Here is a 132,097-nt window from a genome sequence, read left to right on the forward strand (position 1 = left end):
CTTGAGCAACAGCGGCAGGAGGAGGGATGGAGGGAGGCACGGCTGGGTCGTAGCGAGCGGGCTCGGTGTCGTTCTGCGTAACGCCGATGGGTCGAGAGAGACAGAGAGCAGTTTAACACGTGGTAGAATTTCGACTAATATCATCCATAATACAGTTTTTTTTGGGGGGTTAGATCGTGTAAATATATAAATGTTGTGTAGTCAAACCCGCCACCACCCGACACAGACAACTAGTAATGTGTGTCACGTAAACAGACCGTGCCAATTTGAGTCCAGCATACGCGGTTGTGTGCTGGAGAGTAAACCCACAACATTTACCATTCGAGTACGACGTTACGTAACCCCCCCGCCCTCTATTATGCATAACACCAAGCCAACTTGGTGTTAGACAAACTATAGTTTATCTTCACAGGAAAGGCCCCACTGAAGCTGTGTAGCTCTTTGTCGAGGCGACCTGGCACTTCACCATTACTGGCTCAACGTCGCACTCAGATTGTGAATGTTGTGGCTTTGCTCTCCAACACACCGCTGTGCTGTACTAGTGACGAATTGGCACGTTCTGTTTACGTGACAAACCTTACTCATTGGCTGTGTCGGGTGGTGGTGGGTTTAACGACACATTTATATATTTAGGCGATCTAACCCCCCAAAAAAACCTGTATCAGAGAGAGAGAGAGAGTAGCGAGCAGGCTGGCTCGCGTAGTTTTATTTACAGTCGATGCATGGTTTGCCACACGCACGCAAATGTTTAACCGTGGACGCAATAAGATGCTCTCTTGAACTGAGAAGCCAGCTACCCTGGGGTAACGGTGAGCACACTGAGATTTGCGTGTGTGTGTGGAGGTGCATCTGCCAGTCATCTCAGGCAGTCAACCCGCAACACCTGGGTCTGTCCCGTGACTTCCTGCCAGCTGCGAGACTTCCACACTTAAAGCGGAAGCCTCAAAGTGCACCTAGCCTGGCACAAGGACGTCGCCACGAGTGGCGAATGGCTGTAGTCGGTGGCGAAAGGGGATCTCGTATCGAGGCGTCATCTCAGTTACCCGAGTTCGATCTCCGATCGTGGCCAACACCACTGCAAAAGTGGCATCTGAATCGGACCTGGGCCTCCCTTGGGTTGACTCAACCTTAAATGAACAATGCACATTAACAATGCACTTCAGCGAGCACCAGACGGACATGGTGGGATCTCGCAGTACCCTGGGTATACATTTATATTTTAATCCACGTGCTTTTGTCGGCACAAATGTTTTCTTGTTCATGATGGGATTGTTTTGTTGTCACTTACAGATGCGTGTCTTGGCGTCAGCCCAGCTGACTTTGCAGCAAGTGAGCACCGGTGACTATCCATGATACAGGTTGGTTTTTTTGGGGTTAGGTCGCGTAGATATAAATGTGTCGTTAAACCCGTCACCACCCGACACAGCCAATTAGCAAAGGTTTGTGGCGTAAACAAAACGTGACCAGTACAGCACACCGGTGTGTTGGAGAGCAAATCCACAACATTTACGATTGTTTACGACGCTTTAACGACACATCTATATTAACGCTTTATCTAACCCAAGAAAAACACTGCATTGTGGGCGGTATTGGTCGCGAAAGCCTGCCACGTGTTAAAGTGACTGGTGACTATCCCGTGCTGATGAGTCCGAACATGAGTGAAACCGGTCCACGATCGCTTATCACTGCCGCTGCTGCCGCTGCTGCTGCGGCCAGTCGATCAAATTGGCTCAATTTTAATTTTGACGGCGACGAAGACACTATGGAACCACAGTGCACCTCTTCACAAAATGCTGATGGGGTTTCTTTTTGTTGGCATGCACGATGCACAAGGAGGCTGGGGTGATACTAACACATGTTCGCGTGTTGTTTGAAACTGACAAACCACCACCACCACCAACAACAACAACCCCCAATATCGCACAGAGCCATAAAGCGTTGCTATGTGGGGCTGGTCAGTAGCCGGGGCTAATGGGAATTCCACAGCAGAGGGTCTTAGCTGACCAGTTCATTGCTGCCAGCAAAGCCGCCCTAAAGTTTAACGGAGTGTGACACTCTAGTTAATATACTACACGGCTCTATCTGGGCTGTCTGCACAAAAGACAAAGATCCTCCGTATAGCCTTAACAGACTGTAGGGGAAAGTGCTGTTAGCGAGCACCTATGAGGATCGGCACAGCACACGAGGGGGTGGGTGGGTCACACCACGCCCGGCCGCCTTTGTCTCCCCAGTGGCGATGTTTACACACCGCAACAGGTACTAATCTGAGGCTGAGTCGATCTAGGAGAAGCCCAGGACCGGTTCAAATAATCGTCACCGGTGTTGGCCGTGAGCGGGAATCGAACCCGGGTCACCGGATTCGTAGCGCGGCGCGCTAACCGCTGCACCACCGCTCCTCACTGCGAACCCACCCACACAGACAAATGAACCGACACAGAGCCCCTCGAGAGGGTGTTTGGCCTACTCTTCCACGCCAACCAGACGTCTTGCGAGGAGCAGGAGGAGGGGGTCGGCGGTCACCACGCTTTGGTCCCGCGCACGTGACCACCCATCGACCGTGAGACTTACGAGGACGTAGTGCTGTCTGCGAGGACCTATTAAGGTCAGCGCAGCACTCGAAAGGGTGGGTTGGTTTTCGCCAGGACCCATGCCTGGCCTCCTTTGTCTCCCACGTGGTTGCACGCAGCACCAGATTCTCATTTACGTCTGAGATGATCTCGGATGAATCCAGAAATCCACGATGGCAAGCGGTGTTATTCACTTCCGGGAATCGAACTCTGCTCACCAAGTCTGGAGCGTCAGTGCGCTAACCACTGCGCCACTACTCTCCCCCCCCCACACACACAATAGACACACACAACATTTACACGAGTCCCAGCCTAATTAACAGATCACTTTAACTTCACTTAACGCACGGGGCGGGTGGTGGTGGTGAGGGGCGTTCATCGTCTACAACGTCTGTAACAAACTCGCAACTCACGCCGACAATTTTTGTTAAATTTAAAGAATCCACACGCGCGCAGAGCTGCGGCGGCTCCGTATCTCTCTGTGCGATGGGGCAGCTCCCCCTCACCCCCCTCCTCCCCCTCCTCCTCCCCCTCCTCCCCCTCCCCCCTCCTCCCCCTTCTCTCCAGCTCCCCCTCCTCCCCCTCCTTCCCCTCCCCCTCCTCCCCCCTCCTCCCCCTCCTCCTCCCTCCCCCTCACCCCCCTCCTCCCCCTCCTCCTCCCCTCTCCCCCCCACCCCCTCCTCCCCCTCCTCCCCTCCCCTCCTCCCCTCCCCCCCTCCCCCCTCCCCCTCCTCCTCCCCCCTCCCTCCCCCCCTCCTCCCCCTCCTCCTCCCCCTCCTCCCCCTCCTCCCCCGCGCCCCCTCCTCCCCCGCGCCCTCTCCCCCCCTCACCCCCCTCCTCCCAGCTCCACCCTCTCCTCCCTCCTCCATCCCCCGCTCCCCCTCACCACCCCTCCTCCCAGCTCCCCTCCTCCCCCTCATCCCCCTCCTCTGTCGCTGTTTAACGGAGCCGAGCTACTGGGCTTGGCACACGAATGTCGTGGTTGGGGGTGGTGGTGGTGGTGGCGGCGCGTGATTGCGAAAGGATATTGGACAGGCTCTGGTGGCCAAGCAGTGGAGGCAATCTGCCACCGTCCTCGTGATGAACTCGCGATGCCGGCGGTTTCATTTCCTGCTCGCGTCCGTCGCGCGGTTGCGTGTCGGTGTGTGCGTGTGTGTAGGGGTGTTTAGGTGTGTGTATGTGTACGTGTGTGTTAAGTACGTGTGTTGTACGGGTGTGTGGTAGGTGTGTGTATGCGTGTGTGTGCGTGTGTGTAGGTACGTGTGTGTACGTGTGCGTAAAGTACGTGCGTGTGTAGGTACGTATGTGTGTAGGAACGTATCTGTGTAGGTACGTGTGTGTAGGTACGTGTGTGTGTAGGTACGTGTGTGTGTGTACGTGTGTGTAGGTACGTGTGTGTGTAGGTACGTGTGTTGTAGGTACGTGTGTGTGTAGGCGTGTGTGTAGGTGTGTGTGTGTAGGGGTGTGTAGGTACGTGTGTGTGTAGGGGTGTATAGGTGTGTGTACGTGTGTGGGAAGCGGTAGTGTAGCGGTTAGCGCTTTGCGCTACGAACCTGGCCACCCGAGTTCGATTCCCGCTCTCGGACAATACCAGTGACGACTATCTGAACCAGTCCTGGGCCTCCCCTAGGTCGACACAGCCTCAAATGAGTACCTGGTGCGGTGTGTAAACATCGCCACTGGGGAGACAAAGGCGGCCGGGCGTGGTTGCTTGCCACCCACCCCCTTGTACGCCGTTCTGGCCTTCATAGGTGATCGTTAACAGCACTTCCCCGACCAGTCTGTTAAGGCTATAAGGGGATCTTTGTCGTTTTCTTTGTATGTATGTATGTGTGCGTGCGTATGTATGTGCGCGTGTGTATATAGCCTTAACAGAATGTAGGAGCAAGTGCTGTTAGCGAGCACCCTATGAAGGCCGGCAGGGCACACGAGGGGGTGGGTGGCCAGCACCACGCCCGGTCCGCCTTTGTCTCACACATTCAGCCACTCACCCACTCCCTTACCCATCCACTCACCCACTCACTCATCCAGCCACTCACTCACTCACTCATCCACCCACTCTGTCACTCACCCACTCCCTACTCAGCCATTCACTCGCCCATCTTCTCACTCATCCAGCCACTCTGCTCACTCATCCACTCACGAACCTACTGCCTCACCTACTCACTTCCCCATCCACTTCACGTCGATGCATTATCGTATTGAGTGCTGCATTGTTATCATTACACGGCTGACAAACCCCTGGACCTTTATGTCCCGCGGAGACGCGCAGATTTCACGTGACAGCTGCCTCGACGAGAGAGAACGATCCCAGGAAACCACCAGGACATGTGCCAACCCGAAGTTGTACCCATCACCGTAAGGGGCCGTCCATTAATGACGTCACGCGATTTTGGACGATTTTTGACCCCCCCCCCCCCCTTCGTCACCCGGCGTCACAAAAAGTCAGACCCCCCTCAAATATGACGTCACAAAGCTCTGCCCCCCCTTAAAAAAATAAACTGCTTCAAATCGCTTTAAACTATTGTCATTGTAGTGCGTATTTAATGTGGCGCTGCACTCTGATGTTGTAGGAGAAAACATTTATTAGAAAAGTCTATTTAATTAAGTAGAACGTGTTGTTTATAGTTATTTAAAGTTGCGCATTTTGATGTCACGTCATATTTCTCAAACCCCCCCTCCCCCCCTAGGTGCGTGACGTCATTCATGGACGGCCCCTCACCAGTTCTTCCATCGGCAGTTCCCGTGCGGCGGGGTCAAGTGTGGCTACCCCCACTTCTCCCATGGCGTCTGGGCAGAGCGGAAGAGTAGGCCAATACCGCTCGAGAGGGGGCTCTTGGGACCTCGCCCTCGTCGGAGGCGCTTCCGCCAAGTCGTGGCGTGAGCCGGCAATTGCAGGGGCTGCACCTTCACCATCGGAGTGCATTCATATGTTCGTGCGCCGACGCACACAGTAAGACCGCCTGTGTGTGTCCTTGTGTTGGTCAGCATGTCTGTGCGTGCTGCACGCAAGAGCGCAGTGCAGTGCTTTGTACAAACGCGCCACTTGTATTTCAACACGCACACACTCCGTCTCAGATATTGTGTACAGCCAGTGTATGCCAACGCACACAAGTACATGTGTGTGTGTGTGCGCGCAATTTGTTTAGAAGCCAGCGACTCCAGTTCGATTCCCGCTCACGGACAATGCCAGCGACGATTACATGAACCGGTCCTGGGCCTCCGCACCAGCTACTCACACGAGTACTGTATCTGGTGCGGGGTGTAAACAGCGCCACTTTGGGAGACAAAGACGGACGGGTATGGTGCTGGCCACCCAACCTCCTCTAACAGCACTACAACCACTACAACCACTACAACCACTACAACCACTACAGCCACTACAACCACTACAACCACTACCACTACAACCACTACAGCCACTACAGCCACTACAACCACTACAACCACTACAACCACTACCACTACAACCACTACAACCACTACCACCACTACCACTACAACCACTACCATCACTAGCGTCACTACAACCACTACCACCACTACAACCACTACCACCACTACAACTGCTACCACTACCACCACTACAACTACAACCACTACAACCACTACCACCACTACAACCACTACCACCACTACCACCACTACCACCACTACAACCCCTACCACCACTAAAACCACTACCACTACAACCACTACCAACACTAAAACCACTACCACTACCACCACTACCACTACTACAATCACTACCACCACTACTACTCCAACCACTACCACTAGCGGCACTACAACATCAGAGTGCAGCGCCACATTAAATACGCATTACAATGACAATAGTTTAAAGCGATTTGAAGCATGTTTTATTTGGGGGTGGGGGGGGCAGAGCTTTGTGACGTCATATTTGAGGGGGGGTCTGACTTTTGTGACGACGACGACGGGGGGGGGGGGGGGTCAAAAATCGTCCAAAATCGCATGACGTCATTTATGGACGGCCCCTTATACCTGCCGGTGTTACCACCTGCGTGGTTGCATGAGCTGAGAATGTTGAGTGAAAACGGAAAGCGTTCACTACTCAACGTGCTGAATGTTGTGATTCATTGAAGCGCTGCGAATTCATTCTCGTGGTCACGTGGCGTTCGTCTCCGGGGTTTTCCCTCCTTTACATTCACGAACAAAGCGTTGCCAGTATTTGGCTGCTGCTGTCTGTGGCCACGTGATGATAAGCCACTTCCTCGAGCAATCATTTATAGTGATAGCCAGCTCGCCTCTGAAAAACAAGCAATATAGCTCAGTGGGCCTTAATTGGTCAATAAATAAAGCATTGTTTAACTATTGTGTTTACAATAAATCAATACAATAAATCGACATCAATCAAAATCAATGAAAATAAAATAAAAGTAAAACGTCGTGATTTTTATTTTATTTTAATTTTACTTTTATTAATAATTTTTTAATTTTTTACCTACGTGAATTCACCGAAAAAACCTAAGAAGAAGAACCACTGCGTTAAAGGGGTGCTGCTGATGACGATGACGGTCGAGCGTAGCGAAGGAGTGGCAGTCAAGGCATGGAAACGCATCCCAGAGGTCACGTGGCACCGAGGAGATGGAGCCAGGACGGAACCCCGAGCGCACGCGGCTCGTTTTGCTGCTTGCCGGATGCCCTTCACCCAGCAGTGGATCGCTCGCAGCTCGCGATGACGACGATGATGGTGATGATGATAATTCATGGGATTTAGTTTTTACTCTTACTATAGACATCTGCTATAAAAAAAAAAACAACGGACACACACACAAACAGGGACTTTTAAAAGTATTCATGAAAATAAATAATGTATTTATACATAGTCTACAGATCGATGCGCGACCAGAACCTTTTATAGCGAACAAAATACGACCTCTGTGTCTCGAATCGAGGCGGCGTTGTCAAGACGAGCCAGGTCTCATCGGACAGAGGCCAGCGACTGTAATCCCCGTGTTCTCCGTGTTCCAAAACAACAACAACAACCCCAACGCGACAAAATCCGTTCCTCGGTGTTCCGTGCGCCCGCGCGAATCCAATTACTGCGCTATAAGCGAGCGATAATTCAGATTGCGACCTGCCAAAGCGGCCACTTTACTCCTGCAAGCAGCAGCAGCAGCAACAACAACAACAAACACACGACACTTGCAATTAAACGCGAGACCGCCCAGCAAGATGCAAGGGCGGCCCCGGTGTTTAAAAGTACGTCGAGCTAATACAGCCCTTGTCGTTAGTCCCCCCCAAACACTCATCACCTCTCCATCCTCCCCACTCACGCTCTCCCCTTCCCTCCCTCTCTCCCTGCCGCCTGCGTGCGTGTCTCTGCGTCTGCGCGCGCGTGTGTGTGTGCGTGCACGCGTGTGTGTCTTCCCTTTTCAGAGGTGAATTAGGTAATTGTGGTGGAGTAATCCTTTGGCGACAGCGCGTCAACATACCTCGTGTTTGCCCGCGCCTTTGCGTGGATTTTAAACCCAATTCTAACCAAGTGTCTGGTTTCTCGGCTGCCTAATTGTTTTGCGTGCTTGTGTGTCTGTGCGCGCGAGTGCGTCCGTGTGTCCGTGTGTGTGTCTGCGTGTGCATGCGTCCGTGTGTCCGTGTGTACGCGCGTGTGACTCGCATCTGTGATGGTGAATATCGGCACGTGTCCCGTGCCTCCCAAAGGGCGACTCGGCCCTAAACCGCCTGCGCTGTTTCAAAACAATCGCCGCTGGGGAGACAAAGGCGGCCGGGCGTGACGCCGGCGCTGGGCACGCTAAATCCCATAGATGTGCCCCGCCATGTAGTCTTCACGAGGTGCTCGCGGACAGCACTTGCCCCCACCAGGCCGGGTGGCCTACACGGGGGGTCTTTGTCTTTGTGCCCGTAATGCTTGCTGGCCACGCTCTATGCGTTCACGCGCTGTGTTCACGGGTTGTGGTCACGCGCTGTGTACACGTGCTATATGTGCACGCTTCATGTGTTCACGCTTTATTGTTCACTCACTTTATGTGTACACGCTTGTAACGGACGGCGCCTATAAACGCGTTCACGGTGTTTTAAATCCACCACCCCACCCCAAGTCAGACAGAGGCTGACCACGCGATTTACAGGACCCAGTGGGAGCGTTCATTCTGTTAACGAGTCACGAGTATACATTTATATATTAGTTTTTTTTTTACTTTGGTTCAATCGGAATATTTTAAACGAGATTCGAAGCTTTCGTGACTGCAGGAATTATTCATAGGTTCTTTCGGTAAAGTCACGTAGAGATAAATTAAATAATAATAGAATACAACGTTTCTATTGCAACACAAGCAACCATCATCAGGTACAAATGAATGAGAAAATTAAACATAGTAAACTGAAATATATGCATTATATTTCCAAGTTTACTATGTTTGTTTTATCATTCATTTGTACCTGATGATGCTTGTTTGTGTTGCAATCGAAACGTCGTATTATATTATTATTATTATTTAATTAAATGCATTTCTACGTGACTTTACCGAAAGAGCCAATGAATTTTACGGAATATTTTAATTTAGACTGCAGGGCAAGGAATCCGATGAGCTATGAAGCTCTTTGTTCACATATGTCCAGCATGGGGCGTGTGGTCAGCAAGTTACAGCAGCAAAACAACACGAGACATACACACGTATATATGTGTGTGTGTATGATACGATTGGATGAAGTGTCATCAAGTGTCATGCTGCCCTCTCCAAGTCGGCGCGACAGGGACGGGAGAACGATGATGGAGTCTCTGAGACTTCTTCTGTCATTTTACATCGAAGGTGGACATGTGCGGGGGGAGGGGGTGGGGGGGGGGAAAGAGCTTTAGAGCTCATCGGATTCCTCCAGTCTAAATAGATATGCTGAGTCAGAGATGGATGATGGCGTCAGGAGCGGCGGAGTGGTGAAATGGCTGGCCGCTGCGACGATGCCTCCTCTTCCTTCACTTCCTCCTCATCTGCTCCATCCTCCTCTTCCTCCTCCTGCTGCTGCTGCTGTCCCCGTGGTTCTTCTATTCAAGGTGACCACGGCCGCTCTCCGACTGTCTGAAAGCTCGGAGCTTGCGACTTGGTGCACTGAAGTCGCCTTTATGTACTCGAGACCGGTAACTGGCTCTGTGTGGGGAGACAAAGGCGGCTGGGCGTGGTGCCGGCCACCCATCCCCTCGCGTGCCGTTCCGTCCTTCATAGGTGCTCGCTAACAGCACTTTCCCCAATAGTTTGTTAAGGCTACACGGGGGACCTTTGGTGTGCACGAAGAAATGCATCGACTGGCTGCGAGATGCAGAAACTCCACCAAACTGGGAATGCGGTGAGGTGCAGATCATCATCAGGCGTGTGTCACTCAGCTACCCCAGTACACCACGTGTACTCTGGTGGAACAAGTGGGCCACTCCACTCAGCTACCCCAGTATACCACGCGTACTCTGGTGGAACAAGTGGGCTACTGCACTCAGCTACCCCAGTACACCACGTGTACCCTGGTGGAACACGTGGGCTACTCCACTCAGCTACCCCAGTACACCACGTGTACCCTGGTGGAACACGTGGGCTACTCCACTCAGCTACCCCAGTACACCACGTGTACCCTGGTGGAACACGTGGGCTACTCCACTCAGCTACCCCAGTACACCACGTGTACCCTGGTGGAACACGTGGACTACTGCACTCAGCTACCCCAGTACACCACGCGTACCCTGGTGGAACAAGTGAACTACTCCACTCAGCTACCCCAGTACACCACGTGTACCCTGGTGGAACAAGTAGGCCACTCCACTCAGCTACCACAGTACACCACGTGTACTCTGGTGGAACAAGTGGACTACTGCACTCAGCTACCCCAGTACACCACGTGTACCCTGGTGGAACAAGTGGGCCACTCCACTCAGCTACCCCAGTACACCACGTGTACCCTGGTGGAACAAGTGGACTACTGCACTCAGCTACCCCAGTACACCACGCGTACCCTGGTGGAACAAGTGGACTACTGCACTCAGCTACCCCAGTACACCACGTGTACCCTGGTGGAACAAGTGGACTACTGCACTCAGCTACCCCAGTACACCACGCGTACCCTGGTGGAACAAGTGGGCCACTCCACTCAGCTACCCCAGTACACCACGTGTACCCTGTTGGAACAAGTGGACTACTCCACTCAGCTACCCCAGTACACCACGTGTACCCTGGTGGAACAAGTGGGCCACTCCACTCAGCTACCCCAGTACACCACGTGTACCCTGGTGGAACAAGTGGACTCAGCTACCCCAGTACACCACGTGTACCCTGGTGGAACAAGTGGGCTATTCCACTCAGGCCATTGTTAGGATGCTGCCACGGGACGGCCCACGGCATTGAACAAACAAACGAGCGCAGCCTTCTTCTGCTTTGTCGCAACCTCTATTGCGCAACACGAAGACCGACTTAACTCACCTGATCAGACTGTGGGGGGAGGGGGGGGGACACAGCAAAGACAAAGATGCCCTGTATAGCCTGCACGGACTGTTGGGGCAAGTGCTGTGAGCGAGCACCTCAAAGCAACCTTTTATAACCAAGAGCGTTCGACGAAGCGTTCGACCCCCTCAGTTGAGCGGACGTCAGAGAATGACTCAGTGGGATAGGCGCACTCCCCGGAAGTGGACATGGCAGAGCTACCTCCGACCGCGGGACTCGCCTAAAGTGCCACGGGCTTTCTCGTCGACCTCACGAGCACGTGGACGAGTTGAACAAAAGTTGCTGACGGAGTAAACTAACACCTCTGGGACTGGGGGGGGAGTGGGGGGTGGGTGGGAGTGGGGGGGTCACATTTACGAGGGGGTCACTCGGGCTGGTTTCAGTAGGCAACAACAATGAGGCCGTGTCTGCAGACACACACATACACACAGACACACACACACACGTAGACACACACACAGATACACAGACACACACATAGACACACACACACACAGACACGCACAGACACACAGCACAGACACACACACAGACACGTACAGACACACAGCACAGACACAGACACACACACAGACACACACACGCAGACACACACACGCAGACACACACAGACACACACACAGACACATAGACACACAGGCACACACACATAGACACACAGACACATACACAGACACACACACGAGGCGCCGCGAGGACGTCGCGAACACGGCACGGAGGAATGCTTCCGTCTGTTTGCTTGGGTCCATTGTAACATCTGGAGGAATGTGAAGATGCCAACAAAACAGAGTTGCACGTGCGTGTGTGTACGTGTGTGTGCGTGTGTGTGTACGCGTATGTGCGTGTGTGTGCGTGCGGGGAGCGTTAGTGTAGCAGTTACCGCACGGCCAACACCGGTGACGATTATCTGAACCGGTCCTGGGCCTCCCCAAGGCCGACTCAGCCTCAAATGAGTACCTGGTGCGGTGTGTAGTAAACTTTGCTACTGCGGAGACAAAGGCGGCCGGGCGTGGTGCTGGCCACCTACCCGCTTGTGCGCCGTGTCGGCCTTCATAGGTGCCGCTCGCTAACAGCACTTGCCCCAACAGTCTGTTAAGGCTACACGGGGGATCTTTGTATTTCTAGTACTTGCCCCGAAAAGTATGTACAGGCTATATAGGGATATTTGTCTTTGTAGCCGTGGTAAATGCACTGCGCTACGAACCCGGCGAGACGAGGTCGCTTCCCGCTCACGACCTACAACGATAACGATTAACCTGTGGGCCACCGCTAGGGCAACTCAACCTTAAAAGGAGTCCCTGGTGCGATGCGTAAAAGATCACTTATTGGGGAGACAAAGGCGGGCCAGGCGTGGCGTGGAGCGACCACGCGGGCCTTTTAGAGGCGCTCGCCCCAACAGTCTGTTGGAGGCCAATTGGGGTGGGGGGGGGGGATTTTAGTCTGTGATCGTGCGGTTGTGAGCACACGCGTACAAAGACAAAGACCCCCACAACAGACTGTTGGGGCAAAGTCCTGTTAGCGAGCGCTTATGAAGGCCGGCACGGCACACGAGGGGGGTGGCCAACACAACGAGGTTTACACACCGAACCAGGTATTTATTCGAGGCTGAGTCGACCTAGGGGAGGTCCAAGACCGGTTTAAATAATCGTCACTGGTGTTGGCCTTGAGTGGGAATCGAACTCGCGACGCTGAGGTTCGTAGCGCAAGGCGCACTCGCGTTCTCCTGTGAGAGTGAAGAAGATTCCTTAAGCGCTATAGCGCCTCCAAACATCTTTGCAAATCAAACATCGTGATGGAGGCGCGGTGCCACGGTGGGTATGAGATGTTAACTACCTCGCCCGGTATACAGGAGGTCGTTGCTTCGATCCCGACACGGACGCCTGCTGTGCTTTTAGAGTTTGCGCCGTTCTCCCCGTGGTCGCGTGATTTTTTCTCCGGGTCCTCCGGGATTTCCCCTCCACATTTCGCATCAACATCACGCGTTTCGAGTATTTGGCTGCTAAACATTCCCACGTGATGACGATGATGATGAGCCCACTTCATTGAGCGATCATTTGTGGCAGCCAGGTCGCTTCTGAAAAAGAGATGCGTAGCTCAGCGGGCCTCTTACCTGGTCAAATAAATAAATATATTCTTGGTTCTTTCGGTAAAGTCACGTAGAATGGAAGACATGTTCTCCACCTGAGGACGGCTGCTTGCGTTGTAGCCGAAACGTCGTGAGAATAATTTTATGTTTTATTTTTATTATTTTATTATTTCCATTCTACGTGATTTTACCGAAAGAACCAAGAAGATGAATCCCTGCAGTCACGAAAGCTTTAAATCGAAAAATAAATAAATAGTTTATAGTTTTAGTTCAGCTTTAAACTGTAATGCATCCACAATGTATAAACGCTTCCGCGAAGCAATGCCTTGGGGCTTTTTGTTGTTGTTGTTGATTCGTCGAACTGCCAATAAGCTTGAACTGCCCCATCCACTTCCCCGTCTCGTTCACTCTCAATTGGTGGCGCAGACGGAGGAGGCGGCGCAGCTGATGTCATGTCTGCTCCCCAAACATTCGCCCAAACACGTGGCCGCCACATTTTGTCCGTGGGATAAAAAAAATATGTATCCCAGCTCCGGTTTGCTGTGCCTGGAACATTTTGTAAAGTTTTTTTTGTCTGTGTGTGTGTCTGTGTGTGTGTCTGTGTCTATTCATAGGTGCTCGCTAACAGCACTTGCCCCAACAGTCTGTGAAGGCTATACGGGGATCTTTGTCTTTGTGACTGCGTCTCATTCACAATGAACTTGCGCACACGCTGGCATTGCCCAACACGTGTTTTCGGCATCGCGGTCGTTATTTAAAAATAAAGAAAGCGAATATTTTCAGCGACGAATGTTTTTGTTATGGAATATTTTTTTCACCTGTCAGTCAAATCCAGCGTGATTTTTCTAGGAGTGAATGTGTGCGTGACCGTGCGTGCGAGTCTGTGTGCGTGTGTTGGTGTGGGGAGCGGTGGTGTAGCGGTTAGCGCATTGCACTTCGAACCCGGCGACCCGAGTTCGCGATTCCCGCTCGCGGCCAACACTAGTGCAGATTATTTTAACTGGTCCCGGGCATCCCCTAGGTTGACTCAGCCTTAAATTAGTACCTGGTGCATCGTGTAAATATCGCCACTGGGGAGACAAAGGCGGCCGATCGCATTGGTGGCCTCCCACCCCCTGGTGTGCCGTGCTGACCTTCATAGGTGCTCGCTAACAGCACTTGCCCCGACAGTCTGTTAAGGCTACACGGGGGATATTTGTCTTTGCAACTGCCGGTCATCTCAGTCAGTCAAACCACGGCACCTGGGCCTGTTCCGTGACCTCATTCCTGCCAGCGAACCTTCAACACTTCACGCGATAGCCTCAAAGTGCACCTAGCCTGGCACAAGTGACGCCACCGCCACTGAGTGACGAACGGCGGTTGTTGTATTTTATGTATTTGTGAATCGTCATCATCAGTCAGTCATGCTCTATCCCCTGCTGGTTGACGGCCTTCTCAAAAGCTGCTTTCGGCACCGCCACCTCCAACAACCCGGCAACGTTACGGCGTTCCCACACCCCAGCACGTGCACACCGCTCCGTCTCCTTGGGGCGCGTCCTCTCAGACGCGAGCCACTCCTACGCGTAATGTTTCCCCCTTTTAAATGTTTACCGTATTCTACGTTTACCGTTGGACATGGAGCGACGGCTTCTGTTTGCGTGCGCAGGCGCGAGGTGGGTTGTTGTTGTTGTCGTTACGTCCAGCAGCGGACTGAGCATGGATAATGATGACGTTGGCCTGGGGAGGCCTTCATCCAGCAGTGGATCAGCAAGGAGTTCCCTGCCTCTGCCTTCGCATTCCCGCAAATGCCACTGCCAGTCGTCATCAAAAAGTATAAACGTAGCCCTCCCCTCCCCCCCGTATGTATCTGCATGTTAATTAACTTCTGTCGCACCGTACGTAGCCCAGCCGTGCACATCGGAGGTGCGAGGTTGTCCCACCTGATGACGGACGCTTGTGTTGCGCCCGAAACGTCGTGATTTTTTTTTATAACTACGTGACTTTAACGAAAGAACCAAAGCGTATAAAGACGCAGTTGTAAAGGAATGAGTTTGTCAACCTATAGAAGACGATTTAAAAGTGCATAGCCCCAGTGGCTTCCAAATATCCGAAGGAAGAGCGTTCCAGACGGTCGCAGAAACGCATCTGAAAGCGCCACGCGGTGCGGTGAGTGTCTTTGTTCGACGTTTCGCCAACATCCGCTGCTGCTAGTGGGGAGCGGTGGTGCAGCGGTTAGCACACTGCGCTACGAACCCGGCCACCCGAGTTCAATTCCCGCTCACGGCCAACACCAGTGACCATTATCTGAACCGGTCCTAGGCCTCCCCTAGATCGACTCAGCCTCAAATTACCTGGTGCGGTGTGCAAAACATCGCCACGAGGGAGACCAAGGCGGCCGGGCGTGGTGCTGACCACCCACCCGCTCGTGTGCCGTGTCGGCCTTTATAGGTACTCGCTCGTGGCACTTGCCCCTACAGTCTGCTAAGGCTATACGGGGGATCTTTGTCTTTCTTTGACGGTGAGCCAACATCCGCTTGCTGCCGCGAGGATGGCCGGAGTTCGGCGTGATGGCGGTACATGCTGTTGAGTGAGAACACGGGAGGCGGTGTCACCGTGTGGTTTTATTCGTGGCGAGAAGTGCATCCCGTTGTGCAACGGGTTGCGACCTTGCGAGAGATGTCGACATGACGATGAGCGGCGTCCCAGCCTCGCCAGGTAGCGCTGGGGTGGGAAGACTGCTCGCCGATGGAAACACAAGCGGTGGATTCTTGAATGCATCCGTGCGGAGCTTTGAGCGTCACTCCCCTAACCGCGACGCGTGCTGGGGTTTTCCTGCGACGAAGATTTCTCCGGATGTACTCGACACGCTCAATCACGGGACTTGGCCAAAAAACGTCCCGAAGTAGCGGGACCTTCCTCTCGACAAACAAAGAAGTGGGAGATCAGAATCACAATGTTTATCATGTGTTTAGACTGGAGGAATCGGCAGAGCTAGAAAGTTTTTTTTTTAAAAACAGATGTCCAGTAAGGGCATTGGCAGTACGTTACAACGGCAATCAATACAAAACGCACGATCGGAGTGCAAATTATAGGCAAGTAAAACATTACTTGAACAAATGTTTACACAAATAAAACTAAACATTCTAGATTATAAGTTTTCATGACTGCAAGGATCCATACTCTTTGGTTCTTTCGGTAAAGTCACTTAGGTGAAAAAAATGAAATACAAATATGAAAACAAGAATAAAAAAAAGATGTCGTGATTTATATATTTAAATTTTTATTTTATAATTATTATTCTTATTTTATATTTTATTTTATTTTCACCTACGTGACTTTACCGAAAGAACCAAAGAGTATAAAGCTAATCAACTGTTGTCGTTTCTTACTGGGGGAGGCCCCACTTAGACACGAGGCTTGCTTCTTTATTCAGAAGCGACCTCGCTCTCGGTCGGGGCGAAACTTCGAGAAATGTCTCCCCGGGGCACTGCACAGACGCCTGCACACACGCTCCAGCTCTTCACAATTAGCAATTTTAATTCCCGGTGATGTAATATCCTCACATGCCTCGAGCAATGACAACGCAGACTGACGCAAGTGAGCAAAATATTTCCCACTTGAATTCTCCAAACCCTCGGCGAAGGAAAACATGGGGTGGTGGTGTGGTGGTGTTGGGGTGGTGGTGGTGGGGTGGTGGGGTGGTGGTGGTGGGGGTAGTGGTGGTGGTGGGGTGGTGGTGTGGGGTGGTGGGTGGTGGTGGTGGTGTTGGGGTGGTGGTGGTGGGTGGTGGTGGTGTGGGGGTGGTGGGGTGGTGGTGGTGGGGTGGTGGTGTGGGGTGGAGGTGTTGGGGTGGTGGTGGTGTGGGGGTGTAGGGTGGTGGGGTGGTGGTGGTGGTGGGGTGGTGGTGGTGGGGTGGTGGTGGTGGTGGTGTGGGGTGGTGGTGTGGTGTAGTTGGGGTGGTGGTGGTGGGGTGGTGGGGTGGTGTAGTTGGGGTGGTGGTGGTGGGGTGGTGGTGTGGGGGGGTGGTGGTGGTGTTGGGGTGGGGGTGGTGGGGTGGTCGTGTTGGGGTGGTGGTGGTGGCCGGTGGTGGTGTGTTGGGGTGGTGGTGGTGGTGTTGAGGTGGTGGTGGTGGGGGTGGCAGTTATTTGCTGTTGAGGTGTGTGGGCGGAGATTAACTTGTGTTAATTGCCGCGTAACGTCTACGTAATGTCTACAAAAATAAAAAAGGCAACAAGCATTCCTTTCAGGTAAAGGGTTACATGGGGGACCATTTGTGTCGGAATATTTATACAGTTAATGAGCAAGATATGCTGATGCGGTCTGGTCCGTAGGAGCGGGCCGCTGTACTCTGTGCGTCAAGTGGATCGCGCCCTATTATTATAATAATCACGCGTGTGTGTGTGTGGAGCGAGGACATGTGTGTGAGAGGAGCGGTGGCACAGTCGTTAGCGCACTGCGCTATGAACCCGGCGACTGAAATTCGATTCCCACTCACGACCAATAATGGTGACGAATATCAGAACCAGACAGCCATGGTCAATCCACTGCTGGATGAAGGCCTCCCTCCTGGTCAATCAACTGTTCACGAACCTGAGATGTAAGACAAAGATGCCCCGTATAGCCTATAAGAGGCTGTCCGGGCAAGTGCTGTCAGCGAGCAGCACCTATGAAAGTCGGCACGGCAAACGACGGGGTTGGTGGCCAGCGCCACGCCCGGCCGACTTTACTTCCATAATTTGAGGCTGAGTCGACCTAGGGGAGGCCTGGGACCGGTTCAGATAATCGCCACTGGTGTTGGCCGTGAGCGGGAATCGAACTCAGGTGGCCAGGTTCGATGTAATAATCCACCAAGCACTCGCATACGAACTGATTTCATAACTCCATCTCCTGAGAAAAGTCATCTCTTATAAGCAATAATTATGAAGGTTAAAGGGCATTAAAAATTAAGCAAATTATGATATTATCTATAATAATGCGTGCTGCAATTTTAAATACAGCTCTGTATAATTGGATTAATTTGAATGTAATAAGTATTTTTGTTACATTTTATGATGTACTAAATAATTACAAGCTGGTTAAAGTAAAATTATGATACAGTAACTTTTAAAACATGTCATAGAATATAATATTTTACGTACATACATAAAATACATGGATGTTGTTTTGTATGTTAATTTAAATTAATCGCATCATAATGTAAACATGAATATGACAAATATAATAAGTGTAGCATGCACTTGTGCACAAAGACAAAGAACCTCCGTGTAGCCTTGAACAGACTGTTGGGGCAAGTGCTGTTAGCGAGCACCCTATGAAGGCCGGAACGGCACAAGAGGGGGTGGATGGCCAGCACCATGCCCGGCCGCCTTTGTCTCACCAGTGGCGATGTTTTCCATACTTTACCAGGCACTCATTTGAGACCGAGTCGACCTAGGGGAGGCCCAGGAGCGGTGTAGATAATCGTCACTGGTGTTAGCCGTGAGCGGGAATCGAATCCGGGTCACCGGGTTCATAGTGCACCGCGCTAACCGCTACACTACCGCTCCCCACACACGTACACACACACACGTACACACACACGTACACACACACCTACACACACACGTACAAATAAAACAGCTCTAATAAATTTAAAACAGCAGGCATGACTTTTGGGGGAAATATATTTTTCGCTCCTGTTTAATGGGATCGTCTGACATAACTCTTCGTGACTGGGGCTTATGTTTCGTATGCGAGCTCACTGTTCTGTCCCGATGGAAATTATTGGTGTTATGTTTCTACTCGTTTAAATATCACTGCGGAGGTTTTAAATTCAAGCTGCCATCATTATCGGCCGTAATCCACCGTTGCTGTTCATGATGTGTCTCGGCTAAATCCATGCAACGGCTCAATCAACACAATGGCTCAATAAATACAATTAATCTCAAATTAGCCAAACGTGAGTTCCGGCTCAAATGAAGATTCAGACATTGGGGACCCATCTCCTGTTAACAGCGCTGCAGAGCCAGTGATGGGAATTCTTTATTCATATGGCAGGGCCGAGTCCGTCGATAGGACACACCGCCACCGACTTACAAAGTGGTATCAATTTTATGGACCCCCGGAGTGATGATGGGCTCTATTCTGCCCTCAAACTATTAAAATGTATGACTTTGTTTTCCATGACCTTCTACGATTCTCTCCAAACTATATTCCTAAAATGATCAATACATTCAAATCAGGGCCAGCACCAACGCCCGGTAGCCGGGTTCTTGGCGCAGTGCGCTAACTGCTGCGCCACCGCTCTCCACGCACACAGATTACGCAACACACAGACGCACACACAAAGGTCCCTCATGTAGCCTTAACAGATTGCAGGGGCAAGTGATGTTAGCGAGTAGCACCTATGAAGGCCACCATGGCACACGAGGAGGTGGGTGACCAGCAACTACGCCCGGCCTTCCTTTGTCTCATTCGCGGCGATGTTGGCACACAGCGCACCAGGTACACACAGACACACAAAGACAAAGATCCCCCGTGTAGCTTTAGCAGACTATAGGGGCAAGTGCTGTTAGCGAGCACCTATAAAGGCCGGAACGGTACGCGAGGGAGTGGGTGGCCAACACCACACACAGACACACACACACAGACACACACAGACACACACACACAGACACACACACACAGACACACACACAGACACACACACACAGACACACACACAGACACACAGACAGACACACAGCCACACACACACAGACACACACACAGACACACAGACACACACACACAGACATACACACAAACACATACACAGACACACACACGCAAACGTGCACACAGACGGTGTCAAATACGCACTCCTCCCCCCGTCTAACCCCAACCCTGCCGGCTTGTCGGGCTGTATTAGGAGCCAGCTTTGCCGTAGAGGGGTCGGGTGATTAATTTGCCCTTGCGCAGACAGAGGGCTTGTGTGGCCAGGTGCTCCCTTGACACACACGGGGAGAGTTTGAACAACAAGGTGGGCTAGGTAGGTGCCCCTGGCAAATCAGTAATGGTCGCAGGGCAGGTGTTGTCCAAAGAAACTCGGGCCAGAGCAAACACAGGGAGCGCAACTTCCTTCAAACAGGGCCTCCAACTCGTCCCCCTGCGAGACGGATGACGCGCGGCTGCTTTAACTCAAGTCACGCAGGCGATATTCGGCGCATCATGAGACGCCCCGAAAAGAAAGAGGGCAACCCCCGCAGCTTGCACCCGGTGTGCTAATAAAGTTGTACGAGTTTGTTCACATACACAACACACCAACACACGCAACACATACACACCAACAACACACACACAACAAACACAACACACCAACAACAACACACGCAACACACACACACACCAACAACACACACACAGACACACACACAACACACACAACACACCAACAACAACACACACAACACACACAACACACACACACCAACAACAACAACCGCCATTCGCCACTAAAGTAGCGGCGACGTCACCACGGCGCTTGTGCCAGGCTACGTGCCCTTGAATGCCCTTGAAGGCCACGTGAAGTGTCGAATGCCCGCTAGCAGGAGGTCACGGGACAGATCCCAGGTGCCGTGGGTTGACTGACTGAGATGAGTGGCCGATGCACCACCACTTGTGCCCCCTGCTGTGCCAACTTGCTGTGCTTTAGACACCCGACGCTTCGCTCGTTGTTGTGAGCGTCGCTCCTCCGCCCTCCGTTGTTGTTGGAGGGCGACTGCCTCCAACTGCCCAGTAGCGTCCTTCACGAGCCTCCTCCACAGAAGCCTCCTCCTGCACTCTCTCCTGCCCCGGGGCCATCATCTCCACGCCCACTCCATATCCCTGGCTCTCCTCTTCGCACAGCTTAGCCTAGTCTCTGCTCTGATGCCTCTCACGTTCATCACCGTTCAGAATATTAGTTTTTTATCAGATTTTTTTTTTACTGAGCCCGGACGCGGAATCCGATGAGCCTGGAAGCTCTTTCTCAGTGATGGCCAAGTATGGGCGGAGTCAGCGGGTTCCAACAGCGAACAATGCCAATGTTTTAAATTGTATTATTTATTCTGTATTCTTTCTTCTGTCCGTGTGGAATTTTCTCTCCTTTACGAATCTCCCTTATAGCCCCCCTCCCCCACCCGGGTGGACTTTAAGCTTATCCGAGATGGGCACCACTGACCCCTGACCTGACCCACAAGCCCCAGCCACCTGAGGCGACCTCCTCTCGAATGATCTGAGATGGGTTCAAACTCAACCCCTGACCCAAATTTGTTTTTTTCCATTTCGAGATCTACACCGCACGTTACTCAAGTGGGATCGCACGCACAGTAGCGGTCATCAGCCCCCCTGCCGGCAGACCGATGTCCCAGGCCACTCTGGCAAACGGGACCAGCCCCTTGCCTCTCGAGTTCTCAGCTGTGGTTAAACAAAAACAAAACAACCCCGTTCACTGAACTTTCTTCCCGTGTGATTTTGTCCATCTCATCTTGAGCCAAAATCGTGTCCGCGTCGACTTAGCCGACTCTACAATCTACGCTTGTCAAGAGGTGGGTACCACGTGGCCCACTCACCTACCCGCCTGTCAATTCACTCACGCACCCATCCACTCACTTGTTCGGCCACTCACCCACCCACCTCCCTTACGCATCCGCTCACCCACTCACTCATCTGTCCACACATTCACCAATCGTTCCACTCACTCACTCATCCGTCTGTCCACTCACTCACCCATCTATCCATTCACTCACTCACTCATCTATCCACTCATTCACCATTCGTTCCACTCACTCACTCACTCATCCGTCTGTCCACTCACTCACCCATCTATTAATCCACTCACCCACTCACTTACCCATCCGTCCACTCACTCACCCATATATCCATCCACTCACCCACTCACTCACACATCCGTCCACTCTCTCACTCATACATATATCCATCCACTCACCCACTCACTCACCCATCCATCCACTCTCTCACACATCTATCCATCCACTCACCCACTCACTCACTCACTCACCTATCCGTCCACTCACTCACCCATCTATCCATCCACTCACCCACTCACTCACCCATCCGTCCACTCACTCACCCATCTATCCATCCACTCATCCACTCACCCATCCGTTAACCACCCGAGGAGCGCACTTTCTCTCCGCTTGTCACGAGACGGGCACCCAAACCCTTCTCTCGCCGCCCTCCTCGTCTCTTCCGCGAGCCGCCCCTGTAATCCCTCACACCCTCGCGTATTTACATCGTCACTGCGGTGCACAGCGATCTTCTCCCGCCCCTGGTCTCTGAGAGCCCAACGCTCAGAGCCGCATGTGTGTCACTACGGTCTTGTGTTAAATACAAGATAACAGCGATAGTGTGTCACTACTGTGTTAAATACAAGATAACAGCGATAGTGTGTCATTGTAACACGTGGGCTTCCGCGACCAAAAAAAAGACATTTATGATGAATAGTGGAGCCATTGTCAATACCGGTCTTAAACTCATACCGGGCGGGGGGGGGGGGGGGGGGCGCGGGGGGAGGGGAGGGGGGTAACAGTGACCGCGTCATCATCATCATCATCATCGTAGGTTTGGCTACAAGCCACATCACCATCATCATTACCATCATCACCATCACCACCATCATAGGTTTGGTTACAAGCCACATCATCATCACCATCATCATCATCACCATCATCATCATCGGTTTGGTTACAAGCCACATCATCATCATCACCATCACCACCATCACCATCATAGGTTTGGCTACAAGCCACATCATCACAACCCTCGTCACGTGACGAGGTTCGACGTGGCGCGCTGCCTCCCACCGGGCGACCGCTCTCCTCTTTCGAGCGTCCCATTCCAGAGCTGCTGCTGCCACTGCGTCATTCTTCTTCTTGTTCTCATAATTATTATTATCATTAATATTATTCTTATCATTATTCTCATTTTTCGTCTTCTTTTTATTATTCTTCTTCTTATTCTTATCATCATTATTCTTATTATTTTTGTTATTAGTCTTATTATTATTCTTATTCTTCTTATTTTTATTATTATTCTCAATCTCCGTCCGTCATTTCCTCCTGCTCATGGCCCACGCTCCACTCGCTTCGCGGTTTGGATGATGTCATTAAGCGAGCAATAATGTCACACCGCGCCCGGCCGCCTTTGTCTCCCAAGTGGGCGCCGTTTCCACCCCTTGCACCAGGTACCCATTAGAGACTGGGTCGACCTTGCCTTCCTCCCCCCCCGCAGTTCCGATGAGCAGGTTGGCTACGTGCGGAGCCGAAACGAGTTGAGCGTGAATATACACAGGGGGAGGCCCAGGACCGGTTCGGACTATAATCGTCACTGGTGTTGTGAGCGGGAATCTCCCCGGGTTATCCTCGCAGCAGTAGCGGATTGTGGCTCACCGTCAAACAAAGACAAAGGTCCCCCGTATAGCCTGCACGGACTGTTGAGGGCAAGTGCTGTTAGCGAGCACCTACGAAGGCCAGAACGGCACACGAGGGGGTGGGTGGCCAGCACCACGCCCGACCGCCTTTGTCTCCCCAGTGGCGATGTTTTTACGCAACGCATCAGGTACTCCATGCACACAAAAACAAAGATCCCCTGTATAGCCTTAACAGACTGTAGGGGCAAGTGCTGTTAGCGAGCACCTGTGAAGGCCGCAACGGTACACGAGGGGGTGGGTGGCCAGCACCACGCCCGACCGCCTTTGTCTCCCCAGTGGCGATGTTTTTACGCAACGCATCAGGTACTCCATGCACACAAAAACAAAGATCCCCTGTATAGCCTTAACAGACTGTAGGGGCAAGTGCTGTTAGCGAGCACCTGTGAAGGCCGCAACGGTACACGAGGGGGTGGGTGGCCAGCACCACGCCCGACCGCCTTTGTCTCCCCAGTGGCGATGTTTACACACCGTTCTGGGTACTCATTTGAGGGTGAGTCGACCTAGGGGAGGCCCAGGATCGCTTCAGATAATCGTCACTGGGTGTTGGTCATGAGCGGGAATCGAACCCGGGTCGCCGGGTTCGTACCGCAGCGCGCTAACCGCTACACTACCGCTCCCCATGCACACACACTCTGACACACACACAATCGCACACACACACAGGCACACACAGGCACAATTCTCTGCTTGTTTTGCTTAAAGATGACAGCCACATTTTCTGATCCGTATCACCAGCCCGTGCGCTGTGAACTCCACACAAGCCCGTGCGCGTGATGGGTTTATTATTTTTTGGGCTCGGCTGGGCTCAGAGAGAAGTTTTGTAAAATGAACAACGACAAAAAAACGAGTCGAGAATTCGCGTTCGAAAAACATGCCGTGTGGAATGTAGCGCCGTGGTCTGTGTCATCGTCGTCATCGTGAGGCCGTGTTCAATCCACTGCTGGATGAAGGCTTTTGCCGCAGGCACTGCCCGCCACCACTCGCGATCCCGCGATGCAATAATCCGCGCGCACGCGAGGTTCAAGGTAACGCGAGCACGATTACGTCGCTCCATCTCCTCGGCGGATGTGACCCCTCGGTCGCGTTGCGTTCCTCGGCCGCCGCTCCGCTATGTTCCTCGCGTATTTCCTGGTCGTTGGACAACGTCCGAACGGGCGACGCATCCTACGTAAGCCCACCCAGCTGCTCACCCACCCACCCCACCCACCCCACCCACATACACACCTACTTACCCACTCACTTACCCACCCACCTACGTAGCCACCCACCCCACCTACACACCCCACCCATATACCCACATACTCACCCACTCACTCTCTCACCCACCTACCCACCCTACCCACCCACTCACCCACCCACCTACCCACTCTACCCCACCCACCTACCCACCCACTTACCCATCCACTTACCCACCCTACCCACTTACCCACCCACTCACCCACTCACCCACTCACCCACTCACCCCCCCACACCCCCCCACACCCCCCCACACCCCCCCACACCCCCCCACACCCCCCCACACCCCCCCACACCCCCCCCACACCCCCCCACACCCCCCCACACCCCCCCCCACACCCCCACACCCCACCCACGCCGTGTCCCGGACAAGAGCTCCTCGCCAAGCCAGACGACGCAAGAGACGACGCAGAGACGGGACTACGCGCGGGCGCTCCACAAAGCTGCGCCGGGCACGGGTTGACTCTCGCTTACAAACCCTGGGGTCGTTTCATCCACGCACCAACCAGGCCTCAACGCTGCGTAGATTTGCCACGCAACCTCCGATTAGCGCGGTTGGCTATGTACGGTGCGAAAGAAGTTCGATGTACATATATAACCTGGGGTAGCATGCTAGCCGCTCATCCACGCACTATCCAGGCTCAACTCTAATTAGCTTAACCATGCATCCCATAGCATCTGTGATGCATGCCATCCGCTTATCAACAGACAATCCAGGCTCAAAATCCTGCTTGTCTTCCTGCTTTGCTCCCAAGATGTATGTATGTTGAACTTCTTTCACATCGTACGGAGCCAACCGTGCTATTCTGGGTGCATTCTGGGTGCACCGAGTTCAAAACGAAAAGTTTTTATTTTATTTTACCACATAATGCTATGTAGTAGCTATTTTGCAGAAAGGACTTAGCCACGCATGATAGCTCAACGAAGTGGCTTATCGTGTGGAAATTTATAGCAGGCAAATACTCTAAACGCATCGTCTTGATTCTCAACGTGGAGGGAAAAACCGGAGGACCTGGAGCAAAATCAACGCGAACACGGGGAGAGAGAGAGAGACGCAAACTCCAAATATACAGCAGCAGGCGTCAGGGTCGGGATCGAATCCACGACCTCCTGTATACCAGGCGAGGTAGTTAACATCGCACCACCAACTGCCACGCAGGGAGATCGAACGGAACGGGCGACCTCGAGCACCGCAAGTCCGCCAACGCAGCGTGAGCGCCCTCCGTCAAACAAACAAAAAAACACGAACAAAAATAATAGAGAGGGCGACAGAGAGAGAGCAAGGAAGAGGGAAGGTTTATTCACTCAGCAGGGTGGAGGTGGTGTGCGCCCCGCGCTCCGCGCTCTCGCCCCCTCTCGTCTGCCAGGGCTTTACCCCAAATCCTGGGGGGGGGGGGGAGGGAGTTTTTTTTATCGTTTTCTTTTCCCCTTCCAGAAATGGGGGCCGTGTTGACACCAGGATTTTGTTCCCCCCCCCCCCCCCCCATCCTCTCCCCCGCCTCCTCTATACAAACACAGCAGCAGCACGATTCTTTCTGCTGCCCGGTCAAGAAATGCTGATTTGTGTCCACCTCCACCCAAGACTCAAAGCAAATGCCCCCCCCCCTATCTCCAACCCACCCACCCCCACCCCATCTCCCACTCTTCCATCTCCTACCCCTCCCTTCTCTCATCCCCCCATCTTCCACCCCCATCTCCTACCCACCACCCATCTTCCACCCACCATCTTCCACTCCCCCATCTCCCACCTCCCATTCCCCCCCCCCATCTCCCACCTCCTCTACCGCCCGCCACCCCCACCGCCCCCACCACCCCCAAAAAGGGTAAAGCCAAATTGCTATATTTTCATAATTTTGATACTGCCACAAAAGGTCCCGGAGTTACAGCTGCTCAGTCCGAGCAATGAATACGTGGGCGCTCGCTCCGCCGTGATGCCCTTCGCCTCTCGGCGTTCTCTCGTCTCACACTGGTGGTTGAGACAAGGCCACAAAGAAGGCGCCATGCGTCTTCACCCGCGGGTTATCGTCCCGTACAGGGCACCGACTGCGTCTGTTTCTCAGCGAGGGGCGACGCCCGCTGTGCGTTCATCAATCTTGGGGAGTTTTATTTTTTACGGCTGAATTTTTTGTTCTTCCCAAAATTTGTCAGATTTTGGTCCATCACCCGCTCCGCTCTCAATGTCTGAGTAATGTTTATTACCTCCCCCCCACCAATTGGAAGCACGATAATTAGCTGGGCATGGGCCCACCTTGCCCTGTCAGCAGAGGGGGCAGGGGGGGGAGGCAGAGAGTGGAGGGGCGGGTGGGGCTGTGGAGGGGCGGGTGGGGGGGCAGGGGGAAAGTCGGGCGAGGGACGGGGAGGGAGGGGGGAGGGGCGGGGGGGCAGAGAGAGGTTGCGAGGGTTTTATCGATTCGGGGCCCACCATTGCCAACATTTTGAGAAGCGCCTTTATAACACCCACCAAATAAGACTCAACGCACGGAAGTGTTCTCAACCGGCAGTACGATTGGTGTTCATCTCATGTTGGGTTAGGCCACGGAATACTATGCCCAATTCTGTGTTGCCAAGCCCCTCCGCCACCCGACGCGGCCACACGAATTGGAACTGTCGCGCGTCCTGTACGTGAAGACACGCGGATAAGAGACGCGTGACCCTGGCAATTGGACACGTGTGTGTGTCTGTGCGTTTGGCTAGACACGTGTGTGTGTGTTTTAATTGTGTCGAATTTGCAGCGTTCGATTTAGTTCTTGTTAAGCTTACCGGTGAGCTGCAACAATAATGATAGTGGCTCAATGAGAGAGAGAGAGAAAATAAAATCAATTGCGGACCCACAAAATAATATCACACGTACCAATACAGAAGTTGGGCATACGCCGCTGCACAAACAAAGAACCCCCGTATAGCCTCTAACAGACTGTTGGGGCAAGTGCTGTTAGCGAGCACCTATGAAGGCCGGTACGGCACACTAAGGGGTAGACGGCCAGCACCACGCCCGACCGCCTTTGTCTCCCCAGTGGCGATGTTTACACACGGCACCAGGTACGCATTTGAGGCCGTGTCGACCTAACGGCACAAGCACGCGCGCGTGACATTTCACATTGCAGGACCCTACACAGCCCGGCGCGGCAGAAGCACATCGCGACACCGGTGGGCAGCGGTCATCTGCAAGCGTTCGGACGCAAGGGGAGGGAGGCAGGGCGCCGAGGTGCGTGGGCGGACCCCGAGCGAAGGGCACAGACGCGCCTGCAAGCCCGCAAAGAAAACACGCGTCTCAAATCGTGAGGCCATTCATCAGTAATACTAGCCCGAGTGATGTGGCATGTGACCTCCGCAAGAAGACGGGCGGGAAGGGTTCACAAGCGGGGAGATTTTGAGCGCGGGTCAGAGCGAGATTTGCCGTCCTTTGGTCGTTAGCAACAAAGCGGCATTTTTTTTGTTGTTGAAAAGTTTAAGTCGTTAACGCTCGCCGGGCTGAAGTCGAAGCGTTTGTGCAACAGCTTTGTGTCTGTCTGTCTGTCCGTCACGGGCGGGGGTGGAAGAGGGGATGGGGAGGCGGTGTTGGGGGGGGGGGGGCAGGGTAACTCCATCAGAAAGTTGACCCGATACGATGGAAACTTTCGTGTGAAGTTGTGCCGCTATTTAGGCACCTGGCACCTTTAGAGGGACTGGACAAACCTATCCAAGGTGGGGGTGGTCTTTTTGCATAAAAAAAACCCCATAGGCGAAGAGAACGAACAAAAAACCAGCGCTAAAAGGGTGCCCAGACCTCGGAGTCTCGGCGCTGGCCGGCCACACACCGCTATTGTTGCCATGATCACTGATTACATTATTATCATCATCACAGATTCAATTAGTATCAATAATTAAATTATTGTTATCGCCGATGGAATTATTGTTATCGCTGATTTGGTCGTAATTTTTTGTTTTGCTGACTGATTATTATTGTTAACGCCAATTAAGTGACAATTATTATCACTGATTAAATTATTGATCTTATCGTCGATTAAATTATTGTTATCGCTGAATACGTAATAATTATTATCGCTGACTCTATTATTATTATTTCCGTAATTAATAATAATTATCACCGATTAAATCATTCCGATCGCCGATTAAATAACATTACATTATTATTATTATCACTGAAATATTTTTTAATTGTCGCCCATTTAATTATTATCATCAATTAAATAATTCTGCATTCTTCTTCTTATTGTCGTCGCTGATTAAACTCAGTCGGCGTGCCAAGCAAGGCTCTAAGTGGCATGCACTTCGATCATTTTGGCCGACATTTAACCGAACGTTTCACCATCACCATCGTTAGCCATGGTCAATCCACTGCTGGATAAAGGCCTCCCGCCCCCCTGCCCACCCCCGCTGCCATTTCTCACGATCCAGCGATGTAGCTACCAACCCAGAGCACGTGTACCGACTTCATCGCTCCGTCTCCGCAATGCGCGTGGTCTAGAGCGGTTTGAAACGCAGTTTACGTACATTGAACTTCCTTGGCACCGTACGTAGCCATCGCAGGTGCGGGGGGGAGGGACAACAAACTCAAACACAATCAGCAGTCCTAAAAGAAATGATTGTTGTAATAGGTTTTTACCCTTTCAACTGGTACAAAAACTGACACCTTTATGCAATAACCACAACACAAGCAGTCAAAATGCAAACAATGGAGACAAGAAAAGCTGTCTCGGGTGTGGACCAATCAACTTCAAGGACAGTGCATATCATTATCATTATCAGAGTTGTTTCTTTTTGTTTGCATTTTGACTGCTTGTGTTGTGGTTATTGCAAACATGATGCCTTGCAAAAAGGTGTCAGTTTTTGTACCAGTTGAAAGGGTAAAAATCCTATCACTATATTTTGCCACTGGTAAAGGAGCTGTCTCATAGTGGAAATGATTGTTGTCAATCCACACGATGTAATAAACGTGCCACAGCTCCTAACATCGGAAGGGGAACGGAAGCGCGCGCGCATCTCAAAGAGCGCGTGAGGAGTGACCGCCCCCCCTCTCTCCTCTTGGTGAGGGGCGACTGCCGCTGACTTCAATTGCCGAGCACGGCAGTTGCGGCCACTCGGCTCAATGGGAGTAATCCTCGCGGCTGTAGGAGGGTATCCGATGAGCTATGAAGAAACTTTTTGCCGCAGATGTCCAGTAAAGAATGGGGGGGGGGGGGGGGGGCACGGGATGAGAACGTTACGAGAAATAAATGTAAAAAAAAATCACGATATGATTGTAAAGTTCAAGAAAGGTAAACAAATCACTTAAAAGTTTTGCGTAACGGAAATGATGTTTTATCTTACCAGGCAAAGGCCACTGAGGTTTTCACGTATTTCTCAGAAGCGACCTGGCCACGCATGATAACTCAAAAAGTGGCTTATCGCGTGGAAATTTATAGCAGCAAAATCGTTCAAGGCAATCTCAACGCATGGTTCTAAATGTGGAGGAGGCGGGGGGAGGGGAATCCCGGAGGAGAAAAATAAATCCACGGGACCACGGGGGGGGAGACGCAAACTCCAATACATCAGAGAGGGCAGTAAGAGTGCCCGAGCGAGCGAGAGAGCGAGCGTCTGTTCCGACTTAACGAAGAGTTAAATGTGGTCATGCATACCTGCTGTTATCTTAGCTGGCCCAGGGGAGCCATCTGTACGGGGCACTGATGGGCCAGCCTCCAGGGATGAATCGGGGATACGGCTTCGTGTCTGTGTGTGTCTGTTTGTCTGTGTCTGTATGTGTGTGTCTGTGCGTGTGTGTGTCTGTGTGTGTCTGTGTGTGTGTCTGTGCGTGTGTGTGTCTGTGTGTGTCTGTCTATGTCTGTGTGTGTGTCTGTGTGTTTGTTTGTGTGTCTGTATGTGTGTGTCTGTGTGTGTTTGTGTCTGTGTGTCTGTGTGTGTGTCTGTGTGTCTGTGTGTTTTTGTGTGTGTGCGTGTACGTGGCGCAACGGTTAGCGCGCTGTGCTACGAACATCCCCGACCCGAGTTTGATTCCCGCTCACGGCCAACACCGGTGACGATTATCTGAACTGGTCCTGGGTCTCCCCTCGGTTGACGCAACCTCAAATGAGTACTTGGTGCGGTGTGTAAACATCGCCAATCGGGAGACAAATGTGGCCGGGCGTGTTGCAGGCTAACCACCCCCTCCCCCCTCGTGTGCTCGCTCACAGCACTTGCCCCAAAAGTCTGATCGTCGTGGAAGAGTAGACCAAATACCCTCTAGAGTTCCGTCCACGTAGAGGCCCCTTCTGCCGGCAGCAGCGTGAAGTGGACAAGCAGTTGCAGGGCCGCGCCTTTGCCTTCTCATTGAGAAGCCCGTGCCAAGTGCCGACCCGGCGCTCCCGCGACGAAGATTTCGATTAAATTATAACAACAACAAAAAGTTGAAGTTTAACAAAAAAACAACTCTATTCCGATTAAACAACGATCCCCCCGCCATGCCCTCCCTCCTCCCCCTCCCCGCTCTCAAAACCAGTAACCGATCACGAGAACGGTTACCGGTTTAACCGGTTGTCGCCTGACAACGACCCGAGGTGTTGCACGCGAGATCCGTTTACGGATTTATTTTTCGAGGGCCCAGACACCAAACAGCATCGGGGGGGGGGGCAGCGGCCGCTCGCCGCACTGCACCCCCCAGCCCCAACCCACACACCCCGGGCAACCGGAACGAATCCATAAAGGGGGGGGGGATGGAAACGTCGACGCTCAACGCCTTCCGACGGGATTATCGCCCCTTTCGGCCCAAGGCGCGTTTCGTTGGACAGCGGCCGCGCGGAGGCGATCGCTGCCGGGAGCCTCGGGAGAGTGGGACGCGAGTCGCTTTGCCCGTCACGGGAATCGGGCCACGTGCTGCGAGTCAGCGGTGACGGCGGCGGCGGCGGCCGTGCCGGCAAACGAGGGGCGGCGTCGTCCACGAGGGAGCTTGACGAAGCGGCCCTCCACCACCCGACCACCATCGCCATCCTCGCTTCCAAACCCGCCGGCGCATCCGTCCCCACCACCATCACCACCACCATCACCACCACCATCACCCCTATCATCACCCCAACCATCACCACCACCATCACCACCATCACCCCAACCATCACCACCATCTCCACCGCCGCAATTTCCACCACCACCATCCCCACCACAATCACCACCACCACCATCATCTCCGCCAACACCACCCCACCACCCCCACCACCCACATCACCACCATCTCCACCACCATCTCCACCACCATCAATCTACGCCCACAACACCACCACCACCGCCATCTCCACCACCACCACCACCGCCATCTCCACCACCCCCACCGCCGCCATTTCCACCACCATCTCCACCACCATCATCTCCGCCAACACCACCACCACCGCCAACACCACCACCACCACAACCACCACCACCACCATCTCCACCACCATCTCCGCCACCATCTCCACCACCCTCCTGCGTTGCCCCCCCCCCCATCTCCCGCCAGCGCGCATCGCTAGGGAGCCTGCCCCCCCCCCCCCTCTCTCCGTGGTGTCGCGTCAAGGAAGAGCGAAGGCATAAGGCCGATTGTTTTTGCCGGGATCACGAGTGTCACCGAGAAGCTGCGGGGATTAACCGCCCATAAGCCAGCGATGGGCAGCAAAGCCTCCTCAAATCCCTTAGAAAATCGTTCACGCAGCGGCAGATGGAAGGGGAAATTCACCGCTCGGACCATAACCGTGGAACTTTTTTTTGGTCGCTTTATACAACAACAATAATGATTATTGTAAAATTGGCATTTACATGGCACGTGCTTCAATGCCACAGCAGCTCCATCGGCATCTCCTCTGAATCAAAACAAAGGTCACCCCCGGCGGCAGCTGTCCCTGCGCTGATGACGGCACGTGGGGGGGGCACTGGGTCTACCAGTAGAGAGGGCGATGAGAGTGGTGAACGTAATCCAATTTGGGGGTGATTTGCCTGTAATGTTTTTTGTTTGTTTGAAGATTTGGACAAAAATTCGCCGTCAAACGGCGGCCCTCCTCGGCGTGGAGGGTTGGCGAGACGCCTGGGCGCGACGCCGCTATTACGCCAACTTGCTGCTGGGAAGCTGGCATCGGCAGGGGGGACATCGTGCCTGCAGATCTCGCGGCGACGCAGTCGCGTTACACGCGCGCACGCGAACAGCGATCGAAACATCGCCCGTGCAAGGACAAAGGTCACGCTACACAAAGACGAAGGTCCCCCGTACAGCCTTCAGCGGACTGTTGGTGCAAGTGCTGTCGGGGCAAGCGAGTAGCACCGATTCAGGCCGGCACGGGAGGTGGTGTGGTCAGTGCCACCGATGTGTCTCCAGTGCTGATCAAGTTAACACGCGGGCGTTTTAACACACCGCACCAGACACGCCTTTTAGGCTGTACGTTTGTATGCTGAACTTTTATTATGCACCGTACGTAGCCGACCGTGCTGATCGGAGGCTGAGTCGACCTAGGGGAGGCCGAGGATGGGTGTAAAAAATTAAAATGTTTGCCACCGTTATTGTTGATGAGCGGGAATGGAACTCGCGCCAGCGCTCCCCACGTACGGGCAGATACATTCTTGCTCAGATGTATAAATACAAACATCCCCCGCATAGCCCGAACAGACTTTCGGGGCAAGTGCTGTTAGCGAGCGCCTATTAAGGACGGCACGGCACACGAGGGAGGTTGGTGGCCAGCACCACGCTTGGCATACGCGCATACGCAACACATGCACTCATATACAGACACAAATATTAAATGAAGTTGCCAAATAATATATATTTTTAGGAGCTTAGACCAGATCATTTCACTCGACATGACACCGCATATTGCGTCACTTGCAATAACTAAATTGGTATGTAAGTGATTCCTGGGCTTGAAAGAATCCCACTTGCAATTACAACCCACTCATGGCAATGCATCTTTAAAGCCGCACACGTGAGAGAAATCAAAATGCGTAAATCACAATGCGTCTTAAACGCACCCCCATGAAGAGTGACAGGTTTTTTTTGGTTTAAATCCAGATTATTGAATCCAAAGCCAAAGGAGTAAAAACGAAATCAATACTCTATGAATTTTAAATCAATTGCAAATGTATTCTGTGTCCGATATTTTTCACTTTTATAATCGTATTTATTTCGTAAACAAATGCTACAAATTGTTCCTATCTTTCATATTTGTCCAGGAGAGTCGAACACGGAGTCTCCAGGTCGGTGCTGATTTGGGCGTTTGGTCAATTCTACATTTAAAGGTTGGAGTGTTTTTTAGGTGGAAGTGTATTGTACAAAATGGTTTCGTCACCATTATCACCGTCATCGTCATCAATGATAAGTTATCATCCATTATCCATCCACTGCTGGATGAATGCCTTCGCAGTACGTGTGCGAGTCGCAGGGGTTATTTTCACCATACTTCACCAGGCTGGTCAGTGCGGGTTTGTGACGGCGGGAAGACACAAAGACCTTTTGCGCGTAGTACGCTACAACAATGCTGCACTGTCCTCTGCTGATAACCACGCAGCCCCCTCGGCAGCAGCAGCAGCAGCCGATAGAACCTGCGGAGGTGGCCCATCCGAGCACTTCGCCAGGCTAAAGCCCTGCTTAGCTTCCCGAGATCTTACCAGCCGAGTGATATGGTCATAGCCATAAAAAATCACGGTTTAATAAACACGTGTGCGTGCGCGCTAATCAGCACTCTAGAACACTGCACATTTTAACAGGTTGGGCTTTCGCGACCAATATGATCCATAATAGAGGGTTTTTTTGGGGGGGTTAGATCGCGTAAATATAAATTAACCAGGAACGGAATGGCACATTCTGTGTATGTGACAAGCCTTACTTATCGGCTGTGTCGGGTGGTGGCGTGTTTAACGACACATTTAAATATTTACGCGATCTAACCCCCCCAAGAAACCTCTATTGTGGGTGTATCAAGTTGGAAGTTCAGTTATAAATTACGAGCGGCGGAGGAGGTCAATGAGTAATTCATTTTTGGCATTTTCAGGATTAAATATATACGATTATAAATGTTTCTGTTTACAGAAATGCCAACCATGTGGAAAACAAACCCAAAGCAACACACATTTTGTGCTCATCAAGTTGGTTACGAAAGTCACAATGCGGGTTTGGGGTTCGGTAGAGTGGTAAATGCGCAGCCCCTGCAAGTGCCCACTCACGCCACTGCCGGAGGGCAGCTCTGGAGAGGCCCTCTGAAGAGCGTCAGCACAAGACGACCAACTCGTCCCGACCGGCCAGACGGCTCCATCAGAAGCGGTGGCGATGCCCCACACTTTACCCCACCACACGAAACCGAACTTGCACCCTCCCTCCCCCCACACCGATTGTTCGAACGCCCGGGAGATGGAATCGAACCAGCGACCGTCTGGATACGCGACACACCGCCACTGTGACGGCAGCTGCAGCAGCAGCAGCGACAGCAGTGTCCCACTGGGGCTCGTTGAGGTGGTGGTAAGGAAAGCCCTCTTGAATTTCTGTCAAGTGCTTCCCGATATTCTGCGGCCAGTCGAAAGTGTTTAGGGATTTACCCCCTGCTCACTCCCGATTGGTTGAAAACTAATTAGACAATAAGCCTCCTTACAATTGGACCACCTGCTTCCATCATTTGCACATTTTAAGAAAGACAACGATCCCCCGTATTGCCTGACTAGACTGTTAGCGAGCACCTTTCAAGGCCGGCACAGCACACGAGGGGGTGGGTGGCCAGCACCACGCCCGGCCGCCTTTGTCTGCCTGGTTGACACACCTAACCAGGTACTATATGTTTGATCACACTCGTGCACACACACACGCGCGCACTCTACTGCACGTGCGTGTGTGTGTGTGGTGGAGAGACCCTGTAAGCAATTTTCAAATTCCAGAGTAAAACGCGGCCCAATCGACAACGTCAGCGAATAAAAGGTTTGCTTGATTTTAAAATGAAAAAAAAAACAAATCAATTGGCATATTTGTCCCATGACGTGAGAAAGCGATTTTATTGGCTCTGTCGGGTCGGCGGTGAAGGGGATGCGTTTATGGGGCTCATTGTTTTGCAGCTATCAAAATGATGAAACAATAATGTCGGCTTTACACTTCGGCAGAAATACAGGGGGCGATAGGATGTTCAAACACCAACAAGTGTCTATTGACGGTTTGAACATCTTCAGAATCAGAATATTTATTTAGACTCGGAGGAATCCGATGAGCTATGAAGCTCTTTTTCACAGACGTGCACGAGTTTTCGCAGATGTCCAGTCGTATTATAATTGGAGGGACAGAGATGAACATTTCCATTACACACGACAGGACGAATCCAACCAAAAAACAAGCAAACAATGATCAACCGCAGAAATATTGCCTGCAAATGAAAGTACACGGGCTTGGGGAGGACACATCGCTGGCAGGGATGAAGCGGAGTGGACGATACGGGTGACAGAACGGGAGCGAAAGGAGGGGACACATCCACGGATACAGAGCCAATGAGATCCATGCTCTTAGCTTTTTCGGTAAAGTCACATAGGTAAAAAATGAAATTAACTTAAAATTAATAAAAATAAAATAATAATGATTGATGAGATCCGTTGGCTTTCGCGACCAATATCATCATCCATAATATAGGTTTCGTTTTGGGTTAGATCGCGTGAAGATAAATGTGTCGTTAAAACCGCCACCACCCGACACAGCCAATAAGTAAGGGTTATCACGTAAACAGAACATGCCAAATCTGGCTGTCGCCTGATGAAGCTAGTTGTAATTACTGGCGAAACGTCGTACTCAGATTGTAAATGTTGTGGCTTGGCTCTCCAACACACCGGTTAGTGCTGTCCTAGTGACGAATTGGCCACGTTCTGTTTACGTGACAACCCTTACTAGTTGGCTGTGTCGGGTAGTGGCGGGTTTTAACGACACATATTTACGCGATCTAACCCCACAGAACCTGTGTTGTGGACGAATGAGATCCGTTCACGTGCAGCGGTGAGTGAGAGACGGGCTCGCGGCATCGCGAAGGCTGCGCGAAGTGTTGGCAGCATACGGAGGATTTCATCTAACTGTGGATGGAGCATGGCTCAGAAGTGGTGCACAAGACTAGGACTCACGAAACACCTCCGATTAGCACGGTTGGCTACGTGCGGTGCGAAATAATTTCAACATACATACATGTCCGTACGTTCAAAGATCTGGAGGTAAAAAAAAAAACAATATTGAATATTTTTAAGGGATTCGTTAACCTTTCCTATACTTTCCACTCCTATTGTGTTTTTTTGTATTTCTTGTTGTCACGTTCTGACCCCTTGCCCCTTCACTGGGCATCTGTGAAAAACGAGCTTCATCGCTCATCGGATTCCTCCTACATCATAAAGATTCTGATTGAGGCGACAGTTTCGTGCAAATGGCCCTTTCTCAATCGCATGATGGGACATGGCCCAACACATCACCTAGTCCAGTGTACACATGGCATTCCTTCTCTGCGCCTACAGAGAACGGGCCATGCCTGAGAATCAGAAACATAACTCAGACCCAGGCGGACCTTTGTTTAAAGAGAGCTCGCGGAAAATAAACCCCCGCTGCTGATATCTGCGGCGATTGCCCTGCCTTGTCATTCCATGTCTGCTCTAAGCCCCTTCACTGTCCACTCAGCATATGCCCTCTTCCTCCCTCCCTTCCACCCCCAGCCATGATGACACACTGGTCAACAACTTCGACACGGGACAGGTGTCTGAGAGCCGGTGACATATGGAGGACACTGGGGCCATAACCATTGCGACCTCGGCTCCGTGGAGGCAAAGTGTCTTTATGCAGGACGCTGCGCGGAATTCCACTTGACGGATTTGCCGGGAGATTGGTTTGCATCTCTCCCATCCCTCCCTCCCTCCCTCTCATCCCTCCCTCCCTCCCATCCCTCCTTCAACCTCTGCGCGCTTTGTCCGCGGCCGGCACTTTTGAAGACCCCTCCCGAATGGCCACAATGGCATTTTTTGTGTGTCCAAATCAAACACCAGCAGATGGGAATTATGTTTGAGAGAGAGCGAGAGAGACGCACACAATGCCGGCGAATTGTCGCAAGCGGGCATTCGTCGACTTCATCATCGTCGTCATCAGCAGTAGTATCTTCCCTCGGTTATGTTCCATCCACTGCTGGATCAAGGCATCTTTCCCGATTGTAAAAGCAAAATAAACCTGAAAACCGAAGGTTGCCAAATGTCCCGCATTGGCCAGGACAGTCCCGGTGGGCTGGGAAAATCTGTCCCAGGGTCTCCCCCCCCCCGCCTATCAATCAGTATTTTATCACGAGTTTACAATATTCTGACCGCGTGCTCGACTCAAAGGGCGGTGCTACCTGAGCAGTCAGCGTGGCTACCTGAGAGCTGTGGGTGGAGTTAACTGAACAGTGGGCGGGGCTACCAGCGCAGTGGGCGGAGCTAACAGGATAAGTGGGTAGGGCCTGTGAGCAGTAGGCGGAGCCAATTTACAGGCGCAGCGAAATCCGCTTTCTCTCTCTCTCTGGCATCATCCTGACTCCCTCCGTGCTCCCAACCCGCCACCGGATTTCTCCGCAGCTCCACCCAGGAGCACCTGTCGACACCCGAGAGAGTCAGGACCACGATCGCCATTGCGTCGTTTCCTCCACCACCTGGAACGCCGCCACCCACACCCCTTGCAGATTTGACCTACTTTTAAGCGCCTTCTCAAACACATTTTCTTTTTTACAATATGGGACCTTTCTTGCGGGTTTCAAAATATAACAAGTGGTTTTATGCTTTCTGGCAATGAGAAAATGTGTTAAGATTTTAGAACACCAAACAAAATCATGTTTTACAAGTTATCCGGTCTGCATTAGCCACACGTACCTGTGGTGAACATGCAAACTAAACCCGCTCTGGTTTGACTGATTCGGAGTGAGACATCTTCGGTCAAACCGGAGCCGGTCATGAGCACACTGCCCAAGTATGGGAAACTCTCCACTATCTCCACAACTGCCTCCCATTGTATCTGTACCAGAAGCAATCGAAGGCTTTACGAACTACATGGTCGAAATACATGTTAAATAATGTGGGGGCCAGAGGACATCTCTTTTCACACCCCAGGGCTAACAGGGAATGACTGACTCCGACTTCTGGCCACGTAGCTTTACCCAGGCCCGCTCACCATCATGAAGGTCCGTAATGGTCGTGAGCAGACAGTCAGGGACTCCGAAAGCACGAAGAACAACCCAGATCCCAGGCCTACTGATGGTATCATAGGCCTTGACCAGGTCAATAAAGCAGAGATGTAGGTCTTGTTGGAATTCCCTACATATCTGCTGTAGCAGACATACAGAGAATATGGCATCTGTGCAGGACTGCCCTTTCCTGAAACCACATCGGTGCTCCGCAAGCCTCTCCTCAGCGTGCCTAGCAAGGCGATGTTGAATAATCCTTGACAGAACCTTTCCCGGCACACTGAGGAGTGAGATGCCCCTGTAGTTGTTACAGTCTGTGCGGTCCCCCTTCTTAAAGAGGGGGACCACCAGGGCATCCTTCCAATCCTGTGGAACCCGTCCAGTGGTCCAGACTGTTCTTATGATGTCATGTAGGGAGTCTGTGCACAAACGCCACCCTCCCTCAGCATTTCGCTTGGGAGATCATCTCTGCCCGGTGTCTTTCCTCGTCTCAGACTCTGGATCTCCTTCAGTACTTCCTCAACAGATGGCACCCCAGCCAGCCACTCACAGGGGGTGACTTCTTCCTCCAATATTTGAGGCACAGCAGCCTCAGCAGGGTCATCACAACTTTGCCCCATGATCTTTTCCGGGCTGAGGGATTTCCCCTCCCCCAGGACTTCACTGAAATGCTCAGAAAATCTGCAAACCTGTTCCTGGGGGTCGGAGATTGGATAACTGTTCTTTCCCCTAATAATGGCAATAGGTATGGCACTGCAAGTAACTTTTTGATGGAATTAAAGAATGATTTGTGATCGCGGGCCACTGAGGCAGATTCCATCTCCTCAGCAACCCGCGACCACCACCCATCCTTGCAGCACCTCACGGCTCTCCGAACCTCCGAGCGAAGGCTGTGGTAAGCCTCCTCATTATCTGATGTGGGATACTATAGACAAGCAGAGTGGGCCTTTTGCTTTTTCTCAGTCAGCCTGAATACCTCCTCTGTCAGCCAGGGTCTCTGGGGAGGTCTGGACCGTATACCCAACGCACCCATTGCAGCTGAATGAGCGACAGTCCTAAACCTCGCCCATTTCCTCTCGACATAAACTTGTATCAGCTAGCTGAGACCATGCCACTATGGGTTTGAATGGGGTCCTGGGTGTACACCCATCACCGGAGTGGAAGAATGGCAGGTGCATCTTACAGATGACAAGTCGATGGTCAGTGGGCAGATCAGTTTCACGGTAGGTCCTGGTCTCAAGGACATGGGCGCACATCCGCCGTTCCGTCATTATGTAGTCCAGCAGATTTTCTTGCTTTGACCCAGCATGCATCCATGATGTTGTGTGGATGCGCTGATGCCAGAACAGCATGTTGGTAATTACAAGCTCATGGGCTGCACAAAAATCTAGCAGCCTCCGACCGTTGTTATTGAGCTGATCTGGCCCATGCCTCCCAATCACTCCAGACTAGGTGTCAGCATCATGACCAACTCGAGCATTGAAGTCACCCAACAAGATGACTCTATCCCGAGGGGCCACTTTAGCTAGCACCTGGGACAGGAAGTTATAGAAGGCATCTGACTCATCGGCTTTGCCTGCATCCCTCCGCGGATGTTCGTCTTTGGTGGGGGCATAAGTAACCAGAACCACCACTCTTCGCCTCTGGTTGATGGGAAGGCGAGCCCACACCACCTTCATTAATTTTGTTCATAAGAAGAGCGACTCCCTGTTGTTTGGCAGTCTCCTGCCCCGAGTAGAGGACTGTCCACCCCTCATAGTGGCGGAAGCCAGAGCCGGTCCACCGGACCTCCTGAATACCACAGAGATCCAGGCGGTACCGGTCCAGCTTCCGACAGAGGAGTGGCAGCCTCTCCTCTGCAGTGAGTGTTCGAACATTCCACGCGGCCACCTGCAGTGGTTTTTTTTGTTATTTCTGGAGGAACCCCGAGGGCAAAGATTAAATCTCCTGGCTCCGCCAAATGTTTTTTTCCCCAGAAGACATCATGGACGCCTGTCCCTCCGGGGCCTCCGACACAAGCTTAATTAGATTTATTTTCCGTGGTATCGTGGTAATTTATTTGATGGTGGAGGGATTACCAGCCCCTCGCACCCTTCCAGAGCCCCCATTTGGCCGTTATGGTGGCTACAAACGCCATGAAGGGAATGGCCAATAGAAATTGGCCCTCCCCCCAGGGCACTGCTCCCCACAGCGTGGCCGTCCGGCACCAACGAGGAGGTAGGGGGTTGTTTTTGCCAGACTAGCACACTCACCCACACACTTACTCGTCCACACTCTCATATCTATCAACCCCTTATCGGTGCCAACCTTATTACAGACCAATTCAGACCTCATTGGTCACCCCGTGCCCTTATAAATGTCAACGTTCATGCTACAAAGTCCCATCACAAGGGAGAAACACACACAAATAGACAATTACCACTAGTACACTCACCACTTGTACACTCAATAGACAAAACAAAGTTGTCCATATAGAAACGGCTGTACGCCGTATGGACCTGAAAGCTCAATTTCCCTGTGCAAAGAATACGGGGTAAACCGTATTGGTTGACAGCGATGTTAATACGCGTATGTGTGTAACGCCAATCCACTGCTGGATGAAGGGCCTTCCTCACGCCGTTGCGGGTCTTGTTTGACTATACTTCACCACGCCGGTCAGTGCTGGTTGGTGAACGCGGGGAGCATAGATGTGGCAACCATATGGGTTGTGCTGCAGTGTGTCACTGCATATGCAGGGGTGTATTTGTGTGCATCATGAATGCCTGTGAGTACTGTATGCGATGTTTGTGTACCGTACTTATTTTGTACACAGTATACATGTGTGCAAAAGTTACATTTGCATTGTGAATGCAATCTTAATGTCCGTGTATATTTGTACGCATATGGAAACTTCTATATAAACAAAGGCAAAGATCGCATGTATAGCCTTTAGCAGACTGTTGGGGCAAGTGCTGTCGGCATTAGCCAATGAACAATATAATTACAATTTTACATCGCGTCTTTAATGTCATTGCCTCTCACAACGCTTACGCTCCGAAAATAAGACTATAGGGGGGGGTGGGTGACCAACACCACGCCCGGCCGCCTTTGTATCCCCAGTGCTGATGTTTAATCACCACACCAGGTACTCATTTATGGTTGTGTCGATCTAGGGGAGGCCCAGGACCGGTCAAGTATTCGCCACTGTGATTGGGTCGTGAGCGGGAATTGAACTCAGGTGGTCAGGTTCATAGCGCAGCGTGCTTACCACTACTGCCCCACCGCTCTCCACTATATATATGGACTGAATATATACACACACACACGCATGCAAAGAAATGGTTGATTTTTTATTATTATTTTGAAACATAAATCTTTGTACCGGTGGCTGCATCACGGGCAGAGGAGTCAAGGATGGAATGCACGGGGCAAAGAGAAAGGAACGGGAGAGTGCAGAGACAGGAAGGGGAATACGAGGAAGAGGATTGGAAAAGAAGTGGAGAAACAGGAGCACAGGGTGAGGAGAGGTGAGGAGAGGCGAGGAGGTAGAGGCTGCATCAGGGTCTCGACTCTGCTGCTGTGCTGCACATAGGAGGAGGAGCGGAGTGTGTTTTCACAGTGGGCGGGGTATCAGAGTAGGGGTGGCCTCACATGAGTCACGTGGTGTACTGGAGGCTTTAGCTAACAGATGTAGAGGTGCGAGGATGAAGGGATTCAGAATGGGGGTGGCCACGCACAGGAGGCGCGTGGTTTACTGGAGGCTTGAGTTCGGCGTAGAGAGAGATGTAGAGAGAGGTGGATAGCCGCCTTCAATTGCTGGCCGAGGTTCGCGCACTCTGTCGCGTTCTCCACTCGTGCCGGTTATTCGGCGAGCCCATCGAGCCGACTCTCGGCCAGGAATCAGAACAATGGGACGCGGATCAACAGGTAACAGTGACATCAAAACTCAAACAAATCTCATCGTGCGTGAAGAGGTGGGGGGGTGAAGCTTGGAAATGCTGCCGGAGCAAGGTCAGTAGACGTCCAGCGAAAATTCGAGACTTCACATCGACATGCTGAGACTGTCAACACAGCTTGCTAATTCATAATCAACGTTTTTGGGTTTAGATCGCGTTATTTATAAATGTGTCGTAACCCTCCACCACCCGACACGGCCAATCAGTAAAAAAGTGTCACGTTGATAAAAGACAAAATAGTTCACTGCTTTAGCCCACCGGTGTGTTGAAGCGTGAAACCACAACATTTACAATTTGAGTACGACGTTTCGCCGGTAATTGCATCCAGCATCATCGGTCAATTCGCGAAAGCCTACGTGTTAAACTGACAGCTTGCTAAACTAACTTTTTTATTTAACCAGGTAAGGCCCCCACTGTGCTGTGTAGATTTTCTTTTTTCAGAAGCGACGTGGCCACGAATTATAGCCCCAGTGAAGTGGCTTATCATGTGGAAATTTATAGCAGCCAAATACTCGAAGCGCATGTTTATTATAACTACGGAGGGAAAAACCCAGAGAAAAATCCACACGACTATAGGGAGAGAGAGAGAGAGACACGCAAACTCCAAATATACCACAGGCATCAGGATCGCATCCACGACCTCCTGTATACCAGGCGAGGTAGTTAACATCTTCTAGCCACCGTGATGATGATGAGAGACACGCAAACTCCAAATATACAGCAGCAGGCGTCAGGGTTGAATCCACGACTTCCTGTATACCAGGCGAGGTAGTTAACATCTCGTATCCCGCCCGGGCACCAGTGGCCAAGGCTCAGGCGGGAGCGGCAGTCCATGCAGGGGCAGTGCGCCCGACGGGACGTCCGCCGCGGAGATGGAGCGATGGGGATCGGCTCGTGGACGACTCCCGGGGGTTGTTGTTGCATCGTGGGACCGCGGAGTATGCAGTGGATAGAGCACGGCCGATGACGGAACGCACGTCATTTTGTATGCGTGATGCGTTTGTATGTTGTTGCACGTGTGCACGTGTGCGCGTGTGCGTGTGGGGAAGCGGCCTCGTGGCGGTTAACGCCTCGAATGAGAGGCCCAGTGTGGTGTGTGTAAAATGTCACTAAGAGGGAGACAAAAGCGGCCGGGCGTGGTGCTGGCCACCCACCCCTTCGTGTGCCGTTCGGGCCTTCACAGGGTGCTACTCGATAACATACCACTCTGTTCAAGGCTATCCGGGGGATATTTGTGTCACGTGTGCCGTACGCTACGTGCGCATGCGTGCCCGTGTGCACGGTTCGCGTTGTGACGTGAGTGTACTGTTGTAGGAAGGGCCCTCCTCATGACACAGCTGGTGTCTGTGGTGAAGGCGCAGCCCTGCAATTGCCAGCTCACGCCCACCGCTGGCGGAAGCTACAGAGGGCCCCTCTAGAGGGCAATCGGCCGAAACCCTCCCACGCTGGCAGAACGTCTCGGAGGAGATGTTCTTACCCAGCTTGACCCCACCACACGTGACCTGCCCATCGAGTTAACTGCGGTTGAACCCACCCGTGACGAGCTGGTGTGGTGGACAGAGGCGGTGCGGTGGGTGGGGGGGGGCTTAAGAAAGTTAAGAAAGTCGCTCCCACCGTTTCAGCTGCTGCGCCGGGAGGTTGAATCGAACCAGCGCACTCACCGCTACACCGCCACTGTGGCATCGTCCCCAGCGGAGTGTGCGCGTGCGTTGAACTTCTTTCGCACCGCGCTCGATGGGAAGTGCGGATGACGTGTGTGAAATAGGTGCACGAATGAAATATTAAACTGATTCATGGATAAGTCATCAACAATACAACCTCAGGCATTGATTTATTGATGAAGTTTGCACTTTATAGAGTAAAGGGGGGGGTGGGCATCTTGTCGCCTTATAACCGGTGATATTCTCCCCAATAATTCTTGGATGTTGGGCCTTCAAAAGTGAACATCAAATGCCATCAACTCATGCAACAAAGTGGCTTTGAATATGGACAGAGTTAATTTCGTTTTTCCCCCTCGCACTTTTAGTTTTTTTTTTCTCCCAACGTGACCCAAAACAATTGCAGCTACTCCGTTTTCTGATAAAATAATAAAAAGTAAATATCAACAATAATAATAATAATACAGGTCTCATTAAATTGTACATTTATACTCGGGGAGTCTCTGAACAGTCCTCTTGATCCACTGGCATCAAAATCTCTCCGTCCGTGGACGCCGCTATTCTACACAAGCCACATCGTTTGATCGACGTCTTCTCCCCCAACCATTATATTAACCTCTCTCTTTATTTCAACGGCGCTTTGTCCACCTGGCCGCCGCCACTGCCGCCAGCGCTATCCAACTTGCAGGCGAAGTGCAAAACGCATCTCCGGGCCAGGTCACGTCCCACAAAACTAGTGGCGGCGGCGGTGGCGAGACCGCGAGTCGCTCCGCGGTTCACCCGGCCCGGAGGAATGAGACGAAAAAAAAGAATCTCAGCCAGGAAACTATCTCCCGTTCATGATGATCACCGACGTCCCGTTCAGCTGCAGGTGTCCGTGGTGGCCGTGATGAATCCCGGCGGCGTCGAAGGCCGTCCTCTCGCCGTACCCCGACAGCGAGAACCCGCCGGTCTTCCCGTCCGCCGCACCGCCGCCCCCGCCGGCGAGAGTACCGGGGGCGCCGCCCGCGACGACGCCGGCGGCGCCGTAGCAAGCGTGCCTCGAGGCGGCGCCGTAGCCCGAGTAGGCGCACGGGGAATGCTCCGCTTCCCCCGCGACGTCGGCCGGCGAGCCGCGGTCGTGCCGGGCGGCCGCGTCGCCGGGCACGCCGCGGTGGAACCGCGCGCTGAGCTCCGGCGGCGAGCCGTGGCGGTCGGCGTCGCCCGCCGACCCGTCGTACGCCGCCGGCTTGAAGTCGCGGCCGTAGAGGCCGCCGCCGCCACCCGCCGCGGACTTGCCGTAGGCGAGCGTCTGCGGAGGGGAGTGGGTCGACGGTTGGATTCGCGAGTAGTCCAGCACGGTTTGCGAGGAGCTGTGCTGCTGCTGCTGTTGCTGATGGTGGTGGTGATGGTTCTGCTGCTGTTGTTGTTGTTGCTGGTGGTGGTGATGCCTTTGAGCCTGCTGCTGCTGCTGTTGATGATGATGATGGTTCGTGGGCGGTGAACAGCTGGCGTAGGTATTTCCGTTACCGCCGCCACCTCCTCCGTGAGATCCCTCCAGCGACGACGTCGATGAGGGGCTCGGGAATTTGGCGACAGACGAAGACGTCTTCTTGGAAGGAGCCAGGCGCCTCTGCTCCTCCTCCTTAATCATCTGTTGCGTCGCTTGGATGAGAGATTCAATGCGACTCGGTTGCTGCTGCTGCTGCTGATGCTGCTGCTGCTGATGATGATACACCTCGGTCGTGTAATCGTCCGCCAAGCCGAGCCCAGCGTGGTCCACCCCACGCCACCCGTTGCTTCCTGTAACCAGCAGCACGATTGCGCGACGAGTTAAGAGACTTGTGTTGGAATCGGGTTCTCCACTGAGACTGGAGGAAGCCGATGCACTACGTTATGGGGGGGGGGGGGGTGGGGGGGCATCACAATCTGGCCCGGTGGCTCTGTGTAAGAGCGAGTGGCTCACAATCAGAAGGTTGTTGAGTTAAACTCCTGGTTGGGGGGGGGGGGGGATTGACTCATCCAATAATCCCTCCAGGGTTTATAAAATGAGTACCGCGCTGGACTCGCCAGGAGGAGGAACCACAGATGAGCGGGGAGGCAGCAGCAGCCACGTGGTGAGCCCACCCAAGCTCTGTGGTCCTCTATATATGAAGTTGTTCTTGGCCAATTAATGCGTGTTTGCATGCGGGAGGAAACCGGAGCACTCGGATAAAACATACGTGTACGAGTGGAGAAGATGAGGGTCATTGACGATCGTGATGGTGGTGACAATCACGACAATGATGATGATGGCGACGATGGTGACGATGATGATTGTGACGATGATTGTGACTGATGGTGATGATGATTGTGATGATGGTGACATTCTATGGGGACCTCATTTGCCAGTAAAAATATGATAATTGGTTTTTTACCCTTCTATCTGGCAACAAAACTGACACCTTTTTGCAAGGAGTCATGTTTGCATAGACCGCAATACCTGCAGTCATAATACAAACAAAAGCACATAACTCTGATAATGTGCACTGTCCTTGAAGTTGATTGGTCCACACCCGAGACAGCTTTCCTTCGAGCCTAGTCTCATATGGGTTGGACCAGATGACGCCAAAAGGCTCATATGGGTTGGACCAGATGACGCCAAAAGGCGCACGCCTTTTGGCGTCATCTGGTCCAACCCATATGAGACTAGGCTCGAAGGAAAGCTGTCTCGGGTGTGGACCAATCAACTTCAAGGACAGTGCACATTATCAGAGTTATGTTCTTTTGTTTGTATTATGACTGCAGGTATTGCGGTCTATGCAAACATGACTCCTTGCAAAAAGGTGTCAGTTTTGTTGCCAGATAGAAGGGTAAAAAACCAATTATGATGGTGACATTGATGGTGACAATGATTGTGATGATGATGGTGACGATGATTGTGACGATGATGGTGATTATGATTGTGACGATAATGGTGATGATGATTGTGACATTGATGGTGATGATGATTGTGATGATGATGGTGACATTGATGGTGACAATGATTGTGATGATGATGGTGACGATGATGGTGACGATGATTGTGACGATGATGGTGATGATGATTGTGACATTGATGGTGACGATGATTGTGACATTGATGGTGATGATGATTGTGATGATGATTGTGACATTGATGGTGACGATGATGGCAATGACGGCGATGCTCTCTCGTACTTACCGTGCGCCGCGTGGAAGGGCATGGCGTGTGGGGGAGGGGCGATGACCCCGCCGCCGCCGCCGCCGTACGAATGCCTCGTGTCCCCGCCGGCGCGCAGCGCGTAAAACCCGGAGCGGACCGCCTGCCACCGGCACTCCGACTCCACGTCGGCCGTCACGCCGGAGGGGGCCGCTGGCACGACCGCGCTGAGCGCGGCGGCCGCGGCGGTCGCGGCGGCGGCGCCGGCTGCGGCGGCCGCCGCCGCCGAGGAGGAGGACGAGGAGGAGGAGGAGGAGGGGCAGTGGTAGCGGCCCTGCTGGCCCAGCGGCCCCCGCAGGGGGCTGGCGTCGTACTGCGGGTAGGAGCCCAGCGCCGGCTCCGACGAGGCGAAGGCCGGGTGCGGGTCCTCGTAGGACAACGAGGAGATGGTGGTGGTGGCCGTGTCGCTGTGGGGACACACACACACATGCACGCGGATGATTTTGAAAATTATGACGGCGATCATTCGGATGATGATGATGATGAAGATGATGACGGTGACTTAATTACAACTATGATCACAATGACGAACATGGGGATGATGACAGTGACGGTGAACAAAATGATGACGACGACGACGATCATCACGATGATCACAGCGATGACGACCACAGCTATCATCATCGTCGTCGTTATCCGCAGGACAGCGTCATCCATAGCACGGCAATTATTGTCACTGGCTATCCTGGCACAGGTGGCGCGTGGCTAGCGAGCGGGACACTGGCCGTGGTGGTGTGCGGTGCAGGCGTTGGCGTACGGGTGGGACAGCGTGTAGGTGTGCTGCGTGCTGGCGTAGGCTGCATCCCGGAACGGCGTGCCGAGGGGCGGTGGAGACTCGGCGCACGACTGCTCCTCCCACTGGCTCTCGCGGTCCGAGTCGCCCCTCTCGGAGTAGAAGGTCGTGTGGTGCGTCTACACGCGCAGAGAAAGACACATACACACACAGATTAAGCTCCGCAGAGTGATGCACCCGCGGGTGGCTGAAAGACCCTCCCTGGATGGGTAGCTGAGTCACGAGTCTTAAGTGGGTGAATGAGTCACATGGGTAGCCGAGTCGAGCATTTGAGTAGGTTGCTGAGTGATGCGTCTCAGTGGGTGGCTGAGTCACATGGGTAGGCGAGTCACACGTCCGAGTGGGTGGCTGAGTCACATGGGTAGGCGAGTCACACGTCCGAGTGGGTGGCTGAGTCGCATGGGTAGCTAGTCACGCGTCCGAGTGGGTGGCTGAGTCGCATGGGTAGCTAGTCACGCGTCCGAGTGGGTGGCTGAGTCGCATGGGTAGCTAGTCACGCGTCCGAGTGGGTGGCTGAGTCACATGGGTAGGCGAGTCACACGTCCGAGTGGGTGGCTGAGTCGCATGGGTAGCTAGTCACACGTCCGAGTGGGTGGCTGAGTCGCATGGGTAGCTAGTCACGCGTCCGAGTGGGTGGCTGAGTCGCATGGGTAGCTAGTCACACGTCCGAGTGGGTGGCTGAGTCGCATGGGTAGCTAGTCACACGTCCGAGTGGGTGGCTGAGTCGCATGGGTAGCTAGTCACGCGTCCGAGTGGGTGGCTGAGTCGCATGGGTAGCTAGTCACACGAGAAGCAGCAGGAGCTGCTTCGCCCCACCTGTGGGTAGGGCGACGCGCGTGGCTTGCCCCGGTGCTTGGCGGCGCGCCCCTTGGCCGGCCGCCGGCCCTCGGGCTGCTGCTGCTGCTGCTGCGCGTCGGTGCTGGCCAGCTCGCTCGCCACTTTGCGAGCGTGCATCTGCTCCAGGGAGAGCTGCAGGTCCTTGTACTCCACGTCCCTGCTCGCACACACGCACACGTACACACGCACGCACACACACGTCCCGCGCACCTCCGATTAGCACGGTTGGCTATGCACGGTGCGAACAAACACGTCCAAAATATTGTCTCGAATCTCAACCCAAATGTTGCTTTACACCGACAATGATGATGACGACGATAATAATGGCGACGATGATGATGACTGACGACAATGACGACGATGAATATGACAATGACGACGATGATGACAATGACGGCGACAGTGACGATGATGAAGACAATGACGACGACAATGACGACGCCGCGCGAGGAGCTCACGTGAGGACGTAGTTGACGCTGACGATGCAGTGCGGCCGTGACGAGCGGCTGTTGTGCACGATGGTGGCGCAGCTCTGCATCCACACCCAGCCGCCCCGCTTGGCCAGGAAGCGGTAGTACTTGGTGGTCACCTGGCCCTTCACCAGCACTGAGCAGCACGCGGACGGGCAACGCACACGCACGCGACGTCACGATCATCGTCCACCATCTCCACCCACGTCACAGCCTCGCCCGCCACGGACGCGTCACAGCCTCGCCCGCCAGGGACACAATCTTGTATGCTACACGTAGGGGGGGCGATGATTGCTGTTGTGCGGTCTAGCCTAGGGGCACCCCCAGTGGCAGCTGTCCCCGTGCGGTGCTCACGCAGGTGGTGGGCGTAGCGCAGGTGGAACACGTCACAGCCGTGCACGTGGTGGTACAGCGTCTTCTCGATGAGGTCCTGCGGCTCGTAGCCCGTGAGCGCCGACACCCTGGCAACACAGCGGCGGGTTGCCATCGTCATCGTCAGTAACGTCATCAACGGCAGTGACGTCATCGTCGACAGTGACAACATCATGAACATCAGTACTGATGAATTTCGATTTAAAGCTTTCGTGACTCCAGGGATTAATCTTCTTGGTTCTTTCGGTAAAGTCACGTAGAAGGGAAATAATAAAGTAATACAAATTAAACATAATAAAATACAATTAGTATTTTATTATGTACAATTGTATTTTATTATTTTTATTATTTTATTATTTCCCTTCTACGTGACTTTACCGAAAGAACCAAGAAAATCAGTACTGATAATAGGAATCTTATCATCATCGGAAGCATCGTCGTCATCTTCTTTGGTAAAAATATTATCATCATCGTTATCACCATCGTCGTCAATGGGCATCAACAGCATCAGCAATAATGATTCATAATAATCGCATCCTTACAGTTGTGAATAATCTCACCATCATCAATAATCATCTCATCGTCATCAACAGCACCGGCGTCAAAGTCATCGCCGTGTGTGCACGAATCGCTTGCCAACATCGTTATCAAAGTTATCATCATCGTTATCATCGGCATCATCATCAGCATCACAATTATCATCATCAGCAGCAAGGGCATCGTCAATAATTATCAAGCGTCGCTTGTCATCAGTAATGTCAGAGAGATCTCACCACCACCACCAATATCGCCTTCATTAACAACATGTCATTAAATGAAATGATCCCAGTTGCCACCATTATTATCAACAGTTGCAGTGATTAAATTCATAATCGTAGATGACAACCATCGCAGGGTCTCCAGGTATAGCGATGGTGTGGGGAGGCCGCCATCCAGCAATGGATTGATCATGGCCGATGGATGAATTATTTTTTAAAAGTAATACATTTGCCATCATTTGAACTATTAAATGTATCATGACAGTTGTATTCATCATCAACAGTAATTCATAACCAATCATGAACAACATCATTCACTTTCCATCATCATCTAAATTAACGTTCACCAGAAATCAAATCGCATCATCGTTCAAATACACCATCGTCTCTAGAATGACAACTCCTCGTGTCTTTGAATGTACGCATGTTGAACTTCTTTCGCACCAACCGCGATAATCGGAGGTCTTTCACACGACGGGTGATGGCGCAGCCCTTGCAAGCAATGCCGGATTATCCCAGTAGCACAAGTAGCTGCACGTGTAGCAGCTACTGCACGTGTAGTAGCTGCTGCACCTGTAGTAGCTACTGCACGTGTAGTAGCTACAGAAGTAGCAGCACCACAAGTAGTAGCTGCACATGTAGCTACGGGCCTCACACTTTCAAGGGCCCCGCGCAAAATGATTTCAAGCTATCAATTCCGGTTCAGTGATTCTGCACTTGCTCTATTACTATAGTACTATACCGCCTTCAACTTTTACGAACGACCGGGTGTTTAAGGTTAGCGATTTGTCGTTTTATCTGGCTGTATGACAACTAAAAACAAGTACAATTACTTTACTGTGCAAGTTAAAAGTTAGTGTTTTAATATGTGCGTGTTGTTTTTATTTAGGGCCCCTTTATAACAAATGCCACAGAGGCCCTGCACGAGCTTCATCTGGCACTGCCGCCTGCAGTGGCTCGCCCACGCCACTGCCGGCAGAAGCGTCTCCTCCACCCGACGGAGCTGGACGAGGTTGCCTTCCCCGGGGCACAATGGGCCTCCTCTTCCACGCTCGCCCGACGTTTCGGAAGAGGTCTATAATTGGCGTAGCAACAAACAAAAAAAACGACCCAAAGCGTGCAATTTTAACTATAAATCGTGGGCGACGAGAATTTTAGAAGTTTACCAAACGTCGCTGCCGGCCTCATTTCCACGGCCTCGATTCACGAAGTCACGTCCCGGCAATTAACCGGGGCGTGGGCGGCCTCGCGAGCGATGATGAATCGTGCAACGTTCGAGAGGCTGGCTGACATCACCCCACCCCCCGCACCGATTAGCACGGTTGCGCTACGTACGGTGCGGAAAAAGTCCAACACACACGCGCGTACGTTCACATTGCCGGTTGCGCTGCTCTCGCCACAGCACAGAGGGGGCGCTTTGAGAGGTTTGAGTGGCAGGGCGGTTTTGCCCGGCCACTCGAACCTGACGTGATGGGTTTGTGCAACACCGAGCGGCTGACTCTCGTTAAGACGTCAACCTTCGGCGAGCAACGTGGAGCCACGCGCAGCACGCACGGACATCAACACACCCGGCCTGTATCACCCCCACCGCGCCATCCACACACGGCTGTGGGAGGAGGGGGGTACGTGGACGTGGGGTATTTATTTATTGTTTAAACTATGGACCGTGCAAGTAAACCCATTGAGACCCATCGAGACACATAGAGACCCACAGAGATACATAGAGACCCATAGAGATACATAGATACCCATAGAGATATAGAGACCCATAGAGATACATGGAGACCCATAGAGACCCATAGATATACATGGAGACCCATAGAGACCCATCGAGGTACATAGAGACCCATATACGTACATAGACACCCATAGGAGATGCATAGAAACCCATAGAGATACACAGACACCCATAGGAGATGCATAGAGACCCATAGTGGTCCATATAGATAGATAGAGACCCATAGACGTGCATAGAGACCCACACGAGATACATCATGATGCAAGTCCGTCCCTAAGGACAATGGACCTCTCCTTGCATCGGCAGGCATCATTCGTAGTCTCACGTGGCCGTTGCGTTTGATTGCTCCGAGTTCCCTTGTGACGAACGAGACCGCCGTTTGAGCGACACACCTTGCCGTGTAGATCGCACGCACGGTGGGCCGAGGGTAACTCCAAATATGCAGATGCACGGGTTGACACACTGACCACTTCTAGCCCCACGTCTCCTGGCTCAGAGATACGTAGAGACCCATAGAGATACATAGAGACCCATTGACACTCAGATGCATAGAGATGCCCATAGAGATACTTTAAAGGCAGGCCACAGTAGCAGTGGGACTGTGGCCATGCACCCCACGCTATGGACCGTGCAGTAAACCCAGAGACACATGGAGATACATAGAGACCCACTGACACTCATAGAGATGCATAGAGATACCCATAGAGATACTTTAAAGGCAGGCCACAGTAGCAGTGCGACTGTGGCCAGCACCCCACGCTACGGGCTGCGCAGTGAACACCGCTGTGGCCATGCACCCCACGCTACGGGCTGCGCAGTGAACGCCGCTGTGGCCATGCACCCCACGCTACGGGCTGCGCAGTGAACACCGCTGTGGCCATGCACCCCACGCTACGGGCTGCGCAGTGAACACCGCTGTGGCCATGCACCCCACGCTACGGGCTGCGCAGTGAACACCGCTGTGGCCATGCACCCCACGCTACGGGCTGCGCAGTGAACGCCGCTGTGGCCATGCACCCCACGCTACGGGCTGCGCAGTGAACACCGCTGTGGCCATGCACCCCACGCTACGGGCTGCGCAGTGAACACCGCTGTGGTCGTCTGCGCTCCTTTAACGGAGGAGGAGGAGGAACAGCGACACGAACTCTCTCCCTGCTGAAGCCCTCTCGTCGTGGCCTGCAGCAGCAGCAGATCTCGACATTGGCATCTGGCTCCTGAACATCTTGCTGCTGCTGCTGGCACCATGCATGTACGAGTAGAATAGAAAATGTCACGACCCAGCTGCACTTGCGTACAATCATCTTCACCCAGTCGCGTAAACACCACCACCACCACCGCTACCGCCATCCCACGCACGAGTCTGGATAGGCGAATTGTTTTTGAATGACCCCCGCCGTGTCGCCTGTAACAGACTGTTGGGGCGAGTTCTGTTCGCGAGTAGCAGCACCTATGAAGGCTGGCACGACACACGAGGGGGATGAGTTGGCCAGCACCACGCCCAACCGCCTTTGCCTTCCTTGTGGCGTACCAGATACTCATTTGAGTTGACCAAGTCAAGGCCCAGGACCGGTTCGGATAATCGTCACCAGAGTTGGTGGCCGTGAGCGGGAATCGAACTCGGGTCGCCGGGTTCGTAGCGCAGCGTAGCACTGAACGTAGCGCTACAAAATCACGCGAACTCCAGACATCCTCACCGCATCGCGCGCTTTCAGATGCGCTTCTGCGGCCGTCTGGAGCGTTCTTCCTTCCGATATTGGGAAGCCAGAAATCCCCGAGGTTGAAAACTCGTTTCTTGAGAACCGCTTTGTAGCACAGCTTAGTTTGTTGTCCTTGCCCCGCGCCTCCGCTTAGCGCGGTTGACTACGCACGGTGCGAGAGAAGTCTACAACCTGGACGTGCATACATCCTCCTCCTCCCCAGCCCCTGGTACAGACGGACGGAGCGAGACGCATCGGCGCTCCGAGCCTCGTCGTTGGCGAGCGTTGATAATGGACGGGGGGGGGGGAGGTTGTTGAGAGGGGGGGGGGAACCCACAAGGAAGCGTTTTCTCATTCCCAGAAACATTTTGGTCGCCGTAGCTTCCTCGCGACACCACCGTGTTTACGTCATCTTGTTGATTTGGCGGTGCCAGATTTTTTAATTCCGCCCGCCTCTTGTTTGTTTTTCTCTCCCGTTGGCGAGCGTCAATTCGCTGCCCTGTTTAGTGGCGGTAACATTTCCCCCCCCCCCCCCTCCACCAAGATGTTCGGCTGATGCGTCACATCTTGGTGAAACCGCGCCGACTCGCTAATGGCGCGTGCGGGAACGAGCACAGGCGGACAGAGGTGAGGCGCGCACAGGCGGACAAGGAAACACAGAGGCAGATCGAGAACTAAATGAATGGAGAAAAAAAAAACCAGGCAGACAATTAGATAGACACACAGATAAATGGACATGTGGAGTGATGCTGCTGATGGTGCTGGTGGTGCTGGTGGTGGTGCTGGTGGTGGTGCTGGTGGTTCTGGAACAGAGATTTTAACAGCTGGGTTTGATGTTTCACTGACAGATTCAGCATCCTCAGGCAGGTGTCAGGTATGGGATCTTGGAAATTTTGAGAGTAAGCAAGGATTACACTCGAAGCTAAAGTGCACACAGATGTACACAAAAAAACTACCCCCTGTAGCCTTAACAGACTGTCAGCGAGGGGGTGGGTGGCCAGCACCACACCCAGCCGCCTTCGTCTCCCTAGTGCCGATGTTTACACACAGGCACTCATTTGAGGCCGAGTCGACCTAGGGGAGGCCCTGAACAGATTTAGAAAATCGTCACTCGTGTTGGCCATGAGCAGGAATCGAACTCGTGTTGTCTGGTTCGTAGCGCAGCGTGCTAACCACTACACTACCGCTCCCCACACACACACACACGGCACGTATGTACTCACAACACGTGCATGCAATATGTGTGACATTAAACATGGTCATCGACTTAAAAAGATCCAAAATCTTTGACAGCTGCAGCAGCACCGCACGCTGCTGGCAGTGGCGCGTTCCTGGACAGCGATCCGCGCAACTTCTTAACAATGGAGAAATCCGATGAGCTATGAAGCTCTTTCTCACACATGTCCAGTAGGGTCAGAAAGTTTCAGTAGCAGCAGCATCATCATCATCATCGCCAAATGAACCCATGAGAAACCCATAACCACACGAACGCGGCGCTCGCGAGCGCGCTCTTACCGCTCTCACCGCTCGCTCACCGCTCCCACCGCTCGCTCACCACTCACACCGCTCGCTCACTGCTCACACCGCTCGCGAGTCGAGCGCTCACCGCTCCCACCGCTCGCTCACCACTCACACCGCTCCCACCGCTCGCTCACCACTCCCACCGCTCGCTCACTGCTCACACCGCTCCCACCGCTCGCTCACCGCTCCCACCGCTCGCTCACCGCTCACACCGCTCCCACCGCTCGCTCACCACTCCCACCGCTCGCTCACTGCTCACACCGCTCCCACCGCTCGCTCACCACTCCCACCGCTCGCTCACTGCTCACACCGCTCCCACCGCTCGCTCACCACTCCCACCGCTCGCTCACTGCTCACACCGCTCCCACCGCTCGCTCACCACTCCCACCGCTCGCTCACTGCTCACACCGCTCCCACCGCTCGCTCACCACTCCCACCGCTCGCTCACTGCTCCCACCGCTCGCTCACCACTCCCACCGCTCGCTCACTGCTCACACCGCTCCCACCGCTCGCTCACCACTCCCACCGCTCGCTCACCACTCCCACCGCTCGCTCACTGCTCACACCGCTCGCTCACCACTCCCACCGCTCGCTCACTGCTCACACCGCTCCCACCGCTCGCTCACCACTCCCACCGCTCGCTCACTGCTCACACCGCTCGCGAGTCGAGCGCTCACCGCGAGTCGAGGAAGATGAGTTTCATGTCGAGCGAGGCACGGAACATGAACATGTTGGTGTGCAGCTTGATCTCGGTGATGGCGCTGGGGGGCAGCGAGTGGCCCACGGCCACCAGGCCGACGTTCTGGTAGCACGCCTCGAACGGAGAGACGTCGAGGGCACACGGACGCACCTTCAAGTAGCCGCTGCAGTGGATCACCTGCCGGGCACGGGGGGGGGGGGATGAGCGTTGAGCGTATCGGGGCTGCCGTGGCGAGCAGCTGATACGGCAGAAAGCAGGGCACGAGGTTCGGAGTCCATGCTGATGGCGTTCCGGGTTTTTTTTTTCCAGGGCCACATTGTTACGATTTGTAATTGTCAAAAACAAAAAAGATTTGGAAAAAGTGCCGTGGCCTCGCAAGGAAAAGTTTGACGAGTAATCGGTCAACGTGTCTAGGTCATGCCTCTTCTTCTTCTCCTCATAGCACGTGGGGTGTGAGGGGCGGGAGAGGGGAGGGGAAACGAAGGTGGAGGCCGCTACAAATTCCCACGTGATGATGATGATAAGGCGCTAAGGTGAGCTGTCATTTGTGGCCAGGTCGCTTCTGAAAGAGAGCTGTATAGTACAGTGGGCCTCATCTGTAAAAATACAAAATAGTTTTAGCTCATAGCTCGGAGGAATCGCGCCGGAGGTGGTGGGTTCGATCCCGGACCCTGGCGATGCTGCTGCTGTTGTAATTCTGGAGTCCGCGTGTTCGCTCTCTCTCTCCGTGGTGGTCCCAGCGCGGATCTTTCTCCGGGTTCTCCCACCTCCACCTCCACACTGAGAATCAATGCGCGCTCAGATTCTCTGGCCGCGACCTCGCATTTCCGTACGCGTGGCGATGATGAAATCAACCACGACGACGATGATTAGTGATCCTCAAGCGGTTTTGCGCACCCCCCTTCTCCACATCGAGAATGAACGCGCGCTCGGATGATCTTGCCGCTACTATAAATTCCCACGTGCGGTGATGACGACGACGATGATATCGACCGCTGCGATGATGAGGCATCATCACGTGTGGCCAAGTCGCTTCCGAACGAGAGCTAAAGAACTAACAGCTTAGAGGGCGTTAATGTCCTTTGAGATTTTACGAGAAGCGCTCCCTAAATCTGTCGTAAGTATTATTTAATATTTATTACAATTATTCTAATTATCATAATTATTTCTACCCTGGGAAAATAAAGCAGTTGTTTTTGTTGTTGTTTGGCGACCGTCACCATAACTGCAAGCCGTGCCATCGAGTGCCATCGAGTGCCTCTCCCTTACGGAGGTGACCCGAGGTGCTGTCGTATTTTTAGTCGCTCGTCCTTCCACCCCGCGCCTCCGATGAGCACGGCCGGCCACGTACGGCGCAAAAGAAAGATGCGGCGTGCGGTTACGTAACCAGGAGCCGGGTAAACCAGGTGGCTCTGCCCGACCACGTGCGGGAGGAGCGTCGCTGGTGACCGCTCATGACAGCGGCACCCCGGGGGGGTTGTTCACCTTGTATCCTCCGCACGTGAGCCCCGCGTTCCGCTTGGCCAGGACGCACTTCATGCGCAGGAAAAACGATCGCTCGATCTCGAGCTCCGCTGGAGGAGGACGGAGAGGGTGGTGGGTGGGGAGGGAGTGGAGAGGGGTGTGTGAGCAGCTGGTAAAGGGGCAGCCCCTGCAACTGCCCGCCTATGCCCCCCCCTCTCCGTCTCTCCGTCTCGAGACAGCCTGAGTAAAGCGTTCGTCCAGCAGTGGATCGATCGTGGCTGACGATGACGATTAACGTACCGTAACAACTAATAATAATAATTATTTATTTGATGCCATCACGTGAGTTAACATCCAATACAAATTTACGTCACAACATCAATTGTGGAAGTAATTAATGTAAGTCATTAATGAACACCCTCATTCACTTGGCATTATCATCTGGAAAAAAAATCACGTTAAATCAAATCGCATCATCATCATCATCATTCAAATACAATATCGTCCTTAGAATGATAAGCAACTGCTAACGTCATCCGCAAAATTGGCAAAGGCACAGGCCTGCTATTGCCCGCTCACGCCACCGCTGTCGGAAGAGCCTTCCACTGGAGGGAGATCTGGAGATACCCGCGATTGGGTACTTGGCCTTCTCTTCCCTGCCAGCAAGATGTCTTGGAGAAGGCGACAGTACCCACACTTCACCCCACGGCGCGCAATCCGACGCACGCCACGAGCGACCCCGTTTCGACTGCCACACCCGGGAGATGGAACCAGGGGGGAGTCTTCAGCGCACCGCACAGCGCCACCAACCCCAGCCACCCGGACATCTGAAGCGGTCTCGGGGCATCCGCTAGCTCCACTCGGCCTCAAACGGCGCTCCTGGCGCGGTGTCCCACCGTCACCCTCTCACCTTGCACGAAGTTGGAGTGGAAGGGCTGGTGGAAGGTCAGCACGGCCGTCATCTCGTCGTGATCGGCCGGGTGGATGTACTCAAAAATACTGTTCCCTGTCAATTCTACCTACACACACAGAGCGGGGCGGGCGGGTGGCACGGTCAGAGGCGGCGGCGGCGGGGGGACAGAGCCCCCCCCCCCTCCCTGGGAGAGGACTCCCCAGACCCCCCACCCCAGAGCCCCATGCCCACCACATTCACCCGCTGGGTCACTGGCACCGCACACCTGGATACCACCGACGTGACACAGAGAGAGAGATGTACACACAGGTTAGACACACGGGCAGAGAGACGGAGGGATTAGCAGAGAGTCGGACAGACAGGTTCATATTTAGACAGACAGGCAGGTGGATAGACAAACAGACAGACAGGTTGATGTACAGACAGAGCGACAGGTGGATATAGAGACAGATATAGAGGCCTGTGTATAGATGGACAGGCAGGCAGATGGATAGACAGACAGGCACACAAGCGAGCACACTGACAGGCGGATTAGCAGGTAGACACAGACGATCAGATGGACTGACAGGCAGACAGGTAGAGAGGGAGAGAGACACAGAGAGAGACGTAATCGCGTGAAGACGCACCGCAGGTACCGGGACCGAGGCACGGGAGGAACGCGGACAAGCCGGGCGAGGCAACGCGTCGACGCCCGAGTGTCTTATTGGGGACGCGAGCCGGCCGGCTCCCTCGGCGTTCTGGGCGACGGCGAATGGACGACGCGGAGCATCTTACCTGAGAGAGGCCCAGGTGGACCGATGCCGTCTCCGAGATGTACATGATCTTGCCGTCCGGAGCCACCACGAATATGAATCCGTCCAGCGTCTGTCCACCGACGAGACGCACCGAGAGCATTTGCGACCCGCGCAGCGTTTGTTTACGCGAAGTGAGCGAAACTCGCGTGCGCACCTAGCCTGGCACAAGCGCCGTGGCGGCGGCGGCACTGCCACTTAAATGGCGAGCGGCGGTTGTGGTTGTTGTTGTTGTTGTGGTGGTGGTGCAGCTACAAACCCCTCCTCTGCATCAGGTGGAAGGTTTTACGACACAACGTTTTACTCACGCGGCGAACCGACACACCCCCTGTTATTACACTTTTGTAATTGGTTAGTGTCTACATTACACGAGACACGCTTACATCGGTAGCATTCACTTCACATTTACTCCGGTAAATTGTAACGCGAGTGCGTTCTTGGCCACGTCTCAATGCTTTTGTTTGCTTGGTTTCACGGTGCGCGTGTGTGTGTGTGCGTGCGCGTGTGTGTGCGCGTGTGTGTCTGTGCGTGTGTGTGCGTGTGTGCGTGTGTGTGTGTGTGCGCGTGCGTGCGTGTGTGCGTGTGTGTGTGTGCGCGTGTGCGCGTGCGTGTGTGCGCGCGTGCGTGTGTGCGCGCGTGTGTGTGTGTGCGCGTGCGCGTGTGTGTGCGCGTGTGTGTGTGTGTGCGTGTGTGTGTGTGCGCGTGTGTGTGTGTGTGCGTGTGTGCGCGTGTGCGCTTGCGTGCGTTGACCTGCAGCAGATGTGAACCCAGCTCCCGGCCCACATTGTCAAGGGCACTGCTCCGGGCAGTGTGACCCCACGCCTCACCCAGACCTGACAGCGCACACACACACAAAAACAAAGACAACGGTAAAGATCCCCCGTGTAGCTTCAACAGACTGTCGGGGCAAGAGCTGTTAGCGAGCAGCACCTATGAAGGCCGTCACGGCGCACGCGGGGGCGGGTGGCCAACAACACGCCCGGCCGCCTTTGTCTCCCTCGTGAAGATGTTTACTACACACCGCACCAAGTACTCAGGACTAGTTCAGATAATCGTCATTGGTGGAATCGAACTCGGGTGGCCGGGTTCGTAGCGCAGAGCACTAACCTGCTACACTACCGCTCCCCACACACACACGGACACACAAAGACAAAGATCCCCCATGTAGCCTTCTTTTATTATTGCCCCAAAATAAATAAGAAATTGGGAGTGGTGGGGGTGGGAGAATAATAAAATATGGCTACACACGAGAGAGACGGCGCACGCAAGTGGACATCACAGAGCCAAATCTGAGACGTCACTTTTTCAAGTCACACCTTAGGTCCATATGCGTTGTAGGGTAGAGGGATGGCCAACACCTTCCACCCGCGCTACGCAATACGAGAGCAATGGTTTCACTCTCAAGAGCTGCCATTCGGCCACATTAAGCACAACAAACATATTCACAACTCACTGCGCTTTCGACCTCGGTTTACAATCTCAGGTGGCTTTCTGGATTCGAACCCAAGGGTCCGCAGTGGTGCAAGCCGTGCGCTCTGGTCTCCGAGCCGCGTGGTCACCTCGTGTCAGCCCACGCTGTCTGATTGAGTTGCTTCGAGCGCTGGGAGCGGGGCACGCTGCACATGTCGGCACAGCGCACAGAGGAGTGGTTATCGCTCGCAAACCACGACCTGGAAGCTGGTGTCTTCCAAATCCTGATGTCCACACACCACACGAGGTACTCATCGAAGGCCGAGTCGATCTAGGGGAGGCCCTGGGCTAATTCGGATTTTACCCGACATTGATGTTGGCTGTGACCGGGTATAGAATTTGGGCCACCGGGTTCGTAGTGCAGAGAACTAACCACTATGCTACCGATCTCCACACATGCACCTACAAGCGGCCTCGTGCACGAATACAAAGACAAGACAAAGATCCTCCGTATAGCCTTAACAGACTGTTGGGGAAAGTGCTGTTTGCGAGTAGCAGCCCGCCAGCCCTTATGAAGGCCGGCACGGCGCGCGAGGCGGTGGGTGGCCAGCACCACGCCCGGCCGCATTTGTGTCTGTGTCGAAAGCCTCAAAGTGCACGTAGCCTGGCACAAGCGCCGTCGTGATGTCACCATCGTTGTTGACCAGATTTGTGTAACTTTATTGACACGGGGCCATATGTTTGGTGTGCGTTGTCTTGCTTTCCGGAGATGATAAATTTGTAGGCCACCCCATACCCCTGATCATATGGGGGGGGGGGGGGGGGGGGGGTGGGGGATTGTTTGACCATACTTCACCAAATTGGTCAGTGCGGGTTTTTGAATTTGGTGGGGGGGGGGGGGCAGCATTATGCGCAGCCCTTGCAATTGCCGGCTCAATCCACTGCTGGCGGAAAGCCCCAGAGATCCCTCGCTCGACACAAATCAAAGTGCCTCCTCGTCCACGGTCAGTAGAACATCTCGGTAGGTGGGTGACCCCCCCCCCCCCCCACACACTTGAGCCCACCCTGCACACGACGTGCCTGAAATCAGTCCCGCTGTCTGCGGAAATGGACAGAGGCAGGAGTGAGGGGGGGGGGTAGAGGGGTCCGGATATAGGGTGGCAGGGGTGTGGAGGTGTGGGGGGTGGGTGTAGGGTGGCAGGGTTGTGGAGGTGTGGGGGTGGAGGTGAGGTGGGTGTAGGGTGACAAGAGGTGTAGAGGTGTGGGGGTGGAGGGGTCTGGGTATAGGGTGGCAGGGGAGTTGAGGTGTGGGGGGTGGAGGTGGGGTGGGTGTGGGGTGGCAGGGGTGTAGAGGTGTGGGGGTGTAGGGGTGGAGAGGTCTGGGTATAGGGTGGCAGGGTTGTAGAGGTGTGGGGGGGGTGGAGGGGTCTGGGTGTAGGGTGGCAGGGAAATTGAGGTGTGGGGACAAGTGGCGGTGGGCATTGAACCAACTTCCAAGAGCGTTCTTTCTTTCTTTCAAACCCTGCCCGCTCAGCGGAGCTCGAACCGCGCGGTGCGAAGTTCCCCGCGTCCAAACCCCGTTCTGCCCAAAGAAGCCGCGGGCGGCACTTGATGGTTACGTAATGGGGTGGGTGGGTGTGGAGCGGGGGGGGATGGGGTGAGGCAGCAGGAGGAGGAGACACGCAACGAAGGGGACAGGATGGGCGAGTGGGGGCACATGAGCCCGCATACTGATGCAGAGATTACTGGCGAGGGAAAGTCATTAAGCGGTGTGGTCAGGCACTTTGCAAGCATCGGCCGCTAAACAATAAATCTTAGGGGATGCGCGCCACTGTGGACTTCTCCCTCGACGACGACGACAACCGCCGTTCGCCACTCAGTGGCGGTGACGTCACCGCGGCGCTTGTGCCAGACTAGGTGCACGTTAAGGCCACGTGGCAGTGCCGAACGCCCGCCGGCAGGAGGTCGCGGGGCAGACCCAGCAAGTGCCGTGGGTCGACTGACCGAGATGAGTGGCCGATGCATCACCACCTGCGGCCCCTACTGTGCCAACTTGCTGCGCTTTAGCCACCCGGCGCTCCGCTCGTTGTTCTGAGCGTCGCTCCTCTTGACACAACGCACACACGCACGTGACACCACCAACAACAACAACACCCAATCACACCGTTTGTGTGGGGGGGGCGACGTTTCGGGCAATGGACCCTTCATGGCATCGCTGCCAATGCAAGTTTAGGTCAACACGTGGTGTCCGAAACACCGTGGCCTTTATTTAATTAATACATATGTGATGGACAACTCGGCACCCGTACACAGCACTTGTCAATCCACTGCTGGATGAGGGCCTCCCCACGCCTGCCCGTTGCTGGTCGTCATAGAAGTGCGGTGCAACACTGGATTGATCCGCACTGCCCTCTGCATACCTTTGCATTCGTACACAAATACACGTGCACGATATAAAAAGGCAAAGGTCCCCCGTATAGCCTTAACAGACTGATTGGGCAAACGCCAATGAATGTCGGCACGGGTGGCCAGCAATGCGGAGCTCTACACGCCGTACCAGGTACTCAGTTCAGGTTGAGTCGACCTAGGGTAGGCCCAGGACCGGTTTAGATAATCGTCACCTGGTGTTGACCGTGAGCGGGAATCGAACTCGGGTGGCTAAGCTCGTAGCGTGGTGCGCCAATCACTGCGCCACCGCTCCCCATACTTAAGACAAAGAACCCAAGTACAGTACAGCCTTAGCAGACTGTATGGGCAAGTGCTGTTAGCGAACACCTATCAAGGCCGGCACGGCACACAAGGGGATGCAGTGGCCAGGACCACGCCCGGCCGCCTTTGTCTCCCCAGTGGCGATGTTTACACACCGCACCGGGTACTCTATTTGAGGCCGAGTAGACCCAGGGGAGGCCCAGGACCCGTTCAGATAATATAATCGTCACCAGTGTTGGCCGTGAGCGGGAATCGAACCCGGGTGGCCTGGGTTCATAGCGCAGTGCGCTAACCGCTACACCACCGCTCCCCACCACACACACACAGACACACACACAGACGCGCACCCTGCCACACACACAGACACACAGACGCGCACCCTGCCACACACAGACACACACACATACGCGCACCCTGCCACACACAGACGCGCGCGTTCATCAAGGAAGACACAGGTACGCCGCGCGTTTTGCTCATTGCATTTAAATGAGAGCTGGGGGTGACCGCCTGTGGCCAAGGCGTGAACATGCGCGGGTGCGACTCGGCGTCTCCCCCCCGCCCGCCCGCCCCGCCGTCTCAACGCGGGCCCGGGGTGAGTACGGAGGGGAGAGAGAGACGAGGGGGGAGGGCGGGTAGGAGAGCATCGGGGTAATCATCACATCAGCATTCTGCGCCACGTGGAGGCGAGTGCTCTACACGTGTAATATTAGAAGAGGGGGGGGGGGGTATTTGACACACATACATATACACACGGATATTGTATGCATGCATAGAGAGAGAGGAGAGAGAGCGATGGAGAGAGACTGTTACAATGCGTGCACACAAATAGAATACAAACATCACTCCCCCACCAGCCATACGTACGTATGGGGTCTTTGCTGGGAGCAAGTGCTGTTAGCGAGCACCCATTAAGGCAAGAGGGAAGCCCTACGGATGTGAATGGTATCGTGGCATCCATCGAGAGAGATACAAAGACAAAGGTCCCCCGTATAGCCTGAGCAGACTGTTGGGGCAAGCGCTGTTCGCGAGCACTAATGACGGCCGGCATGGTACACGAGGGGGTGGGTGGCCAGCACCACGCCCGAACGCCTTTGTCTCCCCAGTGGCGATGTTTACACCGCCAACAGGTGCTCGTACGAGTCTGAGTCGACCTAGGGGAGGCCCAGGACCGGTTCAGATAATCGTTACTGGTGTTGGCCGTGAGCGGGAATCGAATTCGGGTGGGCGGGTTCGTAGCGCAGCGCGTTAACCGCTGCACCACCGCTCTTCAAGAGCCCCCCCCCCCCCCTACACACACTACACACCACAACACGCACAAGCCAACCAAAAAAAAAACCTTGTCTCCATGGCAGCCACCCCCTCCTAATGATCCACTAATTATCCAGGATACAAATATATTATCTTCCTGCTACTCCCTCCTCCTCCACCACCACCGCTGCCGCCACCACCACATTAGGTATTTAATTCAACTCAAATCGATGGCCATTTAATTGTAATCAGGGGCTCCTTTGCATTTTTATTGACTTCACGTGGAACTGCGAGCAGAATTGTACGGCATTACCATTAAGTATGATTACCGTCCTCATAACTATGCCATCGTTACAATATTTGTATTTATTACTTTATAAGAGACTGGGAAAACATGTGTGCGTGTTTCTTTAATTATATATGTTATATATTTTTGCTGCGTTGCCTGCAGTTCGAGTGCAGAATAAAGACGGGTGAGAGTGTGATTTTTTTTGCTTTGTAAGTCGCGAGAGTTCAAATATTGATCGTCATCATCATTACCATCAACCACAGAACCACCGCCATTCATTAATATCACCATAATAATATATTAGAATTATCACGATCGTTACTGTAATGATCACACCGCACTAAAATCATCATGTCCACCACCACGATCATCATCATCATCATTGACGTCATCACCGTTGTGATTATCGTCAGTGTCACACGTCAGCCATCACTTTAACCACCACACATCTTTAGCATCATCACCAAGAACCACTGCTGTTCATGAGCGCATTCTCTCACCCCAATTAACTCTACCTCTCTGGCCTGTCTATGTGCTATGAAGGGCCATTGCCCGAAACGTCACCTATTATATTTGTTTGTTTTAAGGCCACACACACAGTGATAAATTATTGGCGAGTGTGTTTAGGGTATGATCTTAAATTGTGATTGTGCAAAACTGCCATCACAGCACCACCGACTAATGTGTTTCACTCTGATCATTATCACCGTCACGATCATATAATCATTATCATCACTGTTGTTATCATCATAATCATCATCACCTATCCAAGTCCCGCTTTTTAAAAACGACAATGACATCCTCCCCCTCCCTCACCCCGCTGGCTAATTAAAAGAAAATGTAATTCAAGTTGATGTTGGTGAACCACGTGGTAACTTAAGGGACTCCGCGATGAGACTAATTTGGAACGAGTCACATGGCGTCTCCAGAACATCAAATCAAAACTGAGACGTTCCAGAGTTGACAATTACAGCATTGGCTTCGCGGCCCAATCACGCAACCCTTTGAACCGTAACTTCTAAAAGCCTTAGACTCATCTCACAAAAAATACCCATAGACTTACATAGAGATCCACATACTCACACAGAGACCTATGGACTCACGTAGCGATCAAGAGACTCACATAGATATCCATTGAAAAAACTGGAATGCGCTGACAGGGTCATCTACAGTGCTCGAGACCCAGAGACTCATCAATACCAAAATCCGCCATTCGCCACTAAGTGACTGTGACGGTACCAGGCTAGGTGCACTTTGAGGCCACGTGAAGTGTCGAAGTCTCTCCAACAGAAAGTCTTGGGACAGACCCAGCAGGTGCCATAAGTCGGCTCACTGAAATGACCTGTAGATGCACCATCGCTACCCCCTAGATTCACACTCAGAGGGACCTACAGACTTACAATCCGATAGACTAACACGAAGACCGAGTGACTCACGTAAAGACCAAGAGACTCACATGAAGTGCCATAGACTCAGAGACCCACAGACTTTCACAGAGAGCTCATCACTGGTACAGCAACATCATCACTATCATCATCACCACCACACACTACCTCTGTGTTCCAATTATCAACGAGTCGACCCGCAACTCGCCATCACCCGATGTTCGTGATGTGATGTTGACGTCACCCAAACTCACTTAGGGATTATGGGTAGCTGTGTGAGTCTATGGGTCTCTATGTGAGTCTATGGGTCATTAATGTAAGTGACTTAGACGTCACCTGAGTGCATTAACGATGCCCTGAAGTGTAACTTTATACGTATTAAAAATACATATATTCAAATTAAACAAGCTTAAATTCGTGTCGGACATATCCACTCAGACAAAGGCAGAGACTCCCCGTATCGTTACGCAAACTGTTGGGACGCATGCTGTTGGCGAGCACCTATTAAGGGCAGGACGGCAGACGAGGGGGGTGGTGTGGTTAGTACCACAGCAGGCCGCCTTTGTCTCCCCAGTGCTGATGTGTGACACACACAACAGCGGGGACTCGCTTCAAGGGCTAGTCCTCTTAATGGGATGTCTCTGGACCGCTTCAGATATCACGCATCAGTGATGTAAGCGCGGATAGGAATCGAACTCAGGTCTCAAGTAGAGCATACGTATAGGGGGTGGAGCGGTGGCGCAGTGGTTAGCGCACTGCACTATGAATCAACTTGGCAACCTGAGTTCGAATCCCGGCCACGGCTAACATCAGTGGCGAGTGATAACCTCAACGGCCCCTGTAGCACCAACCGGTCCAGCGTGGTGAAGTATGGTCAAACAACTCCCATGACCGACATGGCATTGGGGAGGCACTCATCCAGCAGTGGAGTTTGCCAATGGTGTTTAGAAACGTAATTAAAGTACGTTATTATTGTTGCATTCGTCGGCAAATAATAATGCAATTTTATTTATCTACCAACTGTTAGTCCAAACATTTAACATTAATATTGTTGGGCTTATTTGGGAAAGCGGTTGGCGTATTAGAATGATATTGCTGCTAGTTGCAGTAATGTTTACACATACAGTACACAGAGGCAATGTTCATGAATACTTATTCACAGCAACAACAGTTGCCATTCACTCATTGGCGCGATGACCTCGCCAACGCTTGTGCCAGGCTAGGTACACCAAACAAACACACAAAGACAAAGCTTCCCTGTCTAGCCGTTAAATAGACTGTTGGGGCAAGTGCTGTGCACGAGTAGAACCTATCAGGCCGGCACGGCAGCGGGTTCGGTGTCAAACACAACGCCCGGCCGCCTTTGTCTCCTTCGTGGCGATGTTTATTCATCGCACCAGGTAGTCATTCGAGGCTGAGTGGACCTAGGGGAGAGGCCCACGACTGGTTCAGATATAATCGTCACCGTTGTTAGCTACGCGCCCACCTTAACAGCACTTGCCCCAATAGTCTGTTCAAGGCTACCCGGGGGGGACGCTTTGTATCGTTGTGGATTTGTTTTTGTATTTTCCTTAAATCTAAAATGTGCATCGTAGTGTCAGCTATCGCCCGTTGTCGGCGGGGAGAGAACATTGACGGTGATGATGAGTGCCAGACCATTCCTTGGCGCTGCGCTTACAAGGGGGAGGAGGAATCCAGATATTAAACTGCAGTCACGCGCACGCCGATCGAGACGAAGGGAGCGAGCGAGAGCAATAATTGCGGAACATTTACAAAGCGTAGCGCTTTGCTCGTGGTTGCTACATTGAGGCTGCGAGGTCGCTATCGTGCACTGCGTGTGTGAGTGTGAGTGAATATACGTCTTGTGGGGAGCGGTGGTGGAGCGGTTAGCGCGCTGCGATGCGAACCTGGCCACCCGAGTTCGATTCCCGCTCACGGCCGACAACAGTGACGATTATCTGAACAGGTCCTGGGCCTCCCCGAGGTCGACTTGGTCTCAAATGAGTACTTGGTGCGGTGTGTGAACATCGCCACTGGGAGACAAAGGTGGCCGGGCGTGGTGCTGGGCACCCACCCCCTCGTGTACCGTTCCGGCCTTCAAAAGGTGCTCGCGAACAGCACTTGCCCCAACAGTCTGTTACAGGCTATACGGGGGATCTTTGTGTTTTTTTTAGGTTTTGCCAAAAACACTCTCCGCGGGTTCGAGTACGGAACAATGTTGTACCTTTATATAGAGACGCCGACTCATCCGGCCATGATGATGATGCTGCTTTTGTGTTGACAGCAGGTGCGCAAGCACAAACAACAACAACAACAACCATTCCGTGTCAATAACACCGTGGTCTTAGCAAAAAAGATATAATTGTCAACGTTTCGGGTAATGGCACCTTACGTCCTTATGAAGCATGATTATTGCCCGAAACGTCGCCTATATATTTATTTGCACTTTTCAGACCACGGTGTTATTGAGGAATGCGTTGCGTTTTTGTCTTACCGTAGACAGTGTGTAATATAAATATAGACATGAAGGTCAAGATCCCCCCGAGTAACCTGAACATAGACTGTTGGGGCAAGTTCTATAAGCGGGGCAGGACGCATGAAGGCCGGCACGGCACACGAGGGGGTGGGTGGGGGCACAACGCCCAACCGCCTTTGTCTCCCCAGTGGCGATGTTTACACAGAGCACCCGGGTACTCATTCGAGGCCGGGTCAACACACACACAGACACAAGTACATATGTAGGCGCACACACGCGCAGACATATATACTCACACGTTCATGTATATTACACATACATGTTTTATGTCAGTAGAGAACATCATCATCATAATTTTTTAAAAACATGCGGTCATTTAAATCGATCGTCTTTCGAATTTGCATGTTCAGTGATAATGATGCCGATGCTACATCGAGTGAATGATGATTGCAGTAATGAAATGGCAATTATTTTGCAATTAGAATGTATAGATTTTTAATACGAATGTTTGCCGTGTATATGATAATACGTATTTATAGAGGATTATACAGTGTACAGTACATGTAAGTCAGAATATGTCTTATCATGCACTCTCTTTCGACTCCAGTGTGGCCGCTTTGTTTCACCAATGCTGATGTTTTAGACACCGCATTTTTAAGGCTGAGTCGACCGAGGGGAGGCCCAGGACTGGTTCTGGAATCGAACCCGGACAGCCGAGTTCATAACGCAGTTGCGCTAACCACTGCGCCACCGCTCCCCACTATACGTGTGTATAATGATACACACACATCGAGTGAATTTACTGCCTATTTAAAACCCGTAGCAATATAGATTTTGTATTTAATTCGGTAATACAATTATTGTAGTCGGTATAAGTGTTCATATGTATTTATATTCTAGTAATATACCTACCGATGTAGGTGTGTATTATATGCAATTTATATTTGTGTGCATAAATATTGTGCGTGTAGTTACGTTATATGTCTAAGATGATACGTATTTTTTAGACCGTACATGTGTTTGTACTTTGTGAGTGTGTACGTTAAATTGTGACACTGTAAACACTTTAAACTAAAGTGCCTATGTACTAAAAAGAAAAATAATCATTTTATGTACAGCACGTTAAACGCAACTAGAATGAAAATGATGCTTACGCATGGATTCTGTAACGATTTCCAGTCCGCATGTATCATGAAGCATTTCAATATCGAGTATAACGATCCTGGTCAATAACCAATTTGTCCGATGTTATCTGGACTCAGTCCCTTAAATGACACACGACTCAATAACAAAGTTGAAATTACTTCGGATAAAATGTCCGAAAGTTCTCGTCGGAGATTGTTTGGCTGTCTACGTGAGTCTCTGGGTCACTATGTGTCTATCGGTATCTATTTGAGTTTGAGTATTTATTAGAGTCTACGGGTATCTATACAGGCTATGGGTCACTCTACGAGTCCGTGGGTATATATGCGAGTCTATGGGTCACTATGGGTCTCTGTGGGTCTCTTGAGTCTTTGGAAGATGTTGGAACAGTTGGGTCGGACTTTCTCGTCGGGAAAGAGTGGCAGTGCAAATGCGTTGCGTGCACGACGGGGCCTCTTGTACGTGATCTTGACGTGGCTTACAAATGAAAACGAACGTGCCGATTATTCTTCCACACCATTGTCACATTATATAAATAATGTATACAGAATCCAATATTCCTACTATTTTCTTATTCCTTAAGTCTACGGTACGAATGCTATGATGAACTCGGAGACCTGCGTTCAATTCCTGTCCGCGCTAACATCAGCGGTGCGTGATATCTCAGACGGTCCAGAGCCTTCCCATGAGCCGACTCGGCCTTCAATGAGTACCCGCTGTTTCATGTGTAACACATTGGCACTGGAGTGACAAAGGCGGCGGGCGGTTGTGGTTTAAACCACATCACCCCCTCGTCTAACGTTCCACCTTTAATAGGTGCTCGCCAACAGCACGCGTCCTAACAGTCTGTGTAACTATGTCCGGCACGAATTTAAGCTGATTTAATTTGAAAACAAATATCTTTTTTTTACCTATAAAGTAACACTTGAGCGCATCGTTAAGGCACTCCAGTGACGTAAAAGTCACTTACATAGTCACCCATACACTCAGAGAAAGACCCATATAATCAGAGAGAGACCCATTAACTCAGAGAGCCATAGACTCACACAGAGACCCACAGACTCACACAGAGAGCCACAGACTCACACAGAGACCCACAGACTCATACAGAGAGCCACAGACTCACACAGAGACCCACAGACTCACACAGAGACCAACACTCTCCGTGCGAGTTTGGGTGACGTCTCCATCACATCACGAACATCATTGGCGGTTGGCCATCACCAGTCGTAGGTGATGGCGAGATGTGGGTGGACTCGTTGATTATTGGAACACAGAGACAGTGTGTGTGGTTGGTGATGAACGCGTGAACGTCAATACGTGGACAGTAATTATACATTGAGACACAAAAAACACAGAAGGGCACGTGACAGGCCCAGGTGTCATGGCTTGCCAGACTCCCATACAAAGGCAAACACTAAGATCCCCCGTATAGCCTCAACATACTATTGGGGCAAGTGCTGTTAGCGAGCACTTATGAAGGCCGGCACGGTACACGAGGGGGGTGGGTGGCCAGCACCACGCCCGGCCACGTTTATCTCTCCAATGGGGGACGTTTATACATCGCACCACAGACTAATTTTAAGGCCGTGCCGACCGCGGGGAGGGCCCCAGGAGCGGTTCAACTGTTCGCCACTGGAATTGGCCGTGAGCGGGAATCGAGGTTCTGCAGCGCACTGCGATGGTGACCCGGCGTGCCGGGCTGGACACGACGCTGCACTACACGCGCAGTCACTCGAGACGACACCCGAGTAGCGGCTCTGCCAAGCTCGGTGTAGACGTCACCGTCACACAAACATCGCCGTGCTGCCCGATATCTCTGACGCGACGCAGATGCTCGCCTGGATTGGGGGTGGGGGTCTCAGTCGAGACGCTCTCTCTCACCCTCTCTGTGTGTGTCAGTAGATCAGAATCTTTATTTTATACCGGAGGAATCTGATGAGCTATGAAGCCTCTTCTTCACAGACTTCCAGTAGAGCCACTCTCTCCCATCCTTGTTTCAGTAGATCGGAATCAGAATCCTATTTTTATACCGGAGGAATCCGAAGAGCTATAAAGCTCTTCTTCACTGATATCCAGGAGACAAAATCTCCCCTCTGGGTGTCTCACTTCCGTTCAGTAAGATCACTAAAGTTGTCTCAATTCAAAGTCTACGCGGAGCCTATGAATTCTTTCAAAAAGTTGTAAAGAGAGAATGGCAGAGAAGCAGACGGATAGACAGACTCCCACTCTATTACCTACTATATAAAGACAAAGACCCCCCGTATAGCCTAACAGACCGTTGGGGCAAGTGCAGTTAGCGAGCACCTATGAAGGGCAGAACGGAAAATGAGGGGGTAGGTGGCCAGCACCACGCCCGACCGCCTTTGTCTCCCCAGGGGCGATGTTTACGACACACCGCACCAGGTACTCATTTGAGGTCGAGTCGACCTACGGGAGACCAATCGCCGGTTAAGACAATCGTCGATGATGTTGACATACACAGACGACGATATTCCTCCTCGACATTTGAACCTCATGGCGGGACCCCATAAGGTTAAAATGTATTTCCAGATTTAAAAAAATAAAATCAAAGCTATGTTTTACATAACCCATAGACCGTACAGCCTTCTCGCAGTGCATTCATTCAGCAGCATTGCTTAAGGTACCGGACAGTACTCGCAAATACATACTGCACACATACCTGCAGTGCTATACAGGATGGGCCAGATGTTTTGTGACCCCTCAAATTTTTATCTCTTTGCATATTATTTTCTGTTTTAAATAAACCTTCTTTAAAAAATAACGTTTTTTTAATAGAATTAAATGGAGGTCACTCGACATCATCTGGACCACCCCTAAAAAATATTAGACGGTGGTGGTCACTAACACACAAGCTGGACTTGACGGATTGTGCTGCGTACTCAACATCAAGGCGACCGCGTTCCAACGGGTCAGGCCACCAACGGCCGATCCGGTCCACCGACGGCAGATCCAGTCCGTGCGGCATTGGCGGCCGAATCCGTGCTCCGCGCATCCACTCCACGTCTTCCCTTGCACAACCCGGCTCAACAGAATCACGTTGATGCCGATTGGCCAACTTCGCGATCAGCGCAAATCACCTGAAGCCAGTGGCTCCGCCCGCGTAGGTCACTGAAAAGCGTAAAGCGGAGTCCGCGCTCGAGACGCACGTCTCACGCGCATGCTGAAGTCTCTCTCTTGTGTTCGGGCAAGCGAGTGTTTGCGAGCACCTATTTAATGTCCAGGGTGGGTGGGGGATGGGGACTCTACACCACCACTACTCTATATTTCACCAAGGATGGACGTTATTTTTCACCCGCTGGAATATTGAGGCTCGCGGCCACAGCCCGAGCGAGAGGTGAATGATCGATGCGGTGTGCCGGTTGCCACAAAAGACAAAGATCCCCGGTATAGCCTGAAACAGACTGTTGGGGCAAGTGCTGCTAGCGAGGAGCACCTATGAAGGCCGGCACGGCACACGAGGGGGTGGATGGACAACACCACGCCCGGCCGCCTTTGTCTCCCCAGTGGCGATGTTTACACATCGCTCCAGGTACTCATTTGAGGCCGAGTCGACCTAGGGGAGGCTCAGGACCGGTTCAGATAATCGTCACTGGTGTTGGCCGTGAGCGGGCATCGAACCCGGAAGGCCAGGTTCGTAGCGCAGCGCGCTAACCGCTACACCACCGCTCCCACACATAGATGCCGACACACACGCGCCTGGCACGCAGGAGGACGTGGGTTCGATCCCGGGACCCCGGCGATTCTGCTGTTGTACGTCTGGAGTCCGCGTGTTCCCCTTCTCCCCGTGGTGGTCCAAGCGTGGATCGATTCCTCCGGGTTTTCCCTCCTCCCCCTTCACACTGAGAATCAATGCGCGCTCGGATGATTTAGCCGCGACCTCACATTTCCGTACGCGTGGCGATGATGATATCAACCACGACGACGATGATTCGTGATCGTCATGTGTGGCTAGCACGCCTCAAAATGAGAGCTAACAGCTCCATTGACTTCACCTGATAAACAAACGAGTTTAGTTTTCGTATAGCAAAGACAAACGTCCCCTGTATAGCCTTAGCAGACTGCTGGGGCAAGTGCTGTTAGCGAGCACATGTGAAGGCCGCCACGGCATACGAGGAGGCGGGTGGCCAGCACCACGCCCGGCCGCCTTTGTCTCCCGATGTTTACACACTCGTATCCGGTATTCACTTAAGGCCGAGTCGACGTAGGGGAGGCCCAGGACTGGTTCAGATATTCTTCACTAATCTTGGCATCCACACACACACACACACTGGCACACCCACACAGAAACTTGCACAGAGAGATTTGCACACACACACTTTCACGCACGCACTTTCACACACACACACTTGCATAAAGACACACGCACATAGAGACGCGAAAAGACCTCGAATAGCCTCATACTTGAGTGCAAATCCATGCGTGGGGCCAACACAGCCCTTTCGTCCTTTGTGGGGACAGATTAAAGACGATCCACATCTTACAACGCGATCCAATAACAGTCACAGCCAGCCCCACACCCCACACCCCACCACCCACCCACCCACCCTCCCATCACCATCGACACCACCCAGCCACTCATTACCACCACCTCCAACACCCACCAACCGATTACCACCACCACCACCCACACAACTCACCAACCCTACTCATTACCACCACCTCCATCACCCGCACACCCATTACTACCACCACCACCACCCACCCTCTCGCCACCACCACCACCCCCGCCACCCACCCACCTATCCATTACCATCACCACCACGAACATTCCACCCATCCACTCACTCACTTCACCATCCACCCACTATCATCACCACCCACCCACCACTGTAACCACTAACCCCACTCAACCACCCATCACCACCACCCACCCACCACTCTAACCACTAACCCCACTCAACCACCCATCACCACCACCCACCCATCACTGTAACCACTAACCCCACTCAACCACCCATCACCACCACCCACCCATCACCACCACCCACCCATCACTGCAACCACTAACCCCACTCAACCACCCATCACCACCGCCACCCCAATCCTAACTTCCCATCGCAGCTCTCACTTTCATTACAGCTCTCTCGCTCTCTCTCTCGCGCTCTCTTTCAGATAATTCCCATCTCGTGTGAGGAGGTCTCTTCAGGAATGTAAATCTGGGCGCGCTTTCGGTAAATGGAAAGTTAATCTCGGGCCGACAACTTCAAAGCAAATAATGATGCTGTGCGCGATGTCCGCGGTGGGGGGTGCGGGGTGCCTTGTGTTCAGGGAGCGGTGGCGCAGCGGTTAGCGCAACTCGGGAACGCGGCGTCGACTAACATCGGTGGCGATTATGCAAAACGATCCTGGGCACTCCCCTAGGTCGACTCAGCCTCAATTGAGTATCCGGTGGGCTGTGTAGTAAACATGGCCTGCTGGGGAGTTGCCCAGGACCGGTTCACACATGCATACGTACCCACACTAATATATTGTTTCCATGCATACCGTAGCTCAGAGAAGACGTCTGCAATTATAAACACTGCTGCTTAATCGAAATGAAACACATAGGCGACGTTTCGGGCAATGGGCCTTCCTCATCAGTAAACAAATACATGTTCGTACTATAAAGAGATGGCAATTGCCCCAACACGTGATCGATGCATGTGTCTCTGTCTTGTCGTGCAGCGTTATCGGTGCCGAGTCGCTGTTGGACTGTGCTTGTGCACCCAGCAGCAGGAGCAGCAGCAGTGGCAGCATCGCCGCAGAATTGGAACTTTGATCCTCACCCATGTCGTACGGGTCGTTACTTTGTGCGTGACATTGTCTAGGAGTCGTCTGGAATTACTTTTGCTCCATTGCCCAAGTGTGCATTTGCCGTTGAAAAATCGACAGGAATTGATGTACTTTATTTATTAGTAGTTCGATTATTTTATTTCCCATGACTTGCGTTCCTCTGCACTGCTGTCGCGTTTTGCATCATTGTTGTTTGCTGTTGGTGTTGTTGTTGTGAAAAGGAGCTTCATAGCTCATCGGATTCCTCCTCAAGGCCGAGACGATAATCGCGACTCTGGATCTGTGCCGGCGGGCAGCAGTCTCCGTCGAGCGAGAGACGAGTTCCCAAGACGCGAAGGCGACCGAGGGGGAGAAGGAGAGAGCGGAGGAGGAGGAGGAGTGGAGGAAGGAGGGCAGGAAGAAAGGAAAGATGTGGCCTCGAAATTGAAACAAGCGAATGATGTCATTTTCTACTCTGGCAGTCGCGGTAGCTAAGTCGGGATCTTGCAATTTCCATTTAAATAACAACCACCCGGGATTAACAACTAATCTGGGCCCGACCCATGTCGCAGAGATGTTTTTTTTATTCTCCCACTCTGCCTTTGCGCTTGTGTGCGTGTGTGTGCGCGTGTACGTGCGTGTGTGTGCGTGTGTGTACGTGTGTGTGTACGTGTGTGTGTGCGTGTGTGTGTGCGCGCGTGTACGTGTGTGTGTACGTATGTGTACGTGTGTGTACGTGCGTGTGTGTACGTGTGTGTACGTGTGTGTGCGTGTGTGTACGTGCGTGTGTACGTGTGTGTACGTGTGTGTACGTGTGTGTGTGCGTGTGTGTACGTGTGTGTGCGTGTTTGTGTGTACGCGTCTGTACGTGTGTGTGCACGTGTGTGTGCGTGTGTACGTGTGTGTGTGTGTACGTGTGTACGGGGAGCGGTTAGCGTGCTGCGCTACTAACCCGGCTACCCGAATTCGATTCCCGCTCACGGCAAATATCAGTGACGATTATCTGAACCGGTCATGGGCCTCCCCTAGGTCGACTCGGCCTCATGAGTACCTGGTGCGGTGTGTAAACATCGCCACTGGGGAGACAAAGGCGGCCGGGCGTGGTACTGGCCACCCACCCCCACGTGTGCCGTGCTGGCCTTCATTTGGCGCTCGCTAACAGCACTTGCCCCAACAGTCCATTACAGCTATTCAGGGGATCTTTGTCTTTATCTGTGTGTGTGTGTACGTGTGTATGTCTCAGTCTATATCTCAGTGGGCGCGCGCGCGTCGCGATTTCGCGCCTAGACTCGCAACAAGACGTCGGCATCACGAAACTCAATCAGCGAGTAAACGAAGCGACGGTGGAAAAATGGCCTCGCGAAATAGAAAAAAAAGATCCCCGACGCCCTCGGTCCAGGCGGCGAGGCCGCATTCTCAAAGAGACAACCACCCCCACCACCCCCCACCCACCCCCACCACCATTCATCTCCTCGGCCTCTGCCATCTGGTGCGCCAATGCCTTCCTCTGTATGCATCCAACACACGCGACGGCGAGCGATTCTATTTGCAAACCCCGGGGCCAGGGTTTTCTCAAACTCCAGTCTGCGCGGAGACACCCACCTCTCACCCTGCTGCTTCGACTTTCCGCGTTTGACAATTTACTCCATCACCCCCCCCCCCCCTTTTTACATTGAAATACAAAATACAACCCCCGTTCCGCGCTTCACGCGCATGATGATTGTTAAAAGCACGTCCCGTGTGGCGCGCGAAGCAATTGACACGCTGCCTGCGTCACGTGTAACGCGTGTACACGCGCGCGCACGTGGGAGACGTGTGAACACACACACGCACTCACACGTGTACACGCGTGCACACGTGGAAGACGTGTGAACACACACACGCACTCACACGTGTACACGCGCGCACACGTGGAAGACGTGTGAACACACACGCGCACTCACACGTGTACACGCGCGCGCACGTGGAAGACGTATGAACACACACGCGCACTCACACGTGTACACGCGCGCGCACGTGGAAGACGTATGAACACACACGCGCACTCACACGTGGAACACGCGTACACACGCCAACAACATTTAATCAGCTCTCTATTCACGTAGACAGCGCTAATTTTTTTTACCAGCCCGTCACGTGGGACTTGTTTATCAATCATCAGGCGCGTGCAGCGCGGAAGGAGTTACATTTGTATTCCGATGGGAGGGGTAACTTGACGAACGCAGAGAGACAGAGCGTGGTGATGGGGCCGCGGGGACTGGCGTCAACTGAGAGCCGATTCAAAAACTAAAATCGAGATCTTGGCGTACCGCCTGCGTGGTGTTCCACTTGGCTGTGGGGTTTTTCTTCAAAACACCAAGCAGCCAGTAACAAACATCAAACTACCACAATTATTATAGATGATTATTAACACGCGTTTTGAACAGAGCAGGATAATCATTACGAGTATTATGATAATGGGCCAGGGGAGAGAGGCGATGGTGATGTGAGACTGAGTTCCTCAGTCGAGCAGCGCAAGGGAAGAAGCAGAAATGAAAGTGGTGTGAGCCGCAGTGTGGGTGAGTGCGTGGGTGAGTGCGTGGGTGAGTGGGAGAGCGAGTGAGTGAGTGAGTGGGTGAGTGGGAGAGTGGATGGGTGAGTGGGAGAGTGAGTGAGTGGGGAAGTGGATGGGTGAGTGAGGGAGCGAGTTGGAGAGTGAGTGGGAGAGCGAGTGAGTGGGAGAGCGAGTGAGTGGGAGAGCGAGTGAGTGGGGGAGTGAGTGAGTGAGTGGGGGAGTGAGTGGGAGAGTGAGTGAGTGGGAGAGTGAGTGAATGGGAGAGTGAGTGGGAGAGTGAGTAAGTGGGAGAGCGAGTGAGTGAGTGGGAGAGTGGATGGGTGAGCGGGAGAGAGAGTGAGTGGGGGAGCGAGTGGGAGAGTGAGTAAGTGGGAGAGCGAGTGAGTGAGTGGGAGAGTGGGTGAGTGGATGGGTGAGTGGGAGAGTGGATGAGTGAGTGGGGGAGTGGATGGGTGAGTGGGGGAACGAGTGGGAGAGTGAGTGAGGGAGTGAATGAGTGGGAGAGTGGATGGGTGAGTGAGGGAGCGAGTTGGAGAGTGAGTGGGAGAGCGAGTGAGTGGGAGAGCGAGTGAGTGGGGGAGTGAGTGAGTGGGGGAGTGAGTGAGTGGGAGAGTGAGTGAATGGGAGAGTGAGTGGGAGAGTGAGTAAGTGGGAGAGCGAGTGAGTAAGTGGGAGAGTGGATGAGTGAGTGGGGGAGTGGATGGGTGAGTGGGGGAACGAGTGGGAGAGTGAGTGAGGGAGTGAATGAGTGGGAGAGTGGATGGGTGGGGGGGAGAGCGAGTGAGTGAGTGAGGCTATACCGGATGTTGTTCGTATCGACAGGACTTCACCCAAGGGAGAGGAGTGGCTTTCGCTGGGGCGCTATGGGCAAACACAACTCTAATCTACATTTATCCACCATCGATAGTCAACACGGGGCGAGCCAACACCACCGCTGTACGGGCCGTCACCACGTCCCACCACCAACTGGTAGATGATTGATCACCACAACCACCGTCATGCCCATCAACAGCCACGCTCAATCCACTGCTGAATGAAGACTTCCCAACCCCCTCGCACACCCAAATACCTGCTGTCGTCATCCATCATGTCAGCGGAGATCATCGTTTACTGCTGCTGCTGTGCCTGCTGATGCCACCGATCCTGACCGTCGGACATAACGACCCATTCTTTCGTAGCGGCGACGTTGCTCCTAAGCGACCCACAGCGACCCACCACCTTGTTCACAACGACCAACGTGATGGGACCCCGGCTTCACTCTTTTGCTCGAAGAATTTACGAAGGTGTTAAGATGCTCAAACACCAAATAGACAGCCTATTCAGTCGGCATTCACCACACGTGCGCGTGGCAGAACGCGCCACACAGACGCGCTTTGGTCATCACGTCCGCGTCGTCTTTGGAACTGTTTGGCCTCTACCAGCGCTGTGTCCTCCTCAATCGCCTTGCCTCGCCGCCGGCGTGAGACCGGAGGACAACGCCAAGAGGCCAATGTAGCGATGTCTCACGCATGGAATGCGCATTGTACATTTGAATAATTATTAATATTAAACCTCTGCGCGTGTTCTCGAGTGCACGGGCTCTCTCCCATTCTGCCTCTGTGTGTCATTTCAAACGAACCTCTATCTTCATCATAATGAAGGTTTTTGGGTTAGATCGCGCAATTATATATACAGAGACCCATTAACCTAACCTAAACACATTTACTATGAATAATATTGGTCGCGAAAGCCAACGTGTGAAACTGTACCTCCATCTAACCATCCAGCTTTTTTGCACCAATTGTGACAAAATAAAATAACGATGAGCCACTTGTCTTCATCAGTGTCGCTCAGATCCGGAGGAGCCCAGCTGCTGGAGCGATCAGAGTGGAACAACGCGAACGTCCAAAATAATTATAATTATTAAAATAATAATGAAAATAATTATAATAATATTATAATTATAAACTATCTTGTCCTCATTGGAGATCCAAATATCGCACCACCACCACCACCTCCTCCTGACTTTGACATTCCTCCTCCTGCTACTGCAAGGCACACATTGGTGGTGGTGGTGGAACCATCAACCGCGTCGTCAGAATATCACCAGGCAGGCCGATGCTGCACAGCGTCTCGTTCGTTGAATGAAAACATTTAAAGACGAGGGGCCACAGCCGTGCGATCGTGGCCATGCAACCCAAACTACGGACCACATCGTAAGCCCATAGAGACATAGAGACACACAGAGACTCATATAGACCCATAGGAGTTGCATAGAGATACCTAGAGAATCAGAGAGATGCATTAAAGATAAGCCACAGTAGAAGTACGACTGTGGCCATACAACCCAAACTATGGACCATGCAGTAAACCCATAGAGTTGCATAGAGACCCACTGACACTCATAGAGATGCATAAATACCCATAGAGATACATAAAGATACCCACTGACACTCAGAGATGCATAGAGATACCCATAGAGATACTTTAAAGATAGGCCACAGTAGCAGTGCGACTGTGGCCATGCACCCCACGCTACGGGCTGTACAGTGAACACCGCTGTGGTCGTCTGCGCTCCTTCAACGGAGGAGGTGGAGGAACAGCGACACGACACGAACTCTCTCTCTCTCTGTCTCTGCTGAGGCCCTCTCGTCGTGACCAGCAGCAGCAGCAGACCGACAAATTGTTTCGAGCTCCTGAACTCGTTGCTGCTGCCGCTTATTAGAGGCCGAGTCGACCTAGAGGTAGACGGCCCAGGGATCGGTTAAGATAAGCGTCACCGTGAGTGGGAATGGAACTCGGGTGGCCGGGTTCGTAGCGCACCAAACCGCTAGGCCATCGCTCCTCACGCATAAAGATCCCCCGGGTAGCCGTACAAGAGGTTTTGGGCCAAGTGCTGTGAGCGAGTTGTACGTAACGCAGGCCGCAGCGGCACGCGAGGTGGAGGTTACATTTTGACTTGAACCTTTCGTGACTGCAGGAATTCATATTCCATGGTTCTTTCGGTAAAGTCACGCAGATAGAAAAAAATAACGACGTTTCGATCGCAACACAAGCGGTGTTGCGCTTGTGTTGTGATCGAAACTGTCGTGATATTTATTATTATTTTTTCTATCAACATGACTTCACCGAAAGAAACCATAGCATACGAGGTGGGGGTTACCCAGCATCCACACGCACCCACATCGACATCCACCCACCCACGCGCGCACACCCGTGCCGGCTGCCGGGATGTGCTTCTATGGGGTTGTTTTCTGGGTCTACCTCTGAACTCCTCCGAGTTTCGTTGGCAGCGGCCGTGACGGACGGCGGGATGTGGGAGGCGTGGGGGGGGGTCTGGGTCTTGGCTTGCGACGTCTAATTGCGGATGAGAAGTGTTGTGCGGCTACTGCTGTGAGCGCGGTCTGCAGAGACTCGCGCTCGCTCTGCGTCCTTGCCAAGCGCGCGCGCGGGTGTGTGTACGTGTGTGTACGTGTGTGTGTGTGTACGTGTGTGTGTGTGTGTACGTGTGTGTGTACGTGTGTGTGTACGTGTGTGTGTGTGGTGTAGCAGTTAGCGCGCTGCGCTATGAACCCGGCGACCCGGGTTCGATTCCCGCTCACGGCCAACACCAGTGACGATTATCTGAACCGGTCCCGGGCCTCCCCTAGGTCAACTCAGCCTCAAATGAGTACCTGGTGCGGTGTGTAAACATTGCCACTGGGGAGACAAAGGCGATCGGGCATGGTACTGGCCACCCACCCCTCCTGTATCGTTGCGGCCTTCATAGGTGCTCGCTAACAGCACTTGCCCCTACAGTCTGTTAAGGCTATACGGGGGATCTTTGTCTTTATCTTTGTGTGTACGTGCTAAAGCACAGCAAGTTGGCACAGTAGGGGGCACAGGTGGTGCATCAGCCAGTCATCTCGGTCATCTCAGTCAGTCGACCCGTGGCACCTGGGTCTGCCCCGTGACCTCTTGTCAGCGGGCGTTCGACACTTCACGTGGCCTCAAGGTGCACATGGCCTGGCACAAGCGTCGTGGTGACGTCACCGCCACTTAGTGGCGAATGGCGGTTGTTGTTGTTGTGTGTACGTCGAAGTGAGGGGGTGACGCAGCGAACCCGCCGACCCCAGTTCGATTCGCCGTTCACGGAAATGAGGATTTTCTGAACCGATGCTGGACCTTCCCCTAGGTCGACTCAGCCTTAAATGGGTACCTGGTCCGGTGTGGGGAGCATCCCCACTGGGGGGAGACAAAGGCGGCCGGGCGGTTTGCTGGTCACCCACCCCCTTGTGTGACGTGCAGCCCTTCGGAGGTTGCTACTCACTAACAGCACTTGCCGAGTTGGTTAATGCTACACGGGGGGGGGGGGGGATCTTCGTCTTTATTATCGCCACCACCACCACCAGCAGCAGCACACGCAGGGGGCTTCAAATATTCCGCTCAACATTTTCCCGAACGCTGCAAGAACGGTTCGCTTGGAGTTGAGATGATTGGCGTAAGGCACTCACCACGGGGGAGGTGCAGGCTAGGTGCATCTCTCTTCATCCACACGCCGTGTGATTATAGAACGTCGTCGGTGTTTATCTCGAGGACAGATCAAGGTGAGATGGATCTGGCTTGCCAAACTATTTTCCGGAACGGCGTTCCGGACTGATCCGGCCTTAAAAAGCAAATATATATACAGGGTGGTCCAACAGTCAGGACACATAGGTGTTTTTTTATATTTCAACACCGACGTTAAACCATCTGAATTGTTTATTATTTAAGTTAATATCTTGTTTCATTATTCCACTTCCAGATGACATGAAAAAAAATCAGAGACCATTGACTCAAGACGAACGAGTTTCAATTCGTTTTTATGCAGGCCGCTGTAATCTTAAAAAAACAAATCCTAAAATAATTTAAAAAGAGAATGCACGCATCCTGCATTAAGAATAGATCCAAGTCAGTTTGAACATTTGCTAACATAAATTAAATAACCCTACGTGTTCACACTTTTGGGCCACCATGTGTATACAACGGGCGACGTTTCAGGCAATGGACCTTCTTCATAGGAACGTGTGTGCGTGCGTGCACGCTTAGCTCGCGGTTGCCGAGAGCAGTCCCAAGGTCCCGAAACGCCAAGCGGCGAGTAACAAACCGCACCTCTCGAAATTGCAATGGCTGCGAGCTAATGCGTGTCTTGAAGCGAGCGAGGTTATTTCGAGAGATGGGAACAAGAGGCGATGATTAGAGGAGGGAATTGCAGCGCGGTGCAGCGCGAGGAGAGAAACAAAGAGAGAGAGAAGCGAGGTGAGCGGCGGTGTGGCGAGTGGATCAATTGGGGAGTGAGTGGACGAGTTAGTGAGAGGGCGATGTGTGAGTGAGTGGTTGAGTGACTGAGTGTGTGTGCGAGTCAGTGGGTGGGTGTGTGAGTGAGTGGGTGAGTCAGTGGGTGGGTGTGTGAGTGAGTGTAAGTGTGTGAGGGTGAGTGAGGGGTTGAGTGACTGAGTGTGTGTGCGAGTCAGTGTGTGAGTGTGTATGTGTGTGTATGTATGTGTGTGTGTATGTGTGTGGGGAGCGGTAGAGTAGTGGTTAGCGTGCTGCGCTATGAACCGCGCTCGATTCCCGCTCACGGCCAACACCAGTGACGATTATCTGAACCGGTACTGGGCCTCCCCTAGGTCGACTCGGCCACAAATTAGTACCTTGTGCGGTGTGTAAACATTGCCACTGGAGAGACAAAGGCGGTCGGGCATGGTCCTGACCACCCACCCCCCTCTTGTACCGTTCAAGTCTTAATTGGTGCTCGCTAACAGCACTTGCCCCTACAGTCTGTTACAGGCTATACGGGGGATCTTTGTACGAGTGAGTGATCGCGTGACTAGTTGATGGAGTGCGTTATGTGCAAGTGGTTGATTGAGTGAGTGGGTGAGTGGAGGAGTGAGTGAGTGTGTGTTTGAGTGAGTGAGTGTGTGTTTGAGTGAGTCTGTGTTTGAGTGAGTGAGCGAGTGTGTATGTGTGTGTGCGGTGGTGGTGGTTCTACACAGTGCAGACTAAGACAACGCAGTCCGGTAGACCGAGGAAGGCCTCCCCAAGACGCACTGGCGGCCCACGCCACACACAGGCACCACACATCAACGCAGCACACACTTACACATCGCTAAATACATGCAAAAAACACACACACACAGGCGTGTGAATGCATGGGTGATGCTACTGTGGGTGATGATGACGCTGTGTGTGACGATACTGCGGTTAATGTTGCTGTATGTGATTATGACTGCATGAGATGATGATGAGGGTATTGATGATGACACCCGCAGTGTTAACCTGGGCGGACGCGTGGTCCGAACCGCGGACCACTGCAGACACGGCCAACATCATCTGCTGGTCCGTATTTTTTTCTCCTCGACTATCATCTTACTCACAACGTTGTGCTGACACGGTCATTGTTATTGTAATTATACCTGCGTGTGTAACTACATGTGCACACACAGACACACACACGTGCGTGTGTGAATGCATGATCGCGACAGAGGGTGTGTGTTTGTGCAGAGTTCCTATAGAAACAAAGCGGAGAAAGAACCGCTTTCTGTATCCTTGTAACGATTGCTTTATTCCTATTCTAATGCCGGTCCTCTCTATTCAATATACATTACAAGGGCTTGTGTAGGAGAAGTGGAGAGAGGAGGAGGAGGAGGATGGGGGGGGGAGTGAGAGGGGCTGGTGAGAGAGGTAAAAGATAGATACACACACACACACTGATAGATACACACACATACACGTAGACACACGCACGCACACACAAGCGAACACACTCACCAGGCACACACACACTGGACATCTGTGAAAAAAGAGCTTTATGGCTCATCGGATTCTTCCACTATAAATAAAGATTCCGATTCTGATTCTGACATGCAGACTCACAACAACCAGTGGCGGTGACGTCGCCACGGCGCTTGTGCCAGGCTAGGTGCACTTTGAGGCCGTCACGTGCAGTGTCGAAAACTCGCTGCTGGAAGGAGGAGATCACGGGACAGACCCAGGTGGTGCTATGGGTTGACCGACTGAGACGACGGGCAGACTTGCATTACACATGAGCACAGACACGCGCATACAAAATGAACCACACACACACACGTTGACACATATTACAGATGCCCCTTATAGCCTTTAACAGACCGTTGGGGCAAGGTGCTGTTGTGGGCGAGCACAGGGCGAGCTGCCAGTAGCATGCCCGGCCGCCTTTGTCTCCCCAATGCTGATGTTTACACACCGCAGAACAGGTTCTAATTTACGGCTGAGTCGACCGCGGTGCCACTGCAAACGCATTGTACACGTACACGTGCGTGCACACGAATCACACCGATTCACAGACACCCCCAACCCACACGCAGTCAAACATAGCCACACGTTATCCACTCCCACTGATATATACCGGGCTTAAAATAGCCTTATTTGAGACTGTCTGAGCAAGTTAGCGAGCACCTATGAAGGCCGGCACGGCACACGAGGGGGTGGGTGACTAGCACCACGCCCGGTCACAAGGATTGCGTGTGTGTAGAAGTTTGCGCGCTGCACTACGAACCCGGCGACCCGAGTTCGATTCCAGCTCACGGCCACTAATACCGGTGACGATTTTCTAAACCAGTTCTGGGCCTCGCCTAGGTAGACTCAGCCTAAAAAAAGTCCCCGGTGCTGTGTGTAGTAAACATCGCCGCCGGGGGAGACAAAGGCGGTCCGGTGTGGTTGTCGCCGTCACCACCTCGTGTGCCGCCCGGGCCTTCATAGGTGGCTGCTCGCTCTCGGCAACTTGCCCCAACAGTCTGTGGAGGCTACACGGTGGGTGGGGGGGGGTCTTTGCCTTTGTGTCTATAGAGGCTGGATGCTGGCTGCTGGCTGGATCGCTTTCAAAGGCGCGGCGCGGCACAATGGGAACTCTGCGTTGCCTCCCTCTGCTCGCCGCTGACCGCTACTCCATTAGGCGGAGGAGGCGCACATTCGACGCTTTAAGAGAGGGGGGGGGGATTACGAATCCGCGCTCTAAGCGACCATAATTGGATTGCGCTATGTAGCTGGGTTCCAACCACAAAGACAACGATCCACCCCCATTCCCCCCCCTCCCCCCCCCCCGTGTTGCAGACTGTTGGGGACAAATGCTGTCGTGGCAAGCAGCGAGTAGCAACCTACGGCTCTGGTACGTAACACGAATGGGGTGGGAGTGGTGGTCAATGCCACGACCGCCCGGCCGCCTTTGTCTTCCCAGTGGGTGATGGTTTTGCACCACGCCGGCTATACGCATTTTGAGGCCGTGTCGACCTGGCCGAGGTCACAGGATCGGTTCAGATAATCGTCACCGGTTTTAGTGGCCGTGAGCGGGAATCGAACTTTTGGTTCGTAGCGCAGGGCGACGCATGCAGACACACAGATGGACGAAGACAAAGGTGACACGGGTAGCCTTCATAGACTGTTAGGGCAAGTGCCGTTATAGCGAGCATCACCTGCTAAAGCCGGAGTAGCGAGCGAGGCTGCGTGTGTAGGTGCGTGGGCCACGCCCGGTCGTCTTTGTATCCCTTACCCCAGTGCCCGATGTTTACATTCTCCCGTTCCCTCCCTCCTCCCTCTCTCCCTCCGAGTGGGAGCTCCCTCGGCCAGCAACAGTTGGCGTGAGAAAGCAATTGCAGGGGCTGCGCTTTTGCGTCGTTTGTTTCGTTGTAACAGTGGAACGAAAGCGGTGACGTGCCACGCGGTGACGTCACGGCTGCCCCCGTGACGTTTGTTCGGTAGCTCGTGACAATTAGGTTAATTATTATTTGTACGTTTTAAAAATAATAATTAACTAAAAACGGTTACCGGTTCGTGACTTTCGGAACCGATAATTAATCAATTACGATAGCCGCTTGTCGTTTGACAACTTATAATTTTAAAAAATATATTATATAAGACGTTTCGGGGAATAGCCCTTCCTTACATCACGCAACTAAATAGCGAATAATATACATATACACACAGACACGCGACAACACAAATACTTACTGCTACACACGTGTAAACATGCACACAGAGACAGGCGAATACAGCATAGGTCTATACAAAGACCAAGATACCACCAAGAGCCTTAACAGACTGTTGGGGCAAGTGCTGTTCGCGATAAACTACGTATAATATACACGCCTGCCAATACACATATACATATTCACTCACAACAAACACACGGTAATATATATATATACACACACATTAAGATAGTTTTATTTACAATGTATATGTACACATAGATACTTCACACACACACACATACCACACCACGGTGACTGTGTAGAGATCGGCACAAACACACAATACGCACACGCTGACACTATACACACACACATATATTATGTTCTGTAACTACTGCATTAGCAGGTGGGGCACAAGCAACGTCAACTCAACACATCCGTCAGCAACACTGCGCGTGTGTGGCCTTGAAAGGGAATGAAATGAAAGCCGACGTTTCGGGCAATGGCCCTTCGTCACAGCGCGTGAATGGCGGGGGCCGGAAGAGCGATACGAGTGGAGACTGCTCGTTACACCGTGTAGCATTATGAGAATTATCTCTGAAGATTGGGATGCGGCTTGACGATTTTTCGCACCCGTGGCTCGCGCCCGCAGCCGGTTGCCACAAAAGACAAAGAACCCCCGTATAGCCTGCAACAGACTGTTGGGGCAAGTGCTGTTAGCGAGGAGCACATATGAAGGCCGGCACAGCACACGAGGGGGTGGGTATCCAACACCACGCCCGGCCGCCTTTGTTTCTCTAGTAGCGATGTTTACTGCACACCGCACCAGGTCCTCATTTGAGGCCGAGTCAACCTAAAATACAAAGACACACGTACACACAGACTAATATATGCACACGCACGAACGTATACATATTACCACTCGCTAATAAACGAATTCCTATACAGCCTAAAATATAAAAATATACAAACACGCACACGTGCATATCACCGCGGACACGCGGAAAATGTAAATATATATATAGACACAGTTAAACGGATGAACCGGTAACCGTTTTCATAATGAATGAGTGGCGAACTGGGGTCGTCATTTATCAGTTAAAAAGGTTAATGAAAGTTAAACTTTGCGTGCGTTACTTGACATTTTTTACATATGCGCGTCAAACCGGTAACCGTTTGGAACCGGTTTTTAAATCCGGTAACCGGAAATGAAACGCAAAATTGTCCAACGCTATAACCCAAATACATATTACACATCGAAACAAGCACACACAGATAGCCTTAACAGGCTGTTGGGGCAAGTGCTTGTCAGCTAGTAGCACCTATGACGGCCGGCACGGTACACGAGGGGGTGGGTGACCAGCACCACGCCCGACCGCCTTTGTCTCCCTAGTGGCGATGTGTTTACACACCACACCAGATGCTTATTTGAGGCTGAGTCGACCTAGGGGAGGCCCAGAACTGGTTTAGATAATGGTCACCGGTGTTGGCCGTGAGCGGGAATCGAACTCGGGTTGCGTGACGCAGCGCGCTAACCGCTGCACCACCGCTCCCCACAATACACTCATTCACACGCACGCACAACAACTTGTTTTGCACGGACAGACTGTTCGTGTAAGTGCAACAACAACCGCCGTCCTTCACCACTAAGTGGCGGATGACATCACCGCGGTATTTGTGCCAGGCTACGTGCGCTTTGAGGCCACGTGCAGTGTCGAAATCTCGCTGACAGTTCACAGGGCAGACCCAGGTGCCATGGGTTGACCGACTGAGATGGCTGGCGATGCCCCACCTGTACCCCCCCCCCCCTATTGTGCGAACTGGCTGTGTTTTAGTCGCCCGGCGCTCCGCTCGTTGTTGTGAGCGTCGCTTCTCTGCCCCCTCCGCTGTTGTTGGGGGCGACTGCCTCCAACTGCCCAGCAGCGTCCTTCACGAGCCTCCTCCTCCACAAGGGGCCGATCCTGACACCGCTGCTACCGGTCATCGTCAAGTCCACCCAGCTCCACATCCTCCTGCACCACATCAACTCTATCTCTTCTCCAGCCCGTGCCTCGCCCGTTTAGCCCCCCTCCCCTCTATCTGGCTAAACAGAAGCTGCTGTGGGCATGTGGGCTACCGTCGAAGTGCATGCACACACACACACACGTGGCATTCATTCCTTCATTGACACGTGCATACCATTTGTTATGAACAGACTGTGGGGCAACTACATTCGGTATACATTTCATGTTAGAGAGCTCCTATTGAAGCCAGCACCGGCGCGTATGTTTAGGGCCTTGGGGTGGTCAGCGCTATTCCCGATCCGCCTGTCGCCTTTTGTCTATTTTCACACACGGGATATCTAAGTGTTCCCCTGTCCTATTACCTACGACTCCCATTAACCGCGACAGCTGTGTGGTCCGCTAAAACGAAGTTTATCCGCCGCTCCATTTCATATTATGCGCGATTATCCGAGGGTAAATGGTCGTTACGTCATTAATCATTTCATCCGAGATAAAAAAAAACATTTCCACCGCGGTTGAGTCGCGATATCAGGAATATCCGAATCCGCGGAATTGATGTCCCCACATCACCGCGAATTATACGAGTCTTGCGGTATTTATTTAGTTATTTAAATGCGGTATTGAAGCTAATGAATCGCACTGCAATGATTGCTACTTACGTCCGCATAAAGGCAAACGCGCCTATACTGTACATACTTAACGTATGTGACGCATGCTACCCATGTTGCAGGCATGTGCAGCAGCGTGCAAGTTGTCCAGCGTATTAGTGGCCGTGAGCGGGAATCGAACTCGGGTCGCCTGGTTCGTAGTGCAGCGCGAAAACTGCTACACACACGCGCAATCCGCGTGTGTGTCTTTGTGCACGGACCTGGCACTTGGCTGTCAATGGCTCGACTCTCGTACTCGTGCGTGCATGGTGGCAGCAGCAACGAGTTCAGGATCTCCATACCATTGCCAAGGTCTGCTGCTGTTGCTGCTGGTCACGACGAGATGGCTTTAGTAGAGAGAGCGAGTGTCGTGCCCGCTGTTCCTCTTCGGCTGAAGGAGCGCAGTTGGGACGACAGTACTGTGGCTTGTATTTTATGTATATATATATATATATATCTATGGGGTTTCATGGGATTACGATATCGTCCTTGGTTTGGCTTGCATGACCACAATCGCCCTGCAGTTGCGCGTATTTTAATGCATATCTATGTCGTCTGTGAGTCTCTTTGTATCTTTCTGGGGATTATGGGTCTCTATATATACGAGTCTCTGTATCCCTACGTGCCGCTATGGGTTGACCATACGACATGGTCCGTGGTTTGGGTTGCATGGCCACGATCGCACGGCTGTGGCCCCTCGTCTTTAAATGTTTCCACTCAACGAACGAGACGCGGTGCAGCATCGGCCTGCGGGGTGATGTTCTGACGACGCGGTTGATGGTTCCACCACCACCACCAGTGTGTGCCTTGCAGTAGCAGGAGGAGGAATGTCAAAGCCAGCAGGATGAGGTGGTGGTGCGATGGTCTATATACACAATACACGGCCTATTTACAGATATTACACATTTAAAATACATACAGGAAACACACACCATTGGCATTATTGGCACGCAGATATGCAGTATAGGGGGAGCGGTGGCGCACTGGTTAGCACACTGCGCTACGAACCCGACCATCTCAGTTCGATTCGCGGCCACGGCTAATATTTGTGGCGAGTGAAATATGAACCGGCCATGCGTCCAGCCACCCACGCACGCGGCCCCCTATCAACTTCACGAACCCGCACTGACCAGTATGGTGAAGTACGTCAAACACCGCTTGCCTCCCCGCCCCCTCCTAACCCCCATCCTTCCCCAGATATTGCCTACACGGCTAACATCAGTGGCGAGTGATACCTTGAATCGTTTTTTTTTTCTCGCCGGGGGCTTCTCTCACGTTCCCCAGCCCGCATTGCGCTGACCAGAGTGGTGAAGTATGTTTGCCAAACAACCCCTATGGCCCACATCGCGTGGAGGTGGCCTTCATCCAGCAGTGGATTGGCCCAGGCCTTAGTCAGAATGTTTGCCGGGTCCTGCCGTAGACGTTTAGAATTTAAATTCGTGCACAACCTATGGTAACTGATGCTGAATTACATATATATGTGTGTATACGTCTTACACACACAAACATATATACACACACAAATGGTCAATTCAGCCTTAAATGAGTAACTGGCGCGGTGTGTAACACCGCGCCAGTTACTCATTTAGGGAGACAAAGGCGGCCGAGCGTGGTTGTTGACTCACCACCCCCCTCCCCTCTCCCTCGTGTGCCGTCCCAGCCTCTACAGCTGCTCGCTAACATCACTTTCCCCAACAGTCTGTCAAGGCGACACGCGGGGAGTTTTGGTTTTTGTCTTTACGAACAATCGTTGAGTGGTGGCGCAGTTGTCGCGACACTGTCAACTATGAACTCTGCCGGCCCGAGTTCGATTCCCCGAGCACGGCTATCATCAGCGGCGAGGTGACAACCGAGCCCATCCTGAGCCCCATAACAACCCGATTCCAATTCACGCATCTAACGCTGACCAGCGAGGTGAAGTGTGGTCAAACAAACGCTCGTGGTGGGGAGACTCATCCAGCAGTGGATTAACAATTTATGGATACAAAAACTAGACGCACACACGTAGACTCGCGCGCGCACACACACAAAGAGATAAAGATCCCCGTATAGCCTGAACATGCTTGTGGGGCAATTGCTGTTCGCAAGCACTTCTACGCACACGTAAATTCACACCGCGCGCACGCATACACAGACGTAGAAATACACCACGTGACGGGGTGGGTGGCCAGCACCACGCCCGCCCGCCTTTGTCTCCCCAGTGCCGACGTTTACACACTCTACCAGGTACCCATTTGAGGCCGAGTCGATCTAGGGGCCACCCAGGATCGTTTTATTTTTTTAGAAATCCGTCACCGATGGTGCGGCCGCGAGCAGAAATGGAACTCGGGATGCCGGGTTCGTAGCGCAACGCGCTAACCGCTGCGCCACCGCTCTTAACTTGACACACATGATAAGCATTATGCACGCTCCACCCCAACACGCATCTTGCTACATACGTTATTCATACACACGGGGCCCCTGGGCATCTCTAGAACACGCATAATTCTAGTCGCCTGTCTGGATGACTTAGAGTGAAGGATGTATCGGCGTAATGCACTAGAGCGTGTGCAAGGTACGCGTAGCCTTCATTAATAATATACAACAATAATAACCCTACGTTACCATACACCTATGTTCCTGTGATCACTTGTATGAAGGGTTATACAACACAGAGATCCGTGGGTTTATTGTTGTTGTCGGCTGTGGTGGTGTGGCTTTCACGATCTAGCAACTGCTGGATGAAGGCCTCCCCATGCCGTCGACCGTCCAAAACGGTCCCGCGATGTCACAAGCCACGTGGCTCCTCCCGCGATTCCATCGCTCCATCTCCGCGATGGGCGCCCGCTCACATAAAAAAAAGCACACGCGCGACTTTTCCGAGTACTCGTACCAAAAGTAATTGCCGCTCCGTCCGCACTGCCACGGCCTAAATGAAGCCCAGATTTAATCCCGAATGTATAATTTCGCATAGTAATCGCATAATCGCTTAGCTATTACCACCACCCACCATCATCGTAATGACCAATGTCAAGCATCCTACAGCTGTGCTCTACGCGGCGTACTGTTTGGAAGACGGTGGCGCAGTACACGCGTGTGCACATACGCCGCGGGGAGCGGTGGCGCAGTGGTTAGCGCACCGCACTCGTACCTAAATACTAACATCAGTGGCGAGCGATATCCTAAGCGGTGGTTGATTTCGGAAAAAAAAACATTTTGAGCAGGGTTAGGGTCAGGTAACAAAAATAAAAAATAAAACCGCAATGACTGTAACAGATGCGGTATGAGGAAGCCTGTATTTAGCAGTGGATAGAAAATGGCTGCAACAGACACAATGTCACATTGAAACAATGCCGCGAAATGATCGTAGATTTTTTACGGTTAATGTTTTTTTTGCACGGTTTTTTTTACACCCGCCATATTTAATTCAACTATTTCGTGATGCGATTTATATATGTGTGTGTGTGTGTACTTGTCCAAAAACACTGCTGTTGCGTTTGTTCATTGACTTTAGGCGTCGCGTTCGCCTTTAGCAAAGCCATGATTTACAACCGCGCGATTGATACCACCCCCTCCCAAAAAAAAAATAACAAACACAATTTGCGATCGTCAAACGAAACAATTCCGCACACGTTTTTTTTTTCCTCCCATGTGCTATGAATAAGGGCCTTAACCCGAAACGTCGCCTATTAAATATAGTTGTTTTTTTAACGCCACACACACAGTTGTTGTTGTTATTGGCAAATGTGCCGAGTTGTTACGTTAGACTGCGCTTTCGCGTCACCGCCAATAGAGCAGCATCATCGCCCCCGTCAGAGAGTCCTCTTACATTCAAGACGCCATTCGTGCAGATTGTTACTCGCCGCTCGGCGTTTTCGGTGCATTTTGGGGGGGGGGGGGGGGTCAGTGCTCAATGCTCAGCCACCCCGCACCATCCACAATCCTTTCAACATATGCTACAAATTACACACATGTGCATTTCAACCCTGGATCACATCCTTTACATGTAACGTGATATATATCGTGCAAATTTGTACCAATTAATTTGCATGCGGTACGTGTGTCGAACTCCTGATCGCACCGTAGGTAGCCAACAGTGCTTCATCGGAGGTGCGTAAAAAATCTAACGAATTTTTATTGTTAAATAAATTAAAGGTGCATGTTAAATAAAACGTACTGGATATACCGAGAAGCTTTTTTATTATTAAATTGTTTCGATTTAAAGCTTTCGTGACTGCAGGGATTCATCTTCTTGGTTCTTTCGGCATTAATATATTTCGGTAATAATATCGGTAATATATTTATTTTATTATGTTTTATTCTTATTATTTTATTATTTCCATTCTACGCGACTTTACCGAAAGAACCAAGAAGACATTAAATTGTTACGTGGATTTCCGACGGGACGGTCGAACGGGCAGATGGAACCATAAAATCCGCTGGCGAGTGCAGTCGAGTTATTGACATCACGCAGCTGCGGGAGGAGGCCTTCATCCAGCAGTGGACTGAGAATGGCTGTCGATTAATTAAATAATTATTCAGGAATGCGTTACCGGCACCTCCGATTCGCACGGCCACGTTTACGTTTCGGTGCGAAAGACGTTCAACATGCATACATATATAATAATAATAAACACGGAAATAAAGACGTTTTGCCCAATTCCTAAAGATTCGTTGAAGCATGATATCAGTAGAGACATCATCATCAGCAGCAGCAGCCATGGTCTATCAACTGCTAGATAAAGGCCTCCCCGTGCCATCCCGATCTGGCTCCTCCTGCGCCGTCTCCGCGCTGTTCGGGCGCGATGTTTCACTCTTCTGGCTGCAGTCCCATCACCGGCCTCGGCCATCGACTTTGATCCACCCCCCTCCCCTCCCCCTGATATGAGATAGCGAATGCTCTCGGCCGAACCTACGTGTACATTTCTTGACGGTCAATCACGATGCCACAGATTTGCGCGCCTTTCATAAATCAATGTGCTCCCATTTGTAGGCTTTGGAGAGCGCGTTTCATCCAGCAGTGGATTGATCATAGCTACTGCTGCTGCTGCCGATTGCAATGGCGATATAAACCCACGGACAATGTCAGTTCCCGTACATTCACACGCACAAAGAGGCAAAGATCCCACATATAGAATGTGAACAGACTGTTGGGGTGAGTGCAGTTAGTGAGCCCCTATGAGGGCGAGTGGCCAAACGCCACGCCCGGCCGCCTTTGTCTCCCCGTGCTAATATTTACACACCGCGGCAGGTGCTCGTTTATGGCAATCGATCTCAGCGGAGTAATCGAACCGGAATCAAATGTCGGTTGTGAGCGTAAATCGAACTCGGGTCGCCGGGTTCGTAGGGCAAAGCGCTCACCACGACACAACCGCTCCCCATAAGACACAGACATACATCACTTACTGCAGATATTAGACATCATTGCAAGCACATTAGTATTGACATTGAATAAAAAACCTGTTGTTAAACTTGCCACTGTAAATGAAACAATCTTATTTAAGAATTATATTGCTGTCGTGTTTTATCTTAAAGTGTTTTTTTTACATTTAATAGGTAATACATAATAATATAAATAAAATAAATCACTTGATACAGTAAATTTAGCTGTGACGGTCCCACCTGAAGACGGAGACTTGTGTTGCCTCCGAAACGTCGTGATTTCATCGATTTATTTTCATCTACTATTATTTTATTTCTATTATTATTATTTATTGTTACCTACGTGACTTTACCGAAAAAACCTAAGAGTATGAATCCTCGCAGTCACGAAAGCTTCAAATCTACAATTAATAGGTAATACGTCGCAAAGCCACAGATCGGGTTCGAGTGAACAGCCCCTTCCAAGGAGATGGAGCGATGAAATCAGCTCTCGTCTCCCTACAGATGCCAGGCGGATTGTTATAACATCGCAGAATGGCGAAAGATCACGGAGGGTTTCGGGGAGAGACCTTCATACAGCAATGGGTTGATCATGGATAATGATGATAATGATGATAATGATGATAATGATGACGATCCCACACCTCCGATTAGCACGGTTGGCTACGTACGGTGCGAAATAAGTTAATATATGCATGATTGTGGTGGTGGTGGTGATGATGACATTGCAGTGCTCACAAGTGATACACGATAGCGTTGTGTACAGGAAGCGTGTCCGTTCCCCTATATCGAGAGAGATGTCCCGTATAGGCGAATATTGCAATGCGTCTATTTTAAGATCGATTTACATTTTGGACCACGAATTGTCGTCTCGTGCGTAAGCGAATTGTATTTTTCGCTAATATTCTGGAGAAAACAAAAAATAAGCTTTACACATTTTTTTTCCACGACAACTCCGTGCAACGACATGTATCATTCACGCAACGCAAGTCATCCATCAAATATTACAGTCACGCATTTGTACACACATACATAAACGAGACAAAGATCCCCCCTATAGCCTCGCTAAGCTTTTGGGGCAAGTGCTTTTAGCGAGCACCTGTTTAGGCCGGCATAGCACACGAGGGGGTGGGTGGCCAGTACCACGCCCGGCCGCCTTTGTGTCTCTCTCGAGTGCTGACGTTTTACACACCGCACTGGGTACTAATTTAAGGTTGAGTCGACCTAGGGGAGGCCAAGCACCGGTTCAAATATTCGTCACCGGTGTTGGTCGTGAGCGGGGATCGATGCGCTCGTTGTGTAATGCGCTAACCGCTGCGCCACCGCTCCCCACATATGTACAAAGACAAACAGACTGTTGGGGCAAGTCCTGTTAGTGAGCACCTATGAAGGCCGGCACGGCACACGAGGGGGTGGGTGGCCAGCACCACGCCCGGCCGCCTTTGTCTCCCAAGTGGAAATGTTTTTACATGTCGCACCAGGTACTCATTTGAGGCTGAGTCGACCTTGGGGAGGCCCAGGACAGGTTCAAATAATCGTCACTGGTGTTGGCCGTGAGCGGGAATCGAACCCGTGTCACCGGGTTCGCAGTGCGCTAACCGCTGCGCCACCGCTCCCCGCATGTACGCACATGCATGCACGCCCTCACAGACACATACATACAGTATGGATCATGCTTCTTATGCATTAAACGGAACCCCTTTAAGTATTATCGTGGGTAAGGATCGCGGTGTGGAACACATTTAGCACTGGGGAGACAAAGGTGGGCGGGGAGTTGTGGTTGGCCACACCACCTCAGTCGTGTCCTTCATTAGGTGCTGCTCGCTCACAGCACTTGCCCCAACAACCTCCGTAGGCTACACGGGGGATCTTTGCATTGTCTTTGTACATAGGAATGTATATATAGGACTTGAACAAAATCATGTAAAAGCATTCCTAGTTTACGTGCAGTATTTAATGGAGTGGATATTTTAAGCGACAAGTTAATATACAATCAAGATTGACAAATGTAGCATTTATTTTGGCAGATTCTTAATTTATTCTACGGTACATTTATCTTTATTACGCAGTTTACAACAGCGACAAACAGTACACACACACACGCGCATGCGCCCGACACAGACACGTAAATACACGCACACATCGACACACACAAAGACAAAGATTCTCCGTGTAGCCTTCAGACTGTTGGGGAAAGTTCTGTTAGCGAACGCCTATAAATTCCGCGAGGGGGAGGGTGGTCAGCACCACGCCCGGCTGCCTTTGTCTCCTTAGAGACGCTCCAAGTACTCCTTTGAGGCCGAGTCGACCTAGGAGAGGCCCGTGACCGGTTAGAAAATTCGTCACTGTTGTTGGCCGTGATCGGGAATCGAACTCGAGTCGCCGGGTTCGTAGTGCAGCGTGCGCGCCATCCGCGGCACCACCGCTCCCAAATACACAAATATTCACACGCACAAAAATACAAAGATCTCCCGTATAGCCTTAACATATTCGTGGGGCAAGTGCTGTTAGCGAGCACCTATACACACACAAAGACACGTGTGTGTGTATAGTACTCATGCACACTCACAAGTACTCATGCACACAAGTACACAAACACTCCCCCCCCTATGCACGCACACACGTGGCCTTAGCGTAACGTAAACAGGGAAATTAAGAGCAATTATTTTCCGCATGAATGTTTCACCAAAATTGCTGGGCAAAAGGCATCACTCATATTTCGTTGGTTTAGGAAAGGGAGCGAGCGTTCACCCCCCCCCCCCTCTCCGTCTTTCCTGGAAAGTTTGGTTTCATCTCGAGGGCTATCATGGCGATTGTAGTCAAACAAATATTTCGCGAGGACACGTAAACAATTTTGACAAGGCCTGCGACAACAACAAATTAACTCTTCACTTAAAAACGAACCGACTCAAACATCCATCGCCCCCCCCCCCGCCACTTGACAATTAATGTATAAAGCCACTCAATAACGGGTGTCTCTACGGGACATACTGGGCCCCCGTCATAGCAACGAGGAATTTCCACCGATGACTCGCAGTATCAGGGGGGTGCAGTATCTGGGAGAGACAAGTGGAGGATTGCAAGGTGACATTCCATGGCAGTCCAGCAGTTGATATTCGAAGCTCCACGCTCACCCCCCTCCCCCTCTCCGCATATCTCAGAATTCAAATTTGCTGTACGCACAGAAAAAAACAAAACTCGCGTTGTTGGAAGTGGCCAAACATCCCAATGGGTCAGGGCCCTCTCCTGACAAGGAGTCTTGAGACTCCGTGAGTCTGGCCCGAGTCGAGAAGGGGGGGGGGGGGTGTGGAAGGGAACACCAGACGAGAAAGAAAGGGGGTCGTACCCCCGTATTCACCCCCTCGGTTACATTTGCAACCCAACGTGGAAATGAGCGATGGCGAAGTGGTTAGCGCGCTGCGCTCCTGAACCCCCACCCCCTCCCGCCTTCCCAGTTCCGAGTTCGATCTCCCGGTCGCGGCTCACATCAGTGGCGAGTGCTATCTGGCAATAGCAATGTTAATGACCAGCGTGGTGAAGTATGGTCAAACCACCGACATGAACGGCACGGGGTCGGAAGATGTCGACTTCATATTGTACATATACTATACACATCTAAGGCGACGTTGTTATGGATGATGATGATGATACGGTGTGAATGCGTGCATACACTGTATCGACGGCCCGTACAAAACAACGTTGCTTTTATATATAAACACACGTAAATAATGTACATCCCCCTTCGTCGTCAGACACGGCCAATCCACTGCTGGATGAAGGCCTGCCCGACCAGGCCCGTGTCGGTCGTGTCGGGGTCGCCTCGCCTCGCCGCTGGAGTTCGCGAGCCGAGGTTCGACTCCCCGGCCACGGCCAACAATCGTGGGGGGTGTGGGGGGGGGTGTGGGGGGGGGGGTGTGGGGGGGTGTGGGGGGGGTGTGGGGGGGGGTGTGGGGGGGTGTGGGGGGGTGTCACTCACGCGAGTCACGGTGACGTCGCTAAATCTGACCTCGCATATCGGACCGACTAACCGCCCGCGACTGCGTTGACGGGCATTATGGATCCATGCCCTTTGGTTCTTTCGGTAAAGTCACGTGGGTAGAAGATTAATAGATGGCGACGTTTCGATCGCAACACAAGCGATCGTCATCAGGTGATACAATCACAGCAGGGACCTCTCCTGCTGCTGTGTGTCTCGCCTGATGACGGTTGCTTGTGTTGCGATCGAAACGTCGTGATCTATTTATTTTCTACCCACGTGACTTTACCGAAAGAACCAAAGAGTATGGATTCCTGCAGTCACGAAAGCTTCAAAATCAAGATCGTCGATATGTTTCACTAATCCGACTATTCCCCGTGCGAGACCGATGTTCCCGTGCTGGAGCGTATTTGTCTTTGTAACTTTAAAAAAAAAATATTCCGGTGATGTGTACCATATGCACCGACGAGTATGAATTCAAGAGTTGTAGGTATTGAAACGTTAATCGTGATATGTATAATTGTGTTTGACGGCCTTCACAGCTGCTCCCAAACGGCACTTGCCCCAACAGTCTGTGCGCGGCATCTGCGCATATATTGTTTATATTTGTCGTGTGCATTATTTATTATGCACATACATGAATACGGACACGTGATACATTATTGAACGCGCTATTGTGGATAGAGTTGTTTAACGTGGAACACGTCTCTACGCATAGACCGCAAGGTTATTCTGGCGTGTGTATATATGTGAAGCGTTTGTGTAGAAAATGTATGTAATATAACAATGTAATAATATAGTGTGTACTTCTGCATAGTGAATACGCGTACGTGTGTGTACGCGAGATGGGGAGCGGTGGTGCAGTGGTTAGCGCGCTGCGAAACGAACACGGCGACCCGAGTTCGATTCCCGCTCACGACCAATCACCAACGGCGGATGATTGAGCCAGAGCCCACCCCTAGGTGGACTGAGCCTTAAACATGAGTACCTGAGTGCGCGTGTAAACATCAGCACTGGGGAGACAAAGGCGGACGGTCGCGGTGTTTGTCACCCACTGCCTTCCCGTGCCGATGTTTATTGACGCTCGCTAACAGCGCTCGCCCCAAACAGTCTGCGTTGTCGTCTTTGTAAATGCACAACCATTTTTTAAAATCTCAACCCACCGCTGGATGAAGGCCTCGCCCGACGCGGTGCGGGGTTGGTTGACCATACTTCACCACGCGGGGCGGTGCGGATTGACGGAGAGGAGAGGTTGATGTTTTAGCCGCGGGTCGTGAATCTGGTTCCGAGCGCAGTGCGCTAACCACTGCGCCACCGCTCCACCCCAGTACGTCTGCGTGTTATACAGGGTGCTTCAAAAAATCTTAACACTTCCTGAGGACGGCTGCTTGCATTGTGGCCGAAACTTCGTGATAATTATTTTATTATGTTTTATTTTTATTATTTTATTACTTCCCTTCTACGTGACTTTACCGAAAGAACCAAGAAGATGAATCCCTGCAGTCACGAAAGCTTTAAATCGAAACTTCCATGAGACTATCGTTTTTTTTATAGAAACAGAACGGATAATATGCTGTGGCATGATAACAAATGTCATGTTAATAGCTTCAACAAGTCAAAAAGTCTCCACTTGTGAACGCGTCCCTGGAATATTATCCAGGTGATCTCCAGACCCTGGAGGCTGCACGTTTCTTGGTGGTGTTGTTGCAAATTCTCAGAAGTATATTCAGTACCCACGCAATACACTCGCACAAAGTACATAGTTGTAGTTGATGTACACGAACATTAGTGAGATTTTAACGATAATCGTTTAATAGCTGCGATTGATAACGGAATACTGTACGTAACTTTTAAAAGCACATACCTACACATGCGCATGGATATACGCTCGTTGCTGATTTACGCTACGTTATTACAGCTTCTGTCGCACCGTACGGAGCGGAGAGGTGGTGCAGCGGTGGTGAGCGCGCTGTGCTAAGAATCCTGACCCCCTTCGAGCGGGTTCGAGTCCGGGCCAGGGCGAGCGAACATCGTCATACCCGCTCAACCGCTGCACTTCCGCTGATGCTACTCAGCACGTGTCTAACCAACCCTTGACAAGAGCGCAACGTGCAGTTTCATAGACAAACGTCGAGTATGTGACGATGTCGGCTCGTTCGCCATTGTTAGCATATAACGCGACGCAGCAACAACTCGGCGCTGTCGACTTTCCCGAATGTATCGCACCCCCCCCTCCCACCCCCCCTCCAACCCCTCGTTCTGCCGAGCGATGTTAATCTGAACAGCCCCATTCAGGGGAGTTGTGTGTGGGGGGGGGGGGAGCGCCTGCGTCGTGGTCAGCGCGCTACGAACCGACGACGATTATCTAAAATCGGTCCTGGGCCTTCACTAGGTCGATCCAGACTCAAACGCGTAACCCCGGTGCAGTGTGGAAATATCGCCACGAGGGAGACAAAGGCGGCCGGGCGTGGTTGCTGGCCACCCACCCATCCCCTCCTGTGCCGTGCCGGCCTTCATTAGATTATCGCTAACAGCACTTGCCCCTGCAGTCTGTTAATGCTATACGGGGGATCTTTGTCGTTGTGTCGTGGTTAGCGCTCTGCGCTATTAACTCGGCGACCCGAGCTTTCGATTCCAGCTCAAAATAAATAAAATTGACACATATTTAAACAAGGGGGGGGGGGGGGGCTCGGCTCCCCTAGGTCGACTCAGATTTAAATGAGTACAGGACCGCGTGCGGTGTGACAAACACTAGCACCAGGGGGAGACAAAGGCGGCCGGGAGGGGTTCTGGCCACCCACCCTCCGTGTGCTTTGGCGGACTTCATTAAGTGCTCACTCGCAGCACTTACCCCAACAGCTTATCGAAGGCTATAGGGGGGATTTTTGTCTTTGGAAATTAAGTTTACTCTCCGTTGTGCACACAATAGCAAATGCCCATCATCACCACCACCATCATCATCAATCCACTGCTGGATGAATTCCTCCTTAACCCGCCGCCGTCGTCACGATGCGATTCCGAGCGACGTTTCATCCGCGAGACTCCTCTGAACACTTTCCAGTTTTTGGCCTACAGCACGTTCCTCCTTGCCGTGCTCAGCGCACTCGATGACTATGAACGCCACGTCGGCGTGATACAATCTCGACACATTCCTCAACAAACGCTGCGTAGGCCTTGAACGAAAGAAAAAAAATATGCAATCGGTAACGTTTCGGCCCACGAGCCTCTATTCTTTAAAAAGGCACACAGCAGGTGGTTTAAAAAGCGCGTGCACACGTAAACACCATCACTATGCAATACCACACCACACTGCACGGTACATAAATACGCACGTATGCGTAAAAACTATGTCATATATACGATGTCATATATATATAGCCTGCGCATTGCGAAGACAAAAGACCCCCCCCCCCCCACTCTCCCCGTATAGCCTTGAACAGATCTTTGTAGCATTTGCGGTCAGCATCGATGAGAGCCGACACGGCACACGGAGGAGCGAGTGGCCGGCACCGCGCCCTGCCGCCTTTGTCTCTCCCCCAGTGGCGATATATTTTTGCTTTGTGTGCACAGCGCACGAGGTACTCATTCGAGTACGCGCGCGTGCAATATGTAGGCCGTTGCACGTGTCCGTGAATTGTGTTGTCTTTCATATTCATCGTTATTGGTTTCAGCCTACCCTTGCCGGCTTCCTCTTCTGTATGATAGAACAACGTGAGGACGACGTTCTTCTAACGCGAGATGTAGCGAGGAGTTTGGGGGGTGAGGAAGACATTCATCCAGCAGTGCGCTGATCATGGCTACTGCCAATGCTGCTGCTGATGATGATGTATTTGGCGCTACCAGAAACATAAAAACATTACTCACCCGGCACACCACATCCAGTATATAAACACAGGTTTCCCCGCGTTCCGTGGCTATCCGATCCATTCCAGAACCAGCGACCCCGGGACGCGAGGATATTCAGCGAGAAAACCAGCCACGGGTGTAGCCAATAAAGACACGCAAAACACATCACCCGCTTCGCCTGAACAGACCTTTGGGGGCGAGTGCTGTTCGCGAGCACCTATTAAGGTCGGCACGGCACACGAGGGGGACGTGGCAGGCAGCTTTTGTAGCCAATAAAAGACACGCACACACGCGCAAAGCGAATACATAGATATATCTATATCTATACACACGTATTAATTAGCGTGTACACACATACGCGTGTGGAACGTGCATATATATGTATGTAGTAATCATGTACACGTGTGTGCAATGTACTAGTGTGATGTGGAATAGACCCCGCGTCGCCTGTAACAGACTGTTGGGGCAAGTGCTGTTAGCGAGTAGCAGCGCCTTTGAAGGTCGGCACGGCACGCGAGGGGGTGGGTGGCCAGCACCACTCCCGGCCGCCTTTGTCTCCCTCGTGGCGATGTTCACTACACACCGCACCAGGTACGCTCACCGCTCCTCTTGCGGAAGAGCAGCACCGTCTCCACACGTGTGCAAGCTCACACACATGTAGGTGCAATGCCCTATTACACATACGATGAGGGTACACTGCACGTGTTTGTCATGCACACATTAATAAGAGTTTCAACAGCAATGTACATACACGCGGGTGATACCATTAGCATCATTAGCAGCAGCCAGGGTCATTCCACTGCTGGATGATGGGTTGCACAGTCCCGTCGCCCACGTGAATGTAACGATCCAACCCAAGAGACCGCCACTCGAGGCCGATTTCATCGCTCCATCTCCGCACCGGGAGGAATGCGGCGACACGAATAGCGATGAACATTGCAGACGTTTGTGGATGGGGGCGCCACGGTGGCTAGGAGATGTTAACTACCTCGCCTGGTAGGCAGGCGGTCGTGGGTTCGATCCCGACCCTGACGCCTGCTGCTGCTGTATATTTGGAGTTTGCGTGTCTCTCTCTCTCTCATCATCATCACAGTGGCTAGGAGATGTTGACTACCTCGCCTGGTAGGCAGGCGGTCGTGGGTTCGATCCCGACCCTGACGCCTGCTGCTGCTGCTGTATATTTGGAGTTTGCGTCTCCATCTGTGGTCGTGTGGATTTTTCTCCGGGTCCTCCGGGTTTTTCTCTGCACATTGTAGAATCAAGGTGCGTTTAGAGAATGTCGCTGCCATAAATTTCGACGTGATGATGATGATGACGTTGAGTCACTTCACCGAGATATCATTGTGGCCGGCTCGCTTCTGATAAAAAGAGCGCTATAGGTCAGTGCGGGTCTTACACGCAATAGTAAAAACAAATAGTTTATAGTTTTTTTAAAATAAAATAATCATTCTTGATTTGAGTAAAATCCCCAAGCTCTCCCAACGTCGATGCCTAGTTAAAAATAAAACACGTTGAGATACAATGACAATCATTTACGAAGACGCCGTTAAATTTATACACACACACATCCTATATGGAATACACGCACGTGCTGGCAGTATGTACATATATACGTGGTATATATACAACAGTATACGTGGTATATATATTACAACAAGGTTATTAAAAGCGGTTTCTTATTGTGTACATCGCCGCGAAAGAAAAAAACCCCGATGATGGATAACAGTTTTATGCCGCAGATATCGAAATATCTCGAGCAAAAAACATCATCACACGTGGATGTTGATTGTTTTCTTAACCGAGCAAACGCAAGCGAGGACACATAGCGCGACTCTTGCCACAGTCGGGGCTGTCGCTGGTTTTGCCGGGGAGCGGTGGCGCTGTAGTTAGCGCGCCCAATGCCAACATCGGCGTCGATTATCTGAACCGGGCCCGGACTACCCCCCCTAGGTTGACTCAGCCTTAAATCCGTTTCTGAGACGAAGGCGGCCGGGCGTGGTGGTGGCCACCCACCCCGTCGTGTGCCGTGCCGGCTTTCATGAGTGCTCGCTAACAGCAGTTGCCCCTACAGTATGTTGAAGGCTATACGGGGGAACTTTGCCTATGGGTTAGCAAGCTACCGCAGTTCGCCGTCAATGTTCCAGTCTCCAGGAGGGGCAGATGGAACAACAGCAGTGCAAGATTCGAAAAGGAGCGAATCTATGATCACAACTGTTTTTCCACCCGTGAATCGGTTAGCGGTTACCCGACTTTCAGAACCGAGGCTGTAAAACGGTAACCGGTTCACCGTTTGACAACCCTATCAACTAGCGCGCACATAGTGTGCGCAAATAATATATACACACAAATGCTATATATTGGCACTATGTATACAGTATTTGTATGTAGCATCTGCGCATAGTATGTTCGCATTTTATAATATTTTTTAACAAACATGTCACAAATTATCTTCATTCAATGTCTTATATATCGCGATACGAATATATGTTCCAATCGACCACATTCATAAACAGCACCCCCGATTCGCACTGTTGGATACGTACGGTGCGAAATAAGTTCAACAAGTGTTTGTAGCCTTAAGAATAAAAAAATAGGGGACGTTTCGGGCCACGACCCCTCTTCACAGCACATTTCCAGAAGCCGACTTTTATATTATTTTAAAATCCCACACACATACACATAGTAGTTGTTGTTCGTGCACCACTGCTAACGCGACACCACCAGCATCGCCAGATGATTGCCATATTTGAAAAGCGGTGTGCAGTAATATAGGAACATATTTTTAAAGATGTCGCACCCTAACAACTTTAAATCGGTGGTACTGGCAAGCCGACTCAGCCGCAAGTGGGTACCTCGTGCGATGTGTAAAACATTGCCAAGAGGGAGACAAAGGCGGCCGGGCGTGGTGCTGGCCACCCACCCCTATGAATGGCGTTCCGGCCTTCAAAGGTTATCGCTAACAGCACTTGCCCCAACAGTCTGTTAAGACTATACGGGGGATCTTTGTCTTTGCCACACACTCAATGCAGACTGCGTGCTAGTAACTTGCGTACGTAAAGCCAATGTACACGTATGTGCGTGTGATGGTTGTACACGTGTGTGATGTATGTACACGTGTGTGCGTGCGATGGTTTTACACGTGTGTGATGTATGTACACGTGTGTGCGTGTGCTGTATGTACACGTGTGTGCGTGTGATGGTTGTACACGTGTGTGCGTGCGATGGTTGTACACGTGTGTGCGTGTGATGCATGTCATCAGACTTCATTGTGCTGTACTTACAAATGTTCGCCGGTACGATTGGGAACGCTACCCCGATAATAATTTTCGCCACTCGCCATCCACTCGATGGACAACTTTTTAAAAAATTATAAACCAGCCATTTCTAGCAAACGGTGTAATATATGTCTATATGTACGTATATACATCCGTTTTCTTATGATTCAGATGAGTATATGGTATAATAATAATGATAGAATATTGTTAGTGATAGGGGTAGCTTATACTCTGTAGTCGTGGTTAGTGCCTTAGGCCGACACTGCCGACTTCTTAACTCGCCAGCCGAACGAGCGGCGTTCCAGGAACATACCAAGTGAGAAATGACTCTCTGATTCTATTAAATGTGCACGTGCGCAGAACGTACCGACGACAACAACGCTGATGAAACACGTGTAACCATCACGCACGCGTGTGTGATATCGAACAGCTGTGTGGAAGATGCGCGTGTGTTGTTAATAGCGCGTGGACAATGTTACAGCCTTGGGAGACTGTAGAGCGAGTAGCACCCATGATGAAAGCCGGCAATGTACACCACGCCCGACCGCCTTTGTCTCCCCAATGCTGATGTTTACATACCGGGTATCATCCTTCATCCAGCAGCTGATTGACCATAGCACACAGGCAGACGATGCACACTGCTCTTACACACGGATGTGTCATAGACTGCAGATTACATGCTATTAATCACGTGTTAGTATATACACATGTTATACACATGTTGCACGTGAAATAATACAGTGCGGACACTGCACTGACTTGCAACTGCATTTGTTTTTTTTTAAAGTGCGTATTAATGTGCGGGGCTTAACGTCCATACATCATCACTTTCGTGTCTACGCGTACCAACATTCTCAGTGCGCGCACGAATTAAACCGGTGCACACGCTGCACGCGCCTGATGATTGCTAGGCACGTCCCACGGTGACGTGGCGCAGCGCTAGTAACACGCGTGTTACTCCTGCCGCTGTGTTAACCACGACGATATGGTAGCAGTGATAGCGTCGCTCGCACCGCATGCTTCACTCACTCACACCGGACGTTAAAGATTCGCCGCCGAGGTGATTCGCAAGAGTTGGCCAATCGTGGTCCAAAGTTTCGCCAAATTCGAAAAGTCACAACGCAAACGACTCATTTGTTATGCTATGCATATATGTATAAAGGGGTAATGATTATGTACGCGTGTGTAATGTAGAGCTATGTGTAATATACACGTACGTACGTGTGTGTGTGTAATATAGCGTGTACAAAGACAAAGCTTCACCCAGTATAGCCTTAACAAATCACAGGGGCAAGTGCAGTTCGCGAGCACCCTCCTCATCCCGGCAGCAACAGTCGCCACCTACTGACAGACGGGTCACTCCTGGTCGCCCCGAGTTCTCACCCTGACCACACCGCTTAGAGACGCACACACAGATCGTGATCGCAGAGCCGCTCTCAAACGCGAGACGCGTTAGAACTCGTTTTTTTGTGTCAATCATCGGGCTCGTGCAGCGTGTACGGAGTTAATTGGCAATTCAGCGGAGAGTGCGCGTTAACGCCATACGACGTATCGGAGTTTGAGAATACCTCGTATTTTGTTCTATGGTATTTACAAACTGCACACATTCAGCGTCGTGCTTCTCAGACCCCAGCAGCCGCGACGCGCCACGCTCCGGCCATGCGCGTTTACCCATCTGTTCCACATTCAAACTCAACTTAGAGTCCTTCCACCGCTGCACGCGCCCGATGCTTGTTAAACACGTCCCACGTGACGCGCTGAGCAATTCGAATAAAGTGTTGAGATCTCAGTGCGCGTGCGTGTGTCCCGTGTGTGTGTGTATACGTGTCACACGTGTGTGTGTACACGTGTCACACGTGTGTGTGCGTGTGTGTATACGTGTCACACGTGTGTGTGTACACGTGTCACACGTGTGTGTGCGTGTGTGTACACGTGTTCCGTGTGTGTGTGTACACGTGTCACACGTGTGTGTGTGCGTGTATGTATACGTGGCCCACGTGTGTGCGCGTGTGTGTACACGTGTACCGCGCGTGATGCGGACAGCGTTTATTGTTTAGCGCGTCAGGCGGGACGTGTGTTTAACAATCATCGGGCGCGGCAGCGTGGAGAGAATTATATTACTTGAATTAGATCGGCAAAGACGGCAAGCGGTAGGTCCGGGGGATTCTGGAGTTCGGGAAAGTCGTGCATTCACGTGCCACTCAACACGCGTGGACACTACATCATGTGTGCGGGAAGCGAAATGTGATTTTTCTTGGGTTAACCCGTCCACTCAAAATTGTACTTGTTGGTGTAAAAGTCAACAGCGTTCAAATGTCATTCTACTCGCTTCATGTTGACGACGGAGTGCTCAGGATCTGCTTCCCTGCGTCTATGCCTCTATTCTGTGACTGTGTGTGTACTGAGTGGTACTCACCTACTCACCTACTCACGCACCAACTCACTCGCTCACCTACTCACTCACTCACCTCGCCTTCTTACCCGTGTCTATGCCTCTAGTCTGTGACTGTATATATTGACTGTCAAAACGCATTATTAGACTCCGTCGAGCAAACCGGTGAATATTGAGCGATCGTCTTCAAACTCGCATTGCCTTCAGATGAAGAGGGGAGTGAATACAATACGGAGGTGCGATATTGAGAATATCAACCTTGAATATTGAGTGGTTTCCTATTGCACGTAAGTGTATTGCACTATGCAGTATATATATACACAGCAATCACACGTAACATGACTACTATTACTATATATATATATTTGAAGTTTAACCAGGTAAGGTCCCACTGAACTATTATCGGTCTTTCTCAGAAGCCACCTGGCCACAAATGATAGCCCAACGAAGTGGCTTATCACGTGGACATTTATAGCAGACAAATTATCTAAAGTTATATTTATAAATGTGGAGTGAAAACCCGGAGGACCCGAAGAAAAATTCACGCGACCACGGGGAGAGAGAGACACACCGCAAACTCAAAATATACATTAGCAGGCGTCACGGTCGGTATCGAACCCACGACCTCCTGTAGACCAGGCGAGGTAGTCAACATCTCCTAGCCACCACGACGCACACCACCACGCACGCGGTTTGCATGTCAGCTACATGCAACGCGCTCGACACGTGTGTGTCATGTATGTGAAATGCGTGTGCGGTCTCCATGAAAATATATTATGCAAGCAACATTATTCATGTTGACGATGGTGTGGCTTTGGCCACGCAACAGTGGGTGGTGGAGGGGTTTGAAGACACATATGTGGTCAGACCATTACGTGTCTTTAACTCGCACAACTATTATGAATAGGAAAAACACAATGAAAGAAAAAATACATACACACATATTTACACGTGTGTGTGTGTAATGTACGAAACATACGCATGTGATTTGCGTGTTGTAAGACAACAACTATATTGTACACAGTATACACAATGAACGCTTCGCACACAAGTGCACGCTACACTGAATAAACGTGATGTATAACAATGCGTTAGTGCACACATAGCAAAGACAAAGATCCCTTCCTGCAGTCGTAGACTGTTGGGGCGAGCGCTGTTAGCGAGTAGCAGCATGCCCCTGTGTAGGCCGGCACGGCACGCGAGGGGATGGTGTGGCCAGCACCACGACTCGGCCGCCTTTGTCTCTCCACGCACACTGACACACAGACACACACATCCGCTATTCGCCGCGAAGTAACGGTGGCTTCAACGCAGCGGTTGTACCAGACTAGGTGCGCTTCGAGATGCACAACGGATATGCATTCGCACACCGCAACAGATATATATACACACACATACATTCAGACACACGTACACACACAATACACGTAGATACACAGACAATGTCATAAAGTTACAAATATTATAAACACATTCACATTGACAGCCCTACACATTGACACAGACTGACACACAGATACACACTGACAACTACACACAGTGACACAAATATACACTGATACGGCTATAAACACTGACACACCACTATACAGGCTGACGCACAACTACACATACTGACACACAAGTACACACTCTGACACACAACCACACACTCTGACACACAACTACACAGGCTGATGCACAACTACACACTGACACACACTGACACACAACTACACACCCTGACACACAAGTACACAATAACACACATATACACCGATACAGCTACAGTCACGCACGCACAGCTACTGCACCGCACACCGACACGCCAACAGACACCCGTCGAACTTAATTTACCATGTCAGACACCAGCAGCAGCAGCAGCCGCCGCTGTACTAATATGAAATGTAAAATAACCGCGAGACTTGAAAATACAGCTGGCTGCATTCAGTTCTCGACGAATCTCCCAGCGTCAGCAGCACGTGGTGCGAAACGTCGGACATCACGCGCGGCACAACACGACTTCGTTAGTCCAGTCGTCGGCAACCACAACAACAATATCAACGAGAAGTTTATCTTTAAAATGTTTCTCTCAAATTCAGTTTAAATAAAAATTATAATCAATATTTGAAGACCCGCAATGCAACGTGGTGAATAGGAGGTGAATTAATGGTGAATACGTGGTGAATTCATGGTGAATTCATGGTGAATACGAAGTGAATACGTGGTGAATTCATGGTGAATTCATGGTGAATAGGAGATAAATACGAAGTGAATTCATGGTGAATACGTGGTGAATTCATGGTGAATACGAGGGGAATTCATGGTGAATTCATGGTGAATACAAGGTGAATACGTGGGCATTACGAAGTGAATACGAAGTTAATTCATGGTGAATACGTGGTGAATACGTGGTGAATCCATCGTGATTACGAGGTGAATACGAAGTGAATTCATGGTGAATTCGTGGTGAATTCGAGGTGAATACGTGGTGAATTAGTGGTGAATTCATGGTGAATACGTGGTGAATTCATGGTGAATACGAGACACCGTGGGCCCTTCGCGCATAACGTCACGAAGCAGACCCAGTTGAAAGGTCCACACCACACCGCGTGGAGCAACAACGACTCCGACTACTCCGACTCTGACGTTACTAGTCTCCCGCACGTGGCCATGGTGGCGGCGGTGGCGGCGTCACGGAGTTCGGTAGCTGGGAAAGGGACGCACGCGACTAGTTGGGTTGTTTGTTTGTTGTTGTTGTTGTTTGTTTGTTCGTTACCTTCGGGGAAGACGGAGCGCATCTTGAGGTAGCTGGTGGTGAGGCGGATGATGGACGCCTTGTCGAGTTGCGAGGTGATCGCGGACGGGAGAGGCAGCAGTTTGGCGAGCTCATAAAACTCCCCGTTCTCCTTCTCCCGTCGAGTCCTGGCGGCGTTCTTTGTCTTATCCTTCATCGCGACGGCGACGACGATCTATCTTGTCGGTAAACAAGTCGCGTTGTTGTTGTTGCTGTTCTTGTTGTTGTTGTTGTCCTTGTTGTGCCCAGTCACTCTGCGCGCGTCAAAGAAGTTTCGCTTAAGTCATGTCTCGCTGTTGGAGCGCGCACGCACGCGCGCACGCACGCACGTGTTGTTGTTGTTGATTGTTTGTTATTGTGAACCCGGTTGTTGCTCTCTGCTCGCTCCTTGTTGTCGTGGCCGCGAGATCGCCGTCGAGCGGTGGCAGCGGGGAAATCGTCGGCGTGGAACGGGCCGAGGTGGATTCACGTCTCACCGCTCGCACCCATCCAGCAGTCACGGCAGTACAGGAGCATCGGCTGACAGCTCGTCGGAGCGGACGATCATTGGACAATCACAACGGCGACTGCCCTCCTCCTCCTCCTGCTCAGTTGCCCGTAACTGTAAAGATCTTCTGCTGTGCAGGACGAGAAAGCGAAACGTCACCAACCCCGAGGTGCATCGGCGGACGCTGGCGCTCGTGAATGAACGAGAGGAGAGAGAACGACGCCGACTCTGCGCGCGACTTGCAGCTCACGCGGCTCTCTCCGGGTCCAACAAACTTCTCGAGAGATTTCGAACTCGGGCCGACCGCCGCCCGCGCTGGACTTGTTCCGTTGTTGTTGTTGGCTTCTGCAAATCGTCTCTCGCTGCCTTCGCTAGTGGATGCCGCGGCGGTTCGCGATGTGCAACGGCGACTTCTCCGAGACTCGAGGCGGCGTCGAAACGAACGCAGGCATCTTCTCGATGGAAAAAGAACAAATTCAGCTCGGGCTCCCTCCTCCCCCTCTCGCTCTCACTCTCTCGTCCTTCCCGAGTGTAGGGACGCGAGAAACGCGCACACAAGGGCACGCACACGGCACACGGCACAGACACACACGCGCGCGCACGCACAGATGTACGTATCTTCTGTTACCCCGCGAGCCGCTTGCAAGCCTAACGTGCCTGCCGCATGGCTATGGAGCGTGGCAGTGTGTTGTCTGTGTGTGTATATATATCTGCAATAGAACTGGTACTATATATACGCGATACTACAGTGAAGTGTTTGCGGACTCACAACATAATTAAACACGCAGACTCGTGTGTGTAAATATATATATGTACAAGCTCAAGATCATATATCCGAGGTTTTCCTGATTGCAGTGTCCTAGGTGTTAGTGCGTGTGTCAGTACAGAGAGCAATACGCGCGGAGTGACTGAGTGTGATTGTCTCTGTGTGTGTGTGCGTGCAAGAGGAGCCGTCTCTCTCTCTCTCTGTCTGTCTCTCTGTGTGGTGGGGTGGATTGAACAGGCCGAGGGATGGATGCTGGGGTTTGGGGGAGGGAGAGGAGAAGGGAGGGAGGAGAGGGCGCAGTTTCGCTTTGAAAGAAAAGTGTACGGCACGTCACCGTATCATTAACATAACCGCCGCCTCCTCCCCATCATCGCACGGGCGAGAAAGGAAGGCATTTCAGGGACGCAACGTGATGAACAAATGATGCCACCTCTTCCACGCTCGCACTCGTCTCTCCACGTGAATCAACACGATAGGAACGTATAAACACAAACACATTTATTTTAGACATCCCATCGGTTGAAATCCGATCAGCTTGAACGGATTTGGCTGAGAAGCGCATTGCTTGATCCTCAGTGGCGTTTCAACACGAGGACAACTCTGCACCGGTTTCCACATTCAGTTTCTCACGACCAGCAGAGTCAGACTTTGCGTGAAGCAAATGCGATATTCACGTCGTAGACGAGTGGTGCTGGCCACCCACCCCCTCGTGAGCCACAGCGCCGGCCTTCATAGGTGCTGCTACTCGCTAACAGCACTTGCCCCAACGGTCTATCGAGGCGATGGGGATCTTTGTCTCTGTATGTGTACCGGCGCTGGGGAGACGAAGGCGGACGAGCGTCTTGCCAACCACTTCCCCAACCCCCTTGTTCTTCGTGTCGGTATTCGCGACAGTAATCAGTTACAATCCTAGGGGAGGCTCAGCCTGACGTTGTACATTCATTTAAGTCTCATTTAAACAATTACAGGGACCTCGTTTTTGTTAGTGAATCAAGTAAATAGCCTTGTCGCTGGTGTGTCTTTAAATACATGACGTACACGCAGTCGGATACAAAAACTAAACATCAATGCACACGGATTCCTCCAGTACGATATAAAGATACCCAACTCTGAGTCTGTTGGCACGCGCGAAGTATCAATCCGAATGTGAGCTCTCTCTCTTACATCACGTAGGCCTTTGTTGACACACAATTATCGGGAACGTGTAGCGTGTAATGACCTCGTTTGCACTGGCACAGAAGCAGCACAGGGCAGCATAGGGCAGCACAGGGCAGCACAGGGCAGCACAGGGCAGCACAGGGCAGCACACGTGCGCAGGTTGCGAGGGGAATGGCGTTCGGGAACCGCCGAAAGGCAACCCAGGTGGACCGTGACGCACCCTGGGGGTAACAAAGCCACGCACGAGGTCAAGTTTGACGTTGGGTTTGTGCAACCAGCTGAGAACTGAAGAGACCAGGGTAGAGACAATAATCAGTGGGTGGGTGAGTGGGTGGGTGAGTGGGTGACTGGATGAGTGGGTGGGTGGATGAGTGGGTGGGTGAGTGGGTGGGTGGGTAAGTGAGTGAGTGGGTGAGTGGGTGGGTGAGTGGGTGGGTGAGTGGGTGGGTGGATGAGTGGGTGAGTGTATGAGTGGGTGGGTGGATGAGTGGGTGAGTGGGTGAGTGGGTGGGTGGATGAGTGGGTGGGTGAGTGGGTGGGTGGGTGAGTGGGTGAGTGGGTGAGTGGGTGGGTGAGTGGGTGGGTAAGTGGGTGAGTTCAAGTTGATTTTGTGTAACCAGCTGTGAACTCAATATACCAGGATAAAGTCTCATTTGCAAGAGCCAGTGGGTTGGTAAGTGGGCGGGTGAGTTCTAGATTATATAACCAGGTGAGAATTCAAGATAGCAGGATGAGTCTCAACTTCAAGACCTGGGCCATTCGTCTTCACTCTAGTAAGAGTGCGATTATTGCTGCTGCTGCTGCTTCTGCGTCTACAGTGTGATCCCAATTGTGTCATTGTCTGGTGATTTGGTTCCTGACGTTGTCACACAGAGGCCTGCTCTTGACGGGGATCGTTAACGTCCCGAGGTGATGTGGACGTCGCGTATTTAAAAAAAAATCGAAATAAACCAAAACCTCCCGTACATCACGTGACTTCCGCCACCCCCGCTCACGATCCACCGCCTCCTTTGAAAACAGACGCTGCTCCGTGACGCTCACTTCTGCTCGCTCCTTCATTCTCTCGCCTTGCTTCCTTTGCACTCATCTTCCCGTGGCGTGACACGAGGGCCAAACAACAAACAAAAACGACAAACAAACAACAACTAAAACTACAAACACAACAAAAACTAAAAACAAACAACAACTAAAACTACAAACAAAACAAAAACTAAAAACAAAACTAAAACTACAAACAAAATAAAAACTAAATTTGATTTTAAGCTTTCGTGACTGCAGGGATTCATATTCTTGGTTCTTTCGGTAAAGTCACATAGAAGGGAACTAATAAAATAATACAAATATAAAACAACAAAAATTCTCACGACGTTTCGACTGCAACACAAACAATCATATACAATCATATATAAATCATATATATATTTGTATTATTGTATTATTTCCCTTCTACGCGACTTTACCGAAAGAACCAAGAAAACAAAAACTACAAATAAAACTACAAACAAAACTACAAACAAAACACAAACTATACTCTTTGCTTCTTCCGGTAAAGTCACGTAGAAAAATAACAACAGATCACGACGTTTCGATCGCCTACACAAGTGGTCGTCGTCCTTATCCCACCTGAGGACGACCGCTTGTGTGGCGATTGAAACGTCGTGATCTATTATTATTATTATGTTTTACCTACGTGACTTCACCGAAAGAAGCAAAGAGTTTGGATTCCTGCAGTCACGAAAGTTTCAAACAAAAACAAACACTACAAACAAAATAAAAACTTAAACTACAATCAAAACAAAATAAAAACTAAAACAAAACTACAAAGAAAACAAAAGCAAGAAACAAAAGAAAAACTACAAACAAAACCAAAACAACAACAACAGCAACAACAGCAACAACAACAGCAACAACAGCAACAGCAACACGCGATATCTCAGCTAGGAAGGGCCGCGACACCTCCCCGCATTGCCGACATCATCACCATCATCACCATCATCACCATCATCACCATCATCATCACCGTCATCACCATCATCACCGTCATCACCATCATCACCGTCATCACCATCATCACCAGCATCACCATCATCACCATCATCACCGTCATCACCATCATCACCATCATCATCACCGTCATCACCATCATCACCGTCATCACCATCATCACCAGCATCACCATCATCACCATCATCACCGTCATCACCATCATCACCATCATCACCATCATCACCGTCATCACCATCATCACCATCATCACCAGCATCACCATCATCACCATCATCACCGTCATCACCATCATCACCATCATCACCATCATCACCGTCATCACCATCATCACCATCATCACCGTCATCACCATCATCACCATCATCACTGTCATCACCATCATGACCAGCATCACCAGCATCACCATCAACACCGTCAGCCACGGTCAATCCACTGCTGGATAACGAGTAGTTTCAGCCCCGCCGAACCTCTGCCGTCAGCCACGATTCAGCACGACTTAGAGGCGCCGTAAGGCACCCACCGCGTTTTCTAACGCGGCCATTCGTGTCCCAACGATCTGAACTGCTCTCTGAAATCCCCACACCGCCTCATCTCAATTTGATTTGTAACAATGGACGCGTCGCGTCGTGCCAGCGTTCTGCGCAGTGTCACCACACGAGGAATCCGTGAGAAATCTCCACCCGCTGCGTGAGAGAACGGCCCGCGGAAGTTGTCACAAGCCCGCAGAACTACCTTCGAGACCTCCGTCTTCACGTGACCTCTGAACCACACACCCGCTCTGAGGAGCAACTCTGGAATGAAATTTAGCCAAATGAAGCGCAGAAAGAAGTGTCACGTGATGTTTATTTTGTGTGCGTGTGTGTGTACAGTCATTGGAGACCAGACCATTAACTCGCTGCAGTTGAGAACCCGGCTTAATCACAGCTCATAGGGTCTCTATGTGAGTCTATGGGTCTCTATGTGAGTCTATGGGGTTCTATGTGAGTCTATGGGTTTCTGTGAGTCTATGGGTCTCTATGTGAGTCTATGGGTCTCTGTGTGAGCATATGTGTCTCTATGTGAGACTATCGGTCTCCGTGTGAATCTATGAGTCGCTGTGTGAGTCTATGGGTCTTTGTGTGAGTATATGGGTCTCTGTGTGAGCATATGGGTCTCTGTGTGAGTCATTGGTGACTTGAGAACCCGAGTCACCCCAGTGAACAATGTAATAGCCATCACCACTCAACACACGCAAGTGCAGTTAGCGAGTATCACGTATAAAGGCCCGTGTGGTATACGAGATGGTGGGTGGCAAGCGCCGCGCCCGACCGCCTTTGTCTCCCCAGTGGCGATGTTTTTTTTTACACCGCACTAGGTACTAATTTGAGGCTGATTCGACCTATGGAGTTCGGAATCCGCCAGGTTGAGTAGCGCAGCGCGCTAACCGCTGCGCCACCACTCCCACAAAACGCACGGTTAGACTGTGCGCACAGCGAAGACCCCCCGTGTTGCCTGAGCAGACTCGACGAGCGAGTGCTGGTAGCGAGCACCTTACGAAGGTTTATAGACACGCACGAAAGATAAAGATCCCCCGTGTAGCCTGAACAGACTGTTGGGGCAAGTGCCGTCAGCGAGCAGCGCCTATGGATGCCGGCACGGCACACGAGGGGGTGGGTGGCCAGCACCACGCCCGGCCGCCTTTGTCTCTCTCGTGGTGATGTTTACTACACACCAGGAACTCAGGTGAGGCTGAGTCGACCTAGGGGAGGCCCAGGACCGGTTCGGATATTCGTCACTGGTGTTGGCCGTGAGCGGGAATCGAACCCGGGTGGGCGGGTTCGTAGCGCAGCGTTTGCGCTAACCGCTGCACTACCGCTCCCTCGACTATACACACAGACACACAAACAGACTCACACACACAGACACACACACAGACTCACACACACACAGACACACACACAGACTCATACACACACAGACACACACAGACACACACACACAGACACGCACACAGACACGCACACAGACTCACACACACACACAGACTCGCACAAACAACACGCAAATAACACGAGGGAATATGCAAACTAGCACCGTGCGGTGTCTTCACGCGGAGGCATGCGTCAATGCCATTGTTCGCGCAATGGAAGCTCGAGGTCTACCTGCTCGGCCGTCTCACACGCAGCTCCCACCAGAGCTGGTCTCCAAGGAAGTGCGGCGAGGCATTTGTCTTCGTTGCACAACGCAGATCCACCCCGAGACTCGCGCGGACGTGTTTGCTCGCGTTCACGGAACTCACTCGTGCTGATGAGAACCCGACGCATCGAAACCCCCCACCTTTCCAGAGGTTTGCTTGTTGGCGCAACACTGCTCGCTTGATGCATACGCGTGAAGCCCTATTTGAACATCGCGTTTCAATCTCATACATGCGAAGGGCACCCCACCCCCCCCCCCGTGGCAGCTGTCTCTGCGCGGCACGAGGTGACTCGTCGGCTGGACTGTTGGCGGACCCAGGAGAGAGGGGGGGGGGTGCGATTATTGTTCTGGGGTTTGACTCCAATTGAGTAAACTGACGGTGAGATTTTAAAACAAACAGAAATAAAAAAAAATATCTGCTAAAATTTGGACCGTGACGCCGTGTCGGTACACAATGGCCTCCTGGCTCATTAAAAAAGAAACGTCACTGGATCTTTAACGTGCCTCTTATTGAGTGAAGGAGATGGCGAGCAGTAGTAGCTATTCATATTCTTGGGTTTTTTCGGTAAAGTCACGTAGGTAAAAAACCAGGATATATACGGGGTCGGATGTCTTAGAATTTCTCATTTACTTGATACAGCAAGCGTGCTGTGACGGTTCCACCTGAAGACGGAGGCTTGTGTTGCCTCCGAAACGTCGTGATTTTTATTTTATTTTAATTTTACTTTAATTAATTTTGATTTTTTTACCTACGTGACTTTACCGAAAAACCCCAAGAATATGAATCCTTGCAGTCACGAAAGCTTCAAATCTAGAAGTAGCTATTCAACTTAACTATATGTTTTATTTTACCAGGTAAAGCCCCACTGAGCTATACATATTTTTTTTCAGAAGCGACCTGGTTATTACAAACGACAGCTCAACGAAGTGGCTCTTAAAACGTGGAAATCTATAGCAGACAAATACCCTAAACGCGTGTTTCTAGATGTGGAGGGGAAAACCGGAGGACCCGGATAAAAATCCACGCGACCACGGGGAGAGAGACACGCAAACTCCAAATATACAGCAGGCGTCCGGGTCGGGTCCGAACCCACGACCTCCTTCATGCCAGGCGAAGTAGTTAACATCTTGCCAGCGCACTGTTAACCAGGGCCGCCTGCCGGATTCGAACCGGGATAATCTCTACAACGAGTGTCAAACGCGGCACCGCTCGGCCACGTCGCCACGGTCAACATAAACTCTCACACACATAAAAAAACAACCCACTGCTCTCATTCGCTCACGCATGTATGTTCTATTTACACACGCACACACGCCACCCAGTGCAGACTTTCGTAAGGTCGGCGGGATTAACGCTACGGGCGATGCTGCCTCCAGCCCCGTGGAGGGAGATTCCTCGTTCGCTTATCCCGGCTGGAGGTCGCCCCCCGAACTCTGGGGGTCTCGGGAACGGGCTGCCGGACTTGGGGGCCGGCCCGAGACCCCCTCGAGCACGCTGACTCCGCCGCCTGGCACGAGCGCGCCCAGCGGTAATCGCCTCGCTCGCTCACGCCCCAGAATAACATTTGTACGATTCTGTAAGCCTCCCTCCCCGACCCCCTCCACGACCCGATATATAAAAAAACCCATAGCCGTATGACGCAACCCTTCCCCTCCACGCATTCTAAAACAAAGCACGGCAGAGTCCTCGCTTAACGCGTGGCGGCGTTCACACCGCAATGCGTTCCCGCGATGAAGCGGTTCTTCCGTGAGAGAAAACTTTTCAAAACGCGCGCCGTTATAACGCAGAACTCGCGCTGTTATAACGCGGAACGCGCCCCCATTATAATGATGAACGCCCACTATTACAACGCGGAACGCACCAGTTTATAACATGGAACGCGCCCCCATTATAACGCGGAACGGCCTTGTTATAACGCAGAACGCAACCCTTCATAACGCGGAATGCGCCCACATTATAACGCGGAACGCCACCTTTAATAACGCGAAACGCGCCCCCGTTATAACGCGGTTTCTGAGCGGTGACGATGAAAACTACTTGTTTGACTTGCACGGCTGAGCGTCGATACCGAGACACGGCGCGCCCTCAGTTATTTTATCTCGCCATCTCCGGTGCGCGTGCGCGGTGCTGGTCGTGCACCGTGACTCGCCACGCCTCATCGGTAACTCATCGACGGGAGAAAGCGTTTGCTGTGTTCCCGCTGAACGCGTTCGTCGCTGAACGCGGCACTTTCGAGGAGGGCGTCTGCGACCGGCCGAGGAAAATCACCGTCGTTTTCTTTCGCACCGCGTCGCCATCGGCCCGCACGCGCTTCCTCCCCTAGGTTCAAGCGCAAATTACTTTACTTTACACTGCTCGCGCACGCACGCGCATGCACGCACGCGCACACGCACGCGAACGCACGCACGCGCACGCACGCACGCGCACGGACGAGAGGAGATGGAGCCGTGCTGGGCGTCCCCGCGGTGGATTTTGACGGCCGAAATCGCCGACCGACAACCCGCACAGAGAGCGAGCGCGCATCGGCTCAACTCCGGAGTGGCCCGACCGAGAGACTTGTACTCAATAATTGTCACAAAGCTTCAAATCAAAATTGTAACAAATTTTTCTTAAAAAACGTATAAAAATAACACAAGAAACAGGCGCAGGATCGGCGGTACCTGGGTCCGGGTGTTTATTTTTTTTGTTTGGAAAATGAAATATTCAATTGTCACGCGAGGCGACGACTCCTTGTAGAACATTTCAGCTCGTCAGGCTCTGCAGATGCGACGATGTGAAGCGTCAAAACAATCTGAACGAATATCAGCGGACAACAGGGAAAGTTCAATACAAGTGTGAACCAAAACAAGTGGGGGGGGGGGGGCAATCACAGCCCCATTCACAGACCCCTTGTTTTCACTCACCCACCCCACCCACCACCCACCCACCACCTACCCACCCCAACCACCCACCACCACCCACCACCACCCACCACCAATCACCCATCACCCACCTCACCCACCACCCACCCCATCTACCCACCAACCACCCACCACACGCACAAACACACACACACCACACATCACCACACACGCACACATACACACACGCGCACACACACACACACCACACACACACGCGCACACCACCACACACGCACACACTACACGCACACACATACACATCACACACACACTACACACACACCACACAGCACACCCACACTACCACACCACACACACCACACACACACCACACACACACACGCACACACACACGCCTGAGTGAGATCCGGCTGGCTCGCGCGATTTCGTCTCCAACACGTCCGAGCTCCGTGCTAAAGACGTCTTTAGCACCAGCGGCCCGGGCCTGTCTCTCTCTCTGGCGCGCTAAAGTAAATATCAACACCCCACAACCACCACCACCACCACTCACTCCTCTCCCTGTAGGAGGGCGACCTCGCTGCGGCGACTGCGTGCGAGAGGGAGGGAGGGAGACGGAGCGCGCATGCCATTCCAATCAGAGGGGCTTTGTCTGCCGGACAGGGAAAGGTGTTGTGTGTGTCTGTCTAGGTGTGTGTGTGTGTGTGTAGGTGTGTGTGTATGTGTGTCTAGGTGTGTGTGTGTGTCTAGTTGTGTGTCTAGGTGTGTGTGTGTGACTAGTTGTGTGTCTAGGTGTGTGTGTGTGTCTAGGTGTGTGTGTGTGTGTCTAGGTGTGTGTGTGTGTCTAGGTGTGTGTCTAGGTGTGTGTGTGTCTAGGTGTGTGTGTGTGTGTCTAGGTGTGTGTGAGCGTGTGTCTAGGTGTGTGTGTGTGTGTGTCTAGTTGTGTGTCTAGGTGGTGGTGGGGGGGGGGGGGTTAAAGGCGGTCGGGCGTGATGCTGGCCACCCACCCCCTCGTGTCCCGTTCCGGCCTTCATAGGTGCTCGCTAACAGCACTTGCCCCTACAGTCTGTTAAGGCTATACGGGGGATCTTTGTCTTTGTTTATCTTTGTCTAGGAGTGTGTCTAGGGGTGTGTCTAGGTGTGTGTTTAGCTAGGGGTGTGTGTGATTGTCATTGTGTATGGGCGAAGCGGTGGCGCAGTGGTTCAGGTAACCGTGAGCTGACCACGCTCACCTCAACCGGTAGGCTCAGCCTCAAATGAGTACCTGGTGCGGTGTGTGAACATCGCTACTTGGGAGACAAAGGCGGCATAGGCGTGGTGCTGGCCACCCACCCCCTCGTGTGCCGTGCCGGCCTTCCTTCATAGGTGTTCGCGAACAGCACTTGACCCAACAGTCTTGTGAAGGCTGTGTACGTGCGTGTCTGTCTGCATACGAGTCTGAACGTATGCAAGTATGTAGTTTGCCTATCTGTCTTTCTCATTGTACATATCTGTACGTGTGCCTCTTTGTGCGTGTGTGTGAATGCGTGTAAGTGTGTGTGTGTGTGTTATTGGAGGATCTGTAGGTAATGAGTGATTTCCTAAACGCTTTGGTAAACGAGTGCAAAGGTGTCACACCTGCACACACACACAGCCCATACACCTTCACATATACAAAGCTACCCCGCATATCCTTAACAGACTGTTGGGGCAAGTGCTGCTGGCGCCCGCCTATGAAGGCCGGCACGGCACACGAGGGGGTGCGTGGCAAACACCACGCCCGGCCGCCTTTGTCTCCCCAGTGGCGATGTTTAGACACCGCACTCGGTACTCATTTGAGGCTGAGTCGACCAAGGGGAGGTCCAGGACCGGTTCAGATAATCGAACCCGGGTCGCCGGGTTTATAGCGCAGCACGCTAAACGCTACACTACCGCTCCCCACACACACATACAGCTCCCCCCCCACACACACATAGACCATCCCCCCCACACACAGCGCCACACACACGCACACAGCCCCACACACACACAGCCCCACACACACACACAGCCACACACACACAGTCCCACACACACACTCAGCCACACACACACACAGCCACACACACACAAAGCCCCACACACAGCCCCACACACATACAGTCACACACACACACAGCCACACACACACACAAACTCCCATGCAGTGTGCAGAGTGATCCATGCATAGGTATCTCGATGCGAGCCGTGTCCTTCCGAATCGCTCTCTTCGTGACATTTACTCAAGAACTTTGCATCAGACACTCCCCGTGGCATCCAGGAGTTCACGTCTTCTCGTGGTGTCCACGATTTCCCCCGGGTCACACCTTCATAACGAATCAGTCTCGTCTGGTTATCATTAACACGTCCAAGAAATATCACCCTAATACAGGTTGCTGTTTAAAAAAAATGACAGCGCGTAAATACATGTGTCGTTAAATCCGCCACCACCCGACAGCCAATTAATAATGCTTGTCACGTAAACAGAACGTGCCAATTCGTTACGAGTACAGCACACCGGTGTGTTGGAGAGCAAATCCACACCAGATTTACAATCCGACATTTACAAATCTAACCCTGCCCTTTCTCAAAGGCAGGGTTAGATTTGTTGTTGTTCGCTTCTGATATCCGTGACACATTGCCCACTCGTCTTTTCTGTCCACCAAATGTTTAAACATCCTCCTGCGTCTTGGAAGCAAACACACAGACTTCACGTTGTGTCTTGTTTGCTCTCTGCCTGGTCTTTGTGATTGCCTGGCCTGTACAGCCGTCCAGCAGAACACACCTGCATGGGTAACACCGCAGTATACAGGGTGGCCGCGAAGGTCAGGACACATCGGCTTATTATATTTACCCGAACAAGTGGCATAGGGGCATTAAACGTATTTTCTCAGGTTCAGACTGACTTCCAATCAACACGAATGCACGAGGCATGAATTATCTTTTGTAATTAATTTAGGACGGTATTCAAATACAGCACACACACACACACCCACACGCACGGCAGCTGTGTGCATTTCTGTCACATTCAGCGCTGGTGATGTTTAGTCGTTTCACTTCACTCCGGGTTCTTGGTCGAGTTTTGGTCACGGTGGTTTTGAGATGACGTCACAGGGAAAAGACAAATATATAAATTATAACAGATAAGCTATCAACTTAAAGAATACACAATTAAAGTGCTTTAATGCCAGTGTTAAAAGATGTTAGCATTTGGCTCATTTTCATTAAGAAAGGTTCCTGATGGCACACGAGGCCCGGCCGCATTTGTCTCCCCCAGTGGCGATGTTCACACGTCGCACCAGGTACACATTTAAGTCTGAGTCGACCTAGGGGAGGCGCAGGACCGGTTCAGATAAATCGTCGCTGCTGTTGGTGGCCGTGAGCGAGAATCGATCTCGGGTCGCCGGGTTTGAACGCGTGAAACAGCTTCGTAGCTCATCGGATTCCTCCAAGTCGAAATAAAGATTCAGAATCTTACTCTTAGTTCTTTCGGTAAAGTCACGTGGGTAAAAAAGTTAAATAAAAATTAATAAAAATAAAATAATAAAAATCACGACGTTTCGGAGGCAACACAAGTCTCCGTCATCAGGTGGCACCGTCACAGCCAGATTTGCTGCATCAAGTCGGTAAAGTCACTTGATGCAGCAAATCTGGCTGTGACGGTCCACCTGATGACGGAGACTTGTGTTGCCTCCGAAACGTCGTGATTTTTATTATTTTATTTCTATTAATTTTAATTTCATTTTTTACCTACGTGACTTTACCGAAAGAACTAAGAGTATGAATCCTTGCAGTCACGAAAGCTTCAAATCTAGAATTCATAATCTTCTGCTTCTCAAGAAACTCGCACCATTGTCGGAGCTTCCGCTACGACTGGGTCCTCCGGTCTTCGAGCCCTCGGGAACAGAGAAACAATGGGCTCACCTCTCTCTCTCTCACCCTGTGCACACGTAAACAAGTCAAACGTCGCATTCTACCGCGTCGCATCGCGGAGCCTTTAAATAACGAGGCACGCGCACGGTGGATATCGCACACAGGGCAAGGCCGTGAATAGCACGACACATCGTGCTCAGCACGCACGCACAGACACACACACAGCCACACACACACACAGCCACACAGACACACAGACACACACACACACAGCCACACACACACACAGCCACACAGACACACAGACACACACACACACAGCCACACACACACACAGACACACAGACACACAGACACACACACACACAGCCACACACACACACAGCCACACAGACACACAGACACACAGCCACACAGACACACAGACACACAGACAAACACACAGACACACAGACACACAGCCACACAGACAAACACACAGACACACAGACACACAGCCACACAGACAAACACACAGACACACAGACACACAGACACACAGCCACACAGACAAACACACAGACACACAGACACACAGCCACACAGACACACAGACACACAGCCGGCGAGCTAGCTGCGATTACATAACGCATTCTCGAATTCACACATTCACTCAAGAGCGGCGGTCGAAGAGTCACGGAGACGCGCGCACACACAGGCGCGCAAAGAAGACGCAAGCAAGCGAAGCAACGACAGACGCCGCGAGTCGAGCCGCAGGCAACGGGGGCGTGCAGGGCCCGCTTGGTGGTGCCCCCCGTGAGTCTCGGCGGTGGCGGCGGCGGTGCTGGGAACGGAGTCCTCGGGACTTGGAACGAAGCATTTGTGGCCTCGCACGTGGGGACCTCTCGGACACGCTGACTCGCACCGACGTTCTCCGTCGGTCGCATCGTGCGACGAAGCGACGCGAAACTCGGGTCGCCTTCTCTCTGTCTCCCTCTCTCTCGCTCTCTCTCCGCATGTACCTTGAACTTCGTTCGCGCCGTACGTGGCCAACCGTGCGGAATGGGAGGTGCCGGGGGAAGGACAACAAACTGAACGCAAAACGACACTTGTTGAAATTAGTTTCCAATCTACGAAAAAATACATGTGGATTTTCTCTCGCTGTCTCTCTCTCGTTGTCTCCATCTCTCGCTCGCTGTGTCTCTATCTCTCTCTCGGCGTCTGTTTCTCTCTCGGTGTCTCGCCGTGTCTCTGTCTCTCTCGCGGTCTCTCGATCTCGCTGTCTATCGCCGTGTCTCTGTCTCTATCTCGGTGTCTCTCTCGCATGGCGGGGTCGACAGCACGGAACACGTGGGCGAGTGGATCGCAAGCTGGCGAGGCTTGGTCTGGACGGGGGTTTTCTCTCAGCCCATGAACTTCTCGGGGTCGATAAATCAAGTGCTTTTACCCCATTCGTGGGAAGTCAACCGTAGTTGTCCGATCGACGGAATGGACTCCACCCTACTCACCCCGCCCACCATAGGAATGTGGAATTTCCACCACTGGCGCAAGGACTGTAGGGAAGGCGAAGCGCACAGCCTCAATGCCACCTGGAGCAGGTCACCGATTGGACTTGGCACCAGCCTTAGCGGCACGCTCGTAGCTTTATCTTTGTGTGGGTAGGTGTGTCATTGTGTGCGTGTGTGGGTCGGTGTGTCACTGTGTTTGTGTGTGGGTCGGTGTGTCACTGTGTGCGTGTGTGGGTAGGTGTGTCAGTGTGCGTGTGTGGGTAGGTGTCACTGTGTGCGTGTGTGGGTAGGTGTGCCACTGTGTGCGTGTGAGGGTCGGTATGTCACTGTGTGCGTGTGTGGGTAGCTGTGTCACTGTGTGCGTGGGTAGGTGTGTCAGTGTGTGTGGGTAGGTGTCACTGTGTGCGTGTGGGTAGGTGTCATTGTGTGTGTGTGGGTAGGTGTGTCACTGTGTGCGTGTGTGGGTAGGTGTGTCACTGTGTGCGTGTGTGGTTAGGTGTGTCACTGTGTGGGTCGGTGTGTCATTGTGTCCGCGTGTTATCCACTTAAACGTGTTTTTTCAGTTCGGAAATCAATTACTACTTCAAACAATTAAAGCAAAACATTTTAATCGACGCGCTTAGTGCATGATTGGTAAGTTATATCGTAGCATTTACCTGTCAACTCCTTACCGGTGCCCTACCTTATTACAGACAAATTCAGACCTCCTCGGTCACCCCTTGCCCCTTATACATCTCAACGTTCACCCTCCAGTCCCATCAAAACGGCTGTACGCCGTATGGACCTGAAAACTCAACTTCCCTGTACAAGAATACGGGGGGTCAACCGTGATGGGTTGACAGCTATGGAAGCAGCATTGCCACTATCGGGGCAAGCTTTCTTATCATGGACATTTGTAAAGTCTTTGACACGAGCCCAACAATTGTGTGATGTAACGCTTTTTATTTTCACTTTTTCCAAAAAAAAAAAAACCTTTCGTCCACGCATCTTCGTTTATACATACACACCGGTTTTAAAGTTTTGTATATATTATTTATATATATACACGCACACATGAGAACGGTGAGCCATGTACAACAGGACCTCCACACGACAATAGTTCGGTCTAGAAAATAAGGCAATTTGTACGTAAACATAACAAAGTCTCGTCTCACAAAGTCGTACGGCTAACTTAATGGCCACCATCGGTGTTGCTGAAGACCTTGTTAAATGCGCGATGCTTAGACGCGAGCGCGTGTACGGCGTCCATGAAGCTCCTGGGCCTCCCCAAGGTCGGCTCAGCCTTAAATGAGTACCTGGCGCGGTGTGTAAAACATCTTCACTGGGGGCTGGGTGTGGTGCTGGCCACCCATGGTCCTGGTGTGCCATCCCGGCCTGTATAGGAGCTACTCTTGAACAGCATTTGGCCCAACAGCCGACGTAGGCGATACGGGGGGGGGGGGCTCTTTGTCTTTGTACATACACACGCAATATTACTGGTATGAGAGTGGCTGTTGTATCAGATGTATGCAACACAAAACAATCATTGTTGTGACAACTCAAACTGGCCGGTGACGGCTTTGGTAAGGATTCAATACGTTTGTAAAACCTTCAAAACTCAAGAAAATGTAAAAAAAAAAGACAATTTCTTATAATTTCATCTTATTGAGATGCAACCTCCTATAATATATTACAGGAAATCAAAACCTGCGATAATTGTTCAAAACAAATGCTGTATACATTGATAAAGTTTTAAGACAAAAGATGAATGAGATGCCTTTTTGAATTTCAATGAATGAACCTTCATCCTAACATATCAATGTCCCAGTTTCCTATGAAAATAACAGCTGTGTGATTAGACGCATCTCTCAGCTATGCAGAACATAAAATAACGTCGTTAATCATTGCAACTATTACTCAAAAGGGGTTTCGTGTGCCTACATAGGCACTAAGGCAGATGACAGTGGCTTGAACAGTAAAGATGATTGTTGGGATTATCCCTAAGTGAAAGGAGAGGCAGCAAGTTACTAATATTCTTGGGAAGGTCACGGAGGCGAGACTTAGATGGTTTGCACTGAGAAGGGCTTTGGAGATTAGAGGTCCATACCACGAACTCACAGAGAGAGCCATGGACTCGCACAGAGACCCACAGACTCACAAAGACCCCATAGACTCACACCCACAATCACAAAGACCCCATAGAACTCGCGCAGAGACCACAGACGCGAAGGGCAAGTGGGGGGTGCCACCAAAGCAGAGTAGAAGAGGGAGACCGAGAGAGAAATGGGATGGGGTCTAACGAGGTGTGAAGAGGATAGTGGATGTGATGAGAGAAAAAAATGTGACTCCTTGGGTGTCTATGTACGGTGCGAAAGAGGTTTCAACATACAAACATTATATATGCGTCTATGCAAGTCAATGGGTCTGTTTGAATCTACGGATTTCAATTTAAGGAGCGGTGAATGCGGCCTCAAGGGAAGGCACGGAACAGAAGATCACGGAGATCAAGATGAGATCTGAAAGTCTGGGCCCGTGCAGAAGATGACGAGGATGCGATGACACCTATCCGACACGGGATGATTTAATTTCTTTAAATAACATTTCCACAAACAACTTCCTTTCACAGGGCAATTCGATTTCATGTCATTAAACAGCAAAATAATTTTCCGACCACTTTTTATGAATATTTAACTTTTATTCCGATTACTTTTAAAGTAAAAACAAAAAACAGGTCCTTCTCTGTTATACTCGGATGATATGTTATACATTTTCGAAAAAATAAAACACTCACGCGCACTAATTATATATATGATATAAGAGGATTGCAAAGTTTGCACATCCTGGCATAGAGAGCAGTGAGTGGCCTTGTTGATGCTCTGTTATTTCTCTAACTGGTCCATACCATCATAATCATCATCATCAATCATCATCATCAATCATCATCATTGAAGTCCCAAAAATTCAATCGCCCACGTGGAAGAACTCGGTCTGGGCTCCAGACACACTCGGAGCTCACGGCTCGCTCGCTGCTCGAGAAGAACTACCCTTGAACGCGTACCTCCTTAACCCTTTCCCGTTCCCATGATGTGCGTGTGCGTCATCACTTTCTCTTCCTGTTCCGTTCCAATGACGTACACACACACACCGTGTACGTCATCGGAAGAAAAAACTAAAATTAAATAACTTTATCAGTACCGAGGCCTCCCACAAGGCCATGCGGGGAGGGCGGGAGGGCAGGAGGGCACGTGGCAGTTTCGCGCCAGCTGTCGTAGGGTTGCGCGGTCGTTGTCGCTACAGTTCTCCGCGGTGAGTACAATGTCCTTTAAAAATATCAGCCCTACGCCTCTCTAAATAACTTAACGCCGCGCCGCTTGCGTGCTCTGAGATTCAGCGGTGAACGGTGACACCGCACCCTGAACGGGACCCCGCACCCTGCAACTTGCCAGACGTCTCAAAAACGGGGAAGGTTAAGCGGTCTCTCGTGTAGGTGCAACGTGCGAGAGTAGGCCCTTGGTACGGCGGAGAGCAGATGGATGTCCCACCCGGCCGTGCTCGTGAGCTCTCCAGCCCTGGGTTTTTTCACGCACGGAACGTTCGGACGTTGGTTGCAGCCCGCGGGATGTTGCGACGGACCGCACCGGACACCACGAGGTTTTATTCGACGCAAACTCCCACGCCCCCTTCTGCCCCCCCCCCCACCGAGCGAAGGAGGTCGAACCATTCCAGAAGGCAGAGGCTTCGCCGGGAAGAAACCTCCATGCGGACTTTGCACCGGAAACCTCTCCCTCGTCGAGTCAGGTCTCTCCGAGTCGGGAACGTCGCGCTCGAGTTCCCACCGACGTTGGGAGAGCTGGCAAAGTCGAGCGGGGGGCCAACACTCGTGGCACGTTCGCGCCCACGAGCGAGTCGCAAACCCCGGGCCGCCGAGCGTGGCAACAACGTGGGGAAGGCACTGGGAGACCGGTGTGACGGGCTCGTGGGTGGTTTCCTTCGCGTTTCTCTCAAATTTTCTCCTCCAAAGTATTGCTCGAGTTTTTTTTTTTTCCGTGGCCGTTCGAGATTTCTCCACCTTCAGCCCGAGACGTGTTAACACCCAACAGGGTACGAAACCCTTTCAAAGGTGAGCGTTCGCCCTTTTGCTTGTAGCGCCGACTTCCCTGTAATGTCCAGGCCGTCGACATGTCCATCAACTTCTCACGCACAGTTGGAGGCGACCGGTACTGTTTGGGGTGTTTACTTGCGAGCTTTTCCACCGAGGCCTCGGGCTCGTAAAAATGGCACGTTCCTGTCTTTAATGCCAATCGTGTCCATCATTGCCCATGTTGGCTCACGTCATCAGCGATGACAGGCTTGGCACTTCTAGGAGGCGAGCCTGTGGCCTCACTTCCTCGTCCCACGAGTGTGATGATGGAAGAACAGAGGAAAAAAACAATTGCATCCAATGATCCGGTCACCAGCTGTGTCTATAAAGTACCTCGGTGTGTTTAGCGGAAGATGCAGCCGAAAGTAAATCAAAAAAATTATTTAAAGTGACGATCAGGCACACCTTTGCCACACTCTAGGGATGTCACTGCTGCCATGATGTTTCAATCAGAGCTGGGCCCCCCATCCCTCCAGCACTCGACCGATTATCTGTTGCTCGACTGATCGGGTCGCCAAAAATAAACTGTCAAAAGCCTCAACTCTGTTCTCATGCGTGCCGCTGAACGGGAGGTGATGGGCGGGGCTTGGTGATGTCGCGGGGGGGAGGGCTGTCACTTGTGGAAAGCAGGGTGTACGGAGGAGGGGCGGCGCCGTTTATGGCTCCGAGTATCCAACGACAGCTAAAAAGTTGCCGGCCTTGATGTCTGGTCGATAGCTCAACTTAAATCGGCGGCCGGTCACCCCCCGCCGGGGCTCGAACACGACCGGCTCGTCTCATCAACGGCAGCGGCAACACTCGCGTGCTATTGCAACCATCTTGACAATCGAAGGCTGAAACTCGCTTTAGGGGGGACATCCCTGCTGACGCAGCGTGGGTGACGCAGCCAACCAACGGGCTGTGAGCTGTCCGGGTTCCTCGTTGGTGTCCACGGCGCCGGTGAAGAGCGTCGAGCCGCCTGCCCGGGCATCACTCGCACACCTCCGAGTTGACCTGTGATCTGATGCTGGCGGGGATGACTTCCAGGTGTATGTCGTACTGTTGGTCCAGGCCCAGGTAACAGTCGCTCATTACGTACAGCGTGTAGATGCACCTGCAGGGAGAAAAAATGCAGGGGACGTGTAACGACAGGCGCGTCATCAGCGCCACCGGCGTCATCGTCAGTGATTTCAGACATCAACATTTCCATTACTATTCACGTCT

The 132,097-nt window shown here is 52.0% G+C and overlaps 2 protein-coding genes across 2 annotated transcripts; both read right to left on the bottom strand.

Annotated features, from left to right (window-relative positions):
• Window positions 1-44,429: 44,429 nt before the first annotated feature.
• Window positions 44,430-47,934, bottom strand: LOC133353071 (box A-binding factor-like). The gene is made up of 2 exons (XM_061569179.1): window positions 47,681-47,934; window positions 44,430-46,281 (listed from the first exon to the last, which is right to left on the bottom strand). The coding sequence occupies exons 1-2, from the start codon at window positions 47,700-47,702 to the stop codon at window positions 45,326-45,328; spliced, it is 978 nt and encodes a 325-aa protein (XP_061425163.1). The 5' UTR covers window positions 47,703-47,934; the 3' UTR covers window positions 44,430-45,325.
• Window positions 47,935-47,939: 5 nt separating this feature from the next.
• On the bottom strand, window positions 47,940-113,448 carry LOC133352933 (single-minded homolog 1-like; the record flags this gene model as incomplete). Its single annotated transcript, XM_061568940.1, has 11 exons — window positions 111,945-113,448; window positions 60,503-60,585; window positions 59,736-59,825; window positions 58,959-59,067; window positions 58,070-58,158; window positions 56,562-56,761; window positions 50,153-50,259; window positions 49,787-49,934; window positions 49,308-49,485; window positions 48,456-48,610; window positions 47,940-48,105 (listed from the first exon to the last, which is right to left on the bottom strand). Coding segments are annotated over exons 1-11 (1,500 nt in total), but the record flags the coding sequence as incomplete, so codon positions are not given.
• Window positions 113,449-132,097: the final 18,649 nt, after the last annotated feature.

Source organism: Lethenteron reissneri, chromosome 5 (assembly GCF_015708825.2).
Source record: "Lethenteron reissneri isolate LAM-NWPU_2019-01 chromosome 5, ASM1570882v1, whole genome shotgun sequence".
Classification (NCBI taxonomy): Eukaryota; Metazoa; Chordata; class Hyperoartia; order Petromyzontiformes; family Petromyzontidae; genus Lethenteron; species Lethenteron reissneri.

What these genes read in the sequence shown, in the direction of transcription:
- LOC133353071 (XM_061569179.1), bottom strand. Translation starts at nt 47,702, where the DNA reads ATGCCCTTCCACGCGGCGCACG. An exon ending in GCCCTTCCACGCGGCGCACG is followed by an intron (nt 46,282 to 47,680) that starts GTAAGTACGAGA and finishes TGCTGGTTACAG; the next exon opens with GAAGCAACGGGTGGCGTGGG.